This window comes from Aotus nancymaae, unplaced genomic scaffold, assembly GCF_030222135.1.
Source record: "Aotus nancymaae isolate 86718 unplaced genomic scaffold, 86718_ANA_hifiasm-v0.15.2.pri h1tg000122l, whole genome shotgun sequence".
In the NCBI taxonomy this organism is placed as follows: Eukaryota; Metazoa; Chordata; class Mammalia; order Primates; family Aotidae; genus Aotus; species Aotus nancymaae.
The window spans coordinates 1,328,862-1,450,757 of record NW_026988537.1 but is presented as its reverse complement, the minus strand read 5'-3'; the positions used below and the strand labels follow the sequence as shown (position 1 = coordinate 1,450,757).

Genomic DNA, 121,896 nt, shown 5'->3' with positions numbered 1-121,896 from the left:
TTCTAACTGCTACCAATTAGAAAAGAATCCATAATCAGATAAAGTTCTTATCTTACATTTCATTGTCCAGTTTTTATTTTTCTGAACAAGACTAATCAACTGCTACAGAAAAAAACCAAAGGAGACTATGGGTGTGTGCATTCACTGAGGTACTCAAATATAACTAAGAAAAATTTCCCCACAAAAACAGGGCTTAAAAAATAAAAAGACCAAAAAACTGTTTCCCAATGCTGCACTAGCATCTTCTTTTGTCATCACATCCTCATTCAAACAACTGTAGAACCAGATTGTAAAACAGTCTGGTAGAATTGCCTAAGTCAGATCATATTCCAACCAAAATTCAATAGTGTCTAGTAGAAACTCAATAAAGTAGCCCGAAACAGCTCCACCCCCAACACGAATAATAGAAATCTACTGAACATATACATTATAGAAACCAAGCATGCAAACTTGGACATATCTTGCAAAAAAAAAAAAAAAAAAAAAAAGGAGGCGGGGCACCCTCAACTCTAACACATCAGTGAACATGTAATTCTGTTAAATACTTAGTAAAAAATATACATAGCAAGATCTGGTTTCATCACTCTTACATTAAAATTTATAGGGTACCTCTGATAGCTTATATTCCAGCTCTAGTTTGGTGGTCTAAGGGTCTAGGAATATAGATTTATCACTTAGCAGAATATTTATAAGAATGTATATGTTTTGAATAAAAATAGAATTACAATTAGGAAGGTATATTGTTTCTACATCTTTTATTTGCCTGGGACAAAACTTATTTTTAAAATACAGGAAATCCTTTTATATGAACCCTAATACCTTTTATGTAAGAAGAAAACATAGTTGGAAAGTTAAGTCTGAACTTTTTAAAGTTTGGGCACACAATAGAGACATACTTACTATCTTTCAAATATAAAGTGTACATGCTAGCTAAATGTAGTTAAGACCATTTAAGATGAACATGTGATGATTATTAATATTATACGAGGGACGAGGAAAAAAGAAAGCAAAGTTTTATAAAGATTAATTCAAGTGAACATAATAGCAGTGGAATTAGAAAATCCTTACCACCCTAGCTAAATAAAAGCAGTCAACTACTGCACTAGTGTGTATTTTCAAGCAAATACAGAGGCAAAACTCATTAGCTCTTTAAAAAATACACACATTTAATGTTGGTCTGTTTTAATTTCTAAGTAAAGCAATTCCAAAAATACAAACTGAACATCAGAGCCATGTGAACCACCATGAGAAAATAAAACAGACATTCACAATAATTACGTCTAAAGACAGTTCAGCTGGATAAATCATCTTCCAAGTATGTTAAAGAAAAAGTTTCTAAAAATACTGCTGGTGTTCAGTTAGAATTAAAGGACTTTGGGGAAAATGAAATAATATGATACAGGTGGAGTGAATAAGGTTACACGGGATTTACATTTTTCATTACCCCTAGATATAAACAAACATTCAAAAATCAACACAAACTCTGTGTGTTATTCAAAATATTGCAGCTGCAGGAAAGGCAACTTTAAATTAATAGCTAGGGGAAAATCAAGTTTTGGTGGAGGTAAACAGAAGTAACAGTTTTTAATTTGCACTTTTGTAAAGCTCATTTATACCTGGCCAACCAGGAACTAAATGCAGACAATGAAGTTCTCTGCTTCTTTTGGCTATAATGTGACAAGAAAGGATCATCTTTTGAAGATGTTTAAAGAAATAAAGCAACTTTCTTTATAAACAGTCAAATAATCAATTAATGGAATAAATAAGTACTAACCCACATTTTAACCACTCTGTAATCACTACACTTTACATATTTTTTATTTTGGCGGCAAATTCCCCCATTATTAGTCTAAAATCCACCAATCACTTTTAAAAGTAAAATGAATAGCCACCAAAATAAGAAAATCTTCTGTTCACTCTTTGGCTAAAAAGGAAAACAAATAAAACAAAACAAAAAGAAACAGAAGACAACTCTAACACTGGTGATAAAAGAAACTTTTTTTTTACATGTAAAATAAAGTTATCAATTTAAATCTTGGTACATTTTATAAAAACAAGAGGTAATGTTGTAATAAAACAGCAGTAGCCTCAGCTGGCAACATACTGTTTGTTAACCCTGTGCAATAAAATACTTTGTTCATACTACACTTATTCAAACATGACTAACAGTTACTACAGACATTTCAGGAATCTTCACGGGACTCCTATAGACTTACTGTTAAAACTGAGAGACATTTACAATCATAATGTGCCATGAAAACTTGAAAACGTTACTTCTAGTAGGAGATAATGTTCATATTATTTGAATTTGTTTTAGGTACTGAACAGCTGAGTTACAAGGACTAAAAGTGAAAAGCATTCTAAAAGCCCATGAACACTGTTGTTCACACCCTTCTTGAGAACACACTAAACTCGTCTGACACATTTCTCTTCATACATAGCAAGCAACAGCACCCAATAAAAGCCTGAGAAGAAATGCTGCTGTGTAAATACTGCAACTATTCCTGAAAAAAGAATTATGGGATATATACTCCAAAGCTGCCCATTCCCATAATTTGTATTGCATAGGTCACAGAATCACACACATATATATACACGTGTGTGTATATATATGCACATGCAAGAATATATTAAGACGACAATGAAGTCTAGTCACAGAGCAATTTACAGGCTCAATATATTTTTTACACTTTGCTTGAAAGAAAATTTCAATATTTTACAGTCTTTCAGTAGGCATTATATACACTGCACTTTATGAAATCTAAAAGGTATTGAAATAAATTTTTCCAACATTTTGGTAACAAAACAGACAACGTTTCTCCAAATACTTGTGCTATCTACATGATGTTTGCTCTGATAATCACTAATCACAAAAAACTGACTCAATGGAATAATTAGAAAAATTGTCTAACACCATGCATGGGTTTCAATCATTTTTAATATCCTATCCTAGAAACATTCTACAAATCTTAAGATTTAAAAAATTAAGTCTCTGTTCTGATTTTTAAAAGATATCTTTTTATGACAATATCCATAACATTGACAGGTACATGTTAAGGCTAGTATCATCCCCTTTTTGAATTTTTTTGACTTTTTTTTTTTTTTTAAGAAAGATAGTAAAAGCCAGACTCCTTTAGGGCTTTGAACTGTACCTACAGAAAATCAGAGTGCAGTGAACATAATGTTCAGTCCTACAGTCAGGATGCAGTTGCTCCTTCCCATTCCACAAGATACTGCACCTTTCCATCAAGTGTCACCCGACGAGCCAAAACTCGGTATTTTTCGCCACATGCTATTCTACCTGCAGCACCAAAATAACTGGTAATGGAGTTCTTTAGATGATTGAGTTGTAACTCCTGATCTGCTAAGTTATTCAGAATCTCTGTGTTGAGTTCATCAAATTGATAATCTTCTTTGCCTTCATCATCTTTCACAATTTCTGAGTTCTGAGTCTGGAGTGCTCTTCTTGGAAGACGACCTCTTCTTCTCCGCAAATGTGGTATTGCAGCAGGCCAAGATCTTCCTGTACGCGTTCTTTTTCTGGAGTCAGATAATCTATGGAACAGAGAAGGCCAGAATTGTCTACTAAGCTTTTTAAGCATCCTATGCCCACACAATACATTCTCTTTTTTGGATTACTCTATTATACCATATATCCTTGATGACATAAAAATAAGCAAACCCAAACAATAAATGCTATATAAATGGACTATCATTTGCGTTCATTACTTTAGATTTTGTCACCTACTTGGAGCTGAATTTTGTAAAGCTTTTCTTCCTTAACTACTAGTAAGCTTAGGGTAATTTTTTTACTTAGGAGGCCAAAAAGAAAAATTCTTACGAAGAGGCCCTACTCGTAAGTCAGGTATTGCCAATAATCTCATCATTAAAAAGAGCTAATTCATTTGTTCATTGCAACAAATAATTAATGAGCACAAACTATATATATGACACTGTTCCATGTGCTTAAAGAGTAGAACTAGAATAAAGGTTCTCTTATTACCAGTTCTAGGCCTAGTGAAGTAATACACCAGAATGAGCACAAACTAGAAGTCAAGAGTATCTAGCTCTAACTCTATTACTTGGCCAAATTCAAATTTCTTATTCTCTGTGTTCACTTACTGAGTGAAAGGGTTGGACCAGATAATCTCTGAGGTCCTTTTCACCACAGAAATTCAATTATTTTATGATCTTATAATAAAAGGAGAATACAGCACAACAACTAAATTCAAAGACCTACAGTCATACTGTGTAAGTTAACAACCTAGCTCTGTCATACTTGGTAAACATGCAATATTGGGCTTGTTACTTAAAATCCCCTACGTTTCAGTTTCCTCATCTGTAAAATGAGAACAACAGGACTTATACAACTCAAAACATTGTTTTCTTTTGTTTGTTTGAGGCAGTGTCTCGCTCTGTTGCCCAGGCTGGAGTGAAGTGGCACAATCATGGTTCACTGTAGCCTTGACCTCCTGACTATGTAGGACTACAGACAGTGCCCCCACATTCAGCTAATTTTTATTTCTTTTGTAGGGATGGGGTCTCACTATGTCTCATCTCCAAATCTTGCCTCAAGCAACCCTCCTGCCTTGGCCTCCCAAAGTACTGGGATTATAGGCACAAGCCACCATACCCAGCCAAAAAATTGTTTTAAGAATAAGACAATATATGTAAAAAGTTTAGCAGAGTACCTAGTAAGAGGCCGGAAAAAAGGTCAATTATTCAGAATTCATTAATAAATGGGTTATACTTTAAGCATTTAATGTAGAATTTGGCATAATTTACAACAGCAGTTTTCGAATTATGAACAAAATTTAAACAGAACAAAGTATAAAACTTGAAAATAATAGCTCTGACCCCAAATAGACTAAACTTTTCATACCTGACATGATGTGCTTTAGAAAAAAGTTGTCGGCCGGGCGCGGTGGCTCAAGCCTGTAATCCCAGCACTTTGGGAGGTCGAGGCGGGTGGATCACCAGGTCAAGAGATCGAGACCATCCTGGTCAACATGGTGAAACCCCGTCTCTACTAATACAAAAAATTAGCTGGGCATGGTGGCGCGTGCCTGTAATCCCAGCTACTCAGGAGGCTGAGGCAGGAGAATTGCCTAAACCCAGGAGGCGGAGGTTGCGGTGAGCCGAGATTGCGCCATTGCACTCCAGCCTGGGTAATGAGCGAAACTCCGTCTCAAAAAAAAAAAAAAAAAAAAGAAAAAAGTTGTCATGCCTGGGCGAAGTGGCTCACGCCTGTAATGCCAACACTTTGGGAGGCCGAGGTGGGTGGATCACTTGTGATTATGAGTTCGAGACCTGCCTGGCCAACATGGTGAAACTCTATTTCTACTAAAAATACAAAAAATTAGCTGGGCATGGTGGTGCACACCTGTATCCCAGCTACCTGGGAGGCTGAGGCATGAGAATTGCTAGAACCTGAGAGGTGGAGGTTGCAGTGAGTCGAGATCATGCCACTGCACTCCAGCCTGAGTGAGAGAGAGAGACTCTGTCTCAAAAAAAAAAAAGGAAGAAAGAAAAACGTTGTCCTTCTGAAGAGTTGGGTTAAATATCAGAGGGGAGTCTGCTATTGATAAAAATCCCAAGTTTAAAATCATTTCATGGACAAAAGGATTTAGGTGTCTGATTGTGACCTTTTTTTTTTCCAGTCAAATCTTGGCCAGCTGCAGTGGTTCACGCGTGTAATCCCAGCATTTCAGAAGGCCAATACAGGAGGATCACTTGAGGCCAGGAGTTCAAGACTAGCCTGGGCGACTTAGCAAAACCATCTCTACAAAAAATTATAGGTGTGGTGGCACAGTCTATAGTCCCAGCCACTAGAGAGGCTGATGTGGGAGGATTTTTTGAAGCCAGGATGTTGAAGCTGCAATGAGCCATGATTGTGCCACCTCACTCTAGCCTGGGCAACAGAGTGAGACTCTGTCTCTTAAAAAGAAAAAAATATATATCAAATCTTCCTAAAGCAAAGAACACTTGTGTGGTAGGCATTAAAAAGCCTAACGAGTACAGCTTCTAAACAGTAGTATACTCTTTCTCTGTGTACACAGCCCATTTCCATACAACTTGAAAAATATAATGTTTATACTCTAGAAAGCAAAAATATTCAAATGAATATTAACAACAAATGGGATGTACATATGAATTACCTCTCAAAAAGCTGTAGACACAACTTGCATCACTTTCAATTGCTAAAAAATTATTCAATCAATACTTTACAAAGAAAAGGAATCTAGAAAAAAATAGTAAAACAAAGTAAGAACATAAAATATCTACCCATAATGCCTGGAAATGCTAGGCGAGGTAGTTTCTTTTGCACTGGAAGCACCCGTGAAATCCACATCTGAGGTATTGGATGAATGTGCAGTACCCTCAGTTCTCCTTAGACAAAAGAATTTAAATGGTTTAACAACTATATTGCATAACAAATAAAATTTTAATACCCACTCGAAAAAACCTAGAAAAGAAGAAAATAACTTTCTATTTACCCTATAGAACAAGGTAAATCCAAAGTAGGATTCTCTGAAACTGATTCCTTATCCTGGAAAATAAAAATATGTACTTAAAGCATGTCTCTAAAGTAAGCTGAAAAAATACTAGTTTCTCAGTAATTTCATGCATCCTTCTTCTTGAGAACATATACCAACATATCCTCTTACCAAAAGTGGCTCAGCAGTTTTTTGAATCATTTTTCTTGTATATGGGCCAGGTGGACGACCTACAGATTTTTTCTTTCCTTTTTTTTCTATGCCATTGCTTACTTCCCTGAAATGGAAAACCATTATGCATTTAATCTCTGCATAAACAAAACAAAGACAATGATTCTATGTATGTAACTAGACATATACATATATTTTATTATTTTATATTAATGGTAATATAAAAAATAAATATAAGTTGAATCCACAAGTTAAGTGCATAGATAATATATTCTAATTTATATAAATATTTCTTGACTTTAAAGATATTTACATTACAAAAGGTTTTTTAAAAAGTCCTCTTTAATGTAATTCTAAACAATATGTACCACCTAAAGACTTAAAAACAACAACAAAAAACAGACAATTATACTGGACGGAATATTTCAAAACTCCTAAAAGCTCAATTATACAGTTTAATTTTGGGTTGTTACAACTTGGAGGATGTTTCAAGGATTTACTACTAAAAATGACTATGAATTTAGCAGTTAACCTTATGGAGTCAAGAAGTATCAGTGTTAAAATTGTAGTAGCTATCAATAAATGCTGCCTTTAGATATATATTTCGATTCTTGATATATATGTAGATTCTTGATATATATGTAGATTCTTGAATTACACTATCAGAAAGAGAATGAAGCCCAGAGTGGCAGAACGTAAAGGAGAAAGGAGTAAGAAATCCTTCATATTCTCAGAGAATCATTCAAAGGGAAAAATCAGAAAAACCTAGGAAATCATTTTTGAAACATAAAATCAAATACTAAGGAATAGGAAGGAAAAAAGTGCCATAGGCAAAGACACTGTAATTAATAGAAAAACAAGAAAAAACATATATAGAAAGAATATCTACTTCATCTATTCAACAGTAGCTACCATATAAAGATGACATTAGATAATATGGATACAAAGGTGTTCCCTGTGCTAAAGAGTTCACAATATAGTTAGAAAGTGACAAATGTGTATACAAGCAAGCTAATAAAATAGAGTGAGGGCTATGAGGAAATTGTCCAGGAGAATTCAACTAAGAGGAGAAAAAAGAACACTATAATAGGCTAGAAAGAGACAAATGGAGAAAGTAGGAAAAAAACTTATCCCAGGCCAAACACGGTCAGGGAGGCAGAAGTATGAGGAAGGAGAGAGTAGGGAAACTAAAAGGAGAAAGCAGAACTAGACGCTATAATCAAAAGTCTCAAGAATAAGATGGATGGGATATCCATTTCTTTTGTAAAATGATCAACATAGTATTTATAAAGGACTTCTGGACTAAAGAAAGTAATCGCAGAGTAAAAGGACCAACTTATACACAAGGTCCAGAGGGAACTGAGGATGCCTTTAAAGAAAACAGCTGAATCCTTATCTGGTGGCATCAGATGACCTGATAGCCACCATAGAGGGAACATCCTATCACAATCATGATAGAAATGAAAAAGCTTGTGGAATTCTTTTTTCTGATTCATAATATGGCCAACTGGCTAGCAAAGGATTTGAGTGACAAAATCTGAAAGTGATAGGAATAAAAAGCATTCTTTCCTTTAGGAAAGAAAACTTAAATAGTAGCTACTTTCTTATAAACTGCATTGTCAAGGCTTTGTAATTACATTCTCCTTATCTCCCAGATGACTATTCAATACCTTTAATTTACCCTTAAATTCCCCTCTCTGTACAGTCCTCTCATCTATCTCTGCCTTATATTTCATGGAGAAAATAGAGGCTACCAAGCAAGAACTTCCAACTGCCCAATCTATAATAGAACTACCATCTGTACCCATCTTCTCTTTCACCCCATTTCAACAGAAGGATGTTTCTCCTTTTAGAAAAGGACAGTTCCACCTTTAGGCTCTACATCCCTTCTCTTGGCTTCTACTCTCCTACACCAATTTCCTCTTCTCCACTGTACTGTTACTACTAACACACAAAAACAGGTTTCAACTATCTCCCAACTATTTTTAAAAACCATCATTTCACTAGTCCCATCCTCCTCTTCAGCTGCCATTCCATTTGTCTGCCTCTCTACATAGGAAAACTTCTGGGTGTTAATGACATATACCCTTTCCATTTAATCCCCTCTCATTCAAAATTCTTCAAGATAGTTTCCTATTTTCCTCCTTTCCTTTACTACTGTTATTATTTTGAATCTGCCTGTGTCCCTCATATGTAGAAACCCAGTTTTGACAGGTAAATTGGGCAATACTGGATTCAGTCATACTTCCATCCAGTCCTATCTGGTTTCTATCTGAACTACTTCAAAGAAATTCCTTTTGTCAAGGTCACTAACAAAATGTTACCTTAGGCAATAAATACTTATCTCTCATTTTAATCTACCTCTCATTAGCATTCAATACACTTTACTATACCTATCTTTCTTGAAACACTCCCTTTGTTTTAGTTGTCATGACACCAAACTGTCCTGGTTTCCTCCCATCTCATTGATCATTCTTTTTTAGTCTCCTTTGCTTATTTCACCTCTTCCCAATTTATAAATGATATCAGAACATGATCCCAGACCACCACCTCTGCTCTCTCTACTTGCTCCCTTGGTAATTTCACTCATTCTCATGGCTTTATCAATCAGTTTCCAAATTTGTATTGCCTGCCCAGACCTCTCCTAGGAGCTCCTGAATTATACATCCAATTGTCTGTATTTCACATCATTCTGTATGTATGGTGTGAGTGTGTGTGTGTGTGTGTGTGTCCCTCATAAGAATCTCAAATTCAATGAATCTGAAACAGAAGAATCCTTCATTTACCATACCAAAATCTGTTCTTCCAGACGTTGGTTAACAGACACCACCATCCACCAGTTGCTCAAGGCAGAAATCTGGGCATTATTTGATTTTTTCCTTTACTTTCAGAAATTTAATTTACTAGCAAATCCAATTAATTCTACCTCCAATAAAGATCTCAAATCTGTTTTCTCTCCATTTGAATGTTACCGCCTACCTCTGCACAAGCCCTCATATCATCTATCTCTCACCTAGACAACTGAGTCTTAATTTTCTCCTGCTTTTATTCTTACTTAAGAATTTTTTTTTTTTTGAGATGGAGTCTCGCTCTGTTGCCCAGGCTGGACTCCGCCTCCCAGGTTCAAGCGATTTTCCTGCCTCAGCCTCTGGAGTAGCTGGGACTACAATTGCACACCACAATGCCCAGCTAACTTTTGTAATTTTAGTAGATAAAGGGTTTCACCATATTGGTCAGGCTGGCCTCAAACTCCTGACCTCAGGTGATCCACCCGACTGCCTCGGCCTCCCAAAGTGCTGGGAATATAGGCATGAGCCACTGCGCCTGGCTGAGTATTTTTAAAAGATAATTAAATCCCTTAAATGCCTCCCCATTATTCTTAGAAAACAACCCAAACTCCTTTTAAGAGCTACAAGACCCTACACAGGATCAAGCCCCACCTAATCTTACCAGTACCTGATGCTATTCTCTCATCCTCATTTATACCAAATGAGTCTCCTTTGAGTTCCTAAAATATGTTTCAAACCCTTTGCACTTGTTATTTCTGCTAGATGGAGTAGTTTTTCCCTTTGTTTTTTACACTGTTGTATTATTCTCATTAAGTCTCAATTTAAATATTAACTTAAATAGGCCTTCCTTAAGCCTCATTGTTAAAGTACAGAGGTCCCATCTCTATCCATAGTAAAGTCTAAAACAATATGCTATCCTAAAAGGCACTAGCATAATCTATAATTATTTTACTTGTTTTATCACCTTTGCTCCCCAATAGAATGTAAACCCCATCAGGGCAGAAGGAAAATTTGTCATTGTACTCCCTAGCACTTAGATAATAAGGCACTTGAAAACTGTGCTGAATGAATGAATGAATGAATGAATGAAAAGTGAACAAACAGGCTAGTACTCAAGCTGTTTGCTAACAAAATCAATAGAGCCTATTCCTGGAAATCCAAAGATCTGACATAACAAACAAGCATCTGGCATCAACTCTTTGTACCTTGTCTAAGCAAGATATTATAGACCAAAAAAAAAAAAAAAAAAAAAAAAAAATTCAGAGTAACTGCCACTTGTATTTTCAAATATACTAAGGAGACTAAATAACATACATTTTTAGTTACAAATAAGCTAAAGAGAAAAACTAAGCCACAGATCAACTTTTACCTTGAATCAGATATAGGTTTGGATGCCTTTCTGCCTTTAATTTTAAATTCATGAGATGTTCCTTCAGGTTCTTTCTCTGCTTTGAAAGCCACATTTGGTGGCACAGGAGGAACACGAATTCGCAACCCAAACAAATGCTTCTTCTTCTTTATTTCTTTCCCAGACATAAACCTAAATTTTTAAAAAAATTAACTAAAATTTTAAAAACTGAACACATACACACAGTAGACCCTAACTTATTACTTTATAAGGCCCTTATACTTGAAAGCCCACCCAATACTACAAAAATTCCTTTCCCCTTTCTCTCCTTGATTCTTATCTGCTCCAGAGCCAGTCTACAGTAGGATATAATGGGGAGAAAGGGATAGGACTGGAAAGGAAAAGAGCACATGTCCACTTTTCTCTTTAAACATGGCAACTAACTTTTTAAAGGAAGAAAGAACAAAGAATGGTGTATTTTTAGTCCCAATATGCTTCCCCATATTTAGTGTCGTCTGTTAGAAATATCTCAAAAGGGGTTTAGGAAAAAAAAGAATTCTATCTCAAAGTGGATTTATAAGGAGAGAAACCTTAGTCAGAAATAATAGGTGATAGCATTGGAAAAGAAAGTAGGAGATAAATCCTAGAGGCCCATCTGGAGTGCCAGATCCGGAAATGGAAATAACCCGGGGCAAAGGGTTCTGTTAGTGCACTGTGGACTTGGGTCTCTGAAAAATAAGCTCCTTAGACCTTTCTTTTAAGTCTTTATGGTCCTTATTCCCAAGCACCTCCATTTACCTCAGCTCCACTAAAACCTGCCTGGCCAAAAGAACCTCCATCAATTGTTTAGAATGTTCTATACCTTTTTTTTTTTTTTTTTGGGAGACATAGTCTCGCTCTGTCGCCCAGGCTGGAGTGCAGTGGCGCAATGCTAGGTTCACTGCAAATTCTGCCTCCCAGGTTCAAATGATTCTCCTGCTTCAGCCTCCTGAGTAGCTGGGACTACAGACGCACACCACCATGCCCAGCTACTTTCGTATTTTTAGTAGAGACAGGGTTTCACCATGTTGGCCAGGATGGTCTCAAACTCCTAACCTCAGGTGATCTGCCCACTTCGGCCTCCCAAAGTGCTGGGATTACAGGCATGGGCCATGGCGCCCAGCCAGAATGTTCTACTTTTTGGCAGTTTTAAGAAAGGGGAGCCCCCATTTCTACCATACCAGGAACAGAGGTATTTCTGGCACCATAAGTTGAAATTCAGAATTCACTGACCCATGAAATATTTTTACCAGCACAGTAACTGTTCAGGTATCTCATGACTTTTTTACAGTCTTTTTTCCTTTTTATTTTACTTCAAGGTCATATCAGGTACCTCACGACTTTTTGAGCTGCACTGAAGATCTAGTCACTAGTAATTACATTATTTAATGAGGAAATACTGTCAAATTCAAAACAGCAACTTATTGCAAACAAAAATTTTATAATATAAGTCAATACTTTACTGGAGTCAACACATATATTTATAAAATTTCTGTTGCATTAAAAAAATGTTTCTAAGAAATGTAGATATATTGTTTTAAGGGGGAATCCTAGTTATAGTGCTGAGTTAAAAAAAAAAAGTAAAAATAAGGGGGGGAGATCTGTAGATCTGTATGAGAACATATCAAATAATAGCACTTAATTATCTTAGACCACTCAGCTAGAAATATTACTTTTCTATAACAAATGGCAATAACTAATATTATAACCATAGACCTCAATCATTTTAAAAACCCATATTCCTTACAATATTCTCTCTCCAGCTAACAATATTCCCATCAGCTAACAAGATTTTATTTTACTTTCAGTAGATTACATTATAGAAGGAAGTTATTATTGAATATGCTTTTTCAATGGAACAAGCTAAATTCTCCCCAAGATACTAATATGCCTCCCACCCACCATTACCAGGAGAAGGATTACTCCTCCTTCTCCAATCCTTGAGAATCACTACTTTAATCTAACTAAAATAGAATAGGACATTAAAAAGTTTAAAATGGTATGTACTTGTTCTATACACCAGTCCCAAATTCTTAAACAATGCCATTATTCCTTATACTTACTAAATGTCTCCCTCATAGGGATACATAAAATAAATCAACTTACATGGTCTTGTAATCATTTAATGCCTCCAGAACATGCTCATATCTTTCAGATTTTGGTGTGTCTGCCAGCTGTGAAGTATCAAGAAACAATTTAACGTACTACAATTTCATCAATTAGTAATATACAGGTGCTAGATAGAGGCAATGTGATGCAGAGGAAAACTGTACTGATTGGTAGTCAGATCTAAGTTCTAATTCCAAGTCCTCACTGACTAATCATATGACCTATGGCCATTTAACCTCTCAAGGCTTATTTTCTCATCTATAAAAAGGCAAGTATAAATCCTACACTGATCACCTGTTCATTATATTAATCCAATGATATGTTTATGAAGAAACTATAAACTGTAAAACACTACAAAAATGGGATTGTATTAGTTATTAATTTTTTAAAAAATTCTGTAACCTGGGGAAATACAATATTAGATTTTAATATTTACTATAAAAGTTCCTAACAGGTATCAATAGGAAGGAGTACAAAAAGTAGTAAGAAACATGCCATTTCCCAGTATCTCTAATATTCGCATAAACCAATAATCTCTATAATTTTTTTAGAATACTATAAAATTGAGAGACTTTATTTTCATAACAATTATAGACTTTAGCCAGCTCTAAATGGCTCAGTAATTTTTCATCATAACAAACCATTTTAAAATCTAAATATTTAATTCTAGAAAAAAAGCCATTTTGTTCCAATAGGGCTTTTACTCAGAGACCTTTCTGCCTCTTCTTGACTAGGGCCCATTAGCAAAAAAATCTAAATTTTAAAAGGACCATCCTGAATTAATGCTATGAAGACCTTAAAAAAAAAAATGCTGCTTCCAAAATATCACAATTAACTTTCAAAATTACAGCCAATATGTTCTTTACCAGTTGAATCTCCCAAGCCTCAGAACTGCTTTTAAGTGAGAAAAAAAACAAATCTGCCAAATAGAATGCTGGAGCTAGAAAAAAACTTGTAAGTCATCTACTCCAACTCTATTTTACACGAGTTAACAAATGTAAAGGTTAAAACTGCTAAAATTCACCTATCTAGTTGGTGAGAGAACTAGAACCTGAAGTCAAGTGTTAAGTCCATTAATTCTCCATTCACTGAGAGCCCACTGTGTGCCAATATGCTGAGTGCTTAAAAAACATGTGAAATAGGAGTTAAGTACTCATTCCTCTATATCAAACCTTCCACTGTAATTTCTGAAGAGTCCAATGATAGAGAATTTCTATTTTAAAGGAGGAATAATAGAATCCTACTTTAAAGCTTGAATGAGACCCTAGATCCATTTCAGCCTTCCACTAACATTGCAATCTCTTTTACAGTAGAGATATTTCTTCAACCTTGGCTTAATTACTGCCACTGTCAAAAGCTGATAATAAGGTACTGACTAAAGAAGCCCATTCCATAGGTGGGCAAAACCTTCCTCCCTGGAGCTCTTCCATTCCCTCTTTTACAAGACAGCTCTTCAAATATCTGAATGCAACTATCATGTCTAACTATAGGAGTAACTTAAAATTTTTAATAGCTATATCAAATGGTTATTTCATATTAAGCTTTTAACTAACTCTGTCTTCTTCCTGGTCCCCCTTCCCCACCCCAACAGATGAACTGCTATCAAATTGAGTATCCCCTATCATACCCATGTACTGTTTGTGTTTATGGCTAAAGCAGAATTTTATAGGATCAATTAACTGCTGTTAATTGATCTTGCTTTCAGCTCAATGCTCCTGATGATCTTTTCTCTTGATTCTGTCATCCTTCTAGAATTGAAGACAAAGACAGAACCCCTATGGCCCTCCATTAGTCTCCATCAAGAATGTTTCCAAAGCACCGACTTTGGTACTGTTTTTCAATTAGTTACAAATCCATTTAGTTTTTATTTTAACCAGTTCACATTTTAATATCTTATCTGAAATCAAGTTATACTATAACATGCCCAAACCAGTGTTTGCTAACCCTATCAAAAAAAAACCACTGACAAACCAGTGTTGCTAATCATATCAAAAAAGAAACCAAGGGTATTTAACATTATTTATTCTAATAAGAGATTTTCCTTATTGCCTTTTAAATCTTCACAAACCATGTATCTGAAAAATATGCTCTACAATTTTGCTAAGTCAATAGCAAAATGACTTCCTAATTTCTAAAACTCACGTTTTTACTTTCTGACAATCACAATAAACTCTACTTTCTTTTGGTATTTACTCCTTACAATTTCTCAGAAATTTTATCCATTAAGTTCCTTCAGCACTCCATGACTACTTTGCATAGAACTGCATATTTTAACTACCATAAAAGTGCCAAAGACCACGCCCTTTCAGTGTTTTGCAAACTAAAAGTACAACCATTATAGTGTAAATCAGATAATCTACATTAGGAGAGCATCATATTCTATGCCTTCCATCTGACCTTGAGGCTTATTATATAAATTTCCAACAGAATAATTTTTTTTTTGCTCCTCCCTCTCCAGATACTAATCTCACACTAATACTTAAGAGTGTAACTCTTCCTTTCAATTACCAATATTAAGTTTCAAGCCAACTGGGCTTAAGTATGCCAAAAGCTTAGGTAATTTGTTGCTAACCTCCATACTATATGTTAATTATAACACTCAAAGCCCCAAAGTATTGTTATTCGGGTTTCTTATAATTTCCACTTATAAGTATTATTCCACCTCTATTATATATGTTCCTCTAATATCATTTCTACCACAGTATTTCTTGAGTTTCATCTCTGTTTTTCTCCCTACCTCCCTCGAAAGTGAAGCAGCACTCAATACAGTCTTCTGCTAGCAACCTCAGGGTTTCTAAAATTTAAGACCACGAAAAGTGGGTTATTACAGAACTAGTATTTCAAATAACTTTAAGAATGAAAGACAAATGACAATATGCAGATTACAAAAAGTACTAATATCTCACTTTAAACTCCCCAAAGCAATCTGATAAAATAGATAAGACTTCATTTTACATAAAAACCTTGAGAAAGTTTATTGTGGTTTCAAATGTTAAGTATTTTTACTATCGCAAAGTAAATAATCTAAAATATAGTAGTTCCTCAAACAGCTACACTCAATCTATATGATAATCAATAAGTACCAAACCAAAAGAAGTAGAAAAACTACATAAGGAAACAGTATAATACCATCATTATCTTCTAAAATGGTTCAAAAGTTTTAGCTTCTCTTCATAACAATACTATACAATAGTCAACTAAGACAAAAATGATACATGAATGTTATGTTTGCCTTTTCAGTATGAAAGAATACTATCTCCAAATGTGTAATGTTTTTGAAACTTCTTTTTATTATTAAAAGAAGTCACAGCTTTGGATAATGACATATTAATGTAGCTTCATCAATTATAACTAATCTACCACTATGGTGGAGGGATGTTGATAATGGGGAGGCAATGCATGTCTGGCAGAAGGAACAACCTAAATCTGCTCTTTAAAAAAAAAAAAAAAGTCTTTAAAACAAAACAGTCACAGTGCTTCCTTTATAAAAAAGGCAGGGGTTGTGGGGGGGGGAGAAACACAATACACAAAACAGAATACCACCGTAACAAGTAATTACAAATGTAAATATGTATTTACTAGGTTTCCAAAATAACAAATACCAACAGCTAGACTCATCATATGTAAAATTAATTATAATTCAAAGTTTAGGAATAATAAATGTGGGTAGCCTAGTCATGCAATATATATTCCTAAGCAAAGTGTCATAAAAAAAATCTCAACTTCTTATATCATCACAAAATTTTTTTCTTTGATCTGGTGGCAAGAGGAAGGAAACTCCACATTTTAGATAAACTAAAATCACAACCTTTGTTGTGTTTTGTTTCATTTTTGAGGAGAAATTTCTAGAGGAGGTGCTTGTATCACATATTCTCTATTAGGTATAACAAGAATTGCTGAGGTAGGAAGACCACTTGAACTCAGGAGTTCAAGGCTTCAGTGAGCTATGTATGACTGTACCACTGTACTCCAGCCTGGGTAAGAGTCTCTTTAAAAAAAAAAAATAAAAAAGACAGAGAAAGACTCTCTGGCCCTGTCTCTTAAAAAAAAAAAAAAAAAAAAAAAGATGAAGAACTGATGTTCAAAATGACTCAAGTACTCCAGGGTACTCAATTATAAAATATAAACATTATATTTACCATATACTACTTCCTATGTTTTGAAAATAATTAATGGCATTTTATAAGCTTTAGAACAAGAATATAAACAAAAGGAAATTTTTGTTAACCTAAATTTGGATTAGTGACAAAATTCAATTTGCAATTCATTTTCAGTTTATCAAAAATTTTCTATTCAAATAATTTGGAATGACCCATTAATTATGTTCTTTTTATCGATCACAAACATTTGAAAGTAAACTAAATGAAAAACACTGAATAAACATTACAAACCAGCATAAATGTTATCATCTCTTCATTATTAAAAACTCACCCTAAAATCCAATTATAATTATAATATAAAAATATTAAATACAGAAAAGTAGAAACCTTAACTTCAATGTGTCAATAACCACAGTCTGGAATGAGATGTCTAATCTAAGAAGTATAAATATTTTCATTCAGAGAAAGAACAATAAGAAATTATTAGTCTCTTGTTCTATTAATAAATTTGATGGCTCAAAATGTGGAAAGCAAAACTTTTTCTTTTTTTCTAAGACATTACCTCATAGGCTACAGAAATAAAAATATATATTACTGCTGAAGCGAATTTTTTCTAGTATGTTTCAGAAGTTCAGTTGGAGCTGAGACACCTGAAATTCATAAACTGAACTCTTTTCTTGAAAAACATACTAAATGCGATTTTCATTTTCTTATATTCCAGCCTCTCAAATAAAATCTAAACACTAAAATTTAAATTTTAATTAAAAATGACAGCATTTGAAATAAACACAACTTGAGTTTTTATATTATATATACACTCAATATCTGTATCAAGTAACTACTGCAGAATTTCATCATGTAATGGATACAACGTACTAACAGGTATACATATGTATCTGCATATGAAGTGCTAAAAGAACAGCTAGAATTTTTAAACAAATGTATTGTAGCATTAAATATTAAGATGATTATAAAAAGCACTATGGTCACTACTAATCCCTTACTCCTTACTTTTTGATTACTAATCAGTTTATTCAAATTTACCAAATGTGGCCAGGCACGGTGGCTCATGCCTATAATCCCAGCACTTTGAGAGTCCAAGGTGGGGGGGATCACTTAAGGTCAGGAGTTCAAGAACAGCCTGGCCAGCATGGCGAAACCCCATCTCTACTAAAAATACAAAAATTAGCTGGGCATGGTGGCAGGTGCCTATAATAATCCCAGCTACTCAGGAGTCTGAAGCAGGAGAATGGCTTTAGCCTGGGGAGGTGAAAGTTGCAGTGAGCCGAGATCATGTGACTGCACTCCAGTATGGGCAACAGAGAGACTCTGTCTCAAAAAAAAAAAAAAAAAATTCATCAAATGTACACATCACTCACTTTCTCTCAAACTTCACCTAAAAAAAAATTTTAACAGAAAACAACAAAAATTTGTATGATAATCCAATATCTAACATTCAAAACATATAAATTGAATTTCAATAATATCCTAGATTTAATTTAAAACTACCAACTAAATTATGCATTATGTTCTCCCTGATATCCCATAAACCCTCAAAAAGCCCCTGGAGATCCTATTTTATATGAAATAGGATGTCCTTCATGTCTCAAACCTACAGATCAAGAAATTCTTCCTAAACTTCAAATCAGTTTGCAAAGTTTTCACCTAAAAAAAAAAAATGCATGACCAAGATGTATTTATCAAATTCCATATATTATAAAACAAATTTTTTGGTTTTAACCTAAAGTAGTTAAAATATGTATTTTAGTAATTCTAAATAATGCTAAAAATAAGGTCCCTAACTATTTAAACTTATTCTAGTTACTTTTCTATTTCTGCTATTTGATAGTTTCAAAATTTTCTTCAATGAACATACATTGATTTTATATTCCTTTAAAAAAAGACTCTTTGTAAACCAGGATAGGTAGTTACATTTCATAAATGAGAAGCAAAATGAGATGTCAGAATGAGAGGGGATAATCTTCTACTCAGGCAGCTTCATTCTACAACTCATTTTTCTAACAATATTATTAGATCCCACCATTCCTACAAGTCAGAGATATATATAAAGGAGTACCAACAAGAGAGGAAGAATGCTGGTTACATCTCTAAGTTTATAGAAAACTTAGAAGAAAAGGAGGTTAAACTATGAGTAAGATATCCAATACTAAAGATTTCTCCCTCCCTTCTATCTTTAACTACAACGATTTTCACTTCAGAAAATGGAAGAATCAAATAATATACTTCCTTCTACAAATTCCCAGAGTCAAACAGGCAACAAACACACAGGAGGACGAGAAGGCTGGTTCTGATACCCACACCTAACTTATTTGTCCCCAGAACCAAAAATAAAATGCTACTTTAGTTGTCTGATTTATACATGTATCTAGTTGTTTTTTAAAAACAAAACAAAACAAAAAAGACATCAAGTAGCCACTGTAGTCCTCAGACCACCTACCTCTCCAGGGTGCAATCTATCCCAGTTTTCATTAATGTATGTCATAAGCTCAAGTTCAGAATCAAAGTATTTCTTCTTATGAATAACACTTAGGTTGTAAAGGCATAGGTGTGCTATGTCTACCCTGGAATCCAAAAATAATCAAATACACAAAAATAATGTCTTTGGTTATGGTTAAGAAATCATGGTTTCTTAATAAAACAATAATTAAAATGTAAAGTGAAATATATAGGTGGATAGTCATATTCACAATACTATAAATCGCTACGTATGAAAATAACTAGAAAATAGTGACTAAACAGTCACTTATCCTGAAATAGCAACCATAAACTAGAAGATATATGAATTACTTCCTAAAATACATTAAAGAGGATATGGCTTTAAATATATATAACTTAGAATCAAGATTTTTGTGTTTTCACTACTGGATACAAGCTACAGAATATACCATACTTAACCAAACTATCTGATTCATGGGTTAAATCCTATCTATTCCTAAAATATGTAAACTATAACAAAGATTTGTAAGTACTTACTGTAAGCATTTTATTAGTAAACCTCTAAAATTAATCACACTTCCAACACACGAGAATTACACTGAAGCAGAAATTAGCATATTTGTTATACCTATCTCTTTTCTACTGTATGCTCTTCTGAAGATTAGAACTGGAAATATGAGTAAGAATTTTGAAGGTCTAAAGGATGTGTGAAAGTTACATTTATGCCATTCAACATTGAAAAGCCTTATTAATTTAGCAATAAAAGTGGATATTACTTAGTGAAGATGGTATCAGGCATGAGAATAAATAAAAGAAATAAAGCCAAACATAAATAACCCATTTTTACTTAAGCCAAGTAAATGCATATAGAAAGTTTCAACTTCTAGGTTTAAAAATATGGGTTTTTTTTTTCTTTTTTTTCCTAACAGAAAGGTCCACACTTACCACTGTAATGGTAGACGTTTGAGGTATTCTGGTCCAGAACTGCAGACAGAGCATATAAATGTATAAAATCTGAGAAAAAAAAAGAAAAAGTTTTATACTGAGTAATCAGGGATAAACTATTTAAAAATTATAGCTAATATTCACCAAGTGAATATCCTACAGCTGATATAAACACTGATAATCAAAACAAAATATAATTTAAATTTTAATGCTATCTGTGATTGAGGAAAGTTCTTTTCCAGTAACAACAAATAATGAAATAGTTCATACGTGAAGAGAAGGATCTTTTTTTTTAAAACCACTGGAGACCTTCAAAGTTTATAGACAGACTCACATGTACTCATAGCTTACTAATAGATTTTGTGTGCCAGCAACTGTGATGGTTGCCCCCATATACATAATTTAATTCAATGTTCAAAATAACCCGATAAAAACAAGCCCAAAGAGACAAGTGGACTTCCCTAAGGTCAGAAAGAAAATTAAGTGGCATAAGCCAAGATTTAAACCCAGGTTTTCAGATGTCAAATTTAGTGGTCTGGCTTTTTGTTCCTGGAGTTCACTGCACTACTCTGCATTCTTCTAATATAGAAAGTACATTGAGTCTGCTTTTAGAAATTCTTTATTTCTAAGATATACATTGTGTTAAGTTTAACAAGCCCCGTGGTCTTTTCTCTGCAATAACAGCCCTCTGAGGTTCTTTAAAGGAACCTCAATGAGAATACTTCACAGTACTGTGGGTCAACAGGAGCAAATGGAATTACTGACAATACTTAAAAGCTTTCTGGAATAAAATCCAAAAGCACAAAAATATGTATATTTTAAGTATATCACTCAATTATATATATATATTACATTATCATTAAAATTAATATCAATTATGTATATATTAAGTATATCATTCAATTATTTTCCCTCTGAGACAACCCTTTTACCATCACTGTTGAAACTATCTTTAGAAATCTGAAGTCGCAAACATAACCACAATTAAAAAGACAAAAATCAGCCAGTAAAGTTCAAATGCCCTTCTCACCTGTCTCCAAACAGCATTGGCTTTTGAAGGCATTGCACACAAGCCTCATGAAACCACTGCTTACATTTGCAGCACTGTAGCATCTTTAAATACCAGCTATTAAAAAAAAAAAAAAGTTAACATTAAAATTTCTGTTTTAAGGAAAAGGTTCATTTCTTAAAAACAACAACAAAGTGGCATAATCCACAATACTGTTCTAATTAAAGTATCACACTTCTACTTTACTTACTGTAAATATTTCCTTTCCGAAAAAGGCTTATAATATCAGCTATTTCATCTCTCTTCGATTCATGAAATTTTATAAGCTCTTGAAAGATACAACTACTGCATCTAGTCAAAAATGCCTGGCTCCTACACTAGTTATATGAGCTCTGTTAAAACACAGGCCTAAGTGTTTTTTTGTTTTGTTTTGTTTTGTTTAAGAGGCAGGGTATTGCTATGTTGTCCAGGCTAGAGTACACCATGGCTCATGCAGCCTCGACCTCCCAAGTTCAAGCAACCCTCCCACCTCAGCCTTCCAAGTAGGCAGGACCACAGGCATGCACCACCAAGCTCATCTAGTATTTTTTTTTTTTTTAAGCAGAACTGGGGTCCCCCTTTGTTGCCCAGGCTGGTTTCCAATTCCTGGGCTCAGGTGATCCTCTGGCCTCGGCCTTCCAAAGTACTTAGATTACATGTGTGAGCCACCATGCTCAGCGTCTGGGCTTTTCTTCACATCAACTCTCTAAACCCCAGGAGAGGTCAGATTCAGGGGTACTGTTGCTTGCCCCAAATATCAAATGGCCTTAGACAGCTTTCAGATTATAAACATTTCATTTTATAGCTTTACTGTGTTTCTATTATTCTTGTCAACTATAATAAAAAGAATATAACAATTTAATAAACTTGCTTAACATCATAAATCGAATCTAAGACTACCAGGTATAAAGGCTTTTTGACCGATTCAGCTGTATTTCATGTATGATCTATAGATCTGCTTGAGAAAGCTAAAGATGCTAAAATTGAATCTTCATCTAAGAAAGATTATCTTCTCTTTTCAGTTAGCACATGGATTTTGGGTTTGTTTGTTTTAAGAGATAGGGCTACATTGCTACATTGAGATCAGGCTGGACTTCAGGGCTCAAAGGATCAAGTGACCCTCCTACTTCAGCCTCCCAAGTATCTGGAAATACAGGCACACACACCGGCTAGTATGTGTAGTTTTGATACGACTATCTTTATTTGAAAATAATAAAAGTTACCATTTCCAAGTAGGGGTATACCTCGATTAAGTCTATCAGCACCATTTTTCCAGGTACATGTGCTTACCTTATGTCTGTGTCACATTTTGGAAATTCCCATATTTCAAACTTTTGGATTATTATTAATATTACATCTTTCATGGTGATCAATGCTCTTTGATGTTACTACAATAATTATTTTGGGCCACCACAAACCATGCCCATATAAGATGGCAAACTTAATCACTGAATGTTGTATGTCTCCTGACTACCACCAACCAGCCATTCCCCATCCCTCTCCCTCTCCTCAAGCTTCCTATTCCCTGAGACACAACAATATTGAAATTAGGCTAATTAATAATCTTACGGTGAAGGCCAGGCACAGTGACTCATGCTTGTAATTCCAGCACTTTAGGAGGCCAAGGCGGGAGAATCACCTGAGGCCAGGAGTTGGAGACCAATAAGGACAAATAGAGAGATTCCATTTCCATGAAAAAATTTTAAAACTAGCTGGGTGTGGTGGTACATGCCTGTGGTCCTACCTCCTCAGGAAGCTGAGATGAGAGGATTGCTTGAGCCCAGTCCAATGCTGCCATGAGCTATAACCATGCCACTGCACTCCAGCCTAGGTAACATAGCAAGATCCTTTCTCTTAAAAAAAAAAAAATTCACAATGTCCTCTAAGTGTTCAGAAAGAGTTAGAAAAATAAAATGTTGGGAAGGTATGTCAAAAGCCAAGATATCCCCAAAGCTAGGCCTCTTGCACCAAACAGCTGGCCAAGTTGCACATGCAAAGAAAAAGTTCTAGAAGAAAATAAAAGTGCTACTCAGGCCAGGTATGGTGGCTCAGACCTGTAATCCCATCCCGCTTTGGGAGGCTGAGGTAGGAGGATTGCTTGAGGCCAGGAGTTTTAGAACAGCCTGGGCAACATAGCAAAAACCTGTCTCTACAAAAAAAATACTTTTTAAAATCAGCCAGGTGTGGTGGCATGTGTCTGCGCTCCTAGCTACTTCAGAGGCTGAGGCAGGAGGATCATTTGATGCCAGAAGTTCAATGCTGCAGTGAGTTATGATCACGTCACTGCACTACAATCTGTGCCCTATCACTTTAAAAAAGAAAGAAATGAAAATATGTAGAAGAAATCACTAATCCGTGAAAAAGTTCCATGTTGCTTTTACATTAAAAAAAAAAAAACTTGTCTCTTACTCTCCCATTCAAATTATAATTAAATATAACAGTTTCTAAATGGTCAATCACATTAAATATGACAACCAATGAAACTACTGACACTGGGCCCCTGCATTAAATGTTTTCTTCAACAGCTAACTTTATGACAATATTTATAATTCACTTTAACTTTCCAGGATATAAGATTTATAAGAAGATTTTTTAATGTGTGGATATGATCAAAAACTAGTTGAGAATTATTTTTTGATGAAAATAATAGATTTTCACCCTGGTTTTCGTCACTGATGTGTTCATGCAGTTGCAATTCACCATCACTCACACACCATAATCAAGAAAAATAGCTAAGGCAAGCAAATAAAAACTACTTAAGGGGAATCACGTAATTCTATTTACTTACTCTCCAGGGCCTCCACAATAGCAGTAACACTGCTGGACATTGGTTTTATGACCTGCATCCCATTCAAGGTCTGCCACACTATAGGGTAATGTCTGCTTCATGACTTGCAATGCTTTGGCATTTGGTCCTTTTTTAAGCGCACCACCCCTCTACATTAGAAGAAAAAAAACTGTGAAAGAGTGAAGGCTAAACTTTTAAATACAATTCTATACTTTAAAAATGACTCTGATACTTCTGGAGGAGTTTCCATTCCAAACTTTTACCTTATCACAAACTGATTAATAATAATCTCTATTTTTCTTTTCTTCTTTCAAATTACTGCACCAATTCCCATATTACTATCATCAAATAAGTGAAAGCATTGTTTAAAAAGTCAATTAAGTATCATTAGTCAAATAAACACTTTCCACCTAGCATTCATTGCTCATTTCATTCAAACAAACTTCCAGTGTACACAATCATTATGTTGATAATGTCTTACAAATTCCATCAGGGCTTTAGCCCAAAACACTTAAATATACCTTTGTTGTCGTTGCAAAAACACACTGTCGACAGAGCCATTTTTCATCTGAATCAATCACACTGGAATCAATATGAGGTGTGTGACACAACTGATGATATCCTTAATATCAAAAAAAGCATAAAGCAAATTCTATTTCATTAATACTTTCAACACAGTTTCAAGAATGCATTTTAATATTATCATTTCCTACATTAATATATTTACAATTAATAAGCAGGGTAATAATTTCAAATTATCAATGTAAAGTATTTTTAGTCATTAATCTTCAACACAGGCATTCAATATGTAACAACTTTTCCCCAAGATTAAAAGAAATCAATGTTACCTTGGCCACACTTGTCACATATAACCATTTCATTGGGAGCTTCTGAATACTCTTCTTGACATATTGTACAGACCATTTCCCCACTTCCAGTGGCTCCTAAAATATTCAAAACACATTAAAAAAGAGTCATAATTCCATATAACAAAACTACCATTATGACTCAGTGGGCAGCACATATGGACGATATATGCTAAGTAGATCACAATGCTTCACAAGACAAAGTACACAAAATGGTATCTCTTTGCTCTGTGTTCTTTCTACCTTTAAGATGCCTGTCTACTTTCATAATTTAATCTGTTTTTTGGCAGAAGGCTAATTTAAATTGCTCTCAGGCAGCTTCCCTCATTACTCATTTATCATATTCCCGCTCTCAAAGGTGAAGGTAGAGGTGAGGAATGGACAACAGCAGGTAGAGGAGGTCTGTGAATACTAGAGCTACTTTACAGAATACGTATATATTCATGTACATGCATTCACTTATCCTACACAATTAGTATTATGAAATTTAAAAAAAATAGCAAGGAAGATATGTAAACACCTCTTTCTCCCTGAATTCAGAGCATTTCCTTTTACAATTTATTAAACAGGTTGAACACCAATTATTTAATCTCCAGCTTCTGAAATCTGAAAATACAATATCCAATAATGCACCCTAACAAAATCCCATTGCAACTAAATTTCAGGATCCTACAATTATTAATTATATTGTTTTAGCAGAACAAGTAAATCATTTCTTCCTTAAACATTTTTATTCTAAAAAAAAAAAATCATACAAAATTTAAAATACAATTTTACTACCCTAACACATAATCATTTCCAGTATTCTCACCTTGTCTATTTCAATAAAGTCAAATTCACACAATGCACACATTTTACGTACATAACAAAAATGAAAACCTAAAATTTTGTGCTATGAGCCAAGCATTGAGTAGGCTCTTGATATATTTTTGCTTAATTCTACAACTAACTTATGAATATACTATTTATAGAGAAGAACTAAGGCTCAGACAAAGTAACTAACCCAAAGCCTCTTAGAAAACATCAAGACTAGGATTCAGAGATGTGCCAAAATCCATATTCTCTCCACTACAAGATGCTTCATGAATACTATATAATATTTCTTCTATCAAAAGCATTTTTTCACACAGCCAGTTTTCAAAATTGTAACTTCCAATAGCCACATAATATTACATCTAGTGGAAAGAACCCAATTTACTTAATTATTACTCTGCTCTTGGACATATAGGTTACCAATTGTTACTCTTTTTTGCGGGATGGAGATCTGTCTTTTGTATTTTTGCTATTTGTTTGTTTTGGTCTCTCATCCTCTTTCTCTTGCTTTGCTTGCTTCCTTTTATTTTTCCCCTCAGACAGGGTCTTGCTGTACCATCCAGGCTGCAGTACAATGGCACAGTCACAGCTCACTGCAGCCTTAACTTCCCAAGCCCAAGCAATGCTCTCACCTCAGCCTCCCAAGTAACTGGAACCATAGGTGTGTGCCACCATGCCTGACTGATATTTTTTGTTTTGTTTTGTAGAGACAGGATCTCCCTATGTTGCCCAAGCTGGTCTCAAATTCCCGGGCTCGAGCAATCCTCCTGCCTCTGCCTCTGCCTCTGCCTCCGCCTCCCAAAGCACTGGGATTATAGATATAGCCACTGCACCCAGCTGTTTGCTTCTTGGTAGACCTTATTGAAGGTGGCCTTCCATAGCTTCTGGGTTTATGGTTCCGGTCATGAGAGCAACCAGATTAAGCCTGGGAACTTTCCGTGAAAATTTACAATTCCCTGGAAATGGAATGATAGCCCCCTCCTAAGGTAGGTGCCTGACCTGACTCTCACTATAACTACTTGGACTAATGAAGGGGAAGGTAAATCCTCAGAAAAGGGGGTAGTAACCCAAGAAACAATCCTGAGGAAGCTAGAAGTTAACTTTTACTTCTGAAATCAAACATATATGTATTTTTTAACCATCAAGTTTACAAGAACCTTCCTATATAGCTTAATAATCTTCTATAGTCTCCCTTACTCCAAATCCAGTTGACTAGGAAGTCTTCACTGTTTCATCTTAGAAATAACAAATTTTTTATTCTTTTTAAAATAAAGCTCAGGAAACATTTTTCATCTAGTTTTTTTTAAAATTATTTCTCAAAAAAATAACATCATAAACTTTGTTTGCATTTAATGCAAATGCTAAATAACCAAAATAGAAATTTCCACTGCCACCAGCAATGCAAGAGTACATCATTTCACAGAAACCAAAGTAGCATTAGATGCTAAGATTTAAATCCCTCTTACATTTATGTAATAGTTGTAACATGATATATTTCACCCTGTTGACTATTAACATTCTTCTTTATGTAACATTTTTAAAAGAATCTCATTAGATATATATAATTTATTAAATTATTTTGATACATATTATTAGCAGGTTTCTTACAGAGAAGAAAACTACTAAACCCACTCCTCACTAAAACATGCCATAATGCAGTTCTCAGATTAATTTATTCATTTCTATAGCAACTGCAAGTTTCCTTGTGTGCTACTATCAAGGTGCTATGAAGAGTTAAATGACCAGAGCAATTCTTTGTAATTCCAGGAACAACAAAAGGAACCAGTTAAGAAAGAACCACCACAGAACATTAAACTGGGTGCAGCATATACTGGGTGCAGCACTTGTAGAACAGGAAAGTACCCCTCACAAAACAACTTTCTATCTCTATGTAACATTAGTTTTCTTCTTTTCTGCCACCTTTAAAAGCAAAGAAGGGGAAGTAGAAAGGAGAAAGTGGATAAAAGGACAGACAGACCTATTACATTAAATCCACAGGAAACTCCGAAAGATTTTTAAAAGCCGAAAGAAATACATAACTAATGGAAAAAGAGTAAAAAGCAGCATAACATGTTTCAGTGCCATTATTAGAGAGACCCATGTTTACAAAATAAGGAAAAAGGAATAATTTTGTGTGCAGGGTCATAAGATCTGCTCAATATTAGTAGCAGTGCTGGAGATCTTCTATCCCTTTACATCTTATGATTCACACTGTTCTCACTGACTCTTCAATATCAGATTCAAAACATAATTTTAGTCCTTTAAACTTACCAGTCCGGGAACCATAAAAAGTCTATCTAGAAAAACATTTTACCAGAGTAACATTTTACCAAATAAATTACCAGAGTAATTTATTCATTTCCCACCTAAGCCCTGAGTACCAATTATACAGATAGTAATTAGAACATTCCAATTCCTTTACCAAAACTTTTTTATTCTTTAAGAAATATTAGGAGTGAAGTCAAGAACTAAAACACAGCAGAAACGTACCATAAAATTGAACTTGGGATTCAAATATAAAATTCAATCATTAAACACTTTAGCAAGGTGTCTACCCTTTAGGGAGAAAATTTATCTCTTTTCTACAAGAATATACAAAACACAGGTCTTAGTGTAGGCCTATTAACCCAGCAAAAGGAAAAGCAAAAGTAGGGCTTTAATGAACTACTAAAATACTCAGGTTTTTAGTAAAAGATTAATAATTTTTAAAAGTACTTTGCATGAAAAAGTTACCCGGAAAAACATCTATATTTAGCAGACTCTAAGAGCATGAAACCATCAGTTTCTAATAATAGAATCATCCCAAGAAGCATACCTGTAACTAAACAAAGGCATACTTGTATTCATTTTCACTGGCACACAAATGTAGCCTCATTTTCCCATCTAAACATAAAAAATCCATAACTAAATGGTAATTTTAAACCATTTTTATTAATGAATATTTCTATTATTCTAAAGCAGTTTTATATGTCCTAATTTCCCAAATCATCTGACAAATAGTATGCTCTCAATACATAGTTGCTTTCTACAAATATAAGCAAGTAACAGTTAAATTGAATCCAAAACTGTTACTTAGATTAGTTCCTAAAGCTTTTTCTTCAAAGTTCTTAGAAGGGTCTTTTTTTTTTTTTAAGAGACGGGGTTTCTCCATGTTGGTCAGGCTGGTCTCAAACTCCCGACCACAGGTGATCCTCCCACCTCAGCTTCCCAAAGTGCTGGGATTACAGGAGTGAGCCACTGTGCCGGCCTCTTTTTTTTTTTTTTTTTTTTCTTTTTCAGAGAGAAGGGTCTTAATATAGCTTATGGGTATAAATTAGTGATGCATCTGCCCTCTAGTCTATCTTTACCCTAAGAGAGTATTCTCGTTCTTCTTATGGTCTATAATAAAGACTATGCTGATTTTTTAACCTCTCCTTGGAAGTAATACTGAGTTATCTAAATACGCTGTATTCAACAGACAACACCATAATATGACAAGTTGAAGAAAATTAAATTTTAATTTAAATCATATTCAAGAGAAATAGTAGCACCTGCCTGTTTGAATGTCCTTCCAGAGAACCCAGGATTTAGAACTGTCTTCAAATATGATGAAGCAGCTCTGTTTCAATATGTTTATCTGCAATACAGAGAAATACTTAACGGTGATCTTTTAAAATTAAAAACATTAAGTTAAATTTAAGATTATTAAATGCTTACTGCAAAAACAGCAAAACATACATTAAAGTAACTTGCCTTTTTGATAGTGCCAAGATAAAACAAGCCATCTGACCATCTAGCTAGGACATCCTGACCCTCTTCAAATTTACATGCTGGCTTTTTGGCTTTATGTCCATCCTGTAAAGACAGCTTGGTCAAGGATGTTGGGGTCTTTTGGTTTCGACGTAAAGGAGACCGCTTGTGGACCAGTGAATTACCTGCCCCTGTAGAGTCTCTGTTTAGAGAATAAAAGACCATATGTAAGACTTACTTGTAGAGCTTAATTTATACCAGTGGGATATTTTATATGTTAATCAAAGTTTTCCATTTGTTAAAAACCTTAAGACAAAGAAAAATATAAAAGGTATCTCAAATCATAAATACTCTCCAAACAAAGAAGTTTAAAACAAAATGATAACAATTCTTAATATCCATTCATTGCCTACTCTAAGTGAGGCCAAGACTCAGCAAACACCCTAAGATAACACATTTGAGGCAGCTGTCATCAAAATAACAGCTTTAGGTTGAGGTTCGCAGGCCATGGTCATGAGCAAATAATGTCTTGAATCTCATGACTGGGTTTAGATAAAGAATAAAAGTGAATTAAATTTTAATATCTTGATTATGCCACATGCAGTTAAGACACACTAACCAGTGACTTCAGGGGACACCTGGGTGTTATTCACACTCTTCGCACTTAAAGAAAGGGCAGTCATGACCTTCTCCTTACAGGGAATCACGACTGAATTGAGCAAATATACAGACTGGGAGTTTAAAAAACAAATTGAGAATCAGCAATTTCATTAAATTATATACAAATAGAAAAATACGCTATACAGCCTGGTGCTGTGGCTCACACCGGTAATCCCAGCACTTTGGGAGGCTGAGGCGGGCAGATCACCTGAGGCCAAGAGTTCGAGACCAGCCTGGCCAACATGGTGAAACCCCATCTCTACTAAAAATGCATAAATCAGCTGGGTGTGGTGGTGCGCACCTGTGAGCCCACCTACTTGGGAGGCTGCGGCGGGAGAATCGCTTGAACCCGGAAAGCAGTGTTACAGTGAGCTGAGATCACACCACTGCACTCCAACCTGGGTAACAGAGCAAGACTCCATGTCAAAAAAAAAAAGTACCCTATAAGAGTACTTAAAGGAAAAAAAATCATTAAATACGGTGAAATTACATTTAACTTATGTATTAGACATTCCATAAACAGCAAAGCATACCACCATCAACTCTGAAAGGTAACAAACCAGTATTTGGTTTCGCTTTTCCAAATTAGATTTTTCTCTAATTAAACATACAGTGATATGTAAAACTAGATAGACGATAATTCTAAAAATAGCATAAAAGTTTAGTAAAAATAAAATGAGCAGGGAAGTTAAAGAAAAAAGTTTCAAAAAGTTCCTAAGTATTAGGAATACCTAATTTCAATACCTAAAAATACAGAAATTCTAGAAAACCCTGTCACATGCTAAAACATGGATGAACCTTGAAGACATTATGCTAAGTGAAATAAGCCAGACAAAAAGGATAACTATTCCAATTATATGAGGTACCTAGACACTCAAAGTCATAGAAATGGAAATAGAATGGCGGCCAACAACTAGGAAGAATGGGGAGTAGGGAGTTAGTGTTTAATGGGTACAGAATGTTTCAGTTTAAAAGAAATACATTTTAAAGATATCCAAAGAAATAACTGGTACCTTCCCAAATTTGCTGAAAAACATTATCTACACATCCAAGCAGCTCAACAAATTCCAAGAAGGATAAATGCAAAGAGATCTACACCCAGCCACATCATAGTAAAAATGCTGAAAGGCAAAAAAAAAAATCTTGAAAGCAACGACAAAAATACAATATATCACATACAAGGAAACCCTAATAAGATTAACAGTTGACTTCTCATCAGAAACAATGAAGGCCAGAAGGCAGTGAGATGACAAATTCAAAGTATGCAGGCTGGGGGAAGGGGGTGCTGTCACCAGAGAATGTTATATCCAGCAAAACTGTCTTTCAAAAATGAAGGTGAAATACGCACTCCAAATAAACAAAAACTGAATTTGTTATTAGCAGAGCCATCTAACAATAAATACTAACATGACTGAAAGCAAGTAAACCCAGAATGAAATTCAAATACACACACACACACACACACACACACACAGAACACCAACAAAATTAATTATAAAAGACAGCATAAATGCATATTTCCTCTAAAGCAAATATACAAAATATGTACATAACTGTATTGTCAGACCCATAATGTGTAGAAACATAATATATTTGGCAACAATAGCACAAAGGAAATATGTAGGAACAAAACTGTTTCAAAGAAATGACACAAGGCCAGGTGCAGTGTGGCTCATGCCTGTAATCCTAGCACTTTGGAAGGCTGAGGCAGGAGGATCCCAGGTTCAACAGCAGCCTGGCAACAGGGAGAATGTCTCTAAAAAAATCAAAAATAAAAATTAGCCAGGCATGGTGGCATGTGTCTGTGGTCCCAGCTACTTAGGGAGTCTGGGGTGGGAGGACTATATGAGGCCAGGAGATCGAGACTGCAGTGAGCTGTGATTGTGCCATCGCACTCCAGCCTGAGCAACAGAGAGAGAACTTGTCAAAAAGGAAGGGAAGGGAAGGGAAGGGAAGGGAAGGGGAGGGGGAGGGGGAGGGGGGAGGGGGAGAGGGGAGGAAGGGAAGGGAAGGGAGAGGGAGGAAGGGAAGGACACAAGATGCTAACTCGATCTCACAGGAACAAACAAAAAAACAAAAAATGGTTAAGTAAGGTAAATATAAAAAGTAGATTGTCAACTCAAGAAAACATCTGCCTTATACAGAAATCAGTCGCTGTTTCAAGTAAAAATGGTGTTCCATGAAAAAGCTGCTAGTTCGGCTGGCAACTCAACGGCACAAGTGGTTTATGCCATTTCAATTTTATCACATGATATTAAAAATCTTGCCACCACGGTGCCTCACACCTGTAATTCCAGCATTTTGGGAGGCTGAGGCAGATGAATCATTTGAGGTCAGAGTTCAAGACAAACCTGGCCAACATAGCAAACCCCCTGTCTCTACTAAAAATACAAAATTATCTAGGCTTGGTGGTGCATGCCTGTAATCCCAGCTACTCAAGAAGCTGAGTCAGGAGAACCGCTAGAACCTGGGAGGCAGAGGTTGCAGTGAGCCGAGATCACACCACTGCACTCTTTCTCAAAAAAAAAAAAATTCTTAAGTGAAATAAGGTTTGGGGGTATGTGCATGTCTGTGTGCTTATGTCTTTTATTGTTAGTACACAACAACGAAGAAGTACAGTTTGATGCCCCTGCCTTGATTCGTGCTAAGGCACAAAGCAATTTTACCTAACATTGTTTTTCTGTGCCATAGTCAGCTATGAGAAGGCACTTTTGGTAGTATAATTAGAGGGGTTAAAAAGTTTAAATAGTTGATAAGATGAACAGAACTTCAAGAGAACAGAAGTAAAAATGCAGGAAGAATCACAATGAATTTTCTATCATCAGGGATGCTTAAGGACAGGGTAAGAACCCTCTTTCTCCAGAGGCTGAAACAATTTAATGCCTTCACAGTATGGGAATGACTCTATTAGCAATCAACTTTGAAAAAAGCTTTAAGTTCGTTGTTCACTTGGGGGATTTTGCATCCCTTAAGTTAAAAGAAAATAACCAAAGCCTGAACAATAATTAATCATGGGTAAAAAATGACCTCAGTAGAATGCCATGGCAGGTCCGTGTTAAGATCCAGAATCTTCCAATTCCAAAGCAGAAACTGTACAAAAATAAAAATTGCAAACATTCCCAGACAGTTTCAAATGCTTTGCTATTACTTCAATAAATTATCCCTTTTTTTTCAGGAAGACAAGGTCTGTCTCTGTCCACTGTCCACACTAATACTCCCGCTGCATGGCACATCCTTAGGTCATCATATCAAACTTTTTTTTATATTTCCATCTCCTAATGTTTATGCCCTGCTTCTTCTAATATTTCTGGTGTGCTATGTCTCAAATGAGACCTAACCTAATCATAGTTACCCTTGATTCCTTATGCCCCCTCCCACCACCTCCTCATTTTTTCCCTCCCATTCACAGCCAAACCTCCAGGAAAGAATTACTGAGATTACCACGTGCCTAATCCTACATTAAACATTCAATGTATTCATTCATAAATCATTTTTGGGTCCCTATTATGAGCCACATACTGTGCCAGGCACTAGATATATAGAGGTAATTTAATACTCAGGGCTGCTTTAGAGATATTTTTGCAGATGAGGATTTTACGGATCCCTTTTTACATGAGGAAACTGCAACTGCAAGACAGATTATAACTTGATGAGGTTTATTATAGGATACAAACCAGAGCCAGCATTCAATAAATCTTCTCTCTGAGCACCCTCCCATTTGCATTCAACTATGCTTAAAAACTTGCAAGGATCTTGAGGGTCGGGGGTAGAATAACTAAAATTCTCTTGATTCTTTGTGCTCCCTTCCCACCACTTCCTGTTCTTTTCTCCCATTCACATGCAAACCTCTGGGGAAAAGTTATAACGTCTCCACTCCTATAGTCTCCCCTTTTCAGTCTTCAGCCCACTTCAACATAACCCACCAACCTCCTCAAAACAGGGAATGTCTGTCTCTTATCACAGTTGTATTCTCAGTGCTCTGCATGGGGCATAATACATAAACAGCAGAAAAACTTATAAAGTTCAAGTCAAGAAATGCCTATATTTAAGGAGTTAATTTTTTTTAACTAACCTGTATTTAAGGAGTTTAACTTTTCATCTTTACCTACATTTATAATCTAATGTCTCTACAGTCAAATAATCTGTTTTGCTTTAAGTGAAAAACAGACTCTACTTTCATTCACATTTAAGAAAAATATACACCAACCTTTTACCCACATAAACATAAATCCTATATAAAACTACATTAATAAACAGATCATTTGTGCCAGGCATAGTGGCTTACACCTGTAATCCCAGCACTTTGGGAGGCTGAGGCAGGAGAATCACTTGAGCCTAGGAATTTGAGACCAGCCTTGACAAAATAGTGAAAAGTTGTCTCTACAAAAAATATCAAAAAATTAGCTGGGTATGGTGGCACATGCCTGTGGTCCCAGGTACTCAGGAGACTGAGGTGGGAGGATCACTTAAGCCCAGGAAGTAGAGGCTTCCGTGAACTGTGATTGCACCACTGCACTTCAACCTAGGCAACAGCAAGAACCTGTATCAAAAACCAAAATTACATACAAAAATAACTTGTAAAAGCATTATTTTCTTTTACAATTTCTCTGCCTAAAAATATCTTACAGAAAACAAAGTAAGAAAAGGGCAAATTACCCATAATGCCATAACTCAAACATAGGTAGGATAAACATCTTCGTACATTTTCCTCCCCGCTGAGGGTTTTCCCCATGTAGTCCCCCCCAACGTATTATTGTCACTGATTAATTCCCTCTTTGCTAGAATGTGACCTTTATTAGAAGCCAAATTAATTTTTCTAATTTTAGAATTATTTCCTTTATGACTACAAAGGTAGACACGCTGATGTTAGAATAAATAATAAACTTATAGTTAAAAGTGAAAATTTCCCATGCGATCTCCTCCCACAAAAAAAACCCCATTGATCTCCTGATTTTTATTTGTACTATATATATATACACACATATCTGTAATTCATATAAATGTTTTAAATATAGGACATTATATATAGTTATATACATTTTCTCACATAACAATGTATCATAAACAATGTAATTTCTGTATGTTATGTAAATATAAAAGAACATAAAATAATCTTTTCATCAGTTGCTAAACTGTTTTCCAACCATTACCCAATGGAGGAACTTAGGATGTTTCCAATGTTTTACTATAAGCAATAATATAAAGCTCATTCTTCTACATTCCCAACTATTATATAGGATAAATCTGTAAAGATAATTATTGTGTATATAATATACAATGTATATTTTTCCTTTTGATAATAGAAAATTACAAATGTGGCTGGGCGCGGTAGCTCATGCCTGTAATCCCAGCACTTTGGGAGACCAAGGTAGGTGGATCACGAGGTCAGGAGTTCAAGACCAGCCTGACCAACATGGTGAAACCCCGTCTCTACTAAAAATACAAAAATTAGCCAGGCATGGTGGCCCGCACCTATAATCCCAGCTACTCAGGAGGCTGAGGCAGGAGAATCGCTTGAACCCATGAGGCGGAGCTGAGATCACACCACTACACCCCAGCCTGGGTGACAGAGCAAGACTCCATCTCAAAAGAAAAAAAAAAAAGAAAAGAAAATTACAAACGTAGACAAAACAAGTATAACAAGCCATCAAGTAACACCCAGTTTCAATTATAATCTCATGGATAATCTTTTTTCATTTATATATTCACATCCCCCCATCCTCATATTATGTGTATTTTTAAATATCATAGGTATTGTCAATTACTCTCCCAAAAGGTACCAATTCACACTCTCACTGCAACTGCACCAACCGGAAGAATTATCATTCTTTTGCTGTTTGACAACACACACTCTATCTACATCTCTAATAGTAGGTTTAAAAAGCATGTTCCTTATAGGTTTGTTAACAATTTTTTTTTTTTTTGAGACAGGGTCTTTGTCACCCAGGGTGAAGTGCAGTAGTGCAATTATGGGTCACTGAAGCCTCAATCTCCAGAGCTCAAGGGATCCTCCCACCTCAGCTCCCAAGCAGCTGGGACTACAGGCACACACCACACCACCATGACCAGCTGATTTTTTTTATTTTTAGTAGGAAATGGAGGGGGCAGGTCTCAAACTTCTTTTTTTGTTTTTTTTAAGATGGGGTTTCACCATGTTGGCCAGGCTGGTTTTTGAACTCCTGACCTCAGGTGATCCACCCACCTCAGCCTCCCAAAGTGCTAGGATTACAGGCGTGAGCCATCACGCCTGGCTAGGTCTCAAACTTCTGAGCTCAAGTAATCCCTTCGCTTTGACCTCCCACAAGTGCTAGGATTATAAGCATGAGCCACCACGCCCGGACTATTAACAATTTCTTTGTCTTCTGGAAACTGCAATTAATGTTGTTTGTCCATTTTAAAATGAAATGTTAATCATTTTCATAATAATTTTCAAGAGCATCTTATATATTATAACTCTTTCTTATACATATTGCAAACATTTTTCTGAGTTCATAAACTAAAGTGCCATGAGAAACAGACTTTTTGATTGGGGGATCAGTACTCCTTTTGGGTACTCCGTTGACTAGTCAGTAGCTACAAAGCTATATCCTTCATCTTACCTCATCTCAGATTCAAACTGCCTCTGCTCTTTAAGGAGCCAGGGATTGAGGGGAGGGAGAAAGAGGGAGTTTTTACACAACGGGCATAGAGTTTCAGTTTAACAAGGTAAAAAGTGTTATGGAGATGGCTCAATGTATTTAATATCATTGAACTGTACACTGAAAATTGGTTAAGATGGGCCAGACATGATGGCTCACATCAGTAACTCCAGCTCTTTGGGAAGTCAACGCGGGAGAGCTGCTTGAGACCAGGAGTTCAAGACCAGCTTAAGCAACACAAAAAGATTCAGGCTCTACAAAAAATTTCTTCGAAAATTAGCCAGATGTAGTGGCATGTGCCTATAGTCCCAGCTACTCAGAAAGCCAAGATGGGAGAATTGCATGAGCCTGGGAGGTCGAGGCTTCAGTGAGCTGTGACTGCACCACTGCATTCCAGCCTGGGGAACAGGGAGAACCTGTCTCAAAATTAAAAAAATAAGACCAGCCTGAGCAACATGGCAAGACAACATTCCTACAGAAAAAATTTTTTAAATGTGCCAGGCATGATGGCACATGCCTGCAGGATCACTTGAACCCAGGAGTTTGAGACTGCAGTGAGCTGGAAGCACACCACTGCACTCCAGCCTGGGTAACAGAGTGTGACCCTATCTCCTTTAAAAAAAAAAAAGAAAAAAAGTTAAATTTTGTTATATTTATTTTACCTCATTAAAAAGATTGGGAGAGAGGGCCCATAGTCACAATCACTGGATCACTGGTAGTGATATACATCTTAAAAGAGATTGCCTGGACAAATAAATTTCTTCCCTTGAGACCAAGTGTTCAAGCCAGTAACTCTTGGTTTACTACCCGAGAAGAAATAAGATCCTGATTCATGAACTTGAAAACTGGATGTTTAATTCAGAAATAGTGTGGCTTAGGGAAACTGGGACTAACTCTTCCCAATCCATTCCACATTTGTTCTTCTAGTGAACAAAGAACTACCTGAATTCTTAGTTGCCATCTTTGCCATGCTTTTTCCCACAATTTCTTCCCTTCCCTGGGAAAAGTAGCAAATATGTGAGTTAATCGCATGTGAAGGATATAACATAACCTAAGAAAAGGGGTATTTTTGGTGAAAACTTTCATACAGATATGGTCAAATTCATGAGGCCAAACAGGGTCAAAGTAAGGCCTACGTGTAAGGGAAGCAGCAGGCAATCTGCTTAAGCTTGGCCCGCACTAAAGCTATGGAGAAGGAATTCTCTTTTATCTCTTGAGAAAAGTATAGTAAAATGAAGCCTGAAACTGGTTGCCTTCTTTCTGGTTGAGGTTTCCTTGAAAGTAGAATGTCAAAGAGAACCAAGGTTGAACCTAAAGGACAAAAAGCATAAAGCAAGCAGCTTAAAGGCCAGCTCTACTCCACTTCTTAGTTTTAGAAATAATACAAACATCATGTTACATATATGGTTTTATAGAAAAAAATCAAACAGTGTAGAAAAAAATTAAATCAATAGTTCTTCACTCCATGTCTTCTAATATCCCCGTCTTACTCTCAGAAGCAGGTGTTGCTTTTTTTTGAGACGGAGTCTCGCACTATCACCCAGGCTGTAGTGCAGTGGCACGATCTCGGATCACTGCAATCTCCACCTCCTGGGTTCAAGCAACTCTTCTGTCTCAGCCTCCTGAGTAGCTGGGACTACAGGCATGCACCACCACGCCCAGCTAATTTTTTTGTATTTTTAGTAGAGACGAGGTTTCACCATGTTGGCCAGGATGGTCTTGATCTCCTGACCTCGTGATCTGCCCACCTGGGCCTCCAAAAGTGCTAGGATTACAGGCATGAGCCACTGTGCCTGGCCCAGGTGTTTCTTTTTTTTAAACTCTTTCAACTACATCGTCTGAAGGTACCCTCATATTTCCAAATAATGTGTTTATACTTCTCTTTTTTTTTTTTTTTTTTTTTTTTGAGATGGAGTTTCGCTCGTTACCCAGACTGGAGTGCAATGGCGCGATTTCGGCTCACCGCAACCTCTGCCTCCTGGGTTCAGGCAATTCTCCTGCCTCAGCCTCCTGAGTAGCTGGGATTACAGGCATGCGCCACCATGCCCAGCTAATTTTTTGTATTAGTAGAGACGGGGTTTCCCCAGGTTGACCAGGACGGTCTCGATCTCTTGACCTCGTGATCCACCCGCCTCGGCCTCCCAAAGTGCTGGGATTACAGGCTTGAGCCACCGTGCCCGGCCTATACTTCTCTTTTTAAATTGATCAACTTCAAATCTGACTTCTTGATATAGAAGCTGATAATTCACATCTTATGCTAACTCCTACTTCCTACCTCCGATCCTCTACAAATCTTGAACTATTTTCACTAAATCAGTAAGTTTTACTTATTGTTCAATGTGTAAATATTGGTCACTGCAAAGATAAGTGGTATACCCTTATTAAATGTCTTTTCTTATTTGCTTTTAATTTTTCCCAAAATTGCTTAATATATCCCTTTATTGCCTCCTGTTTCAAACTGTCAATGATAATTTCAAATCTTTTTTCCACATGTAGCTCTCCATGTTCCTGTGCCAATCTGGAATGACTACCCTCTAAGTCCTGTTCTTCTCATCTTGGAAGTTCCCCTTATCACTCTGCTTTCTAGGTCCCATATTCTTTTGCTGGAGCAGTGGCTTACAACAGAAGGATGTATAAACTTTGTGTATCTATTTCAATCCCACCCTTACAACTGACCAACACTTTCCCAGACACAGAATTTAATGTTGAAAATAATTTTCCCTCAGAAGTTTGATAATAGTCCTCTACTACACTCAGCATTAGTGATGAAAAATCTGATGCCACTCTGACTGTTACTCCTTTATAGGTTACCATTTTTTCCTCGGAAAGTTTCTAGGATCTTCCTTTATCCTTAATGTCTCAAAATTTCATAATTATGTGTCTAGGCAAGGTCTTCTTTCAATTATACTGTCCAGCCCTTGGTAAATCCTTTCATTTTTTTTTCTGTTTATCTTAGGCTCTCTCTTCATGCAGCAGGCTTTCCTCAACTATTTAGTGGTCCTTAATTGTCCACTGACAGTTAAGATTAAGGTTACATAAATCTACATGGAATCTCTTTATATGTGATGCAGGAATTGGAGAGAGGTGAGCTTTGCCTTAGGGTGATCAGATAGGGAGGCAACACTTAGACTAATAAACTCTGCCAAAATATGGAGGTCTTTCTTCAGGACCTTATCAGTGTAAGAACCCTCTCTACATTTTTTACTTAAGGGGCTACACAACTGGATACAGGTGAGTAGTGTCCCTCTGTGTAAGATATAGACAAACATCCCCCTCTTACCATCTGTAAATGTTATCCTCTCATCCCTCACCTTGCTGGGACCCATGGTCAGGGGTTGCTACTAGTGGCTCAGAATCAGCAGATACCCTAGTCTTACAACTGGGCAACACTGAGAAGAAACACATTCATTAGAGAACAAAGTTAAAATTTTGAAACTATTATAGTAGGCATTAAGTATCATAAATACTGCAAATAAACTATATTAAAAATTACAGATCAACTGACTTGGAATCTCAATTCCCATTTATAATGGTTAATATGCAAAAATGCAGCCTTCTTATAAACAACCAACATATATACATTTGTCTCCTAACCTACTGACAACTTATATTTGAAAACTGGTATCTCAGAATATACTTTAATTAATCAGAACATTTTAATCAGTCAAAACATCTATTCCCCAAACCCCTTTCTAGTAAGAGTCCAATGAGAGTTAAGGAAAACATGATTATTTTATTTAAAGTCTATGGCTCTGGTCATTCAACAAATATTTGTAGAATGCCTGCTATATGCCAAGACAGACAAATGTGGAAAGATACAGTACATACCACTAAGGAACACAGTCTTTGTAGAGAAACACATGTGCACTTCAAAAAAACTATATGCAGCATAATTCCTATAATGAATAAACACAAGAATAATAATATCTAATCTGTCCAGGAGCAAATGGCAGGGACAGACAAAACTTCATCAGAACTTAGCTTTTAACTACAGACTTAGAGGATGAGTAGTAGTTTCAGAGATGAACCTTAGAGAGGACTTCATAAGCCTAGGGAACATATGTAAAGGCAGAAAGTCAGGAGACAACACACACTTTTCTAGGAACAAAACTGCAGTATAGCTGCAGCTCAAATTAGAGAGAAAGTGGCATAGATAACACTGAACAAATGAAAAAGACCAAGCTATAAAGGTAGAGACACTGCCTCTTTGTCTTATTTACTGTCATATATCCCTTGTACCTGGCCCCCAAGAGATTCTCAATACTAGCTGAATAAATAAATGCTATGCAAAAGAGAAAAGATGGGAACCCAAATAAATCTGCAATAATCTATTAATAAGAAAAGGGCAGGGCATGGTGGCTCACGCCAGTAATCCCAGCACTTTGAGAGGCCAAGGAAGGCAGATCACTTAAGGTCAGGAGTTCCAGACCAGCCTGGCCAACATGGTAAAACCCCGTCTCTACTAAAAACACAAAAATTAAATAGGCATAGTAGTGTGTGCCTGTTAATCTCAGCTACTCAGGAGGCTGAGGCACAAGAATTGCTTGATCCCAGGAGATGGAAGTTGCAGTCAGTTGAGATCACGCCACTGCATTCCTGCCTGGACAACAGAGCAAGACTCCATCACAAAAAACAAACAAAAAAAAAAAAGAAAAGAAAAACCTGAAATCAAGCCATGAAGAAGCTGGAATTTTTAAAAAATCCCTGGAGAGTAGGGTTTTGAGTAACACAGTTTACATACTTTACATTTTCCAAGTTTTTAAAAATAATCACGGCATCACTCTTATAACAAGAAATAATTTAAAAGTAAAACAGCCATTAGGAATTAACTCTTTGTGGTATTGAGAGCAAATGAGAAATTCAGAACAACTCCCAAGTTTTTAACTTGGGAAACTGGGAGGATGGTATTGGGGAAATTAGGAGAAAAGCAGTAGCAAGTTTAAATCATCTCTGTTTCATCCAAGAAAGGATGTCTGCTAGGCAAAATATTTGCAAAAACTGACCATATACTTACCTATAAAACAAGTCTTAACAAATTTAAAGCTATAAAATCATACAGCATATATTTTATAACTACAATGTCATAAGACTCCAAAATCAATAAAAAGATAACTTAAAAGTTGGAAATCGAGACATACACTTTTAGGCTCGGTGCAGTGGCTCATGCTTGTAATCTGAGCACTTTGGGGGGGCCGAGGTGGGCAGATCACTTGAGCTCAGGCAAGACCAGCCTAGACAACATGGCAAAACCTATCTCTACAAAAAAATTAAAAATTAGCCAGGTGTGGTGCTGCATGCCTGTAGGCCTGACTACTCAGGTAGGAGGATCAATTGAGCCCAGATTAAGGCTGCAGTGAGCCATGATCATGCCACTGCATTCCAGCCTGGGGAACTGACTGAAACCCTGTCTCTAAAAAAAAAAAAAAAGAAAGAAAAGAAAATATACACTTTTAAATAATCCATGGGCCAAAGAAGAAATCATAATGGAAGTAATGGAAATTAGCAAGTATTCAAAGCTAAACAACAAAAAACACTTACTAAAACTTGTGGGATGCAGCTAAAGCAGTACTTGGAGAGATAAGTCTCAAAATTATATATACTAGAAAAAAACAGGCCAGGCATGGTAACTCACACCTGTAATCCCAGCACTTTGGGAGGCTGAGGTGGGCAGACCACAAGGTCAGGAGTTTGAGACCAGCCTGGCAAACAAGGTGAAATCCCATCTCTACTAAATATACAAAAATTAGCTGGGCATGGTGGCATGGCACACGCCTGTAATCTGAGCTTCTTCAGAGGCTGAGGCAGGAGAATTGCTTGAATCAGGGAGTTGAAAGTTGCACTGAGCCGAGATCACGCCACTGCACTCCAGCCTGGCAACAGAGCAAGACTCCATCTCAAAAAAAAAGAAAAAAGAAAAGACAAAAAGGGTTAATGAATTGAGTAGCTATCTCTTGTTGAAGGAAGAAAAAAGAAAACAAGCCCCAAAAAAGTAGAAAAATAAAAGAACAGAAATTAAACACAGGGAAAAGAAAGCATACGACAGAACCAATGGCACCAAAAGCTGGTCCTCTGAAAAAACTAATAAAAGGAAAACATTTGGGAAAGATTATTCACGACGTCTAGGAAGCAGCTGGCTATTAGGAGCCACAGCTCAGAATATCTGGTTTGGAACTGAAGATCTAGAAGTCATCAAATATTAATAATATGTATTTGGAACCCTGGATAGAAATGAGAAGTGAAAATGAGATGAGTAGGACTTTGCTGTATTAAGATAGGAGAGTAAAGATTTATTTGTTCCTTCTTATGACAAAATGGAAAAGAAAAAATTAAGGCGGGGCACGGTGGCTCACGACTGTAATCCCAGCACTTTGGGAGGCTGAGGCAAGTATATCACCTCAGGTTGGAAGTTTGAGACCAGCCTGACCAACATGGAGAAACCCCATCTCTACTAAAAATACAAAATTAGCCAGGTGTGGTGGCACATGCCTATAATCCCAGCTATTCAGAAGGCTAAGGCAGGAGAATCGCTTGAGCCCGAGAGGCAGAGATTGCGGTGAGCCAAGATCGTGCCATTGCACTCCAACCTAGGCAACAAGAGCAAAACTCCATCTCACATAAAAAGAAAAAAGAAAAACATACTCCATCTTCAACTATACATGTCCATGTTCACATCACATGTGAAATTCTAAATCACAATATATCAAGATGGAAGGTAGCTGGAAGAATGAACACTCGTAAAATCAGGAAGAAAATTAAACATAAGTGCCAGCAGAAAGAACAATGAGGAATGAGAAGCAAATCCATTGGCCTACAGAACCTCAAAAGACTAAAGAATTGTCGGCACCAGATTCAAAAGACACAGATCAAGTGGGCACATTAAGAATGGAGAAATGGGCCAGGCATGGTAGCTCAGGCCTGTAATTCCAGCACTTTGGGAGGCTGAGGCAGGCAGATCAAGAGGTCAGGAGTTTGAGACCAGCCTGGCCAATATTGTGAAACTTCGTCTCTACTAAAAATACAAAAATTAGCCAGGCATGCTGGCACTCACCTGTAGTCCCAGCTACTCAGGAGGCTGAGACAGAAGAATCGCTTGAACCTGGGAGGCAGAGGTTGCAGTGAGTCAATATCATACCACTGCTCTCCAGCCTGGGCAACAGAGCGAGATTCTGTCTCAAAAAAAAAAAAAAAAAAAAAAAGGAAAGAAAGAAAAGAAAGAAAGAAAGAAAGAAAGGAAGGAGAAATATGTAGAAGTTGGAATAAAAGGTCAATTGGAAGCCAGGCGAGGATCACTTGAGGCAATGAGTTCACAAACAGCCTAGTCAATATAGGGAGACCCCACTACTACAAAAAAAATTTTTTTTAATTAGCCAGGCATGGTGGCATATGCTTGCAGTCCCAGCTTCCCAGCTACTCAGAATGCTGAAGTGGGTAGATCACTTGAGCACAGGAGTTTGAGGCAGCAGTGAACTATAATGGCAGTGATCTATATAATTCAGCCGCTGCATTCCAGCCTGGGTAACAAGCAAAACCATATCTCAAAAAAACAAAAGGACACTTGGAACCCCCAAGTCACATCTCCTACCCTGTACATCCCATCAGAATAGGGAACATTTATTCTTTTAAGGAATTGAATCAAGGAAAATACAAGGCACAGAGAGGGGAACACGCAAGGTGCTAGCTGAAAGTAGGGTTAAACTTTCTCTATAAATATATTCAAGCCAATCAATGAAAAAGGAAATGAATGTTTTAAAACACCATTTTGCAAACTAATGAATAAATAGATCCATGCTAAGAGCAGCAAGAGAAACATTACATGCTTCCTGATGGGAAAACACACCACACATGTGAAATCATCCTGCCCACCCAAACCCTACAGAAGGCAAACCTGAATCTGATAATCCTCTAGATCTAGACATCAATTCACAGTAAATGCAGATAAATATGCTCCACAATGGGGATGCAATCAGCAAAATCCAGGTTAAGAAATGTACATGACAAATGACCTGGTTTCTCCCACAAATAAACTGCACAGAAAAAAAGAAGCAAGATCTAAGAAAATACCTGTAATTGAAAAAAATCTTAAAACATACTAGCAAATTGAATAATCCTCAAGATGCATACCTGCATCAAAGAAAACTACAAAGAAAAAATAAAGTAATCACCATAAAAGTCAGGATGGAGATTATCTGGGAGATGGAAGGGTTGCAATGTGGGCTTCTGGGTTAGCTGGCAATGTTCTATTTTTGACCCTGGGGTGGTTACAAAAGTTTTCACCTTATATAACAAAGATAGACAATAAGAGAAAACAGATTAAGAAAAGCAGAGGATTAATCAGAAATATTCAACATGTGAAAACAGAAAAAAGAAGAAAAAATTATCAAAGAAAAAGTAGAAGAAAACATCCCAGTATTGAAAGACAGAATTCACCAAATTGAAAAGGCCACAAGTGTCCAGCAAATTGAATAAAAAAAGATCTGTTCCAAGAAAATCAAGGATAAAGATAAGATACGTTTAGAAAGAGAGAAAAAGGGCAACTAACAAAGGACTGAGAATAATAATCATTACAGCAATATTACTAATCAGAAGACAGTGGAACTATTCACTTAAAAATCTGAGTGAAAAACAAATTCTGGGTAAAAATCAACTTTATAACCAGCCAAATTATCAATCAACGGGCTAAAGAGAATGAGAGTAAAGTTGGGCAACAGTGACACACTCCTGTAGTCCCAGCTACTCCACAGGCTGAGGCAGAAGGATTGCTTGAGCCTAGTTCAGGGCTATAGTGTACTATCACCATGCCTGTGAATAGCCACTATACTCCAGCCTGGGCAACACAGAGAGATCCTATCTCTAAAATTTATATTTTAAGAAAGAGCGAGAGAGAAAGAGTGTGTGTGTGTGTATGAAAATTAGAACATTTTCAGCCATAAAAAGTCTTTAAAGATTTATCACCCAAGCACACTTTCTTTGAGTTTAACATAACAACTAAACAAAGGGAGTAAACCAAATAAAAAGCAGGCATGGTATGCGAGGGATGTTACACAGCAGAGAAGAGAAAGGAATTCCCAGGATGATGGTAGAGAAAAGCCCCAAGAGGCCTGGCGCAGTGGCTCACACCTGTAATCAGGAGTTCCGAGACCAGCCTGGCCAACATGGTAAAACCCCATCTCTACTAAAAATACAAAAAAAGTTAGCCAGGCATGGTGGCGGGTGCCTGTAATCCCAGCTACTCAGGAGGCTGAGGCAGGAGAATCACTTGAACCCAAGAGGTGGAGGTTGCAGTGAGGTGATGTTGCGCTATTGCACTCCAGCCTGGGTGACAGAGCGAGACAAGAAAGCGAGAAAGAAAGAGAGAAAAAGGGAAAGAGAGAGAAAGAGAGAAAGAAAGAGAAAGAAGGAAAGAGACAGAGAGAAAGAAAGAGAAAGAAGGAAAGAGAGAAGGAGAGAGAGAGAGAAGCCCCAAGACAATACAACTTCAAGCAGGTCTAAGGAACCAGTCCAAATTAGAGCGGAACTCCAGAAGAGCTCCAGTAGGGTATCTCTAAGAAAAACAAATGGCACTGATAAATTATATGACAAATTCATTGTGGAAAAGTACACTGTGAGAGACTTTGTGAACAACTGAAGATGTATAAAGATTTTAATGTTCAAAGAAAAGTAGGCAAATTCTGTTTTTTAATGAGGCAATTTTTAAATGTAGTTGTATAAGAAAAAATGTAAATCTAGAAATAATAACAACAGCTAACAAGTGTTTGCCACTATTCTAAATTCTATTTTTTTTTTGAGGTGGAGTTTCGCTCTGTCACCCAGGATGGAGTGCAAAGGCACAATCTTGGCTTTCTGCAACCTCCATCTCCTGGGTTCAAGTGTTTCTCCTGCCTCAGCCTCGCGCCTGCCACCATGCCCAGCTGATTTTTTGTATTTTTAGTAGAGATGGGGTTTCACCATGTTGGCCAGGCTCATCTTCAACTCCTGAACTCAGGTGATCCACCCGCCTTGGCCTCCCAAAGTGCTGCAGACTACAGACATGAGCCACTCTGCCCAGTTGTATTCTAAATTCTTTACATGCATTAACTAACCCTCACCACTACTTTGTGGTACCATATTCTATGTGGTTCTTCATATGTAAACAATTTTTATATACTCACAAATGAAAACAGTTTAAAATGTCTTATATAACTATATTGAAAGAATGAAGGCAGGAGCAATGAATTTCCTTCTCATCTAATATTATTTTTATAGAGAAACTTTTGTAACATTATGTTTCATCTAAAATTATGTTGATAGAGAATATATTTATAGAAAAAGCTTACCCCCTTACCCCTCTCCTCATTCATTCTCATCTAACATCATTTTTTAAAAAAATCTAAAACTGTTGACTCTAGATGCAGTGATATTTTATTTAGAGATATAAAGAATTAGGTAAGGGTTAAAAGTTATTGAGTGGGAAGGGGTGGAAAGATAGACAAGAAACTACATCATTTTGGTTTAAAAAGCCTTTTTTTTTTTTTCTTCGAAATGGAGTTTCGCTGTTGTTACCCAGACTGGAGTGCAATGGCACGATCTCAGCTCACCGCAACCTCCGCCTCCTGGGTTCAAGCAATTCTCCTGCCTCAGCCTCCCGAGTAGCTGGGACTACAGGCGCGCACCACCATGCCCAGCTAATTTTCGTATTTTTAGTAGAGACAAGGTTTCACCTTGTTGACCAGGATGGTCTCGATCTCTTGACCTCATGATCCACCCGCCTCAGCCTCCCAAAGTGCTGGGATTATAGGCGTGAGCCACCGCGCCCGGCCTAAAAAGCCTTTTAATTTCACAATTATCTGATGTTTTAAACTCGTAGAAGAAGCATGCTATTAAATATTATAAATTTACTTTTAAAAAGATAAAAAATAAAAGCAGTGAAGACAAACCCTTGGTAACATCAGCATCCATAGCAGTGTTTCAAAAGGATATTCTCTGAAATACCAGTTCTAAAGAATGTTAATGGTATGTGAAAAAACTGTTTCAATAACCAATTAATATCCTCAGAGATCTGAGAAAATATTGCATCCATGAAATAAGAATAAAGAGCTCTAAAGAAATAAAATTACAGTCAAAATAAAAATTTCAAGAGAAGAAAAACCAAAGATAGATAAAACAGATTAAGACAATCAGAGGCTCAGTCTAATATAACCAACATGTGAAAACAGAAAAAAGGTGCAGAAAATATTATCAAAGAAAAAGTAGAAAACATCCCAGTAACCAAGTAAACTGCGGGGCTTTTTCACAAAAGGGCTTCCTTGGAGATTTTAACATGTTAAGAAATACTTTATAGTTTTCCCTAACATGAGACAACAGGAACTCCACACACTTTCCTTAAAACAGCTAAAAAAAAAAAAAAAAAAAAAAAAAAAAAGAACTGTTTTAAGGCAGTATTCTCAACTCAAGTCCATAAATCAGTACTGATCTACAGCAAAGTAAGAAAATCGAGAACAATATATTCAGTATTTAATTAAGTTAATCAACTTAAAAGACCATTCTGTATTTTGAGGGCATATTCTTCTCATATTCTTCAATGTAAGTATCTTTTATGCAATGATGGTAGTGACAGTTTAAAACATTCTTACTTTCTAAAATAAAATGTTGGCAATCCTGTCAGTACACTATCCCCACCCTATGAAAGAGTTAATGGTTCATGAAAGGTTAAGTATAGGAATCTCAGGAAAACTCTTATTTGAATGATGGACAAACAACTCCAGAGGGGCCAGGCACAGTGGCTATTGCCTATAATCCCAGCACTTTGGGAGGCTGAAGTTGGAGGATCACTTGAGGTCAGAAGTTTGAGAACCAGTCTGGACAACATAGCAAGATCCTGTATTGCCATGTTCTAAAAAATGTTTTAAATACAAAATTAAAAATGCTTTTTTATGAAAGAATCCTGAGGAAAAGAAGTCACCAGAGAAATGTAAAGATAACCCAGAGAGTAAAATATCACCAAAAAAATGAGAAAATACAACCAAGAAAGTAGTAGTATATGAGATGTTAAGAAAAATGAGTAATAAAAACTGTTTACTGAATTTAACAATACAAATGTCACATTGGAGCACTGACTTCAAATGCCAGACTGCATGGGGTTTAGAAGTGAGGACTAATAGGCTGAGTTTAGTTTATTCTAAAAGTTTAGCTCCTCAAAGAGGTCAAAAAAGTTTTAGGAGCAAAAAAATGTTTGAACATTCATACAAGCTACTGGTTACAAAAATTGAGAAGTTGTTAAAACTAGTTAAAATAATCTAACCAAGAATATTCATATTCCAACAATCCTAATCTCTTACTTTCATATACTGACAATTAAACCTGAATCTTCTGTATAAAAGATATAATAAAAGTACAATCAGCCAGCCACGGTGGCTCACGCCTATAATCCCAGCACTTTGGGAAGCCAAGACAGGCAGATCACCTGAGGTCAGGAGTTTGAGACCAGCCTGCCCAACATGGAGAAACCCCCATGTCTACTAAAAATACAAAAATTAGCCAGACATGGTGGTGCATGCCTGTAGTCACAGCTACTTGGGAGGCCGAGGCAGGAGAATTGCTTGAACCTGGGAGACAGAGGTTGCAGTGAGTCAAGATCATGCCACTGCACTTGAGCCTAGACAACAGAGTGAGACTCTCTCTCAAAAAAAAAATAAAGTACAATCAAGCTATTAATACTTGGGAGGCTGAGACAGGAACATCACTTGAGGCTAGGGGTTCAAGACCAGCCTGGGCAACATAGTGAGAACCCCCCCAACACACACACACACACCCACACACACACTCTCTCTCTCTAAAACAATTAAAAAATTAAGCCAGGCATGGTGGCATGAGCATGTAGTCCCAACTACTTGGGAGGCTGAAGTGTGAAGATAGCTTGGACCCAGGAGTTCAAGGCTACAGTGAACTATGAGAGCCATGATCATACCACTGCACTCCTGAGAGGCTCCATCTCTGTCTTTTTCTTTAAGGTAGAATCAAACAATTTTCTAGAAATTTACAATCTAATAACTCCTTGTAAACAAGTGAAATTTGCATTTTCAATTACAATTGAGAGTAAACATTTTGCTTATCACTGGAACTCTAAAAACTTCTCAAGGTATGGCATAAAGTAGGGACTTAAAAATCTCTCTTGAATAAACTAATGAAAGCCTGTATTTATCAATATACATATTAGTAAGTAAATCCACCATTTATCAAGCAAATATCACTATCCTGTAAAAGTACATATTCTATTACACAGCGCCCTAAATTTATTCATGTATTTATCTAGAATTAAAAAGCCAAAACAGCACTTATAAATTGTACTTAATTTCACCTCACTTGAAAATTGCAACTAAAAGCAGAGGCAAATTCTCCTCTCCAACCTCAAGTTCAGTCTGAGCCCCTTAGAATTAAAAATAGCTTGGCTGGGTGCAGTGGTTCACACCTGTAATCCCAGCACTTTGGGAGGCCAAGGAGGGTGGATCATCTGAAGTCAGGAATTCAAGACCAGCCTGGCTAACAAGGTGAAACCGTTTCTACTAAAAATACAAAAAAAAAAAAAAAAAAAAAATTAAGCTGGGGATGGCGGCATGCGCCTGTAATCCCAGCTACTTGGGAGGCTGAGGCAGGAGAATCGCTCGAACCTGGGAGGCAGAGGTTGCAGTGAGCTGAGATTATGCCATTGCACTCCAGCTTGGGCAACAAGAGTGAAACTCCATCTCAAAAACAAAATAGCTTAACCACCTAACAGGTCAGGCAATGAACAGAGGTTTTTTAAATATCTTAAATATCTTAAAACGTAAGCTAAAATATCAGTTTTATAGAACGTCTTTGCATGTTTGTGTCTCTACCAAAAGCACCTATTTTTGTGATCACAAAAAGACATTTATAAACTATAAAAAATACAGATCTTAATTGTAAATGAGGTCGGGCATGGTGGCTCATGCCTGTAATCCCAGCACTTTGGTAGGCCAAGGCAGGCAGATTGCTTGAGGTCAGGAGTTCCATACCAGCCTGGCCAACGTGGTGAAACCCCACCTCTACTGAAAAATAAAAAAATTAGCCAGGAACGTTGGCACACAGCTGTAATCCCAGCTACTTGGGAGGCTGAGGCACAAGAATTGCTTGAACCTGGGAGGCAGAGGTTGCAGTGAGCCCAGACTGTACCACTGCATTCCTGCCTGGACAACAGAGTGAAATTCTGTTTAAAAAAAAAAAAATTGAAAATGACATGATTGAATATAACATATCAAGTATTTTCAAAATGGCAAATACCAAACATCTAGAAACAGTATTAGATTTTTAAGAATATATCTGATTTTTAAAAAAATCAATATGACAATTGGTAGAATCTTTACATCATAATATCCACAGCCATCTAAATTATTCGTGCAAATTGAATCCTTGATGATATTATCTCATATATACAATGGATAACAAAGAAAAGTTAACTACAGACTTAAAACACCAAAACCAACAAGGTCAACAATATACATAAAAAACACAGATAAATGTGAATTAAGTACAGGTATATACATTAATGTTCAAGTCCAGAATTTATAAAGTTGATTAAACTACATAAAATGAGCCTATACTAACAATTCAGGCAAGGATGAACTGGAAAATTCAGCATTTTCATTGTAATCTTGCAGACTTTGGTCCTAAGGCCAAAGAGAAAGAAATAATAGAACTTAGGGGCTCCCGCTGCAAGCCACTAACTGTATCCTCTAGTTTAAAAAGTTCCAATTACTACAAAGAACAGTATTAACTGGATCTTTGGTAGGTAGTAGGTATATGGATCACAAGGGCCAGAAAATACTTGCGTCTTACCATACTCTCTAACTTTCTCAAAAGCATTTGTATCTCATTTTTTCCTCCCAATAATACCATAAAACAGGAAAGGGAGACTACTGTTTAACAAATGAAAAATCTGGAACTCAGAAGTACAATTACTTCCTTAAAGTTGTGAAGAAAGATAGGTAATGCTTGGCTCTACTATGGTAAACCCCAATTAAAGTGATACTATTATTTCTGAGATACACCAAGTTATTCTAGGTATTTGTCATTTTTGATCCTAATTATGAACCGAGGTCACATACAGTGGGGAAGGCTAAGAATATTTTCAGATTTAACAAATGGTAAAATCAGGCCATTCACTGCCACTATCCAGCCTCTTGTCCACAGTAAATTTTGCCATTAAGGCTTTTTTTATAGGTCTAACTGAAGTCATCTACCAGTGATGAAATGATGCAATTCCACAGATGGTTCAACTTGGTTGTTAAAGTGTCCTCAGATACCAACACAGGTTGAGCAAGCCTAATCTGAAAGTCCAAAATCTGAAATGCTTGAAAATCTGAAATTTTCTAAGTATCAACCCAAGTGAAGAATTCCACACCTGACATCGTGATGGGTTGTAGTCAAAACTCAGGTGGCACAACACATAGTTTATTCAATGTCCCAAAGGAAAAAATAAGCTTTAGACTAAGTATATAAAGTGTATATGAAACATAAATGAATTTTGTGTTTAAACTTGGGTCTCATCCCCAAGATATCTCATTTGTATATGCAAATTTCTAAAATCTGAAAAAGTTTAAAATCCAAAACGCTGCTGGTCCCAAGCATTTCAAATAAGAGATATTCAACCTGTAGCTGTCTGTAGAATTTTGACACGACAAAAAAAAAGTTCAAAGACAGAAGCCTGTAGTATACATTTTCAAAGTTCTATATTTAAGTCTTATACAGAAAAATACAAAATAGTTCTTCAAACAACAACAAAACTGAGAAACTAACATATTTACTAGACTGATAATACTACAAGTCAAATATGATTAATATATTAGTTTTCTCCTCTCGTAGGAATATGTCTTTGCATCTCAAGATTCACTCCAAGATGCCTTTCAATTCTTCACAAACCAAGATCTTTCCCATCCAAGGCATTCATACATATTGTACCTACTACCAAAATTACCCTTCTTCCTCATTTTTTTTTTTTTTTTTTTTTTTTTTGAGACAGAGTCTTGCTCTGTCGCCCAGGCTGGAGTACAGTGGTACAATCTCGGCTCACTGCAGCCTCCGCCTCCTGGGTTCAAGTGATTGTCGTGGCTGAGCCTCTTGAGTAGCTGGGATTACAGGCATGTGCCACCATGCACAGCTAATTTTTTTGTATTTTTAGTAGAGACAGGGTTTCACCATGTTGGCCAGGCTGGTCTCAAACTTCTGGCCTCAAGTGATCTACTTGCCTCAGTCTCTCAAAATGCTAGGATTACAGGTGTGAATTACAGGGGGCCAATACACCCGGCCCCCTCCTTCATTTTTTACCTTGCTAATCCTTCTAAGTACAGTCATGTGCTGCACAATAACATTTTGGTCAATGACATATTACATATACAACAGTGGTCCCCTAAGATTATAATGGAGCTGAAAAAATCCCTGTTACCCAGTGACTTTGTAACCACTGAAATGCAATGCTTTGTAATGTATTTGCAGTGATGCTGGTATAAAACAAACCTACTGCAATACCAGTAGTGCATACACTCATTATATACAATACATAATGCTGATAACAAATGATTATGTTACTGGCTTATGTATACGCTATTTGGTTGTCCCTTGGTTCTACAGTATGCCCCATAGAACCTATGGATGCCAAAAGCTGGCCCTGGCTGGGCCCAGTGGCTCATGCCTATAATCCCAGCACCTCAGGAGGCCAAGGCAGGAGTACTGCTTGAGGCCACGAGTTCAAGACCAGCACGGGCAACATACCAAGACCCCGTCGCTACAGAATAAATATTTTTTAAATTAGCCAGCTGTTGTGGCATGCACCTGTAGTCCTAGCTACTCAGGAGGCTGAAGCAGAAGGATCACTTGAGCCCAGGAGTCTGAGGGTACAGTGAGCTATGATCATGTCACTGTACTCCAGCTTGGGCAACAGAGACCCTGTCTCTTTAAAAAAAAAAAAAAAAAAAAAAAAGGCCATGTCATTAGGATCCGTAACTATGTAATAATGACAATGCATTGAAATTTAAAAAGTATTTTTAGTATGAGATAAGTGCTTCATAAACTACCCTTCTATCTGCCTGATTATGGGAGAATTCTTTAACTGCTATCAAAAAATCCTCAGAACTGAGAATCAGTAGAGGGGTTCAAGTACCAATAAGAACTTTAACATGAGGACAGGAGAAAGTGATGCTTTATTATCAAGGAAAGGTGTTTATATTGTTTCTGTATGTTCAAAATATTTCTTTCAATACTTATACTTTTAGAGACAGGGCCTTGCTCTGTTGCCCAGGCTGGAGTGCAGTGGCACAACATAGCTCTCAAAGTTCACTGCAGTCTCAAACTCCCGGGCTCAAACAATCTTCCTACCCAATCCTCTTGCCTCAGCCTCCTGAGTAGCTGGGACTACCATGCCTGGATCAGGAATAAATTTAACAGAAGAAATTCAAGTATTGTACAATGAAAACTATATAATGTCAGAGAAAGAAATTAAGTAAGACCTATGTAACTGGAAAGGCATCCATGTTCATAGATGTTAACAATATTAAAATGGCAAGTCTCCCCAAACTGATCTATAGATTCAATACAATATCTACCAAAATCCCAGCTGCATTTTTTGCAGACTCACAGATTAATCCTAAAATTTACTTGGAAAAGTAAAAGGAACGTAGAATAGACGAACTGTTTTTAAAAAAGAAAAATAAAACCTGAGGACTCCCATGTCCCAATTTCCTAACTTACTATGAAGTAACGGTAATTAAAATGTTATGGTACTACAGTCCTCAGTACAAATACATAAATCAGTGGAATAAAACTGGGATCCAGGAACAAACTTTTACCTGTTAATTTATTTTTGACAAGATTGTCAAACACAATTGTGTCAATGATGAAACAACAGTTTTTTTTTTTTTAACAAATGGAACTAGAAAACTGGTATCCACATGCAAAACACTGAAGTTGGACTCCTACCTCACACCACATATAAAAAATTAACTCAAAATAGATGACAGACCTAAATGTAAAAGCTAAAACTATAAGCTCTTAGAATAGGCATAAACTTTTGTAACCTTGATCGGCCATGGTTTCTTAGATATGACATCAAAAGCATAAGCAAAAATAAAAAGAATAAATTGGACTTGATCAAAATTAAAAACATTTGTGCTTAAAAGGACACCATCAAGAAAGTAAAAAGATCCAGCCTGGCCAATATGGTGAAACCCCATCTCTACTAAAAATACAAAAATTAGCTGGGCATGGTGGCACATGCCTGTAGTCCCAGCTACTCAGGAGGCTGAGGCAGAATCGCCTGAACCCAGAAGGCAGCTATCGCAGTAAGCCAAGATCACGCCACTGCACTCCAGCCTGGGCAACAGAGCAAGAATCCATGTCAAAAGAAAAATAACAACAAAAAAAGGCAAGTGAAAAGACAATCCACAGAATGGGGAAAAAAAAAAGTCTGCATATCACATCTGATAAAAGACTTGTACCCAAAACATATGAAACTCTTACAACTCAAGAATAAAAAGATGAGTCCATTTTTTAAATGCCCTGGGATGGTTATAATCAAAAGATAGACAATAACAAGTATCAGTGAGGATGTGGATAAACTGGTGAGATAATCACTCACCAGATAATTGCTGGTGAGACTGTAGAATGGCACAGTCTCTTTGGAAAACAGTTTGGCAGTTCCTCAAAACATTAATCCGAGTTATCATTCGACTCAGCAATTTCACTCCTATATGTGTGTACCCAAGAGAAATGAAAACATGTTCACCCAAACCCTATATGTGAATAATCACTACAGCATTACTTATAATAGCCAAAATGTGGGAACAACCCAAATGTCCATCAACTGATGAGCAGATAAACAAAAAGGAGTATATTCATATAATGAAATATTATTTGGTCATAAAAAGATATGAAGTGACTATAAATGCTACAACATGGATGTACCTTGAAAACATTAACAATATAGTTTGTATTTTACGTGCTCACCCAAATCTCCTGTCAAATTGTAATCCCCAACACTGGTGGGACGTGATTGGATCAAGCAGGCAGATTTCCCCCTTGCTGTTCTCATGATACTGAGTTCTCTGGTTGTTTAAAAGTGTGTGGCGCCACCCCATCTCTAATCCTCCTGCTCTGGCCATGTAAGACATGCCTGCTTCCCCTTCACCTTCCACCATGATTTTAAGCTTCCTGAGGCCTCCTCAGCCATGCTTCCTGTATAACCTGTAGAACCGTTAAGCCAATCAAAATTATTTTCTTTATAAATTACCCAGTCTCAGGTATTTCTTCATAGCAGTACAAGAATGGACTCATATATTTATGCTAAGTGAAGGAAGACAGACATAAAAGGCCACATATTGTAATATTCCATTCATATGAAATGTCCAGAACAGGCAAATCGATAGACACAGAAAGTAGATTAGTGATTACCAGAGGATAGGGGAGGGGGAAAGGAGTGACTTTTAATGGATAAAGATTTTCTTTTTGGGATGATAAAAATGTTCTGAAATTAGGTAATGGTGATGGTTGCACAACTCTGTGAGTGTATCACTGAGTAAATCACTGAACTGTACATTTTCTTTTTTTTTTTTTTTTTTTTGAGACAGAGTCTTGCTATTGCTCAGGCTGGACTCAGTGCAACCTTTGCCTCCCAGGTTCAAGCAATTCTCCTGCCTCAGCCTCCCAAGTAGCTGGAACTACAGGCCACGCCCGGCTAATTTTTGTAGTTTTAGTAGAGACGGGGTTTCACCACGTTAGCCAAGATGGTTTCAAACTCCTGACCTTGTGATTCACCCACCTCGGCCTCCCAAAGTGCTGGGATTACAGGCGTGAGCCACTGCACCCAGCCTGAACTGTACACTTTCAAAGGATGCATGTGAATTATGTACATATAAGTATAGTATATAAATTATATCTCAATAATTAACTTATTAAAAAACTGTACAGTTAAGATTTGTGCATTTCAATATATGTAAACTTTACCTAAAAAATAATAAAAGCAATGGGCCAAGTGCAGTGTCTCAATCCCAGCACTTTGGGAGGCCACAGCAGGAGGATCACTTGCGGCCAGTTCATGATCAGCCTGGGCAACATAGTAAGACCACATCTCTAAAAAAAAAAAAAAAATTAAAAATTAAAAATTTTAAAATTAGCCAGGTGTGGTGGTGTGCACCTGTAGTCCTAACTAGGCAGGCTGAGCAAGGAGGATCACTTCTGCCCAGGAGTTTGAGGCTGCAGTGAGTTATGACAGCACCACTTCATTCCAGCCTGGGTGACAGACAAAGACCCTGTTTCTTTTTACAAAAAAAAAAAAAAAAGAATGGATACATAAAAGTTCAGTATTCTATTCTGCTCACTTTGTGTATGTTTGAAATTTTCCTTAAGTTTTTTTAACGGAAGTGTAAAAACAAGTAAATTTTTTAAACAACAAAACATTCCTAACATCCATTTTTGTTGTTTTTTGACACAGGAAGCAGAATCTCATATTTTAAAAAGACCAGAGAGGTCATTACCTTTCATTATTCTGTTGCAATGTTATATGCAAACAGAAATATGACAGAAGACATGGTATGTGGTAAAAATGAATACTTCATCTTAAATGTACAAAAAGAATCTGAACTTCCTCAGTTCTAAGGCAGTTCCTCATCCTTGGATTCCTGTGGTTTCCGTGGTTAATGAGTGTGACAATTCCTAATCCATGGATGCAACAATCCCTAATACAGTGCTGTCCAGTATAGTAGCACTGCTACATATGGTCATTTAAATTTTCGTTTTAATGAATTAAGTTATAAATTCCGTTCTTAGTCTCACTAGTTACATTTCTAGTGTTCAATACCCACATGCACCTAGTGGCTACCATACTGGATACAGCAGATATAGAACACTGCCATCACTGGAGAAATTTCTACTAGATAGTACTACTCTAATATATAAAAAATATCTGGCCAGGCACAGTGGCTCACGCCTGTAATCCCTGCACTTTGGGAAGCTGAGGTGGGCAGATCAAGAGATCAACACCATCCTGGCCAACATGGTGAAAAGGCATCTCTACTAAAAATACAAAAATTAGCTAGGTGTGGTGAAGCGGGCCTGTAGTCCCAGCAACTCAGGAGGCTGAGGCAGGAGAATCACTTGAATTCTTTACAGAATTCAACTTTATAGCACTCCAACCTGGTGACAGAGAAGGACTCTGTCTCAAAAATAAGAAAAAAGAAAAAAAAAAATAAACATCCACAGGGAAACTTTTACATTCCAATTTAGGATTGTTATACTGGATTTCACAACAATAAATTTTCCTGAAGAACAGGGAAAACAAAGTACAAAAATATTAGCCATCAAAGGTCATTCACGGAAGTGTAGACTAAAACAGCAGTTAAGTTTTACTTTCAGAACTATCAAGCTACAGGTATTAGTCACGGCAACTCCTTGGAGGCAAATTCCTCTGTTAAAACATAGATTAGGACAGTCAGGGCCACTCGCTCAGCTCGGCTGAGGAGGGCAGCTCTGAAGAGGACCCCAAGGGTCCCCACGCGGGGCTAGGGCCTCCTGGGCGTCGTTGGGAGCGGCCATTCCCGGCCGGGGTCCGAGCTGTCAGCCTCTCCAAAGTCTGCGCTGGAGGAGCCGGGACACGCCTAGCGCGGGCTCCAGACCAAAGCCCTCGGGATATGCAGCAGCCATGCCTGTGGACACGCTGAGTCCTGGAGCCCCGGCCGCCCCTGCCCTACCTTGCCGCCTGCGGACCAAGGTCCCCGGCTACCTGCTACGGAGGCCGGCAGATGGTGGAGTCCGGAAGCCGAGTGCTGTGGAGCGCCTGGAGGCCGACAAGGCCAAGTACGTCAAGAGCCTGCATGTGGCCAACACCCGCCAGGAACCTGTGCAGCCCCTGCTGTCCAAACAGCCACTCTTTAGCCCTGAGACTCGCCGCACAGTGCTCACGCCCAGCCGCCGAGCCCTGCCTGGCCCCTGCCGACGGCCCCATCTGGACCTGGACATCCTCAGCAGCCTCATCAACTTGTGTGATAGTCCCGTGTCTCCTGCTGAGGCCAGCCGCACTCCTGGACGGGCACAGGGAGCCGGCAAGCCTCCCCCAGCCACCCCTCCACGACCGCCGCCCAGTACCTCTGCGGTCCATCGAGTGGACGTCCGCCCTCTGCCTGCCTCACCTGCCCAGCCCTGCCCGTCACCAGGTCTTGCCGCTGCCTCCAGCCCAGCCCGGCCACCGGGTTTGCAACGCTCTAAGTCGGACTTAAGCGAGCGCTTTTCTAGGACAGCCGCTGACCTTGAGCGCTTTTTTAACTTCTGCGGCCTAGACCCGGAGGAGGCAAGAGGGTTGGGTGTGGCCCACCTAGCACGGGCCAGCTCGGACATCGTGTCCTTGGCTGGGCCCAGTGCTGGGCCGGGCAGCTCTGAAGGGGGCTGCTCCCGCCGCAGCTCGGTTACTGTTGAGGAGCGGGCCCGGGAGCGCGTCCCCTACGGCGTGTCGGTAGTGGAGCGCAATGCCCGCGTGATCAAGTGGCTGTATGGGTTAAGGCAGGCACGGGAGAGCCCCGCAGCTGAAGGCTAGGCTGCCACTGAACCTGGAATTCGCCACAGGACAGATCTTACAGAGGCAAGTGGCCCCTGGACCTCTCTTGCATCCATTCTCTGGATCTGCATGTCTGAGTCTCCACCCTGGCGTGAACTTGGTATGGAGGCAAAGGCTTAGAGGCTGGACCAGCATTCTTGGGCAAGGACTGACCCTGGAGGGTTTTGCTCTTGACTTTGGACAGCCGAGAACCCCTCCTTCCACCCCAATACAAGGTTTTTGACATGAGTGTATTCCTGCTTAGTTCCTCTTGTGGGGCTGCATTTGGGGTGCTTTGCCCTCCCCACTGAGAGTGAGGGCCAAGGGGTCTCCTCCATCCTGTCTCCCCAGTGACTCTGTATCCTTCCTTCCTTCCTTGGCCTCTGTCCTTTGCTGACGTCCTCTTCCTTGCCCAGCAGAACTCACCCTGGGGTCGTGGCAGTGGGGAGGGGCCTATCCACTGCTCTTCCTAGTCCTTGGCGGCTGGCCTAGGTGGGTAGACGATGTTGGGGGCTGGTTAGGAGTCTGCACTGCTTTGACTTACCTCCCCTTGGTTAATAAACACAAATGCTTTTCTCTCAAAAAAAAAAACAAAAAAAAACATAGATTAACACTATACTGCCAGTTTCCTCAAGTCAGATGTAAAGATTATGCTGAAAAATGATTAAAGCAAATTATCCTTCAAAGATCTCATGAAAAGTTATATTTATAATCCATGAAATCAAAGAGTTTGTGACCCACAGTAAAATACACAGAATAAAATTTCTTTCCTAACAGAGCTTTGAGGCAGATGATTTCTGTACAACTAGTTCTAAAACTGTGTGTGCATTTCATCCTGATAGTTACAAATTTCCGTTAATACCCATTAACATTATAAACGTAGTATCAGGAAACAGGTGCGTTCTTAATTCAAATATTTAAAACATTTTTAGCACTTTAAAAAACGCAGGTGAACTAATTTTAAAATGTAAATTCAAATACATTTTTATATTTAGGAGTCTGAAAAAACAACAAAGTCATTTTGTATTCCCTCTCAAGCTATAACTGCCAATAGCTGCAGTGTAAATAATATTCCAAATAGAAAATAAAATACTTTATGTTAAGAAATTTTAAATCAACTATTTTCTTGCCTAAACTATTGGACACCTATAGCCATCAGTCAAAACAGGTCCCTTTAAAACATTTTCAAACCTTTTAAAAAGGTAATTATGAATTTAATTACTTTTCATCCACATTAACTACTTCTACGTTCAACTCTCTTTGAAATTTAGTGCCAAAAAAAAAAAAAAAAAGTAATTCCCAAGAGAGAATGAAACCATGGAAACTGAAACCAGCCTGTAGGCTAGGTATACAGGAGGGTCACAGGGAATCTATCTGAAGGAGAAAGTTACTGCTATCACCACCGGAGGCTCTGGAGTCAAATTAAATCAGGTACTATTTACATATTTCTAGCTCTGTACTGACCTCACATGGTGCTTTCCTATGTATTACACACAGGCCTAGCTAGGTTTTCACATTTTAAGTTAGTGTTAGATGGTTTCTATCTTTAATCAAAGTTAAATGTTTTAAAGAATAGAGTAACATTCCATAAGCCTTTTCCCATTGTTCACAAACCCTTTCTGTTCGTCAGAGCACCCCGATAAATCCATCTGTTCCCTCTAATTGCTTCCAAAGAAAAATTCTAGCAACCAAAGACACCAGATTGTAAAACACAGTCCGAGTTAGAGTTCTGGCACTACCGAAATATGTTGTTAAGAAATCCTGGCAAATTAGTTAAAATCCCTTAAACCGTAATTACCTCAGTGGTAAAATGAATGCAATACAAATCTACACCCCAGAAGTAGACTGTATGAGTTAGGTTTCATTAAACAGAAGAAATGCCTCAGATTTTTGGTACGCTCCAAACATAAGGTACCTAGCTCTCCCCCATCTCACTTTCCCTCCCACCTCTTCCCTTTGAAGCTTTCAGCTTGTGCTTCCAAGCTCCACTTCAGTGTGTTTCCCGTATCCTTACCAGCACTTACACTCGATCCTCCAATTCCATACAATTCCACCACCCTCCGATTCCAAACTGCTACTTCCCATTACGCCCCGCTAAGGTCCCAGGCAGCCCTCCACTCTGCTCCCCACATTTCCTTCAGCCCCCGTTTTCCAACGGCTCCTCCTCTCGGCTCCCCACCCCCTCGTCACCAGGTTCATCCAGCCCCTCCAACCGTCTCCCGCCCCCAGGTTCCTTCCTGCCCTCCAAACGCAGCTTCCCCCGTCTCAACGTTTTATCTTGCTCCTCCAACAGACTCCCCCAACGACCCACTCGCTCCTTTAGTCCCTATTTTCTCCAACACTCAACTGACTACTCCTTTACATCCATTCTTTTCAACATACACACAAATGCAAAGGCACCCACATACAAGAACCCCCACCCCCACCTCGGTCCTCCATCTTTCCCTTTTAGACTTGCTTCCTTTCTTCCTCCTTCCCCCCACCCCCATCTCCTCCGGAAGAGTCTGTTCCCAGGCCAAGGTCTCTCACCTCATTCGGTCACTTCAGTGGTGCCAACCGCTTCATACAGGAAAAAAACAACCAATCTGTCCCCGTGGGCGCTTCCCCTGCGAGTCCGAGCACTTACTGGGCACCCGCCCCACCGGGCACCCGGCACATATGCACGGACAAACCGAGGTCCTTGGGGACAAGGGTTGGGGGTAGAATGAACGTTCTTACACCGGCCTCAAACACAGCCCACTTCACTACAGCCCCTCGCCATTTTGGTTTCCCGCGGACTGCCGGTGCATTCTGGGAGCGCGGAGCGACTCCGGTGCCGAATGGCAGTTCTCCAAAGCCGGGCGGGGGGGACGGGGACTGCGCAGCGAGCGCGGATGAATACCGCGCCCCGCGTCCCCGGCAGGGGCTGAACAAAGAGGGACTCTTTAACGTTGCAGTGAGACTCAGTCCTTCCGCCGCCGGGGCTAACACAATAGTGAGCGACTGCACTCCTGATCGCCGGCTGGCTCTGTTATACAGGAAGGGGTCGTGTGCGACCTTCAATGTACATGGTCTTGACTGTGCTCCGTGCATGTTGCTGTGCCCATTTGTTTTAAAGCACGTTTCCTCTACCTTCACCCTAAGGCCTGCTATTAGAATTTCCTTCAGCGGGGAGAAGACCCAGGATGTTGGAATTAAATTTTATTCAGCGATTCACTGTCCAGTCCCAAATTCCTTATCAGGAGCTGCTTTTATGAAAGACTCTCAGATGATTTGTTTCCTAACGATGAAAGGTTGTTTTCTGTTTACCCGCTTTGCAGTCCTTCCTAGTTGTAACGAAATCTGAGAATAGCCCTCTGCAAAATGGTTTAAGAATACAGAATTGTTTCGGCCGGGCGCGGTGGCTCACGCCTGTAATCCCAGCACTTTGGGAGGCCGAGGCGGGTGGATCACGAGGTCAAGAGATCGAGATCATCCTGGTCAACAAGGTGACACCCTCTCTCTACTAAAAATACAAAAAATTAGCCGGGCATGGTGGCGCATGCCTGTAATCCCAGCTACTCAGGAGGCTGAGGTAGGAGAATTGCCTGAACCCAGGAGGCGGAGGTTGCGGTGAGCCCAGATGGCGCCATTGCACTCCAGCCTGGGTAACAAGAGTGAAACTCAGTCTCAAAAAAAAAAAAAAAAAAAAAGAATACAGAATTGTTTCTTATTAGTGCAGACCCTTAGCCTGCCCAGATTCTGCTACCGACTTGGACCCAACTGACAAGCTGTGAGATTGTATGCTTGTCTCTTTAACTTACATCTAGATACAACCCAGCTCCTCTTAGTAGCCACGTGTAGAACCTTAATTTATAATTTCGTCAAAATATTTTTAAAACCATTTTATGTTTTTGTCCCATCTTATGTTACAGGGATAGTGAACACCGTATTTTTTCTGCCTCTGAAAAGTACCTCTTGTGGTCTAAGCTCTCTTGGCTCATATTTCAAAATGAGTTCCCCCAACCTGTGATCTCAGAATTTGGCAAATAAGCATATTCATTTTATCCAGCACCACTCAATACTTTAATGTGGTCATTCCCTTCCACTCCTCTGCTTCTCCTGAATAATAGTTCTAATCTTTTAAGTTTGTCGTCTCACTGCACCCTCACTGTACCTACTTACCTACTACCTTTCGGGTTTCACTTTATTTCAATTCTGACCATCATCTCTCATAAATTTGTCTTAAGTAGCCGGGCGTGATGGCTCACGCCTGTAATCCCAGCACTTTGGGAGGCCTAGGCGGGTGGATCACCTGAGGTTGGGAGTTTGAGACCAGCCAGATCAACATGGGGAAACCCCCTCTCTACTAAAAATACAAAATTAGCCGGGCGTGGTGGTGCATGCCTGTAATCCCAGCTACTCAGGAGGCTGAAGCAGGAGATTTGCTTGAACCCAGGAAGCAGAGGTTGCAGTGAGCCGAGATGGTGCCATTGCACTCCAGCCTGGGCAACAAGAGCAAAACTTCGTTTCAAAAAAAAAAAATTACTTTAAATGAGCTTCATACGTTGGCTGAGGAAAATTTTGTCTTAAAAAAAGTAGATGCATTCCCATTCAGGAATGTGGTCTTAAGATAAATAAATAAAATATTAAAATGTAGATACAGTCCAAAAATTGATAAAGATATTACACAAACAGATATTTTTGCTGTGCAGCTAAGCCTAATTATAGAACATCTGTTTTGGAGAACATTTGGTCTAAGTTTTCCTCAACATTTCTGTAAAGTGGACACCAAGCCTCAACTTCAAAATCTTCAGTGATTGAATACTTCAAAGGCATTCATTTCCACCTCAGAAACTCTAATAATTTGAAAATTTTTCCTTATGTAGATGTATAATTTGCCTTCCTGTATTTGCCATTTACTGGTCTTTTAGGCTCTGGCTACACGAAAGTATTCTAATCCTTATACATTAGAGAAGTCAATTATGCCTTGTCTATCTTTCTGATTTCACTCATAACAGTAGGTAGGGGTTGCTAGGCACGGTGACGCATATCTATAATCCCAGCACTTTGGGAGGCCAGGGCTGGAGGATGGCTTGAGCCCAGAAGTTTGAGACCAGCCAGGGCAATATAGTGAAACCTCGTCTCTAAAAACATAACAATTATAATAATTTAAAATAGTGGGAGTGGGCTTTCCTTTTTTCAGGCGGCCGGGAAGATGTTCAAGACATTCAGAACGAGGGTGCCTACCAAAAGCAGTCGACCATCTTTCAAAACAAGAAGATGGTCCTGCTGGGAGAAACTGGCAAGGAGAAGCTCCCATGATACTACAAGAACATGGGTCTGGGCTTCGAGACACCCAAAGAGGCTACTGAGGACACCTAGATTGACAGGAAATGCCACTTCACTGGTAATGTCTCCATTTGAGGGTGGATCCTCTGTGGCGTGTTGACCAAGATGAAGATGCAGAGGACCATTGTCATTCGCCGAGACTATCTCCACTACATCCGCAAGTACAACCGCTTCGGGAAGTGCCACGAGAACACATCTGCACACCTGTCCCCCTGCTTCAGATCGGTGACATCATCACAGTAGGTGAATGCCGCCCATGAGCAAGACTGTATGCTTCAATGTGCTCAAGATCACCAAAGCGGCGGGCACCAAGAAGCAGTTCCAGAATTTCTGAGGCTGGACATCTGCCCACTCGCCACAATGAAATAAAGTTTTGTAGAGATGGGTTTTCGCCATGTTGGCCCAGCTGGTCTCGAACTCCTGAGCTTAAGCAATCTGCACACCTTGGCCTCCCAATGTGTTAGGATTACAGGTGTGAACCACCCTGCCTGGCCAAAAAGTTTGTTCTCTGACAAGCATCTCCTACATGCCAGACACTGGGAAGATCACTATAAATAAGATCCTGTTCTTACCTTCAAGGGGGTGGGAAGACAATTACAAGCTAGAGTGGCAAATGTAACAGTCAGCACAACGTGCAACAAGAGCAGTGAATGGTACAAAGTTGAAAAATGGTCAGATAGATGGCGAAAAGAAGACTGAATCATAATAGTCAACATTATACTACTTTGCATGTGTTATCTCTTTTCATTTGCAGGACAGCCCTGTTCTTATCCCTATTTTTCAAATAGGCAGTAAGGATCAGAAATTATTTTGATTGCCTGGGCGTGGTGGCTCACATCTGTAATCCCAACACTTTGGGAGCCCAAGGCGGTGGATCAGTTGAGCCCAGGAATTCGAGAGCAGCCTGGGCAACATAGCGAGAACTTGTCTCTACAAAACATACAAAAATAAATTATCCAGGCATGGTGGTATGTGCGTATAGTCACAGATACTAGGGAGGCTGAGGTGGGAAGATCCCTTGTGCCTGGGGAGGTCAAGGCTGCAGTTTCAGCACAGCCTGGGCAGTTGGAATGCAGGGCTCCTGAGATTCCATGACAACCCAACCTTCTCATAATTCCATTATTGCAACAGCAAACAGTTACCTGGCACACTGGCTGAGACCTCCCTCACTCTTGTCAGAGGCAGAGCTACAGGCAGTGCCTTTGGCTCTGAGCTCAGGCAACGTTTTTGCTGTTTTTGCCATTAAGGATTCTAAAGTGCTCTGAGGTGTTGATTAAGTTCTTCGCAACCGTAAGTCAATTCCAGCTGTTGTCATCCCTCAGTCCTGACTAAACCTAGTTGATTTCACTAGTTTTTGATCCATCATGTGCTTGGGTTTCTTCTCCCCAGTCCCTGTTTGAACTCTCCTGCCACTGCATTCTAGCCTGAGTGACAGAGTGAGACTCCATCTCAAAAAAAAAAAAAAAAAAGAAAGAAAGAAAAAAAGAAACTTTGGGAGTGGGGCCCAGCAATCTGTGTTTTTAACCAGCCTTTCAGATTATTCTGATGTATGCTCAAGTTTAAGAATAACAGTTCTAGATAGTGGTATACAGAGACAAAGGAAACAAAGTGTCTATCCTCTTGGAACAACAACAGACAAAGAGATGTACATAAAACTTCAGGCAGAGGTGAGTGTTATAAGGGAAACTAGAACCGGAGAAGGAGGGAGAACACAGAGGATGCTCAGGCAGGATCTCCCTGAGGGGTAGGAGCTCTGAAGTCACATAGGGCAGAGTCTGAAAATTGGCTAATCCACCGGTGACCAGCTTTTTAAACGTCTGGTTTCCTCATCTGCTAAAGTAGAGATAATAATATTACTTCCCATAGGCCTTGCCTGGACACAGACCAGGGCAAAGAAAGAACAGAGAATCAACCTGGAAGGACAAACATAATGACCAGCACAGTGGCAAAACTGGAATCAAAATTGTCTAGGATAAATCTGACTCCAGAGTTTCTTTTCTTCTGTTTTTTCCTCCTCCTCCTCCTCCTTCTTCTGCTTCTGCTTCTTCTTCGTCTTCCTCCTCCTCCTCTTCTTCGTCCTCCTCCTCCTCCTCTTCTTCTCCTCTTCCTCCTCCTCCTCCTCCTTCTTTTTTTTTTTTTTTTGACAGGATCTCTGGTTGCCTAAACTGGAGTGTAGTAGCACAATCTCGGCTCACTGCAGCCTCAATTTCCCAAGCTCAGGTGATCCTCCCACCTCAGCCTCTCAAGTAGCTGGGACTACAGGCAGATACCACCACACCTGGCTAATTATTTTTGTATTTTTAGTAGAGACAAGATTTTTCCATGCTGCCCAGGCTGGTCTCTAACTCCTGTGCTCAAGCCATCCACCCACTTTGGCTTCTCAAAGTGCTGAGATCATAGGCATGAGCCATGGTGCCCAGCCCAGGGTTTTTATTCTTTTTCCAGCCTTATCTAAAGGTGGAAAGCCCTCTAGGAGTGATGAGTGCTTTCTGCGTCCTCAAATTAACCCTACATAAAATTTTAAAAATTACCCAAAAACATTCTTTGGTATCTGAACAGCCCATAAAACTTTTCTCTTTTTCTTTAAAGACAGGTTCTTGCTCTATTGCCCGGGCTAGGGTGCTATGGTGCAATCATAGCTCACTCTAACCTCAAACTCCTGGGGTCAAGCCGTCTTCCCACCTCAGCCTCCCAAATCTCTGAGATTACAGGCATGAGCTACTGTGCCCAGCCATCTTTTTAAAACAAAAATGTATACATTCGGTGGTGACTGTAACATACAAGACATTGACAGGATCTAGATGCTCCAGAAATGGAGTTAGTGGAGAAAATCCCTATGGGGACTCTGGAGTCCTGAAAAGATTTAGGTACAGGATGCTTCCAGGTGCTAGGAACTGTTTCTCAGCTCACTTCCTCCCTAGAAGGCTTAATCCTCAAATCGCACTTAATGCGAGCTATGGCAAGTGTCGATGAGACCACTACTCACATGATTTCTTTCTTTTTTTTTTTTTTTTTTTTTCTTAAAGATGGGGTTTCACCGTATTGGTCAGGCTGGTCTTGAACTCCTGACCTCAGGTAATCCGCCCGCCTCAGCCTCCCAAAGTACTGGGATTACAGGCGTGAGCCACTACTCCTGGCCTTCACATGATACCTTTCTGCAAGGCCAGAAGGCCCAACTGCCCCATACCCCAGGCACCTCCAGCTCGCCCAGGCTCCATTGCCACCAGTGGCCTGCGTCTGGACGGCAGATCTCCCGGGCCTGTGTCTGGATGGCGGGCATCCCGGGCCCGCGTCTGGACGGCAGGTCTCCCGGGCCTGCGGGCCTGCGTGCCTGCGTCTGGACGGCGGATCTCCCGGGCCCGCGTCTGGACGGCGGGTCTCCCGGGCCTGCGGGCCCGCGTCTGGACGGCGGATCTCCCGGGCCTGAGTCTGGATGGCGGGTCTCCCGGGCCTGCGGGCCTGCGTCTGGACGGCGGATCTCCCAGGCCTGCGGGCCTGCGTCTGGACGGCGGATCTCCCGGGCTTGAGTCTGGATGGCGGGTCTCCCGGGCCTGCGGGCCTGCGTCTGGACGGCGGATCTCCCGGGCCTGCGGGCCTGCGTCTGGACGGCGGATCTCCCGGGCCTGCGGGCCTGCGTCTGGACGGCGGATCTCCCGGGCCCGCTTCTGGACGGCGGTCTCCCGGGCCTGCGGGCCCACGTCTGGACGGCGGATCTCCCAGGCCCGCTTCTGGACGGCGGGTCTCCCGGGCCTGCGGGCCCGCGTCTGGGCGGCGGATCTCCCGGGCCCGCTTCTGGACGGCGGGATCTCCCGGGCCTGCGGGCCCGCGTCTGGACGGCGGATCTCCCGGGCCCGCTTCTGGACGGCGGTCTCCCGGGCCTGCGGGCCCGCGTCTGGACGGCGGATCTCCCGGGCCCGCTTCTGGACGGCGGATCTCCCGGGCCCGCTTCTGGACGGCGGTCTCCCGGGCCTGCGGGCCCGCGTCTGGACGGCGGATCTCCCGGGCCCGCGTCTGGACGGCGGATCTCCCGGGCCCGCTTCTGGACGGCGGTCTCCCGGGCCTGCGGGCCTGCGTCTGGACGGCGGATCTCCCGGGCTTGAGTCTGGATGGCGGGTCTCCTGGGCCTGCGGGCCTGCGTCTGGACGGCGGATCTCCCGGGCCTGCGGGCCTGCGTCTGGACGGCGGATCTCCCGGGCCTGCGGGCCTGCGTCTGGACGGCGGATCTCCCGGGCCCGCGTCTGAACGGCGGGTGTCCCGGGCCCACCGGCCCGCGTCCGGGGGGCGGAACTCCCGGGCCCGCGGGCCCGCGTCTGGACGGCGGATCTCCCGGGCCCGCTTCTGGACGGCGGTCTCCCGGGCCTGCGGGCCCACGTCTGGACGGCGGATCTTCCGGGCCCGCGTCTGAGCGGCGGGTCTCCCGGGCCTGCGGGCCCGCGTCTGGGCGGCGGATCTCCCGGGCCCGCGTCTGGACGGCGGATCTCCCGGGCCCGCGTCTGAACGGCGGGTGTCCCGGGCCCACGGGCCCGCGTCCGGGCGGCGGATCTCCCGGGCCCGCGGGCCCGCGTCTGGACGGCGGATCTCCCGGGCCCGCGTCTGAACGGCGGGTCTCCCGGGCCTGCGGGCCCGCGTCTGGGCGGCGGATCTCCCGGGCCCGCTTCTGGACGGCGGATCTTCCGGGCCCGCGTCTGAACGGCAGGTCTCCCGGGCCTGCGGGCCCGCGTCTGGGCGGCGGATCTCCCGGGCCCGCGTCCGGGCGGCGGATCTCCCGGGCCCGCGTCCGGGCGGCGGATCTCCCGGGCCCGCGGGCCCGCGTCTGGACGGCGGATCTCCCGGGCCCGCTTCTGGACGGCGGTCTCCCGGGCCTGCGGGCCCACGTCTGGACGGCGGATCTCCCGGGCCCGCGTCTGAACGGCGGGTCTCCCGGGCCTCCGGGCCCGCGTCCGGGCGGCGGATCTCCCGGGCCCGCGTCCGGGCGGCGGATCTCCCGGGCCCGCGTCCGGGCGGCGGATCTCCCGGGCCCGCGTCCGGGCGGCGGATCTCCCGGGCCCGCGTCCGGGCGGCGGATCTCCCGGGCCCGCGTCCGGGCGGCGGATCTCCCGGGCCCGCGTCCGGGCGGCGGATCTCCCGGGCCCGCGTCCGGGCGGCGGATCTCCCGGGCCCGCGTCCGGGCGGCGGATCTCCCGGGCCCGCGTCCGGGCGGCGGATCTCCCGGGCCCGCGGGCCCGCGTCCGGGCGGCGGATCTCCCGGGCCCGCGGGCCCGGGTCCGGGCGGCGGATCTCCCGGGCCCGCGGGCCCGCGTCCGGGCGGCGGATCTCCCGGGCCCGCGGGCCCGCGTCCGGGCGGCGGATCTCCCGGGCCCGCGGGCCCGCGTCCGGGCGGCGGATCTCCCGGGCCCGCGGGCCCGCGTCCGGGCGGCGGATCTCCCGGGCCCGCTACGTTCAAGGACCTTCTCCCAAACTACTGATTTTTCTTTATGTCCATTAATTACAGGTCTATTGATTCACACTATTTGCTGGCAGTGTGTGAAGTCAATGAACAAGACTGTGTCTTTGTCCTTGAGACACATAAACTCTACCCAGAGACAAGGCCTAAGCACAGGAAACAAGTAATTTTATAATACCATAAGGCAGTTATTCTCCAGATGAATTCAGATTAAGGAGGGCACTTGAGCTGGTGAGATCACAGAAAGCTTTTATCACCCACCCCTTTAGAGGTGGTTGAGATTATTTACTCCTATTAAATTTCACGTGTGGTGGTGGATTCAGTGTAAATAACAAATTGAACATTTGTTGAGCTTTCCTCAACAATCTTTCACTTTCGTTTAGGCGAATCAGATTATTAAAGGCAAAAGGAGATTCTCATTATAAGTGGGGACAATAGCCATTGAAAAGAGAGATGAACCAGTTGGTAAAATGGTAAGAATTAGGAGACGAATGGAAAAAAAGATTCTTCTAGGAAGTTAGAAATTGAGCCTAATGTTATCATTAGAGTGAACTGGCAACCAACAGAATGGGAAACAATTTTTGCAATCTACCCATCTGACAAAGGGCTAATATCCAGAATCTGCAAAAGAACTAAAACAGATTTACAAGAAGAAAACAAACCCATTCAAAAGTGGGTGAAGGACATGAACGGACACAGGGAGGGGAGCATCACACACTGGGGTCTGTGGGGGGGGACTAGGGGAGGGGCAGTGAGGGGTAGGAAGGTTGGGGAGGGATAACATGGGGAGAAATGCCAGATGTAGGTGACAGGGGGATGGAGGCAGCAAACCACACTGCCATGTATGTACCTATGCAACAATCCTGCATGATCTGCACATGTACCCCAGAACCTAAAGTGCAATTAAAAAAAGAGTTATATCTTATAGAGTTTATATCTCCTAAACTATTAGACTTGCCTCTTTGCTGGGAATTTATATGACATATTGGTCAAGAATGTTGGTGCCATCATCATCCGGTGTTGGCTTACCAACCTCGCTTTAACCAGGCACTAGCTCTTTTGTCTCAGCCAAGTCTCTGTATTTCAGTTTCTCTAACCTATGGAGAGGATACTTTGAACCACATGAAACTGCCCATAATTGACCATTTTTAACCCACAGAAATGGAAAGTCCCCATGGTTCCACCAAATACAATACTTACCACATTGGGCAGGTGTGAGGAATTAATGAAAAAGTGTGAAAAGCCCTTAGTAAATGCCCAGTAAGTGAGAGCTCCTATTATTAATGCCTCTACTGTTTCCCAATTACAATCCAGCTCTTACAACATTGGTAAATATATAACATGAATGCATAGCAGGCATCGAGTTATGTTTTTAAGATTTGCATGTGTAAACTCATTTGCTCTTCGCAGCAACTCAGTTAAGTAACTTGTTGAAAATCTTAGTTAGTAATTAGTATTGTGGCCACAATCAAAACCTAGATGTTTCAACTTCAAATTCTTTACTCTTCCATACTACAGATAATTTAAATTCTTGAATGTGCTTATACATGAGTTATATGTTGTTAATGCCTGTACAGCTTTAATTGACTGCATATTTGTACTTAATGATACCCTTGCCATAGCACCACAGTTCTTAGGAAGAGAAATTTAATCTTCGAAACTTATTTCGGGGAAAAACCAGGGGAATGCAAATCAGAACTTGATTATATAGTCACTTTTAGTAAGTTATTTTTCTCCTATCTAGAAAAGAGAGATAATATTGATAACATTTCTATCTTTGGGAATATACTTTTGTTTTTAGTTGCTTTAAAGCTCTTCTACAAGTGCTGTGTAAATACAGTGTCACTAACATTGGCTGCTTTTTTTTTTCATTCTTGACATTTACAGGATCTGATATTCAGCTGTTTTTGTTTTCCTTTAAAAAAGAAACCACTTTTCTAGGACAGGTGACATGGCTCACACCTGTAATCTCAGCATTGTGGGGAGGCTGAGTTATGGGGATCACTTAAGCCCAGGAGCTCAAGACCAGCCTGGGCAATAAGGAAGACCCCCATCTCTACAAAAAATGTAAACATTAGCCATATGTTGCAGCATGCGTCTGTTGTCCCAGCTATCTGGGAGGCTGAGGTGGGAGGATCACTTGAGCCTGCGAGGCAGAGGTTGCCATGCGCTGTGATTGTACCACTGCACTCCATCCTGGGGGACAGAGCAAGACCCTGTCTCAAAAAAATAAAAACAAAACAAACCAGTCTCTTTGTGTGTCCTGTAATATCCTACATCACTTTCCCCAATGAATTTGATCATAGAACACATTTGAAATTATAATATACTGTTGGAAGCCCATCAGGAGCTCAAGCTTTAAGTGCTTAGAACAAAGCAAACAGCAAAAAAAAAAGTTTCACAGATGAATTAATTGCTGCAGGAAGTAATCACATTTTCATTCATAGTCTTTTTTGCTTTATACAAAACAAACAAAATGAATTAAAATTCATTTTACTTTACTAAGAAACTACCTGGTGCATTTTATTCTTAACAAGGTAAAATGGATTTAAATTCTCAAATTTTAATTCCTGGAATTAGTGAAACTGCTACATTTATGTTACCATATTCAGAAGCCACTAAATGGATCCTGGCCCCTCTAGAGGTGAGGGTTTTTTTTTTTTTTTTGAGACGGATTCTCACTGTGTCACCCAGGCTGGAGGAGTGCACTGGCACGATCTTGGCTCACTGCAACCTCTGCCTCCTGGGTTCAAGCAATTCTCCTGCCTCAGCCTCCCAAGTAGCTGGGACTACCGGCACGCACCACCACACCCGGCTACTTTTTTTGTATTTTTAGTAGAGAGAGGATTTCACCATGTTGGCCAAACTAGTTTTGAACTCCTGACTTCAAGTGATCCTCCTGCCTCGGCCTCCCAAAGTGCTAGGATTACAGTGAGCCACTGCGTCCAGCCTAAGTTTCTTTTTCTGAAGACTGGATAGAGGCACCTTCCTGGAGCCGTGGTACCCCTTAAAGGTGAAGGGAACATGGGTGTGGCAACAGAGGACCATTATCAAGAAGAATTTTTTGGGTTTGGTCTGAGAGGTACTGGGAAACCTCTTAAGCTTGAGTAAGGCAGAGTCTTAACTCAGAGTAATAATTTGGCAAACAATCCCACACCCCCTATATTTTCAAATGTTATTCATTTACTCAATAGATATTTCTCCAGTGTTTAATACTTAGTACTGAGCTAAGCACTTCAAAACACATTGTTCCTGTTCTGAGTAATTTACACTCTAGTGGTAGAGGAAGATTTTAATCATATAATTACAATAAATGTAAAATTATACTGTGGTGGTTATCATGAAGAAGGAGTACAAATATAATAATCAGCAAGTGGTATATAAAATTGCAGTGGAGAATGACTTAATGCTAAGAGACCAGTGAAAGACTCTAGTAGTCACCTAGACATAGGTTAGTGAGAACATGACCCACACTGAATGCAGGCTGTGAATACGAGTCAAGACAGAGCCCACGTGCCTTCATTTTGCCCTAGTTAGTGGGAAGGAAGGGATGAGGTTACCACGATGGAATCACAAAGTGATAAGATTTACTTAGACAAAGCAAAATAGTTTATTTTCACAATAGGGAGTCATGGGAGAATGTCCCAATGGGAATATCAGGGTTGGGGTTGAGCATGAAAATTTGTTAAAATTCTCATATGTTTAAATATAGTAGAAATCTTGCCATTGATAATATGAATCCAAAATATCCAATACTGTTATGTAAGATTGCCTGGAGGGCTGCTGTATTTGCATATGTTTGGCTGCATCATTATCTGCTAAGTAAAAATGATATAATTCCTACTCTTTCTCATCTGCTGATGGAAGAGGTTGTTGGCAGTAATTAAAATTAGTATAGTGATGAAAAATACAAGTAGATATTTAAAGAGTCAATATTTGGGTCTCAATGTATATATCACACTGAAAAAAAAAGTTTTTTTGAGACAAAGTCTTGCTCTGTTGCTCAGGCTGGAGTGCAGTGACGCAATCTCTGCTCACTGCAAGCTCTACTTACCAGATTCGAGAGGTTCTCTTGCCTCAGCCTCCCAAGTAGCTGGGACTACAGGCATGCGCCACCACGCCTGGCTAATTTTTGTATTTTTACTAGAGATGGGGTTTCACCATATTGGCTAGACTGGTTTTGAACTCCTGACCTCAGGTGATCTGCCCGCCTTGGCCTCCCAAAGTGCTGAGATTACAGGCATGAGCCACTGTGCCCTGCCCACATTGAAAATTCTATGATTGACCATGGGATGAAGAGTATTATTAGTACAGATATTATTGAGAAGTAATGTAAGCTGTGACGAGTGTCACATTTGTGTATGTTTGTTTGTTTGCTTTGTTTTTTTATAAAATCACAGCCAGGTGTGGTGGCTCACACCTGTAAGTGAGCACTTTGGGAGGCTGAGGCAGGAGGATCACTTGAGTCCAGGAGTTGGAGACCAGCCTGGGCATGAGACCTCCTCTCTACAATTAAAAAAAAAAAATCACTTTATTCCAACTATCTCACAAACAACAATGCCACAATGGCAGGCTTAAGGAGGGCATACACACATTTGCCCACCCCAGATTCTATACCATCTCAATGAACTTGTATATGGTAAAAACACTGTTTTCCATTGCGATTCTGAAGCAAGGAAGCTATTAATGAAAGAGAAGTTTAACTGATGTTTTTATACTTTATGTTTTTATTATCAACTATATTTTTATGCTAAATGAACTTGGTCAAGTGAGCCAATTTTTCATTTCTTTAATCTGAACTTTTTGATTAGGCTAATTCATCTGCAAGTCTGCACTGTTTCAGCACTTTACTGAAACCCTCACAGAACTTTATGTCATCCTGGTTCTGGGCACACTCCAAAAACTGTTTATCTCATAGAAACAAGGATCAAGCTGCTGCTGCTGCTGCTACCGTGCCAGCTGGGTTTCTGAGGGCCCTACTTAGAGACGTTAGGGCCCAGCATTACTTACTCTTCTGAAGCTCCCAGTGATGGCCTGACCCAGTGTGTGCCTGACAGCCATGCCAGCTGCAGCAGCTGTCATTTGGGTCATCAGACATGGCTATGGGGCACGGCAGCAGGTGAGCCAACTGCAGATAGAGAGGCTATTGCTGGTGCTGACCAGGTGCACTTCTCATCTGAGGTACCTGCTGGAGATACCTGGCTGGCCCAGGCAACCATGGGGAAGGTGCTTTGGCTTCTGCAAGCATCACAAATGTGCAGTAACTCTGCCTCTAGAAGTGCGGACCTCTGCCAGAGTGTCAGCTTTAAGATTTGAACAGTCATCCAGTGTCAGTTCAAAATAGTTATTTCTTGGCCTAAATAGATAAATATTAGGCTTGGAATTAGGCTGGTAACAAAAGCATATGAAAAGTTTTTATGTGGTGAGGTTAAGAGATATCTTAGGAAATGTTAGTAATTAAGATGATAAGTGAAATTATGATAGAAGAGAACAAATTTATTGCTTTTATTTGGAATTACACTCATTCTTTTAGCTCCTAATACCAACGGATTACTTCTATGCTTTAAAATTTGAGAAATGATGTTGTTCTACATGGAGGCATTAGTGATTTTTGCATACTTTCTCAGTAAATAAGGAGTTTTAGACTTCTGCTACTTTAGTCACAATATAATGTTTTGTTTAACGATATTTACAATATATGGGTACTAGAATAATTTGGGGATTGTGATAGTTGTGATAGGAGAAGAGAAATATAAGTATTAGAATATTTTTCTTATGTGAATGATGGTTTCATGGTTTTTTGTTTTGTTTTGTTTTGTTTTTGAGGCGTCTCGCTCTGACGCCCAGGCTGGAATGCAATGGCGTGATCTTGGCTTACTGCAACCTCCACCTCCTGAGTTCAAGTGATTCTCCTACTTCAGCCTCCCAAATAGCTGAGATTACAGGCATTTGCCACCACACTCGGCTGATTTTTGTATTTTTAGTAGAGACAGGGTTTCACCATGTTGGCCAGGTTGGTCTTGAACTCCTGACCTCAGGTGAGCCACTCACCTCGGCCTCCCAAAGTGCTGGGATTATAGGCGTGAGCCACTGCGCCTGACTGGTTTAATGTTACTAATGTGGTATGTACATTTTCCTCGTTGCATTGTGTTTAATATGTAGAGTGAATTTAGGGCTGTAATTAGTATATGAAGTCCTATTAGGATAGTGGTAAAACTAGATTACAAAAATAATACTATAACTACAAATAATTTTCTAATTAGGTTCATAGTGGTGGTTGGGCTAGATAAGGTAGCTAGCCAGTGCTCATCATGTTTCTATTAAAGGAACTAATACCTGTTTGAGAACTAGTAGTATAGTTCAACTATGGATTCGTTCATAGTTTGAGTTTTTGAGGCACAGCAACATTAATAATATGAGGCCATGGACAATTATAGGGCTGTGGCTCCTGTAAAATTTCATGGCATTAGGATAAAAATGCCTAGTATCACTAGTGTTACAAGACTTATGGATGAATAGGTAATGAGTGATTTTAAGTCTAAGAAGACTTTTTTTTTTTTTTTTTTTTTGAGCTTGTTGTGCCTTTAATGTTTAAACAATTTAAATATCATATTACAAAAGGACAAGGTTGTACAAATCAACATTTAAAACATGAAAGCCTTGAAGAGTCTTCCTCTGTCCAGTTCTCCCAGGGCTGATCATAGCTACTGTGCTGGCTCCCCATCCCTGAGGCCCTAGCCCCTCTTCCTTGAAGGACTCTGAGAGGCCAAGGGACTTGTTCAAGGTCACAGAGCTCTCCTGGTTTTGTCTCTGGTGCTGCTGCCACTACACACTGTAGGGCCACTTTCAGAACAATTTTCCCTGGGGAAATAAAACCCAACTACCTCTTGATAGAGGTGCTGCATTTTTAATTTTCCTCCAGTCTGGAAGCCATGGAGAGAAGTCCATGGAGATCCAAGTGCCCCGAGTGGTGTTGTCATGCAGCAAGCTTGCTGTTGGAGGCGACTCTCTGGAGGGCTGCGGGGGAGTGAAGGCTTTGTGTGCGTGGTTAAAACTTGAAAGCTGTGAGGAGGGGCGCAGTGGCTCACATCTGTAATCCCAGCACCTTGGGAGGCCAAGGTGGGAGGATCACCTGAGGTCAGGAGTTTTAGACCAGCCTGACCAACATGGAGAAACCTCCATCTCTACTAAAAATAAAAAATTATCCAGGCATGGTGGCACATACCTGTCATCTCAGCTACTCAGGAGGCTGAGACAGGAGAATCGCTTAAACCTGGGAGGCGGAGGTTGCTGTGAGCCGAGATCAAGCCATTGCACTCCACCCTGGGCAACAAGAGCAAAACTCCATCTCAAATAAACAAACAAACAAAACAAAACAAAAAAACCCATGTGAGCTGTGAAGGGAAGCCTTCCTGTCTCCGGTTCTCCCAGGGCTGATCATGGCTATGGTGTTGGCTTCCCTTCCCTGAGGTCCTAGCCCCTCTGATTGCAGAGAGCACTAGCTCTGAGTCCATTTCTGAGGGGTCCGAGAAGCATTTCAGAGAAGGATGCCTTGGAAGAAGACTCAGACCTTCCCCCTGAAATAGCTCTGTTCTCATGCTGGGTACTTGAAGACAGAGCCAGCAGGGGAGAGGAGGAGGCATCCGGGCTGCTCCTGGGAGTCGCAGGGTTTATGTGGGGCTCTGTTTAAGGACCCACTCGCCGTGCGGGTTGGCACGGTACAGATCTAAGAGGTAGGCATCTGGGTCCAGGCGATGCTCATTGATATTCCCTCCAACTTCATAGAGGAGGATGCTGGCTGACTCCATGGACTGTAGAAGGAGGCTGTCCGTGTCCTCACTGCCTTGTTGACCATTGGAACCAGGGCTGAGGCGCTCTGTGAACTGCCTCAGGACGTGGGCCACTTTGGTGCTGGGGGTGAGAGGCACCTTCAAGGGGTCCTTGATAGGCCAGACCACCTGGATCTTTGCCACCTTGAGAGTCTGTCTGGGGTCGGGGGCACTCACTGTTTACACCAAAGATGGTGTAAACAAACAAAGCTGTTATAATAGCTCCTTCTAGGGATAATATAAGAAGTGAATAGGGCCAGGCACGGTGGCTTGTGCCTGTAATCCCAGTACTTTGGGAGGCCAAGTGGGAGGATCACAAGGTTAGGAGATCGAGACCATGCTGGCCAACATGGTAAAACCCCGTCTCTACTAAAAATCAAAAAATTAGCTGGGGGTGGTGGTGCAAGTAGTAATCCTAGCTACTTGGGAGACTGAGGCAGAAGAATTGCTTGAATCAGGGAGTCAGAGGTTGCAGTGAGCCAAGATGGCACCACTGAACTCCAGCCTGGTGACAGAGTGAGACTCTGTCTCAAAAAAAAAAAAAAAAAAAGAAATGAGTAGGCCACGTATTCTGTTAGTGAATTTAAAATTGTAATATTTCATTTTATACTACAGCATCCTAGTTTTAGTAATGTGGCTGCAATTGGGGCTTCTACATGCCCTTTTGGTAGTCAGAGGTGGAGGCTGTAAAGGGGTATTTTTACTAGGAATGCTGTTATGCATGCTAATCATGGGAGACATTAGATCAGGAGCTTGGTTATGTTTTAATTTGATAGTGGTTATTTAAAAATGTAATGAGCCTGAGGAATTTTGGATATAGATTAATGCTATGAGTAGGGTTGAACAGCCAAGCTGTATGTAAGACAGCAAATAAAGTCTTGCAAGAATCGTTCTCTTCAGTCTCCTCATTGAGTGACAGTTATTAGAGTTGGGATTAGTGTTGCTGCAAAGAGAATATAGAATAGAATTAGTTCTGTGGCAGTAAATGTCATCATTAAGAATATTTGTAGAAAAATTAACATTGGCGGGGTGTGGCAGCTCAAACCTATAATCCCAGTACTTTGGGAGGCCTGAAGCCGAGAATCACTTGAGTACAGGAGTTCGAGACCAATCGGGGCAACATGGCAAAATCCTGTGTCTACAAAAAATGCAAAAAATTAGCCAGGCATGGTGGTGTGCCCCTGTGGTCTCAGCTATTCAGGTGGCTAAGGTGGAAGGATTGCCCAGGCAGTAAAGGCTGCTGTGAGCCATGATCACATTGCTGCACTCCAGCCTGGGTGATGCAGTGAGACTCTGTCTCAAAAAAAAAAAAAAGAAAAAAGAAAAGAAAAGAAAAATGAATACTGAGAAATATAGTTGTTTCATGTATCTGATTATTTTGAGAGATGGTGTTGATTTGTTATAGTTATTAGGGAAAGTAGTCAAATTGGACTTAGATGGAGTGGGATAAGGTAAATATTTTAAATTATGGCCAGATGCAGTGGCATGTATCTGTAAATTCCAATTATGCAGGAGGCTGAGCTGAGAGGATAGGTTGAGCTCAGGAGTTTGAGTCCAGCCTGGGCAACATTGTGAGGCTCTGCCTGAAACAAAACAAAACAAAACAAAAAAATGAACAAAAAATTATAATTTTCTTACAACAAATAATCATAACATTATGCCTTCCAAACATAATAATGAATCTAATTGGGTGTGATTGGTGTTCTAAAAGCTGTATCAGTGTGCAATATAAGCTAGAATAATATTAATATAAAACAAGGCATGTTGGTAATTATAAAATACAATTTAATGGGTTGAAATTGTTTTAATTTAAACTAAAAACCGTATTTAATTTATTCTAGTCCTTTTTGGATCCATTCATAAGCTAGGCCTAAGGATAGGATAAAGATTAAAATTAGTGCCATAACGAGTATGAGTTTTGAGTTGTTTATTTGAGATGCTTATGGTAACATTGGAGGGTGATTTCCAGATTAAATAATCAGAATGCTATAGCTACTAAGAAACATTTATGGCAAATCATAGTTGGGCAGATGCTATTGCATCAAATCTGCATTTGTATACCCTTGATTTTTCTGTATAGATGTTTAATCGTTGTAATCAGAATGCAATGATGATAAGCAATAGAGCTAGTTATCTATTAGTTAATAAGGTTAATGTAAGACTGATTATTCTTTTTCAGGTTAATACTGAAGCTAATTGATTGGAAGTCAGTTGTGCTGATTAATACTAAAATAGGATCCTCATCAATAAATAGAGATGTATACAAATAGACTACATTTACAAAATGTCACTCTCAGGCAGCAGCATCACATCTGAAAGGGTGATTAGATGTGAAGTAAAATTGCAGTTAGCCTGGGCAATATAGGGAGACCCTATCTCTGCAACAAATACAAAAATTAGCTGGCCATGGCGGTGCATGCCTGTAAATCTCAGCTACTGAGGAGCTGATGTGGGAGGATCTCTTGAGCCCAGGAGGCTGAGGCTGCAGTGAGCCAAGATCCCACCACTGCACTCCAGCCTGGAAGACAGAGTGAGACTCTGTCTTAAAAAAAGAAAATAAAAGAAATTGTGATTGACATAAGAAGCAAAGGGTAAAAAAGGTGACACCAGTAATTACATTGATACGGTAAAGATAATCATTTTGTATCATAGGCCTTTTTGAACAATTAATGTGTGGTGGCCTTGAAATGGGTTTTCTTGTACTACATTTTGTTATCATTGATATACTGTTAATATATTAGTTAGTACAACTAAAGATAGTAAAATAATTGAATTAAAGCAAAATCATATTACTAAATGCTATAAGCAGAACTGATAAGTGATCAAGAGCTAGGGGCTAGGGTCAACTGTATGGTAGACATGGGTCTGGTGGGTGACTAAGTATTATCATCTAGGTAAAGCTTAACTAGAAGTGCGAAGATGTTAACCTGAATTAGGGCGACCATAAATTCAGGAGTGATAAGTAATGAGAAATGCAATTAAGACTGTTGCTGGGCGAATGGATGTTAGGACTAAGGTGGCTCCACCAATTTAAGCATATGGTAGATGGCTGCTGTAATGTTGGCTCTTAATTGTACTGCTAGGGCCGTGGGTTGAATGAAAAGGCTAACATTATATTTTCAATAATTACTAGCATAGGGATAAATGGGACAGGTGTTCCTTGTGGTAGGAAGTGAGGCATTAATAATGCTCTGTTCTGTGGTGAAAGCCAGTAATTACTGTTCCTGCTGATAGTGGGATAGTTATACCTAGGTTTTCTGATAATTGGGTGGCTGGTGGGAGTGAGTGGGGTAATAATCCTAGTAAATTTGTTTAGCTCATAAATAAGTGAAATTAATATTAGAGATCAACTATGTTCTTTAATATTATGTATTGTTATTTGTTTTAGTATGAGTTGCACGATCATTGTTGAACAGAAACTAGTAGATTATTGATTAGGCGATTGGGGGCAGGAAACATGATATTTAGAAATTAAATGATTAGAATAACAATAGGTAGTTCTATTATTGTAGGCATAATGAAAGAAGTGAACAAATTTTTATTCACTTTTTTTTCTCAAGGGATCTGGTGTTTTGATGCTTTGATGTTCTTTGGTGATGAATTTAAAAAATAAATAGAGTTCAATTTTTTTTTTTTTGAGACAGTTTCACTCTTATTGCCCAAGCTGGAGTGCAATGGTGTGATCTCGGCTCGGCTCACTGCAACCACCACCTCCCAGGTTTGTAATTCTCCTGCCTCAGCCTCCCAAGTAGCTGGGATTCCAGGCACATGCCACCACACTTGACTAATTTTTTGTATTTTTAGTAGAAACAGAGTTTCACTATGTTAGCCAGGCTGGTCTTGAACCCCTGACCTCAGGTGATCACCCACCTCTGCCTCCCAAAGTGCTGGAATTACTTGCATGAGCTACTAGTTCAAAATTTTGAATGAGATAAAATATATAGTGCTAGAAATATTGAAACAATAGTGATAAATAAGCATGGTGCAGTAGCTCATGCCTATAATCCTAGCACTTTGGGAGAAGGACCACCTCAGATTACGAGTTTGAGATCAGCCTGGGCAACATAGTGAGATGCCCATTTCTACAAAAAATTAAAAAATTAGCCAGACATGGTGGCACACACCTGTAGTCCCAGTCACTCAGCTGGCTAAAATGGGAGGATCTCTTGAGCTCAGGATGTTGAGGCTGCAGTGAGTCCTGATTGTGTCACTGCACTCCAACCTGGGCAACAGAGCAAAACCCTGTCTAAAAAAGAAAAAAAGTGATAAATCATGTTGATGTGTCTAGTTATAGCATTTCATTAGGAAGACATTAATACTCTTAGTCTTGAACTTAAAAGATTAAGGTTTTTTAGCTTCACAGTGGCATTATAACAGATGATCAGTTTTTAAAGTGTTTTAGTGGAACTAATTCAAGCACAATAGGTATAAAGCTGTGATTTAATCCACAAATTTCTGAGCATTGTCCATAATACAGGTCTGGTTGTGTGGGTGTTAGGGTTACTTGATTTAAACACCCTGGAATTGTGTCAGGTTTTAGTCCTAATGATGGAACAGCTCATGAGTGTAGGAGATTTTTAGAGGAGATTAGTATATGAGTTGATATTTCTATAGGCAGGACTACTTGATAATCAACATTGAGTAGTCATACTTCTCTTGGTTTAGATTTGTTATAGGGATTATGTAGGAATCAAAATTTAGGTCTTTGTAATGTGGGTATTCATAACTTCAGTATCATTGATGGCCTATATTTTTTACAGTTAGGGAGAAGTTACTAATTATGTTCATTATGTATATTAATAGGATGAGTAAAGATGGTAAAGCAATCAGGATTAAAATAATAGTGGGTAGCATAGGTCATATCAGCTGGGCACAGTGGCTCACCCCTGTAATCCCAGCATTTTGCGAGGCCAAGGCGGGCTGATCAGCTGAGGTCAGGAGTTCAAGACCAGCCTGGTCAAGATGGCAAAACCCTGTCTCTACTAAAAATACAAAAATTAGCTAGGCATGGTGGCAGGTGCCTGTAATCCCAGCTACTCATGAGGCTAAGGCAGGAGAATTGCTTGAACCCGAGAGGTGGAGGTTGCAGTGAGCTGAGATGGCACCATTGCCCTCCAGCTTGGGCAACAAAGAGTGAAACTCTGTCTCAAAAGAGAAAAAAAAAGAATAGTTCATATCGTCTCTACCGCTTAAATATCCATAGTACTTGTGTGGGTTAATTTAGTTGTTAATAAAATAATGTAAAGGAATAAAGGGCTAACTAAAAATACAATGAAAGCGTGACCATAGAAATGCAAAAATTCTTCTGTAATAGGTAATGCTGCATCTTGAAGCCTAACTGGAATGGGTATGCAATAAGGATATAAAGGATTTTAACCTATACACTAACTTCAACTAAGTTATTTAATATTTTTACTAATACCTCACTTGTTGAGAAAGTCCTAGTGGTTATGAGACTGGCTTGAAATTGGTTATGCAATTTTGATTCCTTCCTTTCTTATCTTAAGCTTTTATATAAACAGGCTCTTCAAATGCATGATATGGGGGTGGGCAGCCATAAGGTCCTTCAAAGTTTGTAACTGAAAGCCCCACTACTGATACTTCTCATTATGAAGCAAAGTCTTCTCAAATTATGAGAATTATTAATATTCTGTTGGTGAAATAGAGGATCCTATTGATAAGATGATTCGTCATGTTGTACATGCATCAGGATAGTTAGAGTATTATCATGGTATGCCTGATAAACCAAGGAAATGTTGCAGAAGTAAGTCAGGTTAATACCCACAAATATAATTTCACAATGAAGTTTGGCTCAGGTTGAGTGTGTAGGGAGAGGAAGAGAAGTTGCATAAGCAAAAGAAGTGCTAAGAAGGAAGTTTATAGCAATGAACACCTGCATCAAAAAGGAAAAAGATTTCTTTTTTTTTTTTTTTTTTTTGAGACAGAGTCTCACTCTGTCACTCAGGCTGGAGTGCAGTGGTGTGATATTGGCTCACTGCAACCTCCACCTCCCAGGTTCAAGTGATTCTCCTGTCTCAGCCTCCCAAGTAGCTGGGACTACAGACATCCACCACCACGCCCAGGTAATTTTTGTATTTTTATTACAAGTCGGGTTTCACCATGTTGGCCAGGCTGGTCTTGAACTCCTGACCTCAAATGATCTGCTCACCTTGGCCTCTCAAAGTGCTTGGATTACAGGCATGAGCCACTGCTCCCAGCTGTAAAAGACTTCATATAAGCAATTTAACAATATACCTCAAGGAACTAGAAAAGCAAGAACATAGCAAACCAAAATTACTAAAAGAAATAATAAAGATCAGAACAAAAATAAATGAAATAGAGACTAAAAAAACCACACAAAGAATTAATGATGCAAAGAATAGTTTTTTAAAAAAGATAAATTGATAAACTGGTAGCTAGACTACCCAAGAAAAAAGAGAGAAGACCCAAATAAACAAAATCAGAAATTAAATAGGAGACATAACAACTGATACCATATAAATATAAAAGATCATCAGAGACTATTGTGAACAACTATATGCTAACAAATTAGAAAATCTGGAGGAAATGGATAAATTGCTAGACACATACAACCTACCAAGATGGAATCAGGAAGAAATAAAAAACTGAACAGACCAATAATGAGTAACAAGGTTGAATCCATAATAAAAAGATTCCCGATGAAGAAAAGCCCAGGATCTGAAGTCTTCATTGCCAAATTCTGCCAAATTTATAAAGAACTAATATCTATTCTCCTCAAACTATTAAAAAAATTAAAGAGGAAGGAACTCCCTCTAACTCATTCTAGGAAGCTAGCGACAGCCTGACACCAAAACCAGAGAAAGACACACAGAAAAGAAAACTACACGCCAATATCCCTGATGAACATTGATAAAAAATCTTTAACAAAAACCTAGCAAACTGTACATCAAAAAGATATTACACCCCATTGTCAAGTGGAATTTATCCCAGGGATGCAAGGACAGTACAACATATGCAATCAATAAATGTAATTATATCATATCAACAGAATGAAGGACAAAACTGTATGATTGTCTCAACAGATGTTAAAAAAAAAAAAAAAAAGAGCACTTGATAAAATCCAACATCCCTTCACGACAAAAACTCTCAAGAGACTAGGCATAGAAACAATGTAACTCAACATGAATTATATGGTTTGGCTTCTGTCCCCACTCAAACCTCATCTCAAATTGTAATTCTCTATAAAGAAAAATATCCCTGGCCGGGCGCGGTGGCTCAAGCCTGTAATCCCAGCACTTTGGGAGGCCGAGGCGGGTGGATCACGAGGTCAAGAGATCGAGACCATCCTGGTCAACATGGTGAAACCCCGTCTCTACTAATACAAAAAAAAAAAAAAAAACTAGCTGGGCATGGTGGCGCGTGCCTGTAATCCCAGCTACTCAGGAGGCTGAGGCAGGAGAATTGCCTGAACCCAGGAGGCGGAGGTTGCAGTGAGCCGAGATCGCGCCATTGCACTCCAGCATGGGTAACGAGCGAAACTCCGTCTCAAAAAAAAAAAAAAAAAAAGAAAAAGAAAAATATCCCTAAGAAAGAACCCCATACTTAATTCCTGAAAAATCTGAATGCAAACCAAACACCTGAATTAAGCTAAATTCTTACTAGATAGATCAGTGGCATCCAATCCCACAGAGAGTTAGTTAACTCCTAATTCTAATCAACTGGCTTCAATCTATTTCTGTCACTGAGGGGAAAAAGGTGGGAGAAACCCTGGAAGAATTAGAGAAGCTCTTCAGAGTTTGCAATTCACTTTAAATATTCACCACAAGACTTGGTATAAAGAGAGCTCAATCTCTGTCTTTAGATTTATAGTCTAAAGCTGACTCAGCCATTTTACCCTTGGTCACTGTTGGTGTATAGAAGAGCTACTGATTTGTGTACATTAATCTTGTATCCAGAAACTTTGCTGAATTCTTTTATCAGTTCTAGGAGCTTTCTGGAGGAGTCTTTAGGGTTTTCAAGGTAAATGATCACATCATCAGGAAACAGTGACAGTTTCACTCCTCTTTACTGATTTGGATGCCCTTTATTTCCTTCTCTTATCTGATTGCTCTGGGTAGGACTTCCATTACTATGTTGGAGAGGAGTGGTGAGAGTGGGCATCCTTATTTTGTTCCGGTTCTCAGAGGGAATGCTTTTCAGTTTTTCCCCATTCAGTATTATGTTGGTGGTGGGTTTTTCATAAATGTTTTACATTGAGGTATGTCCCCTGTATGCCAATTTTGCTGAGAGTTTTAATCATAAAGGGATGTTGTATTTTGTCAGATGCTTTTTCTGCATCTACTGAGATGATCATGTGGTTTTTGTTTTCAATTTTGTTTAATTCATGTATCACATTTACCCTGAATCCCTGGTTGAAAACCACTTGATCATGGTGGATTATCTTTTTGATATGTTGTTGGATTTGGTTAGCTAGTATTTTGTTAAGGATTTTAGCATCTATGTTCATTAGGGATATCAATCTGTAGTTTTCTTTTTCGGTTATGTCCTTTCCTGGTTTTGGTATTAGGGTAATCCTAGCTTCATAGAATGAATTAGGGAAGGTGCCCACATTTTCTGCCTTGTGGAGTAGTGTCAATAGGATTGGTACCAATTCTTCTTTGAATGTCTGGTAGAATTCTGCTGTGAATCCATCTGGTCTTGGACTTTTTTTGTTGTTGTTCGTTATTTTTTTTCTTTTTTTTGGAGACAGAGTCTTGCTCTGTCGCCAGTCACCAGGCTGGAATGCAGTGGCGTGATCTCGGCTCATTGCAACCTCCGCCTCCCAGGTCGAAGCAATTCTCCTGCCTCAGTCTCCCGAGTAGCTGGGACTACAGGTGCATGCCACCACGCCCAGCTAACTTTTGTATTTTTAGTAGAGACGAGGTTTCACCATGTTGGCCAGGATGGTCTCGATCTCTTGACCTTGTGATCTGCCCGCCTTGGCCTCCCAAAGTGCTGGGATTACAGGCATGAGCCACCGCGCCCAGCTGTTTGTTATTTTTTAATTACCATTTCAATCTCGCTGCTTGTTGTTGGTCTGTTCAGGGTATCTAATTCTTTCTGACTTAAGGTAGGAGGGTTGTATTTTTCCAGGAATTTAGCAATCTCTTCTAGGCTTCCTAGTTTATGCACATAAAAGTGTCTGTAGTAGCCTTGAATGACCTTTGTATTTCTGTGGTGCCAGTTGTACTACCTCCTGTTTCATTTCTTATCGAGGTTATCTGGATTTTCCCTCTTCTTTTCTCAATCTTGCTAAAAGTCTATCTATTTTATTTATCTTTTTCAAGAACCAGCTTTTTACTTTATTTATCCTTTGTATTTTGTTGTTGTTGTTCTTGTTGTTTCAATTTCATTTAGTTCTGCTCTGTGGTTATTTTCTTTCTTCTGCTGGGTTTGGGTTTGGTTTGTTCTTGTTTCTCTAGTTCCTTGAGGTGTGACCTTAGAATGTCAGTTTGTGCTTTTTCAGTCTTTTTGGCATTTAGGGCTATCAACTTTCCTCTTAGCACCGCCTTTGCTCTATGCCAGAGGTTTTGATAGGTTGTGTCACTATTGTCATTCAGTTCAAAGAATTTTTTAATTTCCATCTTGATCTTGTTTTTGACCCAATGATCATTCGGGAGCAGGTTATTAATTTCCATGTGTTTGCATGGTTTCAAAGGCTCCTTTTTGAGTTGATTTCAGTTTTATTCCACTGTGGTCTGACAGAGTACTTGATATAATTTCAATTTTCTTAAATTTATTGAGGCTCATTTTGTGGCCTACCATATAGTCTACCTTGGAGAAAGTGCCATGCATTGTTGAGTAGAATGTGTATTTTGCAGTCGTTGGATGGAATGTTCCGTATATATCCATTAAGTCCATTTGTTCCAAGGTATAGTTTAAATCCATTGTTTGTTTGTTGACTTTCTATCTTGATGACCTGTCTGGTGCTGTCAGTGGAGTATTGAAGTCCCCCACTATTATTATGTTGTCTATCTCATTACTTAGGTCTATTCATAATCGTTTCATAAATTTGGGAGCTCCAGTATTAGGTGCATATATGTTTAGGATTGTGATATTTTCCTGTTGGTCAAGGCCTTTTTACCATTATATAATGTTCCTCTCTGTCTTTTTTAACTGCTGTTGCTTTAAAGTTTGTTTTTTTCTGCTGTAAGAATAGCTACTCCTGCTTGCTTTTGGTGTCCATTTGCATGAAATGCCTTTTTCCACCCCTTTACTTTAAGTTTATGTGAGTCATTATGTGTTAGGTGAGTCTTTGAAGGCAGCAGATAGTTGGTTGGTGAATTCTTACCCATTCTGCAGTTCTGTAACTTTTAAGTAGAGCATCCTGGCCATTCACATTCAATGTTCATACTGACATGTCAGGTATCATTCCATTCATTGAGCTATTTGTTGCCTGTGTACCTTGGTTTTTTGTTTTGTTTTTTTTTTCTTTTTAAATTGTATTTTTCTTTTATAGGTCCCATTAGCTGTATGCTTTAAAGAGGTTCTCTTTCGATGTGTTTCCAGGATTTGTTTCAAGATTTAGAGTTCCTTTTAGCATTTCTCATAGTGGTGGCTTGGTAGTGCTGAATTCTCTAAGCATTTGTTTGTCTGAAAAAGACTGTGTCTTTCCTTCATATGTGATGCTTAGTTTCACTGGATACAAACTTTATAGCTGATAATTGTTCTGTTGGAAAAGGCTGAAGATAGGACCCCAATCTCTTCTATATTGTAGGGTTTCTGCTGAAAAATCTACTGTTAATCTGATGGGTTTTCTTTTATAGGTGACCTGGTGCTTTAATCTCACACTTCTTAAGGTTCTTTTCTTCATCTTAACTTTAGATATCCTGATGACAATATGCCTAGACAATTATCTTTTTGCGATGAATTTCTCAGGTTTTGTTTATTTGTTTGTTTGTTTCTTGTATTTGGATGTCTAGGCAAGGCCAGGGAAGTTTTCCTTGATTATTCCCCCAAATACGTTTTCCAAACTTTTAGATTTATCTTCTTCCTCAGGAATGCTGATTATTCTTAGGTTTGATCATTTAACATAATCCCAGATTTCTTAGAGGCTTTGTTCATATTTTCTTATTCTTGATTCTTATAGTTCCTCAGGCTGTACAGGAAGCATAGAAGCTTCTGCTCAGCTTCTGGGGAGGTCTCAGGAAACTTAAATCATGATGGAAGGCAAAGGGAAAGCAGGAATATCTTCACACCACCAGAACAGGAGGAAGAGAGGGTAGGTGGGAGGTGCTATGAACTTTTAACCAACCAGATCACATAAGAACTCTATCACAAGAATAGCATCAAAGGGATGGGGCTAACCCATTCATGAAGGATCGGCTCCCATAATCCAATCACCTCCCACCAGTCCCTACTCCAACATTGGGGATTACAATTCAATGTGAGATTTGGGCAGGGACACATCCAAACCATATCACTATTCTCACAGGAGTTAAAAAGTATCTAGCTGACTAGCAACACTACCTGGAGGTAACATTAAATGACCTCCAGCTGTATTATGAGCCTTAGGCTGTATTTCTCTATTTACAGGTGAGCCCTAATAGGAATTGTACTAGTTAACTCATCACTAGACATTGTTATTTGCAGCACATATTACTTTGTAGCACATTTCTACTATGTTCTATCAACAGAAGCAGTTTTCACTATTATAGGAACATTTGTTCACTGATTCTCACAATTTTTAGATTACTCACTCAACCTGAGCCAAAATTCATTGTAAAATTATATTTGTGGGTATTATCCTTCATGCTCTTCCTGATGCCCACATTCCAATTTAGGTAGGCATTACCTTGTGCTTGGATCTTGCCACCCCTTCTGCCTGGCCTCAGAAGCTTTTTCTGACCTGTCTCGACCATGCTTACTGCCAAATTTAAATGCCATGAATATTGCAAATGTTTAGTAGTAGCACTATCATCAAATGTTCCTCAAAACAGCTTCTGGTCTAGTGAGTCACTTTTAGGGAGTCTCACTACCTGTGGGATGAAGTCCAAATTCTTTGTAGCCCAGCACTCATGGCCCTTGCCACATTTCTTCCTCACCTCCTTTTACTCCTGACTCACGCCCTACATTTAAGGCAATTGGACCTTGTACCTTTGCCCCTTCTATGCCACATTTTCCAGCCTCAATGACTTTGCTCTCCTATCTCAACATCAAAAGCAGCCCAGACTACAAGACCTGTGTCACACGCTGTCTTCTTCATGAAGCCACCCTTGCCTCTGTTCTGCCCTGCCCCTCTGGTGACCTGATTATTTTCTGCCCTGGCTTATAATTGGTTGGCAGTCTGGTTTAGCTGTTTGTCTCGACTCTCACTCTTCCTATGCTCTATGTTTTTTCCCACTTCAGAATCCCTTCTGGGATTGCCCGTGACCTCAGATAAATTGCCATTATTTTTGTATTTTGCTTATCTAGTCAATTAGTAATCTGCTCCTGGAGTTGATGTGCTATTTCTTAGACTTACATTTTTAGTATCTCCCATGATTTGAGTGTTGTGTTTCAGTGCCACAGATTACTTGGTGAAAATGTGTAGATTGAATTAAATTGTGAGTAATCACAGGATTCCCTGGTTTAGGCAGCTGTACATTTACCTTCTTCATATCTTACTTTTCTTGCTTGCAAGATTATGCCAATTTTATTCTGTAAAAGAATGGCATGGAACTAAATTGGACAGATGCTCTATCTTTTTTCAATGTTGTATATTTTTATAATTGCTTGAAATAAATTTGCTTCCTAGCTTAAATGCAATAGAGAAAACCAGTTTCTCAGGTGTGGCTGCAATCCCCAGCTAACTTATGGTAAAAGCTTATAGGGTTTGGATTCTACTTAGATAGATTGGAGACAAAGAAAACAAAAAACACACAATTTTAATACATTCTACTTAGTAAAGCCCTCAGAGCAGAAGCCTAAAACAAGCTCAGTACACAACAGGGGAATCAGGCTGAGGCTCTTCCTTTGGAAGTTAAAGCTGTGACACAGACCAGCCCTGTGCTGCAGGCACCATCAGACCCCTACACCCACCTCCGTGCTGGACGTCTCCACCCAGAGCTCCCACTAGCACCTTGAACTCTTGACAGCTAAGATGGGCTCCTTATTTTCCCTCCTAAATTGTTTTTTTAAAATCTTGGTTGGTGATACCATCTTCTGGCAGTTTCTGGGAGCCATGGGAGCCAGGGAAGACCCCCTATTCTTCTTGATCCCTCCTGCTCCCCATGCTGATTTTCCTTCTGAAAACTACTGTTTTCAACCATTGCAGAAGCCTCTTCATGCCATGGATTTCTAGAGTGCCACCTTGGTGATCTCTCTAAACTACAAATGAGTATCTTTTGCCTCTGTTTGAAACCTGTTTCTGTTTTCCATGAACAAGATGCTCACTTCCCCTGTCTGCCTGGTGACAAGCTCATCCTTGGAAACCCTACACAGATACCTTTTCTTCTGGGCTGTTTGATTCTCCCAGTGACTCAGTCTCTCCCTCCTCCCTTGGGTTGCATGGCTACCCTGAAGGTCCAGACAGCTGTCTCTTACCGTGTTTGCTCTATTAAGGGCTTCCCATCTGTCTCTGTACTGGGTGGTGAGTGCTGGGATAGTGGTGGCGGTGGGTTGGTGTTTGCTAACTGTGTGCAGCACGCTGCCAAGCACCTAATAGAAGAAGCAAAGTTAAAACCTGTTGACTCGAATATGCAAACAAATCATCGCATCCTAGTATTCCGGAGGAAGAAGGGATATGCTGTCTTCTCTTTTAAGTAGGCATCTTATAGCCCCCAGACAGCTACAGATTGAGTATTCCTAATCTGAAAATCTGAAATCCAAAATGCTTCAAAATCTGAAATTTTTTGAGTGCCAACATGACTCTCAAAGGAAATGCTCATCGGAGCACTTAGAATTCTGCGTTTTTGGATCAGGTATGCGCAACTGATAAGTGTAATGCACACATTCCAAAATCTTAAAAAATCTAAAATCTGAAACACTTCTGGTCCCAAGCATTTCGAAGAAGGGATACTCAACCTGTAATAGCCACTGCATGACTTTGTCTTGCCCTGTTTCTCTGTGTATTCAACAGGGTGACCCTGTTCCTTTCATGTACCATCTGCTTTCCAACATCCACCCTTTCCACATCAGTAAGTGTATTTTTCATATCATCTGCATGATATAGTGGAAGAGTCATTGAATTTGGAGTATACAGACCTAGGAACTTATCCTGGCTCTGTTAGCAATTCATTGTATGACCTTGGAGAAGTCATCTATTTTTTCTCAGCTTCAGGTTTGCCATCTGTAAAAGGGAAGGGTGGTTATTAGACTAAAATTAGTAGTTTTAGAATGCTCTGGGGTTAGGAAGGCAACAAAATTGGGGCCTGGTCCCTGCCCTCAACCAGAGCCTTCTTTCATGGTGTGTTTTATTTACGTATCTTGGTAATATTTAGTTTGAACAAAGCTTTCAACGGTGTTTAAAAATCCCTGGCTTTGATGAATTATAAAACCCATTTCCTCCTATTATCTCAGGAACCACAGTTTCTCATTCATTAATAAGGAACAGGTTTTGCTGGTCTTCTGCAAAGGATTATTGCTTGCTGGGAACATTTCTCCACCTTCAGTTTTCTTAAAATCAAAATTTAATCGTAGGTCCCATTGTTTCTCTGAACTGACCTGGCATGTAAAACCTGGCTTGCTTGTTTGTTTTTAGAGACAGGGTCTTGCTCTATTACCCAATTTGGAGTGCTGTGGTGTGATTCTAGCTCACCACAGCTTTGAACTCCTGGGCTGAAGAGGTCCACGCACTTCAGCCTCCCCAAGCACTGGCATTGCAGGCATGAGCCACCATGCTTGGCGTTGTTTCTATTTTTATTGTCTTTTCAACCTTTGCTCTCAGTGTATGCTGAGATTCGATAGCTGATCATAAAGCACAGCTCTGTGGGGATGTCACCTTAGAGATAAGCTGCTACGCTAAGAGGCTGGAGGCAGGCCCAGGCTTGCCTTTCGTGAGGTGAGTGGGAAGAGAAGTGCTGGGCATTGGCAGGATTTTTTAAACATACACCATTTGAAAAGCATTTGTTAAAAAAAAACAACAAAAAAAACTAGTACGCAAACTAAAATGCAGTGCATTTGAGTATAAAAGGAAAAAGAATTTATTGGGTGCCTCCCACAAGCAATGTGCTGTGGTGAGGAGTGCAAAACAAAGACTACACTATGTTTTCTCTTCCAGCGTCTACAGACCAAACATCTTCTAAGAAGCCATTAAATTAACCTAATTTCTACTGAAAACAAAAAGAGAGCTTGTGAGCCATTTTGACCTTGCTGATAGAACCTTCAAAGATGAATTTAGTTCAGACTTTCTCTCTGTGACCTGTATCTGCATTCTTTGCAGTTTGTATAGTAATAGTTCAAGGATAGAAGGCACATTACGAACTTTATAATAACTGTTATTAGTGACTGAATTGCTTTTTATTTTTTTTAAATGAAGCAAACTCATCAAAGAAAGCATGGACTCTTGCCTTTATGGTTTTGCAAGTGCTATTCCTTTAATCTAGAACATTTTTCTTCCTGTCCTTGCATTCCCTTCCGATGGTTAACTGATTTCTAAAGTCCCTGTTTAGAGTATGAGTCCTTTGGGAAGTCCTCCCAAGTCTGAGTTAGGTACCCTTCTTGTGTTCTCCTAAAATATCTTGTACTTACCCTTACACATAGAGCTTACTGAGTGCTAACCATGGATGTACTTTACCTATGTGGATTTACTTAATCCTCTCATCACGATAAGGTAGGCCCTGTCATCATCACCATTAGACAGAGTGGAAACTAAGATGCACAGAAGTTAAGTGACTTGCCTAGGGTGACTTAACGAGCCAGTGCTAGAGCAGGGCAGTCTAGCTCCAGAGTGCATACGCTTAAGTATTCGTGTACTCTTGTGCCTCCTGGCGTTGCCAGTATCAGAACAATCTTGCTGGCAGTGTTTCCCAGGCCTATCACTTTGCTTGGCACTTAGAAGGCATTCGTGTATACTTGTTGGAAGAGTAGATGAAGCATGACTCTCACCTCCAGGAATTTTCTGTGTGGTGGCTTGATCACAGAAAGTTATGATATGAGGTCAGAGGCAGAGATTTCAGGAGGCCTGAGGACATGGGAGGAGGGAGAGACTCATGCTGTCTGGGAGTTGAGGGCTGACTCCAGCGTGCCTAACTTTCCCCCACTGGGAGCCGGCGTCTCAGCTGGACAGTGACCAGCCTCTCTGGTTGTGTCAGGACAACCTGGAATGTCTCTTGAACTAGTCACCCACATAACCTCAATTTTAAGAGAAATATTAAATGTTTGATTTGTAGAAGCCTATTAAAAACAAAAACAATTTTGTTTTCAGTGCCAAAGAGTGAAGAAGTTAAACTTGCCATCTGAACAATGGAATTCTCAAAGCACAGATAAAGAGCAACTTCTTTTTTAAAAGGATTTTGAGTCTAAAGAGCTTGTCTAGAGGAAGCTATCATGAGCCACCCACTTTTGCAATGCCCCTGGTCTGGAAGGGAATAGAATGTCAGCAGAGGTTGGCTGAGAGAACCGCAGGGAGGACACCCTGCCTCCTTGAGGATGGCAGCCTGAGTGCTGGGCATGAGGCATTGATGAGAGCTGCTACAATTCACAGGTGTCTTTAACAGCACTCATTCATACATGTTCAGATAGGCTTTACTTTAGAAAATAGATACATGACAGCAGGGATGTCAGAACATTTTGCTGTAACCAAGTCTGTGCTTGGTCTTTGCCTGTTTCCTGAACATGCCAGACTCCTTAACTGCACATGGGTTTCTTGCCTCTTCCCCTTCCCCTGGGTCCCCCCAAATCCTTCTCCCTCTCCCATTGAGCCTTCTCAGTAACTCCACTGCTCACTAATCTCCCAATTTTTGGAAATGCTACAGTGTAATAAAATGGCAAAGTCGGTATTATCTGACATCAGGTTGTGGAGTTTAAGATCCGCTTCTCCCAATTTCTTGGGCATGCCACTTAACCTCTCTGAGCTATCCATTTCCCATAGGTAAAGGGGACATGAATAACAGTTCCCGCTGCATGAGGTTGTTGTAAGGATTAACTGAAGAAATGCAGGTAAAGTGGTAGGCACAGTGCCAGGCATACACCAAGCCCTATGGGCCAATCCCACAGAACAGGACCCCACCTCCCTTTGCTCTGGGTCCTGATGGCGTCCCAGAAGTGGCTTTGGAGTTGGAGGTGGCCTTGCCACCCACCACATGCAGCAGACACAGTGATGTTGAACCAGGGCTGAAGTTACTAATCTAGTGTTTATATGTCTGGGTAATGGGAATCCACTCTGGGTTACAGAAAAGAATGTGTTTAATCACTGGCTTATTTGTTAACCAAGTCAGGGAAAGTTTGGCTAAGGACCCTAACTTTGGGGTGGTAGTCTTAACTCACTCTGTTGTCCGCCTCATCTGAATCCTTTAGTTTTGTAAAATGCCAGAAACAGAACAGTAGGGTTTATTGGCCCAAAGCTGGTAGGGGGACCCAGACCTGCCTCTCCATCAGGTGCTGTCTATTATCATGTGTCCTGAAGGTGCTCCCAGCTTCCTGGTACCCACTCCTCCCACTGCAGGCCGCAGGCTTTTTGTTTTTTTTTTAACAAGATTAAAAAGTAACCCTCTCACTATGAATAAGCAAAAACACTGAGGCAGAGTTATTGCAGGCTCAAAGTGAGTAACTCGAATTTCTGCTGCCAGATTTCTGAGCTTACTCCCAGGGCAGAAAGAAACAACAGATTTGAGCTGTGGGGATTCTTGGGCTTTGTGTCTGCCACTACGGTCAGAGACAGGCCAGTCTTTGCTTGTGGATTTTTATTTGTACACTTCTGAGCTCTCAGTTGTTTAATCCAAAGTAGCTGGAACTACAAGGTAGTGGGTGGGGTGACACGAAAAGGCATGATTTCTGTGCTGTGGGGCTAGGATTTCATCTTGATATAAACCCAATTACCATGGTTCATGGGGAAATTAAGAAAAAACAAAACAAAACAAAAACAACAAACACAAGCCCTATTGCTCTGGGCCCAGCGTTTCCCGGCCATCAACAGTTGCTAACGTTCGCTAAGCTCTTACCGTGCGCCAGGCAGGCACCGTGCCGTACGACAGGTGTTGCTTTACTTCATCCTCATAGCCACTCTTCGAGGCGGGTGTTAGTCATATCTCCACTCTGTAGAGTCAAAACTGAGATGCAGAGAGGTCGGTAACTGGCCCAACATCAAATAATTAGAAAGTGGCAGAGTTGGGACTTGAACTCGGGTCTGACTGATGCCAAAGCCTATGCATTTAGTAGGATAGAGGAAAAATATCAACAAACTCTCTCCTTTCCCACTACCTCAATTAGCTCAGTGGGAATAGATTGCTCCCATCTTCCTTATAACATAGTTGGCAGCCTCTCAACTCCAGCATCCTAGGAAAGGGACATGGTTTTGCCTCCAGAGTTCGAGTGTTGAGGAAGAAGGCTGAGGCTGGTGACACAGCACAACACCACAGGGCTGGTTATTGCCTGGTCTTGGCAGGAATAAGGTCCAGACAAGATCTGTACCATGGGAAATGAGGCGTGGGAGGCAGGTCTCCTTCCTGTCAAAGGAAAGGTAGCTGCCCAATATAGATTTGCTTGTTTGTAAAAAGCACCAGCCACAAGGGCCTTCAGGAGACTTTTGCCCTGTGACCCAGAATGTGAATGTATGATGCGAGGAGAGTTTGTTTTAGGTGGGAGGATTTGGTTGGGCTGAGGTCCAGTTGGGTGTAGCCCAGCCTATGTGCTTTTCAGATTAGCCAGCTTCTCTCTTACCTTCCTCCTCCCAGGATCGTAGCCAGCACCAAACCCAGACCTTCCCAGGCTCTGGGGACCTGAGAGGCAGCACAATTTGCCCAAAGTCGCAGTGGTTTGGGGTGGATTCTGGGCTAGAACGTGCATTTCTGGTGCACCGTCCTCTCCCCTGCCAGGCCTTGGGGCTCCTGTTTGCTCCTGGTGAATTGACACACTGAGAACTCTGGGTGAGGGGTCTGTGGCCTCAGTGACCTCCGTCGGCATTTAATTCTCTTTGTGTGTTGAGGTTTCTCTTCCAGGAAGAGATATTTGGGTGACTGTAGCTACTTGTTGGAGTTTGGCCACCATCTGTCCCCTAGGAACTGTGTGGAGCTTACAGGTGAGCAGGTGAGAGCCCAGCCCAGAATGCTCTGTGCCTGACATGAGAGTGCCTGAAAGGTTAGGCCAGACCAGCAGCTTTCTCGTTCAGCAAATGTTTATTGAGCCTTTTGCCGAGAACCAGAGGCAACTGTGGCAAATGCTAGTGCCCATGCTGGCAAAAATGCGCACAGTCGTCTGGTAGGGGCTACAGACACATAATGAGCCAACCATTCCACAGAGTGATAATGTTTCCGCAGATGGTCCCGGGTGGTGCAGGAGCAGAGCTGATGGTGTCTAACCCAGAGGTGCTCAGGGAGGACTCTTGCACCAGGCACACACTATTCCCCAAACTCAGCTCTCTAATCTGGATCCCCTCACACCACACCAGCCCCTTGGCTCACATTCTTCTGTTCCCAGTTGCATTATTACCCTCTACAAAGACTCACAAGGGGTGAAACATGAGGCTAGAGAGGAAAGCAGGGCCAGGTTGCATAGGTCTCAGTGGAGACATTGGACATTTTCATGGGAGCTGGAGGGTGTGAGACTTCAGTTCCATCTCTCCTGTAACCTAAGCCTTTATGAGAGAGAAACCCTTTTTATTCCATGGTGTCTGCCCACAAAAGAAGGTGTTTTTCTAAGAGCTCTGGAGGCAGAACACGTTCAGGGCTCTATGCCAGAGGTAATAGGCAACCCTGGCACTCCATGCTGGCCACCAAGCTAGCTTTTGACCTTGGTCATGATTCTGTTCTGGGAACTGGACCCAGAGGAGCTCCTGTGCCTCCCGTGGCCTGTGCTTTATTCCCTGTCACAGGTATTGGCATGCACTAGATGAGGTCATTGTGGACTCATATTGTCACCAGCAATGCTGCAGAGAAGGGCTCAGTCCTTGAAAGTCAATGCCGTATCCCGTGTATTTTTTTTCTAAGTGGGACTATCTTAGTGTAAGTTATTATTACTAAAGTTTTAGATACATATATATTCCTTATAAAAAAGAAACATTCCAGAAGTATATACAACAGAACGTGGAATTTCCTGCCTCCCCTTATAATCTCATCCTTCTCAACCATTATCCTTCCAAACTTTAAAAGAAATGCAGGTATATGTATGTCCAGACATTTCCTGTGGCAGAATCCTTTCCCCAAACAAAAACAGGCCCTCAGGACCCTCTCAATGGCCCCCAGTTCTTTCCAGAAGTCCCCCAAAGGGTACCTTACATGTGTCCACCAGCCTGTCTGGTGCTTGTAGCCCATATGGCAACTTCCGTGTTTCTCTTCTCCCACGTTTGCTCCCATCCTTGTGAGTCTGCTGCTCACAGAAGCTTGGAGAAGTTCATGGGAGCCAGACACGAAAGTCCATGTCATGGGTGCTGTCTCGAGGTGCCTCCTTGTCTCCAGTCCTTGGTTAGCATAGATGGGATGCTGGTGTCCAGGCAGAGGTGGCAGAGGTGGGAGAGGGCCATCTGCTTAATGTATGCCGGTGCCATTTGTCATCCAGGTCCCCAGTCTGCTCTGCTCAGAACCTGCATCTCATGAGTTCTCGACTGAGTAATCCCCATCAGCTTCTGCTGCTAATGCCTCTTGTAGGTGGCCTCAAAATCAGTGTGGGGATTGAGTGGAAGGGAAGAGGCTTTTCTCTCTCTCATTGTTCTTTTCCTCTTTCTTTGCCTCTGCCCACTCTTTCAAATCAAACTCTCTTCTCTCCTGTCCTTTGTCTTCAAAGAGTTTAATCTGTAGAAGCCTTTTATGTATTATGATTATTGACCTTTTGTTTATCTATATTGAAGACACTTGTATCAGTTTGTCTTTGACATTGTTTGTGGTAATTTTTGTTCCTAAACATTTTCAAAATTTCAGTCCAATTGGCCTAAATTTCCCTTTATAACCTCCGTGTTTTGTATTCTGCTTAGAAAGGCCTCTCCTATCCCAGATTACAATAATATTATCTTCTAGTAATATAGGAGCTTCACATTTACATTAATCTCTTTTAGCCATCTGGAATTTGTTCTTGTGAATGTTGTGTGGTAAGTGGAATTTCTTTAAAATTCCCTATAGGGTTAGATATAGAAGCTCAAAGCCACAGATGGACTGAGCTGGCTTTCAGCTGTGGATACCCCGCCAGCAGGTGGGGGAGGGAGGGCTCATTTGCTGAAAACACAGATGACTGCACTCTTGGTCAGCTCTGCTTCCTGCTGAAAATAACTCTTGAACCTTGTGTTGTCAGGGTCGGTCTTTCCCTTGCAATTTAGTTCAGGCTTCAGAAGTTCGTAGGGATGTATTCAGGGCTGCATTATTACTGCATGCAAGGAGAGGCTGAAGAATGCCTGTGAATCATGATGATAGAATTTCAAAGAGGGCCAGGACTGTCCTGTTCACAGGCCCTGCGCTGCCCTTGTGGGGTGGGCAAGGAACCCTGGAGCTCTGAGCTGCTCTAAGCTCCATGGCATCAGGTGGCATCCTCCACACCTCATGGCTACCTTCCTTAGTGATGGTACCTCAGTGCCTGGCATCAAAAACAGGTATTTGATGCTTGTGTGGGCATCAAAAATACTTATTTGTCGAGTTGCTAGGAAACCATTAGGAAGGATGTGGGGTGTCCAGAAAGATGATGATCAGAATGAGAACTTTAATGGCAGTCTGTAGGGGAGGTTACATCCATCCATTCATTCAGCAAAGAGACGGCGGGTCTCCCGGGCCCGTGGGCCCGCGTCTGGTGATGCCACATTGCCCCAAATTTTAATTTGTAAAAAAAAAAAAAAAATGCAGTATCTGTGAAGCACAATAAAAAAGATGAAGTAAGCCTGTATCTGGGAAATCTACTATTTTGCCATGAGCTTAAAACTGCTCTAAAATGCATATCTTTTAATAAAACCAAACAACCTTGTAACTGTGGCAGCTGTTATTCATATGTGGAACTTTTTCATTTGTTTAATTTAGGTATGTTTCACCACAATTTTTAAAAATGAATAGGTTTCCTTTTCCTAGTTTACCTCTGTCCACCCATTGATCAGATCGGAACTTTCCCTCTTAGCTTCTTTGGTGAGTGAAGAGGTACTCCCTAAAGAGATTTGAAAATACTAATGTAATAAGTATTTCCTTTATTCGTTTTCAGAGGGAATTCAAGTAATTGTCAAATTGTCATACTTGTCAAGTGAATGAATTAACTAGTTCAACAATGAATAATCAGTTTTCCTACCTTGATTGAGCCTGGGATGTTCTAAGCCCTTGGTTCTCAAAGTATGGTCTCCAGATCAGCCGCACTAGGATCACCTGGGAACTTATAAATATACATTCCTGGCCAGGTGCAATTGCTTACGCCTGTAATCCCAGCACTTTGGGAGGCCAAGGCAGGTGGATCGCCTGAGGTCAGGAGTTTGAGATCAGCCTGGCCAAAATGGTGAAATCTCCAAAATGGTGAAAAATACAAAAATTAGTCGGGCATGGTGGCATGCACCTGTAATCCCAGCTACTCAGGAGGCTGAGGCAGGAGAATTGTTTGGACCCAGGAGGCGGAGGTATATATTCCTGGACTCCACTTCAGACACATACTGAATCAGAAACTCTGGACTGGGGGCATTGGCTCATGCCTATAATCCAAGCACTTTGGGAGGCCAAGGTGGGTGGATAATTTGAGGTCAGGAGTTTGAGACCAGCCTGGCCCACATAGTGTGACCCCCATCTCTAATAAAAATACAAAATTAGCTGTGTGTGGTGGCACATGCCTGTAGTCTCAGCTACTCAGGAAACTGAGGCATGAGAATTGCTTGAACCTGGGAGACAGAGTTTGCAGGAAGTTATGTAATTGGTTGCCAAGTGGTAGTGCATTATAAATATGACAGTGATTCCCATAACCTTATAAATAACTTTCCAAAGTAATTAAGTGAATTTGTGACAGAGGATACTTATATACCACCATCCACCGGAACAAAAGTCGACTATTCCTTTCCTATTTTTCTTCTAACAACTAAGATCCTAGAAATATTAATGGGCAGGTCATCAATGGAAAGGCAAGAGGTAAAGTGTTTCACTCATTCATTTAACAATAATTTGTTAAGTGCCTACTGTATATTTTTCTATAATTTAACATGTATTTATTAGATGACTGTGTACCCTCAAGGAATATCTAATCGAATTGAAGAAATACAATGCATGAAGCAATGAGACATTAAATAATTAAATGCTAGATTGTGTAGTGAGTACTATAATTATAGGCATTCAAAAGAGAGAGTATTAGTCAGGGTTAGAATAGCCAAAAGAAGTCTTCATTTCCTCAACATTCATTTATGCTAAAGAAAATATAGCAGGTCCAAAATGGAATCACCCATGCTAAAGTTTCACGTTACCAAACCAAAACCTAAGAGGTAATAGCCAAATCCCATTAGGCCAAGAAGATTTCCTTATCCCTATGAGGAAATTAACCCTGAAATGGTCAATCGACTATTTGTTTCTTGTTTCTCTTTGCTTCTGCTTTTTTCTGCCTATAAAACTCACCCATTCTGTTTAGCTCATCAGAGCTCCTTTTCATTTTGTAGATTAGCTGCTGCTCAGTTCATGAGTCACTAATAACTCAATCAGAGCTTTGAAATTTAATTTGCTGAAACTTTATTTTTTGTTCGTTTGTTTTGAAACGGGATCTCACTTTGTCACCCAGGCTGGAGTGCAGTGGCACAAACACAGCTCACTGTGGCCTTCACTTCCTGGGCTCAAGTGATCCTCCTGCATCAGCACCCCCACTAGCTGGGACCGCAGGTGCAAGCTATCACACCCAGCTAATTTTTTTGTATTTTTTTGTAGAGATGGGTTTTCGCCATGTTGGCCCAGCTGGTCTCGAACTCCTGAGCTTAAGCAATCTGCACACCTTGGCCTCCCAATGTGTTAGGATTACAGGTGTGAACCACCCTGCCTGGCCAAAAAGTTTGTTCTCTGACAAGCATCTCCTACATGCCAGACACTGGGAAGATCACTATAAATAAGATCCTGTTCTTACCTTCAAGGGGGTGGGAAGACAATTACAAGCTAGAGTGGCAAATGTAACAGTCAGCACAACGTGCAACAAGAGCAGTGAATGGTACAAAGTTGAAAAATGGTCAGATAGATGGCGAAAAGAAGACTGAATCATAATAGTCAACATTATACTACTTTGCATGTGTTATCTCTTTTCATTTGCAGGACAGCCCTGTTCTTATCCCTATTTTTCAAATAGGCAGTAAGGATCAGAAATTATTTTGATTGCCTGGGCGTGGTGGCTCACATCTGTAATCCCAACACTTTGGGAGCCCAAGGCGGTGGATCAGTTGAGCCCAGGAATTCGAGAGCAGCCTGGGCAACATAGCGAGAACTTGTCTCTACAAAACATACAAAAATAAATTATCCAGGCATGGTGGTATGTGCGTATAGTCACAGATACTAGGGAGGCTGAGGTGGGAAGATCCCTTGTGCCTGGGGAGGTCAAGGCTGCAGTTTCAGCACAGCCTGGGCAGTTGGAATGCAGGGCTCCTGAGATTCCATGACAACCCAACCTTCTCATAATTCCATTATTGCAACAGCAAACAGTTACCTGGCACACTGGCTGAGACCTCCCTCACTCTTGTCAGAGGCAGAGCTACAGGCAGTGCCTTTGGCTCTGAGCTCAGGCAACGTTTTGGCTGTTTTTGCCGTTAAGGATTCTAAAGTGCTCTGAGGTGTTGATTAAGTTCTTCGCAACCGTAAGTCAATTCCAGCTGTTGTCATCCCTCAGTCCTGACTAAACCTAGTTGATTTCACTAGTTTTTGATCCATCATGTGCTTGGGTTTCTTCTCCCCAGTCCCTGTTTGAACCCTCCTGCCACAAACATCAGCATGGTGGTAACTGCCGCACATTTGTCCCATGACAGGGAAGAGATGACTATTCTAGAAATCAATGAGGAATTGCAAGTCCAGAGGGAAGAGAGCCAACAGCAGTTTGAAGACCTCAAGGAGAAATTTCTAATTCAAGCTACTGCCTACTCTCTGGCCAGGAAAATGAAGAAATACAGTAAGTTCTATAGAGTCACCATCACAGAAGTGATGAATCAGCACCTGTCGTCTCTGTGAGATACTGAAGAGTCTCTTCATCAAAATTAATTTCATCCTTCCCTTAGTTCTAGGAAAACAGAAATGGGTATTTTAGCTTCATTATGTTAAGGATGGAAAACAGAGGCACAACGTATTTAGCAACTTTTCCATGTTAGCAGTCCGATGTGAGGTGGGACTAGAGTTAAAATCCTACTTACTGACTTCTGACACAGGCACAGAACCACTTGCTTTTCTCAGCAAGATGCTCAATCATGTTTACCAGAATGCTCTCTGTACCCTAGAAGATCCTGCAGACAAATAACATCTAGTCTGTTGGTCTAAATGCCTGGAACTAATGAACTGCCATTCTGTTTAAGCTTCTTTGAGCCCAATAGGCAAATCTCTCTTGAGGGAACCCCAGGGGAAACATGGTGACAGTACGGAGTACCTGCTCTAAGGAGCTTAAAGAGGAGACTGCTCCTAATAGTAACGGTGGCATCCATAAGTGACAGCATGAAGAGCAGGGAGTACCCTGGGGAGAGGGAAGTCCTGCTTCCTGGGGCACAGGCTCTTTTTCTAAAGAGGAAGAAAGACGGCACGTAAGACATTGGGGAGGTAGCAGTGCCGTGTGCAGAGCAGGGAGCCTGGGCCAGTCTCCTGGGCCCCATCCAAGTGGCCTATCTTCTCTGTGCCTCAGTTTCCTCATCTGTTCATTGGGTACTATAATAATGCCTACCTCTGTAAACTGCTGCAATGAATTACATGCCGTGATTTTTCTAAATCTCCTAGAACAATTCTTGGCACAGAGTAAACACTATTAGTTCTCCATCCTACTGTTTCTAACTTAATTCAAACGTTATTAATATTTGGTCATATTTCTATGATGACTTCAGGGTCTCATGCCTCGTATTTCATGCAATTATATTCAGATATGAGTTTTTAAATCTTTGACATATATGTGCTTGAAATTCCCAGTACCAGGGAATCCATGAGTCCCATTGTCCTAAGGGCCTTTCCTACTATACAGGATATCACTGCTTTATGCCCCAGTAGAGTGTTTGACAGGAGAGGCTGCAAGGCTTGCAAAAGTGTCCCAGGATTCAGAGCCAGACCTCGGGGGCTATGAATTCTGACTCTGCCTCATCCCAGGTGAATCATCCTGTCAAGTTACTCGATGTGTCAATGAGTTTCTTTTTCCCCATCTCTAAGTTGGAGAGTATCAGATGCCAGCAAGTTGGGAGGTTGATAATAAAAAATGAAAAAAATCCCTCACTACAATCTGGTACTGGGGATGCTTTTGTCCTTGGGATAGACACTGCCACCTGCCCTGCAGGCAGTGACCACACCAGTATGTCCAGCCTTCCACTGAGGCAGGCATGACTGTCTCTTCTCAGAGTGTGAAGAGGAAAAAGACATAGACTCCGTGCTGAGGGATGAATTGCAGTTCATCGAGAAGCTGGCGGAGAAGTTCGGGCAAGCTGAGGAGCTCAGGTGAGAGACGCCGTGGGGACAGGCAGGTGGGCAGGGGTGTGATCTCTGAAGTGCAGCAGTTGAGCTGGGAGAAGCAGGAGCTAAGCTGGGCCAGGACAAGGTCAGGCATTTACATGACAGGCACATTTCACACAAACACTCATACAACAGAAGAGTAATCTTAGCAAGTTATGGGTTGCAGTTGCTTCTTGAGCTTTGTTTTCTCTTCTTAAAACAGCTAATTGTTGAGTTGAAATTTGCGTATCCAAAATTCATCAAAAGAAAATGAACCACCCAGCAGCATTTAATACACTCAAAATGGTGTGTGATCACCACCCATTTACTCTTAGTCAGAGTCACCTCCTGACTGCAGCAACTCATTCATTCAATCAATATTGCCTTCTTGACCTGCCATTCCTTTCTCCTTTCATCTTTCCAATTCACGCCATCTGCACCTGACCACATTTCTGTGCACGGCTCTGTTTCCAGTCACTGCAAGATGCACTATGTGAATTTTCACATAGAAATGTCCATGGCCAAAGTGAGGAGCTGAAAGGACATCCCCTTGAAACTGACTTAGGAAGACACTGACTTTTGTTTACAGAAGAAATAAATGAATGGAACATCACAGAGGATCTTACAGGAGCTCTCTCTGATACAGAGGAAGCCTTTGTATATATAAATACAATATATATGTATACTATATATATACACACATATGTACATTTTCATGGACTGTCATTTCTGTCACCCAGGCTGGAGTGTAGTCACACAATCTCAGCTAACTGCAACCTCTGCTTCCAAGGTTCAAGCAGTTCTCCTGTCTCAGCCTCCCGAGTAGCTGGGACTACAGGCATGCACCATCATGCCTGGCCAATTTTTGTATTTTTAGTAGAGACAGGGTTTCACCATGTTGGTAAGGCTGGGTTTGAACTCCTGAACTCAGGTAATCTGCCTGCCTCACCTCCCAAAGTGCTAGGATTACAGGCATGAGCCACTGCACCCTGCCTATATATATATATAGATATAAAATATATAAAAATACATATATATAAAATACATATATACAATTTCTCTTGGCCACAGGCATTTTCCCAAACATGTTGTGACCTTCTGCTTGGAGGGCTCCTTGAGGACATGCTCACATAAACCTCCGTTGCAGTATTAGAACTGATCACTCATCCCTTTCCATTATTAAACATTCTCTGCTATCTCACCATAGGCAATATAAAGCCCTGGTTCGCTGTCAGGCAAAAGAGCTGACCCAGTTACTGGAAGAGAGAGAGGCCTCCCGCTCACTGAATCAGCATTTAAAGGCCCTCCTCACTCCTGATGACCCAGCCAAGTCCCAGGGTCAGGACCTCCGAGAGCAGCTGGCCGAGGGGCACAGGCTTGCAGAGTGTTTCAACAAGATCAGCCTAGGTAAGGTGGACACAGGCCCTGATGACACACAGCCCCAGGCTTATGAAAGTCCCCAGACCTCCACACCTCCACAATGGCAATTTTATGGGTAGTGTTTCTTTCCACTAAAAATCTGTAGCCATGACGTGACCAGGACTTCCCGGGCAAAAGCAGATATGGGAAACCCTTGGGGTTGGAGGTCACAGGATTGCAGATGTCTCCTCATTTCTTGCTGGAACATGGTCTTTGAGGCAAGAGGCAGCGTCTGTCCAGTTTTAAAGGACAGGAAGGAGGCTGTGACAGGAGGCAGCTTGTTAGAGTAAAAAGAGTCCTGGACTAAGAATGAAGGTTCCCAGGCTCTATCTTCAGCAATGTCTTTAGCAACTGTGAGGAAATGATTAATTTATCCTTCCTGAGTTCCTGTCTCTGAATCTGTAAAGGCAGACAAATTGTCTCTTGCATGCAAACGTGGGAGCACTTATGACTATATTTCACGATGAGATAAAGCCCCTTCCTCTGTAGTGTTGGAGAAGGCAATTGATGTCGGGGCATTTGGCGGTAGGAAGTGGTCTAGACTGGAGCACTCCCCATGGAGAGAGGGTCCCTGGGTAGCACAGTGGAAGTCACTTGGAGGGCCCATGAAGTTCCCAGTGTAGGGAGTATTGTGGGACAAGTTTGTTTGTCCTGTCCTAAGAGAAAGATACAGGCTTCAATGCAAGCTGTGACAGGACACAAAGCCTGTGCCTGGGTATCAGAAGTGTGGCAAGATTGGGGAGACAGCTGCTGAAGCTTAGAGAGAGGCTGGACAAGCCTCCAGTAATATGGGGAGCAAGAAGACTTTTCAGTATTTGGCCACATCTTGATGGCGACTCTCCAGGTCAGAAACACGTTCCCTCATGGATCAGGAGAACATGCCAGGGCATTTTTTAGGGCTAAACAGGAGAGTTTTCAGTACAATGCAGACCCATACATGGATGTTCATGCCTCAGTGCACATAGGGCTGACTGTGCTTCCAGTGGGTGAAGTGGGAAATATCTGAATAGACGCTTCTGTATTTGCAGAAAGTGATGAACATGACGATGAAGATATTACAGATGCGGAGGTCGAGAAAGTACAGGAATCACCTGACCACAGGTAACACTGAATACTCAGGAGCGGGTAATGGGTGGTAAAATATGGAAAAGGTCTCAGAAAGAACACAAGGTAGTTGAAGGTAGTCACAGACGGCAGGTTCAGGATACAGACAGCTGCACAGTGCACCGATTTCCTGCACTCACCAACAAGGAAACAGCCCTGTTAACATGCTTGTCCATTGTCTTCGTGGCACCTGTAAGCATGACCCTCTATGAGCTCACTAGCCCTAGGGACTTCCTGCACACACAGAGGAGACCTGTCCTCCCCTGTAGTGAAGCTAGGACGAGATGGAAAGCTGCTTTTCACATGCTTGTCCTTAGACTCTTGTTAGGGAAGATAAATGACAAGGAGACAACAAGCAGGAATTAGGAAGCACCTACCAAAGTTAAACACCAAGACAAGTGCCCAGGAAAACTTGACATTTCACATCACAATGTTAAAATTAAAAACAATCTACAAGGCACACCGTCTCCGGAGTCTACCAAGGCTCAGACACCTGTATTCCCTTGGCCACAGCATGTTAAATACAACCCAGCTTAGACACACGGTGTGGCCGCTGTCTTTGGTTCTGTGTGAGTGCTGTGAAGACTGTACCATACAGAAGCAGCGGAGCCTCTGCCTTCCTCAGCTCCTGTCTTTCCAGTGCAATGAACACCAGCTGCTCTCTTCCTCTCTGGTTCCCAAGGCAGCCATGCTCTGTTGCAGATAGAGGAGGATTGCCTGTTCTCTCTTAAATGGAACCTCCCCTTTGCTTTCTGGAACCACTACCTTATGCCCTCCGTCAAAACCAGCTGGGAATCCCTCTTGGTTTAATCTCTGTCATCTCTATCCTACCTGGCTCGTGAGGGAGGTGCAGAAGGCTGAGGAAAAGGAAGTCCCTCAGGACTCACTGGAGGAATGTGTTGTCCCCTTGTTCAAACAGCTCCAGCCCTTCTGACTCCAACCAGCCTCACGGGAGCACCGAAGTAACATTTGAGGGAGACGAAGTCGACTCTGCTATGATTGTAGAGGGTGACTGGTCTCAGAATGAAGACGAGGAAATGCCATACTTTCTCCCAGGTAGCCTCCATATTCTTTATGCCACATACCTCTGTCTAGGCTAAGGAAGATCAATTCTGAGGACAGGCTGTATGCAAACCCATTGATTTGAATCAGAAACTAGGATGAAGCTGGGGGCAGTGGGTCACATCTGTAATTTCAGCACTTTGGGAGGCCCAGGCGGGTGGACTACTTGAGTTCGGGAGTTCAAGATGAGCTTGGGAAATGTGGTGAAATCCATCTTTAAAACGAATACAAAAAAATTACCCAGGCGAGGTGATCGACACCTGTAGTCCCCACTAATCGGGAGCCTGAGGTAGGAGAATCATCTGTGCACAGGAAGTTGAGGCTGCAGTGAGTCATGATTTCACCAGTACACACCACCCTCAGTGACAGAGAGAGAACCTGTCTCAAAAAAAAAAAAGGAAAGAAGGAAGGAAGGAAGTGGTCCAGACTGGAGCACTCCCCATGGAGAGAGGGTCCCTGGGTAGCACAGTGGAAGTCACTTGGAGGGCCCATGAAGTTCCCAGTGTAGGGAGTATTGTGGGACAAGTTTGTTTGTCCTGTCCTAAGAGAAAGATACAGGCTTCAATGCAAGCTGTGACAGGACACAAAGCCTGTGCCTGGGTATCAGAAGTGTGGCAAGATTGGGGAGACAGCTGCTGAAGCTTAGAGAGAGGCTGGACAAGCCTCCAGTAATATGGGGAGCAAGAAGACTTTTCAGTATTTGGCCACATCTTGATGGCGACTCTCCAGGTCAGAAACACGTTCCCTCATGGATCAGGAGAACATGCCAGGGCATTTTTTAGGGCTAAACAGGAGAGTTTTCAGTACAATGCAGACCCATACATGGATGTTCATGCCTCAGTGCACATAGGGCTGACTGTGCTTCCAGTGGGTGAAGTGGGAAATATCTGAATAGACGCTTCTGTATTTGCAGAAAGTGATGAACATGACGATGAAGATATTACAGATGCGGAGGTCGAGAAAGTACAGGAATCACCTGACCACAGGTAACACTGAATACTCAGGAGCGGGTAATGGGTGGTAAAATATGGAAAAGGTCTCAGAAAGAACACAAGGTAGTTGAAGGTAGTCACAGACGGCAGGTTCAGGATACAGACAGCTGCACAGTGCACCGATTTCCTGCACTCACCAACAAGGAAACAGCCCTGTTAACATGCTTGTCCATTGTCTTCGTGGCACCTGTAAGCATGACCCTCTATGAGCTCACTAGCCCTAGGGACTTCCTGCACACACAGAGGAGACCTGTCCTCCCCTGTAGTGAAGCTAGGACGAGATGGAAAGCTGCTTTTCACATGCTTGTCCTTAGACTCTTGTTAGGGAAGATAAATGACAAGGAGACAACAAGCAGGAATTAGGAAGCACCTACCAAAGTTAAACACCAAGACAAGTGCCCAGGAAAACTTGACATTTCACATCACAATGTTAAAATTAAAAACAATCTACAAGGCACACCGTCTCCGGAGTCTACCAAGGCTCAGACACCTGTATTCCCTTGGCCACAGCATGTTAAATACAACCCAGCTTAGACACACGGTGTGGCCGCTGTCTTTGGTTCTGTGTGAGTGCTGTGAAGACTGTACCATACAGAAGCAGCGGAGCCTCTGCCTTCCTCAGCTCCTGTCTTTCCAGTGCAATGAACACCAGCTGCTCTCTTCCTCTCTGGTTCCCAAGGCAGCCATGCTCTGTTGCAGATAGAGGAGGATTGCCTGTTCTCTCTTAAATGGAACCTCCCCTTTGCTTTCTGGAACCACTACCTTATGCCCTCCGTCAAAACCAGCTGGGAATCCCTCTTGGTTTAATCTCTGTCATCTCTATCCTACCTGGCTCGTGAGGGAGGTGCAGAAGGCTGAGGAAAAGGAAGTCCCTCAGGACTCACTGGAGGAATGTGTTGTCCCCTTGTTCAAACAGCTCCAGCCCTTCTGACTCCAACCAGCCTCACGGGAGCACCGAAGTAACATTTGAGGGAGACGAAGTCGACTCTGCTATGATTGTAGAGGGTGACTGGTCTCAGAATGAAGACGAGGAAATGCCATACTTTCTCCCAGGTAGCCTCCATATTCTTTATGCCACATACCTCTGTCTAGGCCAAGGAAGATCAATTCTGAGGACAGGCTGTATGCAAACCCATTGATTTGAATCAGAAACTAGGATGAAGCTGGGGGCAGTGGGTCACATCTGTAATTTCAGCACTTTGGGAGGCCCAGGCGGGTGGACTACTTGAGTTTGGGAGTTCAAGATGAGCTTGGGAAATGTGGTGACATCCATCTTTAAAACGAATACAAAAAAATTACCCAGGTGAGGTGATCGACACCTGTAGTCCCCACTAATCGGGAGCCTGAGGTAGGAGAATCATCTGTGCACAGGAAGTTGAGGCTGCAGTGAGTCATGATTTCACCAGTACACGCCACCCTCAGTGACAGAGAGAGAACCTGTCTCAAAAAAAAAAAGGAAAGAAGGAAGGAAGGAAGTGGTCCAGACTGGAGCACTCCCCATGGAGAGAGGGTCCCTGGGTAGCACAGTGGAAGTCACTTGGAGGGCCCATGAAGTTCCCAGTGTAGGGAGTATTGTGGGACAAGTTTGTTTGTCCTGTCCTAAGAGAAAGATACAGGCTTCAATGCAAGCTGTGACAGGACACAGAGCCAAAGCCTGTGCCTGGGTATCAGAAGTGTGGCAAGATTGGGGAGACAGCTGCTGAAGCTTAGAGAGAGGCTGGACAAGCCTCCAGTAATATGGGGAGCAAGAAGACTTTTCAGTATTTGGCCACATCTTGATGGCGACTCTCCAGGTCAGAAACACGTTCCCTCATGGATCAGGAGAACATGCCAGGGCATTTTTTAGGGCTAAACAGGAGAGTTTTCAGTACAATGCAGACCCATACATGGATGTTCATGCCTCAGTGCACATAGGGCTGACTGTGCTTCCAGTGGGTGAAGTGGGAAATATCTGAATAGACGCTTCTGTATTTGCAGAAAGTGATGAACATGACGATGAAGATATTACAGATGCGGAGGTCGAGAAAGTACAGGAATCACCTGACCACAGGTAACACTGAATACTCAGGAGCGGGTAATGGGTGGTAAAATATGGAAAAGGTCTCAGAAAGAACACAAGGTAGTTGAAGGTAGTCACAGACGGCAGGTTCAGGATACAGACAGCTGCACAGTGCACCGATTTCCTGCACTCACCAACAAGGGAACAGCCCTGTTAACATGCTTGTCCATTGTCTTCGTGGCACCTGTAAGCATGACCCTCTATGAGCTCACTAGCCCTAGGGACTTCCTGCACACACAGAGGAGACCTGTCCTCCCCTGTAGTGAAGCTAGGACGAGATGGAAAGCTGCTTTTCACATGCTTGTCCTTAGACTCTTGTTAGGGAAGATAAATGACAAGGAGACAACAAGCAGGAATTAGGAAGCACCTACCAAAGTTAAACACCAAGACAAGTGCCCAGGAAAACTTGACATTTCACATCACAATGTTAAAATTAAAAACAATCTACAAGGCACACCGTCTCCGGAGTCTACCAAGGCTCAGACACCTGTATTCCCTTGGCCACAGCATGTTAAATACAACCCAGCTTAGACACACGGTGTGGCCGCTGTCTTTGGTTCTGTGTGAGTGCTGTGAAGACTGTACCATACAGAAGCAGCGGAGCCTCTGCCTTCCTCAGCTCCTGTCTTTCCAGTGCAATGAACACCAGCTGCTCTCTTCCTCTCTGGTTCCCAAGGCAGCCATGCTCTGTTGCAGATAGAGGAGGATTGCCTGTTCTCTCTTAAATGGAACCTCCCCTTTGCTTTCTGGAACCACTACCTTATGCCTTCCGTCAAAACCAGCTGGGAATCCCTCTTGGTTTAATCTCTGTCATCTCTATCCTACCTGGCTCGTGAGGGAGGTGCAGAAGGCTGAGGAAAAGGAAGTCCCTTAGGACTCACTGGAGGAATGTGTTGTCCCTTGTTCAAACAGCTCCAGCCCTTCTGACTCCAACCAGCCTCACGGGAGCACCGAAGTAACATTTGAGGGAGACGAAGTCGACTCTGCTATGATTATAGACGGTGAATGGTCTCAGAATGAAGACGAGGAAATGCCATACTTTCTCCCAGGTAGCCTCCATATTCTTTATGCCACATACCTCTGTCTAGGCTAAGGAAGATCAATTCTGAGGACAGGCTGTATGCAAACCCATTGATTTGAATCAGAAACTAGGATGAAGCTGGGGGCAGTGGGTCACATCTGTAATTTCAGCACTTTGGGAGGCCCAGGCGGGTGGACTACTTGAGTTCGGGAGTTCAAGATGAGCTTGGGAAATGTGGTGAAATCCATCTTTAAAACGAATACAAAAAAATTACCCAGGCGAGGTGATCGACACCTGTAGTCCCCACTAATCGGGAGCCTGAGGTAGGAGAATCATCTGTGCACAGGAAGTTGAGGCTGCAGTGAGTCATGATTTCACCAGTACACGCCACCCTCAGTGACAGAGAGAGAACCTGTCTCAAAAAAAAAAAAGAAGGAACGAAGGAAGGAAGCAGGGAGGGAGGGAGGGAGGGACAGAGGGGAGGAAGGGGAGGGAAAGAAGGATGTGAAGGAGAAAAGGAGGGAGGGAAGGAAGGAGGGAGGGAAGGAGGACTAGGATGGAATATTTAATATAGATACAAGAGAGTCAGATAGCTTTCCAATTCTCCCTGGCCCTGATATCAGGTGACTGGACCACAGGCAGGTAGGACAACTTCACTGCCACCTGTGTACAGGAGGTGTACTGGAGGTATCTGTCAGGCCTTCTAGCTCATTTCCTATGTCTCTTGTCACCTCTAATGATGTAATTTGTGCCCCAGCACAATGTCCATGGAGTTTCCATGCTTGTCCAAGGCCACTGTCAAAGACAGCCTTGCCTACATATTAAAAGATGTTGTTTCCCTGCATTTACATGATGTCTGTCTGTGTGGCCTTGGTCACTGGATTGCTTTAGTGAGAAGCAGGGACAGCAGGGATGGGTGTCTGGGAGCACTTAACAAAGGGAAAGCTGAGACTGTTCCTACTGAAGCCCCTTCTCCTTTCAGCTCCCACCCAAGAGACCCGTCCCCAAGGGACTTGCAGTGGAGACGTGAGCTACTACCTGTCAGAGATGGAGACTTCACTGACACAGCCGGAGCCAAGCACCCTGGTGCCCAATTGTCTTGGACTACAGCTGGATCAAGGGTTCGACTGTGGGAATGGCTTAGCCAGGCAGGGCCCTTCGTCCACCACCTGCAGCTTCACAGCCAATGCTGATTCTGGGACCCAATGTTCCTTTCAAGGTAGGGAAGGAAAGAGGGTAGGAAGCTCTAATCCAGGTCTTGGTGGTCACGGTGCTGTGGGTGCAGCAGAGAATGGGCGCCTCTCCGTGCTCACTCAGGGTCAAGTTGAAATCCGTGATGCTCCAACCCAGTGAGGTGAGCAAGAGCCTGGGGCTTAGGACAAAATCTGCTCTCAGGTCCTGGGTTTGCCTCCTTCTGGTTGTTCACTTTGGCCAAAGATTTTGTCTTTTGGGGATATAAATCTCTGTTTCCTCATCGGAGCTACCTAAAAAATAGTATCTGCCTGTAATCATTGTTGAGAGTATTAATTATTATAATTTCCAAAGGGCCTGATTCAATAACAATTACTCGATAAACCTATAAATAGCTGTTATCTAATCCACTTGTCTTTCTGACAACTTTACATTTAGAAGGTGACTTCACAGACTATGTTGTCTCTGAGGCAGAGCGATTGTGAAGCTCTCTGTTTTCTAGAGACCCCTCTTCCCTTCCTTTCTCACACGTACTCCTCTGCCAGTTTTCTTCCTCTCCTTCCCCATCCCTCATGAAGCCGATTCTCAACTATCAGGCACTCTCCATGACAACCTATAGGCACATTCAGTAACAGTGTAAATCCTGGGCCCACGAGTCAGTCTCATGACATGTCCAGATCTTTCTTCTCCTTGTTTTTCCGCTCTTTTTGAAAACAAAGGGCAATTTTCACGTGGAAAGTGTCCACATCAGTCTCTTTTATGAAAACCCATTTAGTTCATCATCTCCACTCATGTACACAGCCACGTCCTCAGTTTCCATCTCAGAGGGAACAATTCTGCTCAGATTTCCTTAAAACCATGGGTCGTATTCATCTTCACTCTCTGTCCCACTCAGTATCTTCTCCTGGAGCCCTCGGCTAAGTAATGAAAGGACTTTTGTCCCTAGGAGCAGGGAGGGTCTCGTGAGATCCCAAGCACCATATGGGTTCATGGAGAGGACACGTGGGAGGCGCTCAGTGGGTACTGGGGCATGCGCAGTCCCTGACACGTGCCGTGACAACTTATTTAAACTGATTTCTTCCCACTGGAATCTCCTTCACTTCTCTATGTATTCTCACACCCCCTGCCACGACTCACCCCACTGGCTCAGGCACACCCTCTCTTCCTCACTTTCCCTGGAGTCCAGAGCCTGAATAGGCTCCAGGTGAGAGGACAGAGTGAATGCTTTTGTCTCATTCATATTTTCCCTCACCTGGTGATTTCTCCTGCTGTCTAATAGGTTATTTGCTTCTCCCACATGGTTTCTTTCTCATGCTTCTCATGTTTCTAATTTTTTTTCCAATTTTGATAAACCAGAACAGTGATTGTTGCCTTACATTTAATATCTTCTAAATCCCTATCTAATATTTCTTTATTAGATTAATACATACAGATATATGCATTTATGTCATTTTTCATAGATATTATGTATATTTGGTGTGTGTGCTGCATAGGGTTTATATGTATATTCAATAGGCCTTATAATGATGCAAGTTTTGTAAATTCTCCAGGTTTAGGCTCCCCCGGTTCCTTTCTCTCATCAGCTGCTGTAACCTCTGTCTGGTCTCACCTCTGTGTCCCATGGGCTGCCACCCTGCCAGGCCCTTCCATCCCCATCTCCTGTTTGCAATCAGCTCTGATTTAACTTTCACATTTATAATCTCTTCCCTCCCCAAAGCACAGACTACATACAGGGGGATTTCCTTGCTTTTGCCTTTTCGACATGGAAGTTATTTGTTTCTTAATCTTGTGTTTCTTGAATATTTTTGTGAATCAGGAGTGCCTTTGCCTCCTGACAAACTTGTCCTTACTGAGTAATGGAAGAAAGATCAACAAAACAGAAAATATTAAAGTCACTCTACTGGCTTCCCCTCACACTTTGGACTTTCTTGTCCAAGGCCACATTCCTGATTTGACGTCCTTTGGGTGGAAGAGAAAGTCACAGTAAGATCATGGATGCCAGTGCATGCCATTGGTTGTCATTTTGTTTTCAGAGATGGTTGCGCAGCCCTCTGGCTGGCTGAAGAGCCCTCCGCAGCGGGAAGATGATCCTCGCCACAACTCAGCTGACAACACACGAGGGCAGCGGCTCATCGGCAACATTCACACCTCAAGTGTTTTCAAACCGAAGATGATTAAAAGAAAATCCCAGTTCAGCAAGTGGAATCCCTACCCCTCACACTTGGGGTGCAGAGGTAATCACATCTATGACCCTTAGCTGCACTCACTTCTTATTTCACTCTGTCGATGGTGACAGCTCGTTCTCCTACTGCTTTTTCTCTTCCATTTGTTTTCTCCAGTGGCTGCTGTAACCTCTGTCTGGTCTTAACTTTGTGTCCCGTGGTCTTCCACCATGCAAGGCCTTTTCTGTCCCCATCTCCTCATTGCTCTCTGAACTCTGCCCTATGCCTTATTCTGCTGTCTTGAGAGTCCCTCTCATGGTCACAGGAGAGTCAGACCTCCTTGTCCTCATGCACGTCCACAGTTTAAGCTGCTGAACACAGGGTCCTTTGACTGGAATTGCATACTCTCCTGGGAAGTTTACCTTTCCTCCCAGCATCCCCAACTCCATTGTCTCTTTCTGCAGGGAGCGTTGCTTTAATGCATCATTTACACATTGGTTTTTCTCTTGAGTCAGCTTTTGAGCATCCCGACTGATTCAACCCTTAACTGTCTCTTGTTCCTCTGAATGAGAAGTGTTAAAACTGAGCACAACGGTTCCCACTTAGAAAACTAAACTAGAACCAGGTGGGAGTTCCCTACTGGCCTGGATACACTTTAGTCTTCAGCCCCAGATGTGTAGCCTTGTGACAATGTAGCTGGAGTTGCCAGGGACTCGGTGTTCTCACCTCATGGACTCATTTGAGCTGACATTAACTGGAGGACATTTATGACATTCTCAAGGGACATCACTTCAAAAGTACATACAGAGGGCAGGGCCTCAAAACTGCATACATCGTGAGGTACGTCATTCTACCCTCTCTCCTTTTTATTCTCATTTCCACTTCTACAAGTCCAGTTAAGGGTCAAAAATGCAACTCAGATGAATCTTAAGGCCAGTTTATATGAGATAGCATTTTCTGAATTAACTTTGATAAAAGCGACTCCACAACCAGCTTTATGCATACACAAGATGACAGGCAAGAATCTATCCACAGGACAGTCTTTGCTTTGGCCCAGCCCAGTTGATAAGAGAGAGATTTCACTGAAGTTGTCAGAGAGAGGACTAAAATCCATGGAACCACTGGGAACAAAGCCAATCATGAGATAAAGAGCAAAAGGAAAGAAAATGATGGGAAATGGGGTGAGATTCTCACTTCCATGGCCTGGGGTGTGTTTTGGGTGTGTGTAGTTTTAAAACAGTCCCATGTGACTCTAATCTGTGGCTAAAGATAAGAAGGACCACTGGTCTTCTATGATCACAGGTCACCAACATGGAAGTGCCCCATATGTGCAGCTACTCCAAAGGCTGAGCCTCCGTCAGCCTTTGATGGGACCTATATTCCCCTCTCAACAGCACTGTTTGTATAGCGTAGAAAAAATCAAGAAGAAAACCAAGAAAATGAATACATTAGACCTTTAGCCTCTGCTTGAAGCTCACTTGCTCAATTTTGAATACAAGACAAAGTGAGAAATAGTCATTACATTAACATCTAATGTACAGAAATAATACCTCCCATATTACATATAGTGGAATTTAGTATTTTCTTTGGCAGCTTAAAGTAAAACTTCCAGTTTACATTTAACCACACAGATTTTACAGCCCACTAATTGGCTCAGCCCTGCAATGTGAACATTTCACTTTTGGTCATTTATTGTCCTTCCGCAAAGCCCTGAAAAAGAACTTACTGGTCTCACTCTCCTGAAGAGAATGCAATAACAAATCAAGACTGAAATTCCACAAGAGATTGTATATGAATACTTCTTTATGCCACTCTTGACGCTTGACATTAAGTATTAAAAAGTCAACTTTCCCAAAATGTACTTAAGGAAAATAATAAGTGGGAGGGGAGAATGTAGTAAAACACAGACTAATCCTTTCACTTTGTACTTCAGAGTTCTGTGGGTCTAGATATTGAGAAGATTTCTAGAAATCCTGTAGGGTGTAACCAGGTGTGGAATCAACTTCCAGGCATTGGGGAAAATAAGTAGGGTCATAATTACACTCCCTGCTCTCTCTTTGCTAACTCCATTTTGAGTGTCTTTTTTTCTTTTAATTTTCTTTCTTTCCTGATCCTCTTTGAAAGAATACTTATAAATATATTTGTTTTTTCTTTAAAAAAATTATGTTAACCAACCAAACCAGCACCACAGACATCATATTTCTCATTTTTTTGGTAAAACCTTATTTCTGTCCTAGCCAAGGTGACCCAGCAGTCTGCCATGACCGTTGAGACCTCCAGATTGGAGCCTTTCCTCTCTCTTCCTCCAATATTGATTGAAATGGCTTTAGTTCATGGGTCCTAATTCCTGGGTTGTCAATAACAAGTCATGTGGCCTTAGTTCAATCATATCCCAGTGGCATCACTACGCCTCTGTTTTAAAGGCCGGAAGTGGACGTGGATGTTTTCTGAGGTTCCTGCTGCTTCTTCTATCCAGAGTTCTTCCCATGGCCTCCTGCTCCTCCCTAGAAGACTGGGACATGGAGTTTAAGGGAGTGGGTTTCTCTGCAGAGGATCTTCCTTTTCTGCAGCCCTCTGTCTGAGCATGTATGATTGATGCTGAGCACATCCTCACTGGGAGGAAAAGCCATCACTCTGCTCCAGACAGAGAGGAATCAGGAGGAAAGGGGCTGATATTCCCAGCCGCCGGTTGGGTATAGGCAGGGTCCCTATATCCTGCACCGCAGGCTGACTGGAAGTTCAGGGAAATTCAGTGGTGTTTTCTTCTCACTTGTGAATGGTGCTTCCCCTTTCAGCCAGCCCGACCCTCACCCTCAGCTTAAGCTCCCAGGAAGAGATCAGTTTGCCCCTGGGATATCACCACTTAGCAATCCCTCTAAACTCAGCCTTCAAAAGGACCTGACAAAAATGCTGTTTTGATTATTTTCTCTCACTCCCCTACAGGTACCAAATACTACCAGAAGGCTGCAAAGGCTGAAATGATGCCAATAAAGCAGCTTTTCCAATTGATGAGAAAAAACTAAGACAGCAAACAAAGCAAGTTCAAGTACAAATATAATGACCCTGCAGGGAACCTTCACAGAGGATGGAATTTTAGATCACAAAATGCTCTTGATGATTTCAACCCACTAGGCTTCTTTGAGAAGCCACAGTCCATCCTAGTCCAATTGCGATCAATACCTAGGGAGACCAATCCTCAGATGGACGCACAGCATTGACAGGCTTCAGCCTTGCTCCTCTCAATTCCCATCCTGTAGAGAACAGAAGTGTGGAGCCACTGGCAGGAGACAGCATGTCACCCAGGACTCTACCAGGGTAGACTAGGAACAACACCATGTTCTTGCTGAAAATGTTTAGCCTGAATTTCAGAGGAGTTAATCCTCGGGCTATTGCGGAATGTAGAACATTGAACAGCACAACTGACCTGTCTGCTTCAAACAACCCACGCCACCGCAAAGAACACAACAAAAAGGTGAAGAGACATCTTGTTGGAACACTGCAGTCATGCTGTGAACTTCCTGCCTCAGCCCATCTGCAGGCAGAGAACATTCTACCAGGGTAGAGTCCAACAATGACATGTTCTTGCTGAAAATTAATTTCACAGGAGGTAATCCTCGGGCTATTGCGGAATGTAGAACATTGAACAGCACAACTGACCTGTCTGCTTCAAACAACCCACGCCACCGCAAACAACACAACAAAAAGGTGAAGAGACATCTTGTTGGAACACTGCAGTCATGCTGTGAACTTCCTGCCTCAGCCCATCTGCAGGCAGAGAACATTCTACCAGGGTAGAGTCCAACAATGACATGTTCTTGCTGAAAATTAATTTCACAGGAGGTAATCCTCGGGCAATTGCGGAATGTAGAACATTGAACAGCACAACTGACCTGTCTGCTTCAAACAACCCACACCACCGCAAAGAACACAACAAAAAGGTGAAGAGACATCTTGTTGGAACACTGCAGTCATGCTGTGAACTTCCTGCCTCAGCCCATCTGCAGGCAGAGAACATTCTACCAGGGTAGAGTCCAACAATGACATGTTCTTGCTGAAAATTAATTTCACAGGAGGTAATCCTCGGGCAATTGCGGAATGTAGAACATTGAACAGCACAACTGACCTGTCTGCTTCAAACAACCCACACCACCGCAAAGAACACAACAAAAAGGTGAAGAGACATCTTGTTGGAACACTGCAGTCATGCTGTGAACTTCCTGCCTCAGCCCATCTGCAGGCAGAGAACATTCTACCAGGGTAGAGTCCAACAATGACATGTTCTTGCTGAAAATTAATTTCACAGGAGGTAATCCTCGGGCTATTGCAGAATGTAGAACATTGAACAGCACAACTGACCTGTCTGCTTCAAACAACCCACGCCACCGCAAAGAACACAACAAAAAGGTGAAGAGACATCTTGTTGGAACACTGCAGTCATGCTGTGAACTTCCTGCCTCAGCCCATCTGCAGGCAGAGAACATTCTACCAGGGTAGAGTCCAACAATGACATGTTCTTGCTGAAAATTAATTTCACAGGAGGTAATCCTCGGGCTATTGCGGAATGTAGAACATTGAACAGCACAACTGACCTGTCTGCTTCAAACAACCCACGCCACCGCAAACAACACAACAAAAAGGTGAAGAGACATCTTGTTGGAACACTACAGTCATGCTGTGAACTTCCTGCCTCAGCCCATCTGCAGGCAGAGAACATTCTACCAGGGTAGAGTCCAACAATGACATGTTCTTGCTGAAAATTAATTTCACAGGAGGTAATCCTCGGGCTATTGCGGAATGTAGAACATTGAACAGCACAACTGACCTGTCTGCTTCAAACAACCCACGCCACCGCAAAGAACACAACAAAAAGGTGAAGAGACATCTTGTTGGAACACTGCAGTCATGCTGTGAACTTCCTGCCTCAGCCCATCTGCAGGCAGAGAACATTCTACCAGGGTAGAGTCCAACAATGACATGTTCTTGCTGAAAATTAATTTCACAGGAGGTAATCCTCGGGCAATTGCGGAATGTAGAACATTGAACAGCACAACTGACCTGTCTGCTTCAAACAACCCACACCACCGCAAAGAACACAACAAAAAGGTGAAGAGACATCTTGTTGGAACACTGCAGTCATGCTGTGAACTTCCTGCCTCAGCCCATCTGCAGGCAGAGAACATTCTACCAGGGTAGAGTCCAACAATGACATGTTCTTGCTGAAAATTAATTTCACAGGAGGTAATCCTCGGGCTATTGCGGAATGTAGAACATTGAACAGCACAACTGACCTGTCTGCTTCAAACAACCCACGCCACCGCAAACAACACAACAAAAAGGTGAAGAGACATCTTGTTGGAACACTACAGTCATGCTGTGAACTTCCTGCCTCAGCCCATCTGCAGGCAGAGAACATTCTACCAGGGTAGAGTCCAACAATGACATGTTCTTGCTGAAAATTAATTTCACAGGAGGTAATCCTCGGGCTATTGCGGAATGTAGAACATTGAACAGCACAACTGACCTGTCTGCTTCAAACAACCCACGCCACCGCAAAGAACACAACAAAAAGGTGAAGAGACATCTTGTTGGAACACTGCAGTCATGCTGTGAACTTCCTGCCTCAGCCCATCTGCAGGCAGAGAAGGGCCAGTGTCTTCAACCTCCCCATTATTGTGATACTAGGATGTTCCCTTGGTTAAGGAGGGGCTCTATCAGCTCCGTCCCTTTTAAAGACAATAGACTGCCTCCTTAACCAAGGGCCAGTGTCTTCATCCTCCCCATTATTGTGATACTAGAATGTTCCCTTGGTTAAGGAGGGGCTCTATCAGCTCCGTCCCTTCTAAAGACCGTAGACCCCCTCCTTAACCAAGGGCCAGTGTCTTCATCCTCCCCATTATTGTGATACTAGGACGTTCCCTTGGTTAAGGAGGGGGTCTATTGTCTTTAAAAGGGATGGAGCTGATAGACCCCCTCCTTAACCAAGGGAACATTCTAGTATCACAATAATGGGGAGGATGAAGACACTCGCCCTTGGTTAAGGAGGGGGTCTATTGTCTTTAAAAGGGACA

At 41.0% G+C, this 121,896-nt stretch overlaps 4 protein-coding genes, 1 long non-coding RNA gene and 1 pseudogene across 9 annotated transcripts; 4 read left to right on the top strand and 2 right to left on the bottom strand.

Annotated features, from left to right (window-relative positions):
• Positions 1-738: 738 nt before the first annotated feature.
• MTF2 (metal response element binding transcription factor 2) lies at positions 739-62,343 on the bottom strand. Of its 5 annotated transcripts, XM_064371126.1 has the most exons (16): positions 62,094-62,343; positions 29,885-29,901; positions 29,703-29,804; positions 29,505-29,586; positions 25,140-25,235; positions 24,813-24,913; positions 24,292-24,440; positions 21,486-21,581; positions 20,456-20,524; positions 19,512-19,635; positions 12,951-13,018; positions 10,827-10,997; positions 6,669-6,774; positions 6,498-6,550; positions 6,286-6,390; positions 739-3,555 (listed from the first exon to the last, which is right to left on the bottom strand). In XM_064371126.1, exons 5-16 carry the CDS (start codon positions 25,213-25,215, stop codon positions 3,198-3,200), a joined length of 1,476 nt encoding a protein of 491 aa, XP_064227196.1. In that variant the 5' UTR covers positions 25,216-25,235; positions 29,505-29,586; positions 29,703-29,804; positions 29,885-29,901; positions 62,094-62,343; the 3' UTR covers positions 739-3,197. The 5 variants fall into 5 exon arrangements, with proteins under 5 accessions (XP_064227196.1, XP_064227195.1, XP_064227194.1 ...); XM_064371125.1 differs by having other exon boundaries at positions 29,703-29,901; XM_064371124.1 differs by lacking the exon at positions 62,094-62,343 and adding an exon at positions 55,988-56,244 and having other exon boundaries at positions 29,703-29,901.
• Positions 58,637-60,146, top strand: LOC110567737 (protein FAM110A-like). Its single transcript, XM_021668045.2, has one exon. The coding sequence runs from the start codon at positions 58,677-58,679 to the stop codon at positions 59,562-59,564; it is 888 nt and encodes a 295-aa protein (XP_021523720.2). The 5' UTR covers positions 58,637-58,676; the 3' UTR covers positions 59,565-60,146.
• On the top strand, positions 62,269-65,208 carry LOC110567735 (small ribosomal subunit protein uS17-like; annotated as a pseudogene).
• Positions 65,209-91,630: 26,422 nt separating this feature from the next.
• Positions 91,631-96,828, bottom strand: LOC105708314 (uncharacterized). Its single transcript, XR_001105286.3, has 3 exons — positions 96,248-96,828; positions 92,352-92,436; positions 91,631-91,805 (listed from the first exon to the last, which is right to left on the bottom strand). It is a non-coding gene; the product is annotated as an uncharacterized LOC105708314 (long non-coding RNA).
• Positions 96,829-100,642: 3,814 nt separating this feature from the next.
• LOC135272659 (putative neuroblastoma breakpoint family member 5) lies at positions 100,643-107,342 on the top strand. Its single transcript, XM_064371130.1, has 5 exons — positions 100,643-103,313; positions 104,728-104,824; positions 106,026-106,225; positions 106,727-106,762; positions 107,266-107,342. The coding sequence occupies exons 1-5, from the start codon at positions 103,139-103,141 to the stop codon at positions 107,340-107,342; spliced, it is 585 nt and encodes a 194-aa protein (XP_064227200.1). The 5' UTR covers positions 100,643-103,138.
• On the top strand, positions 107,150-119,492 carry LOC135272667 (neuroblastoma breakpoint family member 4-like). Its single transcript, XM_064371161.1, has 9 exons — positions 107,150-107,338; positions 108,261-108,397; positions 109,317-109,389; positions 110,312-110,448; positions 111,373-111,445; positions 112,367-112,503; positions 113,458-113,694; positions 115,700-115,900; positions 118,772-119,492. The coding sequence occupies exons 2-9, from the start codon at positions 108,337-108,339 to the stop codon at positions 118,849-118,851; spliced, it is 999 nt and encodes a 332-aa protein (XP_064227231.1). The 5' UTR covers positions 107,150-107,338; positions 108,261-108,336; the 3' UTR covers positions 118,852-119,492.
• Positions 119,493-121,896: the final 2,404 nt, after the last annotated feature.

Coding starts and splice junctions, on each gene's coding strand:
- LOC110567737 (XM_021668045.2), top strand. CDS start 58,677: ATGCCTGTGGACACGCTGAGTCCTGGAGCCCCGGCCGCCCCTGCCCTA.
- MTF2 (XM_064371124.1), bottom strand. CDS start 56,178: ATGGTGGAAGGTGAAGGGGAAGCAGGCATGTCTTACATGGCCAGAGCA. Junction 24,441..24,812: donor TTTTTGCAACGACAACAAAG/GTATATTTAAGT, acceptor CTTCTAATGTAG/AGGGGTGGTGCGCTTAAAAA. Junction 13,019..19,511: donor ATAGATTGCACCCTGGAGAG/GTAGGTGGTCTG, acceptor GATACTTCACAG/CTGGCAGACACACCAAAATC.
- LOC135272659 (XM_064371130.1), top strand. CDS start 103,139: ATGGTGGTAACTGCCGCACATTTGTCCCATGACAGGGAAGAGATGACT. Junction 104,825..106,025: donor GGGCAAGCTGAGGAGCTCAG/GTGAGAGACGCC, acceptor ATCTCACCATAG/GCAATATAAAGCCCTGGTTC. Junction 106,763..107,265: donor TGATGTCGGGGCATTTGGCG/GTAGGAAGTGGT, acceptor CTGTATTTGCAG/AAAGTGATGAACATGACGAT.
- LOC135272667 (XM_064371161.1), top strand. CDS start 108,337: ATGATTGTAGAGGGTGACTGGTCTCAGAATGAAGACGAGGAAATGCCA. Junction 108,398..109,316: donor AATGCCATACTTTCTCCCAG/GTAGCCTCCATA, acceptor CTGTATTTGCAG/AAAGTGATGAACATGACGAT. Junction 110,449..111,372: donor AATGCCATACTTTCTCCCAG/GTAGCCTCCATA, acceptor CTGTATTTGCAG/AAAGTGATGAACATGACGAT.